Source organism: Saccopteryx leptura, chromosome X (assembly GCF_036850995.1).
Source record: "Saccopteryx leptura isolate mSacLep1 chromosome X, mSacLep1_pri_phased_curated, whole genome shotgun sequence".
Taxonomy (NCBI): domain Eukaryota; kingdom Metazoa; phylum Chordata; class Mammalia; order Chiroptera; family Emballonuridae; genus Saccopteryx; species Saccopteryx leptura.
This window is the reverse complement of record NC_089516.1, coordinates 35,142,512-35,264,407: the sequence shown is the minus strand read 5'-3', so window position 1 is coordinate 35,264,407 and position 121,896 is coordinate 35,142,512. Positions and strand designations below refer to the sequence as shown.

At 52.1% G+C, this 121,896-nt stretch overlaps 6 protein-coding genes, 1 non-coding gene and 2 pseudogenes across 11 annotated transcripts; 4 read left to right on the top strand and 5 right to left on the bottom strand.

Annotated features, from left to right (window-relative positions):
- The first annotated feature begins 373 nt into the window (after positions 1 to 373).
- DNASE1L1 (deoxyribonuclease 1 like 1) lies at positions 374 to 11,101 on the top strand. Of its 3 annotated transcripts, XM_066356506.1 has the most exons (9): positions 374 to 570; positions 2,282 to 2,415; positions 6,162 to 6,364; positions 7,128 to 7,216; positions 7,297 to 7,383; positions 9,655 to 9,755; positions 9,905 to 10,017; positions 10,101 to 10,349; positions 10,424 to 11,101. In XM_066356506.1, the coding sequence occupies exons 3-9, from the start codon at positions 6,236 to 6,238 to the stop codon at positions 10,547 to 10,549; spliced, it is 894 nt and encodes a 297-aa protein (XP_066212603.1). In that variant the 5' UTR covers positions 374 to 570; positions 2,282 to 2,415; positions 6,162 to 6,235; the 3' UTR covers positions 10,550 to 11,101. The 3 variants fall into 3 exon arrangements, with proteins under 3 accessions (XP_066212603.1, XP_066212602.1, XP_066212601.1); XM_066356505.1 differs by lacking the exon at positions 2,282 to 2,415 and having other exon boundaries at positions 375 to 564; XM_066356504.1 differs by lacking the exons at positions 374 to 570; positions 2,282 to 2,415 and adding an exon at positions 608 to 1,155.
- LOC136386522 (5S ribosomal RNA) lies at positions 3,057 to 3,174 on the top strand (annotated as a pseudogene).
- Positions 11,102 to 11,991: 890 nt separating the features above from the next.
- Positions 11,992 to 82,524, bottom strand: RPL10 (ribosomal protein L10). Its single transcript, XM_066356507.1, has 7 exons — positions 82,520 to 82,524; positions 15,026 to 15,063; positions 14,051 to 14,109; positions 13,851 to 13,958; positions 13,553 to 13,691; positions 12,279 to 12,441; positions 11,992 to 12,197 (listed from the first exon to the last, which is right to left on the bottom strand). The coding sequence occupies exons 2-7, from the start codon at positions 15,046 to 15,048 to the stop codon at positions 12,045 to 12,047; spliced, it is 645 nt and encodes a 214-aa protein (XP_066212604.1). The 5' UTR covers positions 15,049 to 15,063; positions 82,520 to 82,524; the 3' UTR covers positions 11,992 to 12,044.
- Positions 12,487 to 12,620, bottom strand: LOC136386625 (small nucleolar RNA SNORA70). The gene has a single exon (XR_010747990.1). It is a non-coding gene; the product is annotated as a small nucleolar RNA SNORA70 (small nucleolar RNA).
- LOC136386290 (filamin-A-like) lies at positions 26,114 to 32,429 on the bottom strand. The gene is made up of 12 exons (XM_066357781.1): positions 32,375 to 32,429; positions 30,861 to 30,919; positions 30,619 to 30,732; positions 30,391 to 30,534; positions 29,153 to 29,276; positions 28,910 to 29,070; positions 28,734 to 28,824; positions 28,478 to 28,647; positions 28,345 to 28,410; positions 28,087 to 28,233; positions 26,401 to 26,613; positions 26,114 to 26,281 (listed from the first exon to the last, which is right to left on the bottom strand). Exons 1-12 carry the CDS (start codon positions 32,427 to 32,429, stop codon positions 26,114 to 26,116), a joined length of 1,512 nt encoding a protein of 503 aa, XP_066213878.1.
- EMD (emerin) lies at positions 34,355 to 37,218 on the bottom strand. The gene is made up of 6 exons (XM_066356166.1): positions 36,953 to 37,218; positions 36,675 to 36,782; positions 36,441 to 36,518; positions 36,094 to 36,227; positions 35,198 to 35,244; positions 34,355 to 35,115 (listed from the first exon to the last, which is right to left on the bottom strand). Exons 1-6 carry the CDS (start codon positions 37,032 to 37,034, stop codon positions 34,782 to 34,784), a joined length of 783 nt encoding a protein of 260 aa, XP_066212263.1. The 5' UTR covers positions 37,035 to 37,218; the 3' UTR covers positions 34,355 to 34,781.
- Positions 41,565 to 67,753, top strand: FLNA (filamin A). Of its 3 annotated transcripts, none has more exons than XM_066357345.1 (48): positions 41,565 to 41,694; positions 44,732 to 45,219; positions 48,151 to 48,399; positions 48,514 to 48,611; positions 48,731 to 48,878; positions 49,377 to 49,495; positions 49,588 to 49,665; positions 49,757 to 49,919; positions 50,021 to 50,221; positions 50,765 to 50,902; positions 50,988 to 51,111; positions 51,230 to 51,366; positions 51,475 to 51,668; positions 51,825 to 51,938; positions 52,023 to 52,166; positions 53,654 to 53,777; positions 53,860 to 54,020; positions 54,106 to 54,196; positions 54,282 to 54,451; positions 54,720 to 54,837; positions 54,936 to 55,198; positions 55,413 to 56,010; positions 56,103 to 56,276; positions 56,352 to 56,514; positions 56,593 to 56,753; positions 56,847 to 57,017; positions 57,414 to 57,537; positions 57,628 to 57,784; positions 58,446 to 58,635; positions 58,788 to 58,811; positions 61,124 to 61,371; positions 61,473 to 61,568; positions 61,748 to 61,850; positions 61,942 to 62,082; positions 62,195 to 62,323; positions 62,530 to 62,703; positions 62,800 to 62,961; positions 63,054 to 63,257; positions 63,333 to 63,485; positions 63,595 to 63,717; positions 63,824 to 64,090; positions 64,219 to 64,356; positions 64,524 to 64,639; positions 65,179 to 65,311; positions 66,071 to 66,247; positions 66,424 to 66,642; positions 66,727 to 66,930; positions 67,276 to 67,753. In XM_066357345.1, the coding sequence occupies exons 2-48, from the start codon at positions 44,847 to 44,849 to the stop codon at positions 67,461 to 67,463; spliced, it is 7,944 nt and encodes a 2,647-aa protein (XP_066213442.1). In that variant the 5' UTR covers positions 41,565 to 41,694; positions 44,732 to 44,846; the 3' UTR covers positions 67,464 to 67,753. The 3 variants fall into 3 exon arrangements, with proteins under 3 accessions (XP_066213442.1, XP_066213444.1, XP_066213443.1); XM_066357346.1 differs by having other exon boundaries at positions 41,585 to 41,694; positions 44,811 to 45,219; XM_066357347.1 differs by lacking the exon at positions 58,788 to 58,811.
- Positions 82,525 to 86,738: 4,214 nt separating the features above from the next.
- On the bottom strand, positions 86,739 to 119,678 carry TKTL1 (transketolase like 1). Its single transcript, XM_066357780.1, has 13 exons — positions 119,545 to 119,678; positions 111,316 to 111,433; positions 107,437 to 107,534; positions 105,634 to 105,825; positions 105,426 to 105,553; positions 103,968 to 104,161; positions 99,678 to 99,842; positions 96,826 to 96,982; positions 94,934 to 95,064; positions 92,766 to 92,849; positions 89,152 to 89,248; positions 88,902 to 89,021; positions 86,739 to 87,555 (listed from the first exon to the last, which is right to left on the bottom strand). Exons 1-13 carry the CDS (start codon positions 119,676 to 119,678, stop codon positions 87,383 to 87,385), a joined length of 1,791 nt encoding a protein of 596 aa, XP_066213877.1. The 3' UTR covers positions 86,739 to 87,382.
- Positions 102,014 to 102,637, top strand: LOC136385961 (guanine nucleotide-binding protein G(I)/G(S)/G(O) subunit gamma-5 pseudogene; annotated as a pseudogene).
- Positions 119,679 to 121,896: the final 2,218 nt, after the last annotated feature.

Below are 121,896 nucleotides of genomic sequence, written 5' to 3'. Positions count from 1 at the left end.
CGTGTAGCCACACTGGGGCCCGGCCTGAGGACAGGAAGAGAAGGCTCTAGTCCTCGAGGGTGCCCAGACTCTCCGCGGGGCTCCCCTATGTCCCGCCCCGGACGCGCCCCGGGAGTCCCGGGGGCCTGGGCTAAGCGTCGGGCCTGGGAGAATGCAGCCCGGGGTTTACGCTCGGGCGCCAGTCCCTCCCCGCCATACGCCTCTGGTACAGGCAACCACCTCTTTAACGGGCTGCTGCCGCTCGATCTCCGTGACTCACAGGGCTGTCATTTGCCAGCAGCCCCGGGCCTCTGCCCCCGCCCAGTCCCACATGAGCAGGCGGAAGGCGGGGTCGGGGGAGAAAGGGGGCGGGCAGGTCTGCCAATCGCAGGCTAGGCGCCCGCCCTGCCTGCAGGCTCCCGGGGCTGAGCGGGGACTAGTCTTGCCGGCCGGAAAGGGTAGGGTGATCTGCTTAGCCAGGACGAGAGGGGTGCGAAGACACCCTGTTCCTCTTTTGTCTTCTCCGGTACATGTCAGGCAGGCGCTGCGTTTCCGTGGGGGTATCTCGATCCGCTTAAAGCCGAGGTAGGTGTGCAGACAAGCTGTTCTGCGCAGGTATGGAAGCCCTCTGGTCAGAGGGGAGAAGAAGTTGCCCCCAGCCCCACCCCAGAGGTTGAGGGTAGTGAGAGGGGAAGGGAACCCCAGGGCTGGGGCCAAGGCCTGATTTGGGAGCCCAGGCTGGGCTTTGGCTGAGCCCAAGAACAGCCACTCTCTGGTTCTTGTCCTCCACTTTCCTGCGGGCCCCTCCCTGGCCATAGAGCGTCCAAGCCTGCCTTTGCCAGCCCGGGGCTACCCAAATACCCACATACATCCCAGAATAGGCACCAGGCAGGAGGCCCAAACTAACATGACAGACAGAGCAGGTGATGAGGGAGAGACAGACATTGAGTCCAGCCAGGAGAGTGAAGATATGCAGAGAAACTATGACAGATCAACGGAGAAGAGAGACCAAGAAAAACAGGCAGATAGAGCCTGAGAGAGGCAGAAAGGGAACCCCAGTGTGAAGGTGACAGAGAAGAGCTAGCAGATAGAAGTAGAGAGACTTAGGATATCACTCAATGAAGGCCACATGAACAGGGTGAATCAAGGAGCTGAGCCCGAAGGAGCAAAATATGGGTGAGTCTGAGACAAAGATAAACACACAGAGAGATCCTCAGGAAGACGGGGATGCTCCAGATGATAAGATGAACAAGAAGGGCTCACGTGGTGGGGCATGGGAAAGGAGCCCCACCCCTCACTGAAATGGGGTGACTTGGTGTTTCTGAAATATTTTTAAATTTTTTATTTATTGATTTTAGAGATAGAGGAAGGGAGAGAGAAACATGATTTGTTGTTCCACTCATTTATGCATTCATTGGTTGACTTTTTTTTTTTTTTTTTTTTTTTTTTTTACAGAGAGAGAGTCAGAGAGAGGGATAGATAGGGACAGACAGACAGGAAGGGAGAGAGATAAAAGCATCAATCATCAGTTTTTCGTTGTGACACCTTAGTTGTTCAGCTTTCTCATATGTGCCTTGACCATGGGGCTACAGCAGACTGAGTAACCCTTGCTCGAGCCAGTGACCTTGGGTCCAAACTGGTGAGCTTTTGCTTAAACCAGATGAGCCTGCGCTCAAGCTGGAGACCACGGGGTCTCGAACCTGGATCCTTCTCATCCCAGTCCGACACTCTATCCACTGCGCCACTGCCTGGTCAGGCTCATTGGTTGACTCTTGTATGCACCCTCACCAGGGATTGAACCCGCAAACTTGGTGCATCAGGAGGGCACTCTAACCAACTGAGCTACCGGGCCAGGGCTATCTGAAATTATTTTATTTTATTTTTATTTTAAACTTATTTATTGATTTTAGCAAGTGAGAGAGAGAGGAACATCAATCTGTTCCTGTATGTGCCCTGACCAGGGATCAAAACCACAACCTTAGAATATGGAGACAGTGCTCTAACCAACTGAGCTATCCAGCCAAGGCAACTATCTGTAATAATTTTAAATGCATATGCCGGAACCCAGCAATTGGACTTCTGGGAGTTTGTCTTATTTTTTTTTAAGTCTTTCTTTTTGTGACAGAGACAGAGAGAGGGACAGATAGGGACAGACAGACAGGAAGGGAGAAAGATGAGAAGCATCAAATCTTCGTTGCTGAACCTTAGTTGTTCATTGATTGCTTTCTCATATGTGCCTTGACCAGGGGGCTACAGCAGAGTGAGTGACCCTTTGCTCAAGCTAGCGACCTTTGGGCTTAAGCCAGCGACCATGTGGTCATGTCTATGATCCCACGCTTAAGCCATGAACCCCACGTTCAAGCCAGCAACCTTGGGGTTTCGAACCTGGGTCCTCCACGTCCCAGTCCAACACTCTATCCACTGTGCCACCACCTGGTCAGGCTAAGTCTTTATTTTTTATTGATTACTTTTTAAGAGAAAATGAGGAAGAGAGAGAGATAGGGAGGTAGAGGGAGAAGGAAACATCTATTTGTTGTTCCATTTTTTTATTCATTCACTGGTTACTTTTTGTATGTGCCCTGACCAGGGTTCAAACCCACAGTCTTTTGCTCTAATCAACTGAGCTACCAGGCTAAGGCTTAGGAATTTGTCTTAAAGATAACATCTCACAAGTGAGAAAAGAGATATTCGTGAAGATGGTCCTCCTAGTTACTAATGGTGGTGAAAAGCTGGGATTCATCCTGAGGTAGAACCCTTGTGGACTGCTGGTAGGAATATAAGTTGGTGCAGCTGCTATGGGAAATAGTGTGACGGTTCCTCAAAAAATTAAACACGGAGTTACAGATGTTATCTTTAAGACAAATTGACTCAGCAATTCTGCTTCTGGGTATATACGCAAAAGAATTGAAAGGAGGAACTTGAAGAGATATTCATACACTCATGTTCATAGCAGCATTACTCACAGTAGCCAAAAGGTAGAAGGAACCCAAGTATAAATTCACAGATGAATTGGTGAACAAAATGTGATCTCTCCATATAGGGGAATATTATTTAACCTCATAAAGGAAGGAAATTTTGTCTATGACCATACCACCCTGAACATGCCTGATCTTGTCCGACTTTGAAGTTAAGCAGGGTTGGGCCTGGTTAGTACTTGGATGGGAGACTGCCTGGGAAAACTGGGTGCAGTAGGCTTTATTTTTTTATTTTAGATTTTATTCATTCATTTTTTAGAAAGGGGAGAGAATGAGAGAGAGAGAGAGAGAAGCGGGGAGGAGCAGGAAGCATCAACTCCCATATGCGCCTTGACCAGGCAAGCCCAGGGTTTCGAACCGGCGACCTCAGCATTTCCAGGTTGACGCTTTATCCACCGCGCCACCACAGGTCAGGCAAGAATGTTTTATATTAAAAAAAAAAAAAAGAATGTTTTATATTTTTAACGTTATTATTATTATTTTTTATTAAAGATTTGTCTACGAGCCAGATGCAGCCATCAAAAGAGCTACATCTGGCTCACGAGCCATAGGTCCCCAACCCCTGCTTTATCTGGTGGCGCCACCACAGGTCAGGCTGGGTGTGGTAGACTTAAAAAAAAAAAAAAAAAGGGAAGGAAATTTTGGCACACGCTGAAACAAGGATGAACTTTGAGGACATTATCCTAAATGAAATAAGCTAGACACAAAGGCCCAATACTATATGCTTCCATTCTATGAGGCCTCTGGAATAGTGAAACACAAGCAGAAAGTAGGGTGGTTGGGCCAGGGAGTATAGGGGGGAAATGAGGGGTTAGTGTTTAATGTAAACAGTTTCAATTTGGGAAGATGAAAAGGTTCTGGGGATGGATGGTGGTGATGGTTACACAGCAATGTTAATGTATTTAATGCCACTAAAGTGTACACTTAAAAATGTTTAAGATGATTGTTGTAATTTGTGCGATGTGCCTTGCAACCATATGCAGTATGCAGCCCATGGCAAGCCATCCGTTCTGTGTTTGGACGCTGGGACTTTTGTGGGAAGGGGGCGTGCATGGACCTATGTCCATTTGTTTACAATTAAAATGGAACTGTGTTTAACGGCAAAAAAAAAAAAAAAATGTTTAAGATGTGCCTGACCAGGCAGTGGCGCAGTGGATAGAGCTTCGGACTGGGATGTGGAGGACCCAGGTTCGAGACCCCAAGGTCGCCAGCTTGAGCGCAGGTTCACCTGGTTTGAGCAAAAGCTCGCCAGCTTGGACCCAAGGTCGCTGGCTCGAGCAAGGGGTCACTCAGTCTGCTGAAGGCCCGTGGTCAAGGCACATATGAGAAAGCAATCAGTGAACAACTAAGGTCTCGCAACAAAAAACTGATGGTTGATGCTTCTCATCTCTCTCCGTTTCTGTCTGTCTGTCCCTGTCTATCCCTCTCTCTGATTCTCTCTCTGTCTCTGTAAAACAAAAAAAAAAATGTTTAAGATGTGCCTGACCTGTGGAAGTGCAGTGGATAAAGCATAGACCTGGAATGCTCAGGTCACCGGTTCAAAACCCCAGGCTTGCCTGGTCAAGGCACATATGAGAAGCATCTACTATGAGTTGATGCTTCCCACTCCTTCCCCACCCCCACTTATCTTTCTCTCTTCTCTCTAAAATCAATAAATAAAATCTTTTTTAAAAATGGTTAAGGCCTGACCTGTGGTGGCGCAGTGGATAAAGCATCGACCTGGAAATGCTGAGGTCGCTGGTTCGAAACCCTGGGCTTGCCTGGTCAAGGCCCATATGGGAGTTGATGCTTCCTGCTCCTCCCCCCTTCTCTCTCTCTGTCTCTCTCTCCTCTCTCTCCCTCTCTGTCTCTCTCTCCTCTCTAAAAATGAATAAATAAAATTAAATTAAATTTAAAAAATAAAAAAATAAAAAAATAAAAATGGTTAAGATGTACCCTGACCAGGTATCAGTTGGTTAGAGCATCATCCCAATACGCCAGTTTTGAGTTCAATTTCACATACAAGAATCAACCAATGCATTCATAAATAAGTGGAACAACAGTCGATGTTTCTCTCTCTCTCCCTTTCTCTCTCTCTAAAATTAGTTTTTTTAAAAACTGTAATGGAGCCTGACCAGGCAGTGGCACAGTGGATAGAGTGTTGGACTGGGATGTGGAGGACCCAGGTTGGAGAAACTGAGGTCGCCAGCTTGAGCGCAGGCTCATCTGGTTTGAGCAAAGCTCACCAGCTTGAACCCAAGGTCGCTGGCTTGAGCAAGGGGTTACTCGGTCTGCTGTAGCCCCCCGGACAAGGCACATATGAGAAAGCGATCAATGAACAACTAAAGTGTCACAATAAAAAACTGATGATTGATGCTTCTCATCTCTCTCCCTTCCTGTCTGTCTGTCCCCATCTATCCCTCTCACTGACTCTCTCTCTGTCTCTGTAAAAAAACAACAACAAAAAAAAAAACTGTAATGGAGCCTGACCAGGTAATGGTGTGGGGGATATAGCGTCAACCTGGGACTCTGAAGATATAGGTTTGAAACCCCTAGGTTGCTGACTTGAGCACAGGCTCACGAGCTTGAGTGTGGGATCATAGACATGATCCCATGGTCACTGGCTGGACCCCAAAAGTCACTGGCTTGAAGCCCAAGGTTGCTGGCTCGAGCAAGGGGTCACTGTCTTGGCTGGAGTCCTCCCCTCCCCGCCCAGGTCAACACACATATGAGAAACAATTAATGAACAACTAAAAAGTGTTGCAACTATGAGTTGATGCTTCTCCTCTCTGTCCCTTCCAGTCTGTCTCTATCGCTAAAAAAAAAACAAAAAACCTTTTTTAAATGGTTGAGATGTTAAAGTCTATGCTATGTGTATTTTACTACAATTAAAACAATGAGGTTGATGCCTGACCTGTGGTGGCGCAGTGGATAAAGTGTCGACCTGGAATGCTGAGGTCGCCGGCTTGCAACCCTGGGCTTGTTCGGTCAAGGCACATTTGGGACTTGCTTCCTGAACCTTCCCCCTTCTCTCTCTCTCTTCTCTCTAAAATAAAGTTTAAAAAATTAAAAACAAAATGAGGTTGAGCCATATGTGCCAATGTCAGAAGATGTCCACAGGGAGAAAGGGCAGGAAATCTGCAACGCTGGCAGCTCTGAGGGGCTGGTGCTGGGCAACAGGATGAGCATTACTTTCTCTGTCCTAACGCCATGTCCTTCTGAAACCAGAACCAAGCCCAACTGGGACAATACCCTGGGTGACCTGGATTCCTCCAGAGGGTCCCAGCAGCCCGGACACAGCCATGCACTGCCCAGCTATGCTCCTGCTCCTGGTTGGTGTGGCTGAGACCTTTCGCATCTGTGCCTTCAATGCCCAGCGACTGACGCTCGCCAAGGTGGCCAGGGAGCATGTGATGGACACCTTAGTTCAGGTAGGTTCATCATTGTAGGGAAGCTGCACTCCTGAGGGCCACGGGCCAAAGCCCCCAGCCCTGCCTGACCCGAGGAATATCCCAGAAAAGAAAGGACATCCAGAGACATGGGTGCAGAGACATTTAGTAAGTTCCTTCTCTGTTGTTGGGCTGAGTCTCTTCCTCTGGAAAATGGGTGCAGTGGGTGGAAACGGCACTCGGCTTTATCCCGGTCTTTTTTTTTTTTTTTTGCATTTCTCTGAAGCTGGAAACGGGGAGAGACAGACAGACTCCTGCATGCCCCTCACCGGGATCCACCTGGCACGCCCACCAGGGGCGACGCCCCACCCACCAGGGGGCGATGCTCCGCCCCTCCAGGGCGTCGCTCCGCTGCGACCAGAGCCACTCCAGCGCCTGGGGCAGAGGCCAAGGAGCCATCCCCAGCACCCCGGCCATCCCTGCTCCAATGGAGCCCCGGCCACAGGAGGGGAAGAGAGAGACAGAGAGGAAGGAGGGGGGTGGAGAAGCAAATGGGCGCCCCTCCCATGTGCCCTGGTCGGGAATCGAACCCGGGTCCCCTGCACGCCAGGCCGACGCTCCACCGCTGAGCCAACCGGCCAGGGCCTCCCAGGTCTTTTTTTTAATCCCACTACTCTCTGTGGGTCATAGCCAGCACACTATGACACTCTTGCCCACATCAGTGGTCAGTGCCACGTTTTTAGGGACTGCACCCCCCTGCCAGGGCAGCTGGCACTAAGTGGGGCCGACCTTCCTTATCTTGCAGATCCTGGCTCGCTGTGACATCATGGTGCTGCAGGAGGTGGTTGACTCTTCCGGCACTGCTATCTCCCTCCTGCTTCGAGAACTCAACCGGTGAGCCAAGCTCTGTGGGACTAATCCAGGGCCCCCCTGAGCTTCAGGGCTTCTGACCCTGGACTCCCCTTTGCTGGCAGATTTGATGGCTCTGGGCCCTACCAAATCTTGAGCAGTCCTCCGCTGGGGCGTAGCACATACATGGAGACATACGTGTACATCTATCGGTAAGCACAGATGGTGGCCAAGCACACTGTGTTTGGCCCTCTATGAGATTGCTGAGTAGTCCCTAAGGGCTGCAGGCCTCTTGTTCCTGGGGCAGCCCTCGCCTTCTTATTGCACTTATTCTCTTCAAACTTTTTATTTATTTATTTAAAGTGAGAGGAGGAGAGATAGACAATCTCCCGCATGCGCCCTGACTGGGATCCACTTGGCAACCCCTGTCTGGAGCTGATGCTTGAATCACCGAGCTGTCCTCAGTGCCCCGGGCTGATGCTCAAACCAGTTGAGCCACTGTCTGCAAGAGGGAAAGAGAGAGAGAAGGGGAAGAGGGAGGGGAATAGAAGCAGATGGTCATTTCTGTGTGCCCTGACCCGGGATCAAACCTGGGATGTCTGCATGCTGGGTCAACACTCTATCCACTGAGCAAACTGGCCAGGGCCTCTTCAACCGTTTTATTCTAGGACTGGCCTCTCCTCTACCCTTGCCAGCTTTGGTGTTCATGTGTCCCTACAGCAGGCCTTCTCCATGCTCAGATGTTGGACCTCTCTGCCTCTCTCCTGTGGAAGGCATTGGGGCTCATAGCATGTGTGATCTGGTTTGGGAGTGGCTGGCTGCGTCTTCTGGGAAGAGGCTCAACCAGGGCCCGTCATGGGCCTTGGGTGGACACATTTTCCAGAAACAGCCCTAGGATCCTGGGAGGACAGCTTGAGGGGGCCCTTTGGGGTCAGGATTGAGAGGGTAAACAGGGACTGTCAGGGAAGGAGATGTTTCCTTCTTTTTTTAATTTTTATTTATTCATTTTAGAAAGGAGAGACAGTGAGAGAGAGAGAAGGGGAGAGGAGGAGCAGGAAACATCAACTCCCATATGTGCCTTGACCAGGCAAGCCCAGGGTTTTGAAATGGCGACCTCAGCGTTCCAGGTTGATGCTTTATCCATTGTGCCACTACGTTATATAGATGCAATTATGTAATGTCTAGAATTCATTCCAACATAATGGGGAACAGTATCCACACAGGAATGCTCATAGCAGCATCACTCATAACACCTCAAAGTGGAAGTGACTCAAGTGTCCATCAGCTGATGAGTGGATAAAGGTTGTCTCTCTATCCACCAGAATATTATTCAGCCATAAGAGGGAATGAAATACTGACCCATGCTACAACACGGGAAACTTATGCTAAGAGAAAGAAGCCACATACAGAAGATCACATATTATGTGATTACATTCACATGAAATGTCCAGAATAGGCAAATCTAGAGACAGAAAATAGATCAGTGGCTGCTGGGGGCTGAGTGGGAGGAGAATGGGAAGAGACTGCTAATGGGTACAGTTATGTTTTGGGGTGACAAGAATGTTCTAAAACTGATTGTGGCTTGACCAGTGGTTGTGCAGTGGATAGAGCATCGACCTGAGATGTTGAGGTCCCAGGTTCAAAGCCCCAAGGTCACCAGCTTGAGCACAGGTTCATCCAGCTTGAGTGCAGGCTCGCCAGCTTGAGCAGTGTCACCGGCTTGAGCATGGGATCATTGACATGGTCCCATAGTCTCTGGCTTGAGTCTAAAGGTCACTGGCTTGAGCAAGGGGTCACAGGCTCGACTGGAGCCCCCTGGCCCCTGGGTCAAAGCACATATGAGAAGCAATCAATGAACAGCTAAAAGTGCTGCAACTACAACTTGATGTTTCTCATCTCTCCCCTTTCCTGTCTCTCTTGCTTAAATATGTACACACACACACATAAAATTGACTCTGGTGATAGTTATACAACCTTGTTGGGGTTTTTTTAGTGACAGATAGGAACAGACAGGAAGAGAGAGAGATGAGAAGCATCAAACCAGCTGTGGCACTTTAATTTTTCATTGATTTTTTTCCATATGTGGGGGGGGGGGGAGAGCTCCAGCTGAGCCAATGACCCCTTGCTCAAGCCAGCGACCTTGTGCTCAAGCCAACATCCTTTGGGCTCAAGCCAGTGACCATGGGGTCATGTCTGTGACCCCACACTCAAGCTGGCGACCTTGGGGTTTCAAACCTGGGTCCTCAGCGTCCCAGTCCTGGTCAGGCTATATAACCTTGTAAATGTACTAAACACCACTGGAATTTTATAGTATATGAATTTTATCTCAATAAAAGTCTAGAAAAAAGGCTAGGAAGGCTGTGCCTACATGAAGCAAAGCTGCCGGTGGAGGGTCCCCTCCTTAAGTGCCAGCTTTGATGTTGGCACTTGCAAACCAAAACCAGTGATGTAGGGCCACTGCTTCCCATCCCTTTGTTCCCCAGGTCACACAAGACGCAGGTCCTGGATCACTACGTGTACAATGACAAGGATGACCTCTTTGCCAGGGAGCCCTTTGTGGCCCAGTTCACTTTGCCTAGCAAGGGTAGGAGGGGAAGAAGGGTGGCCCTGCTCTGTGAAGTGGAAAGCGGTGGGGGAGGGCTCTGGCTGGTTCTTTCGGGGCTTAGTCGTCCAGAGGAGGCTGCGTGAAGGGCTAGGAGTTGATAGGAGCCCTCCATCTTTGTGGCCTTGCAGTCCTTCCCAGTTTGGTGTTGGTCCCCCTACATACCACTCCGAAGGCTGTAGAGAAGGAGCTGAATGCGCTGTACGACGTGTTTCTGGATGTCTCCCAGCGCTGGCAGAGCAAGGTAAGGCTGGGCAGATTGCACAGGAGAGATGGGACCGGATGGCAGGTTGGCCACGCCCACCAGCTGTCCGTCCCACTCTCCAGGATATAATCCTGCTTGGGGACTTCAATGCTAACTGTGCTTCACTGACCAAAAAGCGCCTGAGCGAGCTGGCGCTGCGGACTCAAGCAGATTTCTACTGGGCGATTGCCGATGGGGAGGACACGACCGTGCGGGCAAGCACCCACTGTGCCTACGATCGCATAGTGCTGCACGGAGAGCGCTGCCGGAGCTTGCTGCACACCGCAGCTGCCTTCAACTTCCCCAGGGCGTTCCGGCTCACTGAGGACGAGGTAAAGGGACAAGGCAGGAGTGGTCACAGGGAAGTCCCTCAGCCCTGACACTTTGTCCCTCTGTCCTCCCTCAGGCCCTGAACATCAGTGACCATTACCCTGTGGAGGTTGAGCTGAACGGGGCGGCGCACAAGATCCAGCCTCTCACCCTGGCCACCCTGTTGTTGCCGTCGCTGCTGCTGCTGCTCCTGCGCTCCTAGCTGGGCCTGGAGGCCTGACCGTCCCCCTCTAACCTAGTACCTGCTGCCCACAGGTGTAACCACGCAGCTTTGAGAACTCAAACCCCAGCCCCTACGGTCTATCTGCCCTGGGGCCAACACAACTCGAGGGGCTTCACTGCGGCTGTCCTCCAGCCCTGCCCTGTCCGACTGCAGCCCTCTGCCTTCGGTTTGGCTTGTGTTCCCTATTGGGCCTGTGCCTGGCGTTAGACTGTATAAGAGGAAAGCGGGGCCCTGGCATTCTCCCTCCTCCCCCCCCCCCCCCCGTGTGTGTGTGGCGCGGGAGTGGGCTCTAGGGCTGGGGGAGGGGAAAGGGCATCACATGTGAAAAACTGAGGAAAACATACACAGAAAGATTGGACACTACATGTATGTAGCAGTATGTCATTATGCCATCTTTATTGTACACAGGACTCATAACCAATGTGAAGATCCCAGTAGACATAATGGATATAAGCAGTTTACACGCACTAGCAAACAATGGCTGATTTAAATTTTGGTCACTTCAGAGATGGCTGGTACATTTAAGCTCAATCTGATGAAAAGAGCTACATACAAAATGCAATTAGTAAGAGTACAACTAAACGGAGACTGATGCTTGTCTCTCCCTTCAAATCAATGGGGGAAAAAACTTCTAAATGGGGCAACCAATAAATGCATAAATAAGTGGGACAAATTGATGCTTTTTCTCTCCTTTCTCTCTAAAGTTATGTGTGGATATATATGAACCAGCTATGTCACTAATAGATGAACTGAAATTGGTGATTGCAGTTTTAAACTCTTAAGAAATCTTTGACCTGCTGTAGCACAGTGGATAAAGCCTTTGACCTGGAATGCTGAGGTCACCAGTTTGAAGCCCCAGGCTTGCTCTGTCCAGACAGAAAGACTGTTTAGAGGGAAGATAAGATAGCCAGGGGGAGGAATGGGAAACGCCAACTTAGTTGCTTCTGGTAAATGCTTTGGGCAAGCCCAGGACTTGAAACCAGGGAGCTCAGCATTCCAAGTGAACACTCCATCCACTGTACCACCATAGGTCAGGCTGCAAGAAATCCTTAAGTGTGATGTTCAGCTCTCCCCATTTCCTGTGACGCTGCTGGCTTGGGACCTATGGGCAAAGAAAGATTCCATAGCAGCTCAAGGATAGCCTTAAGCCACAAACCTTTATGTCCCAGGGAAGGTCACTATTACAAAGGCAGCACTTGATGCATCAGGACCAACTAACCATGGCTTGGGCTTTTGAACCTACAGCCTCTGCCTCTGACCTAGGCAGGTCCAAGTCAATGTCCCAACTAGGCTGCTGTTCTGGGCTTGCTTGTTCACTGGCCCTGGTATGTTGTCAGGTTTTTCTTGAAAGACAGTGGACAGTGAACCTGGAATTCCCAAAGGCTTCCCCCCTCCCCCATGAATCCAGATGCAAAGACACAGACAGGAAGTAAGATTTATTAGTGCATGTAAGGTGGGGCACCACCAAAGACTCTTATGAGTGCAGGGCCCGCCATTTGTCCAGAGGACCACGATTAGGGATGTACTTGACCCCACAGCCATCTGGGATGAGCCGCTTTTCAGCCACCATGTCTTCAAATTCATCTGCATTAAATTTAGTAAAGCCCCACTTCTTAGAGATGTGGATCTGGGGGGAAACAAAGAATCAAGTCAAGATATTGGGGACTGGGGCAAAGAAAGGCGGGACCAAGGCTGCAGCACTGCTTACCTTCTGGCGGCCAGGGAACTTGAACTTGGCTCTGCGCAGGGCCTCAATCACGTGCTCCTTGTTCTGCAGCTTGGTGCGGATGGACATAATGACTTGGCCAATGTGGACCCTGGCCACTGTGCCCTGGGGCTTTCCAAAGGCACCCCTCATACCTGTCTGGAGCCTAGATTGGGGACAGCATGAGGTCAGATATGTGTCCACCAGAAAGGGCTGTATCCAAGGTCCCTTAAAGCAACCCATACCAGCAACAGGCTGCATACACTACCAAGGATGCTACTGTTCGCAGCCATTGCACACCGGGCCCCCACTGTAAAAGAGCACGGTCGGCTTAATTGGCTGCAGTGAACCCCAAAACATATTAACCAGAATCCCTGCCAAGGTGCCAATGGGCTCATCTGAAAGCCCTCCAACACACAACTGCCACAGCAATGCTTGTTTCTCAGAATCAGCGCTATTCATCTAGATCAGCGGTTCTCAATCTGTGGGTCGCGACCCCCGGGGTCGCAACCCACAGGTTGAGAACCGCTGATCTAGGGATATGTGCAATTAGTGTCTGCTAATGTACTGGCAGCTGTTGGGCGGACTTTACTATGGGTGGTTGAGTCTTTACATGGGGCCACCTGTTTGCCCTAATACAATAATCTAGCCCAGCCTGGCCAGTGGCGGTGCAGCAGATAGAGCACTAACCTGAAATACTGAGGTCTCATTCAAAACCCTGGGCTTGCGTGATCAAAGCACATATGATAAGCAACAAGCAATCAATGAACAACTAAGTGAAGCACCTATAAGTTGATACTTCCCCCTTCTCTCCATAAAATCAGTAATCTTTTTTTTTAACTTAATGACTTTAGGAGAGGAGAGAGATAGAGAAGCAGGGGAGGAGTTAGAAGCATCAACGTGTAGCAGATGCCACCACAGACCAGGAATTAAATAAAAACCTTTTAAAAATATTCAAGCTCACTTGACCAGGTGGTGGCGCAGTGGACAGAGCATCAAGCTGTGATCCTGAAGACCCACGCTAGAAAACCCAAGCTTGCCGGCTTGAGTGTGGGATCATAGATATGACCCCATGGTCACCTGCTTGAGCCCAAAGGTTGCTGGCTTGGTTGGAGTCCCCCTGTCAAAGCATGTATGAGAAAGCAAAGTGCTACAACTATGAGTTGGCGCTTCTTCTCTCTCCCTGCCTGTCCCTCTCTCTGTCACTAAAAAATAAAAATATCAAGCTCAATACAGATGCTTTTAAGTTATGGGAAAATACCCAAGACCCAGCTTACCTGTCAGCACCAGCACAGGACAACATCTTGTTGATGCGGATGACATGGAAGGGGTGGAGCCGCACTCGAATGTGAAAGCCATCTTTGCCACAGCTTTTCACCATGTACTTGTTGGCACAAATACGGGCGGCCTCCAGGGCTGGGTGGGGGGAAGGAAGAGAGCAGTGAGAAGGGCACAGAAGCACTTAACACGGTCGTCCCTGGCTCTCCGGACATCTGTATTGCCTGGGTGAGTTTTATAAAAGAGGCTCACAACTGGGCGTTCATGATTAATGAACTGGTAATTCCTGTACCTCACCTTCAGAGGAGAGTTGTTCATATTCATCTGACACCATGTGACCACAGAGTGGGAACTCGTCCACTTTTGCCTTCTTCCGCCCCAGGTCAAAGATGCGGATCTTGGCATCTGAAAAAAGCATGGGTTACGTTGTGTGTGGAATGCCACAGACAGTTGAGTCAGTGCAGACAAACGAGTTGGGGAGTCCTTCTGCAACTTACCAGGAACACCTCGGCAGAAGCGAGACTTTGGGTACGGCTTGTTCTTACAATACCGGTAACTGCAGGGGAGGGGGAAACCCAGGTTTCAAGGGGTTCACAAATGAACTCAACAACAGTTACCTCCAGTGCTCCCTCCAAATTAAAACCAAAAGAGGGCTGGGAAAGGGGGAAGACAACACAAGTCAATCTGTAAGATGTCTTCACTTCTGAGAAGTGGCTCTAAAGACAGTCACAACTAGGTGGCCAAAAGTTAGAGGACAGCCATATTGGGAACATACAGGCAAAAATATCTTCCTTGAACCCTTGTTAGGTTTTAAACTTCCTATAAGGCCAACACTTTGAAACGAACTTTCCCAGTTAAACTTCTCTTGTTAACCAGTGTCACCCCAGTATACTCAAAAACAGGGAAAAACCTCTCACTTCCAGACACTACGTAATACAAATGTACTGCTTAAGGACAGCACAGTTCATACCATCCACCTAGATTCTGGGGCACGTGGCATTTTGCTTCCAAGCCACATGAAGGGCTCCCGGAGCCCCCTGCAGGCCACACAAGGAGTCGCAGCCTTCAGGCCGCATAGCCCGGAAATAACATGGGGATGGCACACAAAGACCCAGAGGGCAGTGAGCCTGAGAAGGCCAATTTCCAGAACAAAAGGTAGGATGCAAGGCGGACGTCGCTTCCAGCCTGAAACTGGCTCAGAAATGCAGTACAGGGTCAGTGCAACACCCAATAAAACTGTGGAGGCGCTTAAAGAATGAGATCGTGTTTAAGTTTAAAAACATGATATAAACTCCCATGGATTCCAACATAAACAAAGATCTAAAGAGATCCAGAAGGTACAGTAAACAACATATAGTCTGTTTCCAAAACAGGAAAGCAGGACTAGGGAAGCCCCACCCCACGATTGCTTTCAGCGACAAATGCAATTATCCCTCTTCTCAGTACCGAAATTTCACGGGTTCAACACTCACCACCGGGCGGGGCGGCGGCCCATGACGACACAGGGATAGTCAATGGCTGCAACAAAACAGAAAAAGTCAGAACAGAAGACGAAGACAGGGCTGGAAACAGGGGAAAGAATCAGCAAGGGCAAAGCAAGATCACAGTCACCACTACTCACCACGCCGAAGGGAAAGAGAAGCTCCCACGCGTGCGCATGCCTTATATAGGCGGTCTCTCTTCGCGCGTAGGAACCATAGAGTTCTGGGGAGGGCGGGGGGACGCTCTTTCAGACCTGCAGATCATAGACGCAATGGCTCTCTGCGCCTGCGTGCGGGCAGGCTGATACGTGCGCAAAATGGAAAGGCGGTAGAGCACGAGATCGCGGCGGTCAGCTGGCGGAAAGGGGTTAACCATGTCAGCTTGAGAAACGCTCTTCCAACTGGCCGTCTAGGGCGCAGAACTCGGCCTGAGGCTTTGCTGTACCTATGTAAGCCTAGAGTTAAAAGAAGGAAAGTAAAAAAATAAAATAAAAAAATAATAATAGCCTGACCAGGCGGTGGCGCAGTGGATAGAGCGTCGGACTGGGATGCAGAAGACCCAGGTTCGAGACCCTGAGGTCGCCAGCTTGAGCGAGGGCTCATCTGGTTTAAGCAAAAAGCTCACCAGCTTGAGCCCAACGTCGCAGGCTCAAGCAAGGGGTTACTTGGTCTGCTGAAGGCCTGCGGTCAAGGCACATAAAAAAAAAAAAAGAAGGAAAGTACCCCAGATACGGCTCTCGGCGGCTGCGCGCGTGTTTCAGAGATTCACTTTGCCAGGACACGTTATCTGTGCCTCGCTCTGGGTTCCAGGACCCGCAGGGGACATGCCGTGCTGGACTCTCGGCCTGCATTCCTTTGTGGATAGGAGGGCCGGAGCCAGAGGCCCGCCACCATGCCCTCACTCCTACCCCCCGCCTAAGGTCTGCAGCCAGCTTTGCTGTGAGCTCTGCTCCACGTCTCCGTTACTCAGAGTTGCGGCATAGCCAGCGCGGGTTCCGGGAGGGGGGGTGTCTACGCCCACCCACGACCAAAAGGCCAATGAGAATCCTCCACTGAAATCCAGGGCCCAGGAGACCCCGTAAATACCGCCATTGGACCTCTCCTGCTTACCCTGGACCCTACAAAGAGAGGAGACGCTGTGCTCTCTCTATGGTGACTCAGAAAAAGGGAGAAAGAGGGCTGTGACTACCCCGTATGGCAAAGGGCATGGTCACTCTGTCTCTGGCCCCACCCAGCCCAGGCCTCTTGAGAGCAGCCTCTACCTTCTCAGGGCCTCCTGAGTGTGGACATTTCTCTGTAAAGCATGGATTCAACCTACCTTCCCCCCACCACACAGGAGCCTAGCTAGTTTCCAGGGAGAGGTAGGCAGAGGTGGGGCTAGTCACCCAGGAATGTGCTGTTCACCAAAGGTCTGTCTCAGCTTCAGGAGGTGGGGAAGACAGGAAGTAACAGTTTTCTCGGTGTCACTTGGGGGGGTGGCCCTAGGAGAAAGGAATCCTGCTCAAGCATGCCTGTTATTCAGGATAACCTGTCACTTTAGTGGATGGCTGCAGGTCCCTTTGGGAAGGCTTGGGAAGATTTGTGGTGGACACATCCAGAAGTGGAGCAGAAGCCTTCCCAGGGGACCCAGCCTTCCCTTCCGTCAGGGGGCTCTGCATCTGGAAACTAGGTTGGAGGCTATGACCCTCTATTGTGACAACTAAAGTCAGCTGTTTGGCTCCCAGACCTAGGTAATTTAGGGTTATATATATCAAGCAGTACTGTAGAAGGCTGCCTGTCTATTTCCTAGAGACACTGGTCTTTTTAGAGATTTTCAAAAACACAAGTTCTGGCCTGGCCTGTGGTGGCACAGTGGAACACTGAGGTCGCCGGTTTGATACCCTGGGCTTGCACAGTCAAGACACATGCAACAAGCAAACAGTGAACAACTAAAGTGAAGCAACTATGAGCTGATTCTTCTTGCTCCCCTTTCCCCTTGTAAAATCAATAAATAAAATCTCAAAACACACACAGACAACTGTCTCCCCTCTAGCGGCTCTCAATGCCTCACTGAAAAGACCTGCTTCAGGGCCTTCCTATGGAACATAGTTGGGGGGGGGTGGAGTGTTCATATGAAATGTGATATATCTACTCTAAAATTCCTCTGTGGCCCTGGCCAGTTTGCTCAGTGGATAGAGCATTGGCCACAGAGCCATCCTCAGCGCCCGGGCCATCTTTGCTCCAATGGAGCCTCGGCTGCGGGAGGGGAAGAGAGAGACAGAGAGGAAGGAGAGGGGGAGCAGTGGAGAAGCAGATGGGCACTTCTGTGTGCCCTGGCCGGGAATCGAACCCGGGACCCCTGAACGCCAGGCCGACGCTCTACCACTGATCCAACCGGCCAGGGCAGAGTTCTGGGAATTTTTAAAAATGTTTTCCACGAAGCCCTGGCCAGTGGCTCTTCCCCTCCCGCAGCCGAGGCTCCATTGGAGCAAAGATGGCCCGGGCGCTGAGGATGGCTCTGTGGCCTCTGCCTCAGGCGCTAGAATGGCTCTGGATGCAACAGAGCCATGCCCCAGAGGGGCAGAGCATCGCCCCCTGGTGGGCATGCTGGGTGGATACCGGCCGGGCACAAGCGGGAGTCTGTCTGACTGCCTCCCCGTTTCCAGCTTCGGAAAAATAAAAAAACTAAATAAATAAAATAAAAATGTTTTCCACAAAATCTCGATAATCATTAATATCAATTTGGTGATTAAAAATGTCATTTAATACAGCCTGACCAGGCAGTGGCGCAGTGAATGGAGCATCGGACTGAAATAGGAAGGACTCAGGTTCAAAACCCCAACGTCACCAGCTTGAGCATGGACTCCTCCAGTTTGAGCACAGAGCTGCTGACTTGAGCGTGGGATCATAGGCATGACCCCATAATCGCTGGCTTCAGCAAGGGGCCACTTGCTCTACTGTAGCATCCCCCAACCCCATCAAGGCACATATGAGAAAGGAGTCAATGACCAATTAAGGTGCTGCAATGAAGAATTCATGCTTCTCATCCTCTCCCTTCCTGTCTGTCCTTATCGGTCCTTCACTCTGTCAAAGAAAAAAAAAAAGAAAGAATTCAAAGGTAATAATATCAATCTGGGCTTCTAAGTCCCCCTCAGTCACCAGCCTCGCTTCCTTCTGTGCTGGGGGATATTCCCCACGGCTCTCCCCTGACACCTGGGGGCACGTACTGAGGTGCCACCTGCACGACCCGGGAACCTCTGAATGAGGGAGCAAGCCAGTCTGCAGAACAGAGCCTGCAAAAAGGGCTCAGACTTGGAGCCCAACGTCCTTGATCCACACCCTGCCTTGGCCGCTTGCTAGCTAGTGATTCAGAACAAACTGCGCAATCCTTCTTTGTCCTGTTTTCCTCATTTCCTCTTCTGGAGAACAGGGATGACACTGCTACCACCCTGCAGTGGTTGCCAAGAGGGTGGGATGGACAAGTCCAGGCACGCAGCACACACGCACAGCCACTACCGAAAATTACATCATCTGACCTCTGACAGTTACACTCTGGGGACACTGACAGGGCCAATCCTCTCTTTGTCAGACCTGCTGATTTTCCATGAACATAGGTGGTGTCTTCAATTTTAGATTGCTGACCCATCTTGAGCGGGGCCTCTGGGAGTCCTGGGTGGGGGTGCTGGGTGAGGTGTCTCCTTCCAGGGAGTGTGGGTTTGCTCTGCCAGGAGCCCAGCAGTGCTACCGAAGGGGGGGTTGTTCCTCTCAACCAGGGGTTCGCCACAGGCTCTCTGCCTGCAGCCAGGTAGTCACCCCTGCACATTGATGCTGTGGGTGACAGTTACCTGATCTGCTTGCTCAGACGCAGGCTCAGATGGACCGACATCTTTTTTAATCCCTAGCCTTCCTTTTCGTGGAAATATTCTTCCACTGGTCTTAGGTGGTGTCTCAGTTTTTTCTTTTAATATTTTTTACTGATTTTAGCAAGAGAGAAAGGTGGGGGGGAGACAGGATCATCAATCTGTTCCTGTATGTGCCCTAACCAGGAATCGAAACAGTAACCTCTGAGCTTTGGGACGTTGCTCTAACCAACCAAACTATCTGGCCAGGGCAGCATCTCAGTTTGACTCTCCCCTTCAGAGGTCCATTAAGCCTGAGTGCCTTGGAAACCCAGCTGGCAGCACCTCTCTGGGCCCCGGCCCCCACTCACCCCTCTGTTTTTCTTTGCTGTCTCCTCAGGGATTTCCCTCCCTTACCTGCAAGCCGCCACCTATGCATTTTGAACAATGTAACTAAACACTTCTCATTGTGCATTTTCTTGTCTTTCTCCCAAAATGAACTGGTATTCCTGGAGGGCAGGAGCTGGTGTCTGAGAGTCTCAGCTACTAATCCAGGCCCAGGCAGCCCAGGTCCTATGACCAACACCCACCTGGGTCATTGAGCAGTTGCTCAACAGGACTCAGAAATTCCGCTCGGAGTCTCCTTACTCTCGTCACATATAGGAGGAGGTCTCTATGCCCAAGAAATACAACCCAGAAATCATCAATTGAGAGTTTAATAAATGTGATAATATAAAACTGTAGGACTTCTTTTATTTTTTTATTTTACTTATTGATATTAGAGAGACGAGAGAGAGAGAGAGAAAGGTAGGGGAGGTGCAGGAAGCATCAACTCGTAGTGGTTGCTTCTCATATGTGTTTGACTGGGCAAGCCTGGAGTTTCGAAGCAGCAAAATCAACATTCCAAGTTGAAGCCCTATCCACTGCGCAACCACAGCCCAGGCTGAAAAACTGGATAACTTCTTGACAGCTATAACAATGAAGTCTAGTCTTTTAAAACAAAAATATTTGCAACATATTAAACCGAGGCCTAACAGTCTAGTCTAGTGTATGACAAGTAAGGTCTTTTGGGGAGATACTTACATAGAGTCTATTAACATGTTAAATGACCAGAGGTTTTTTTTTCTTTTTTAATTTTGGATTTTAGAAAGGTAGAGGAGGTAAGAGAGGAAAAAAGAAACATCGAGTTGTTGTTCCATTTATTTATGCATTAATTGGTTGATTTTTATATGAGCTCTGACTGGGGATTGAACCCACAACCTTGGCATATCGGGACGATGTTGTAACCACCTGAGATTCCCGGCCAGGGCAATGCCTATAGGTTTTGTTTTGGGGTTTTTTTTGCCTTTTTTTTTTTGCCTATAGGTTTTGACCTGGCAATTCAACTAATTTGAAATTATCCTAGGCTGACCAGGTGGTGGCACAATAGATAGAGCATCGGACAGGGATGTGGAGGACCCAGGTTCAAGACCCCGAGGTCACCAGCTTGAGTGCGAGCTCATCTGGTTTGAGAAAGGCTCACCAGCTTGAGCCCAAGGTCACTGGCTCAAGCAAGGGGTCACTCAGTCTGCTGTAGCTCTCCAGTCAAGGCACATATGGGAAAGCAATCAATGAACAACTAAGAAGCTGCAACAAAGAATTGATGTTTCTCATCTCTTTTCCTTTATGTCTGTCTGTCCCTATCTGTTCCTCTCTCTGACTCTCTCTGTCTTTGTCACCACACACACAAAAATAATAAATAAATAAATAAAATTATCCAAGAGGGAGACTGACACCTGTTCAAAGCAGGTGGTTGCAGTATTGAAGTGAATAGCAAAAAAACAAACAAACAAAAAAACCGTGCCAGTCTATCAGTTGGGGATTCATTGTGTAAACTATATGCATGGTATATGTGTTCTATCATATACCAAACAGCCAGAGAAGAAATGAACTAGACATTGTGTACCGACATGGAAGGATCTCAGAGATATGTTATCAAGTAAAAGAAAAGCACAATCAAAATGTATAAGGTACATGTTTTTTAAAACTTGGAATAACTATGTTGGTGATTGCATAGAAAAATGTAGTTAGCAGAGAAACAAAATTGTTAACAATCTTGCTTAAAATAATGTTTTGTAAAACTTTTCAATTAGGCATTTTAAAAGTAAGTACCGTGGTAATGTAAAATGGAACAGCCACTTTGAAAGGCAACTCGGGTTTCTCTTAAAGCTAAACATCCGTTTCCATAGGACCCCACCCTTGCACTCTTGGGCAGTTCTGTCAAGAAATGGAAACTTGTAATCACAAGAAATCCTATGCACCAATCAATGTTCATAGCGTGTTATTTGTAGAAGCCTAAGTAAGACTGAGAGCAAGCATCACATCCTTCAGTGGGTGAATTCTTGAACACTATTTGCCACACCAGCCATAAAAAGAACTATGGATACCTGCAACAATCAGGGGTAGTCAATCTTTTTATAAAAACCGCCCACTTTTACAGTGCTGGTCAACCTGGTCCCTACCGACCACTAGTGGGTGGTCCAGCTTTCATAGTGGGCCAATTGCGGCGCCATTTGGTTGCTTCGCTACCGCCCACCATGAAAGCTGAAACGCCCACTAGTGGGCGGCAGGGACTAGGTTGACAAGCACTGCAAAAGTGGCCACTTTTTATAAAAAGACTACCCCTGGATGGACCTCAAGGGCAACATGAGTGATTAAAAAACCTCATTTCTGGTTACATACTGCACAGTTCCATTTACGTAACAATCTTCATTTGAAAAAATAGTAGGGAAAAGAATACAATACTGGTCGCCATGGGTTGGCAGCAGAAGGGGAGAGGCGGTGGTTCTGAGAGGTCAACTGGAGGGACCCGTGTGAGGGAACAGGCTGGACATTTATGACAGTGTGGTCACTTAAATCTATCGCGTGATGAAAGTGCACCAAGTTATGCGTGTGCACGCGTGAACATACACACAATGAACCCGGAGCAGCTCTGGGATGGCGCCAATGCCATTCATTCCCTGCTGCGAGGTTGCATTAGGTGTGCAAGATGCTGGCGCTAAGGAACTGCGGGCGGGGCCCCGAGGTCGTGAGGTTTTTATGTAATTCCTTTGAATTTAATTACTGCAAAATACAAGCTCACACCACAAGTACGCAGGCAGGACTAAGCGTGTACAGACAGGACAACTACGCAGCTCTACGTGCAAAGTCCCTGAACTCTCGCAGGTCCACAGCTTGCCCAGCCAAAGGCCAAGATAGAAGTTCACCAAGGCGGAGCCTAAAACGGCGCGGATATCGGCTGCCGTTTATTGGACAGAAAAAGTGTCCGTCAGGACCAGGGCTGCCCTTCTTCAGGCGGCATGGGGGCGGGGCTGCTCACGAGACCAGCTTGGCCATTGAAGAATCTGTCCGGAAGTGGGGCTCAGCGACCTATGGGGCGGAGTTTCCGGTGGGCGTGCTGACTTGACTTGAGGAGAGGATCGCAGAGGCGATCGGGGCGGTGCCTTACACGGCCGGGCCACGCCCCGGCCACCAGCCTCCGCCTTTCTTTCCTAAAGGTCCTGTGCTGGGTCCGAGTCCCATTTCCCGAGACCCGAGGATCTATGCCTTCCCCCAGGGAGGAGCCACCACCGAGTCCAGACCCCGGGAGATTGTGGGGGCTCCGTCGGGCGTCCCTCCCACTTCTCCTGGCAAGACTTCCCCCCCACCATCCTGAGTGTGTCTGGAGCTCTAAATGGCCAGGAACAGTGTATCAGGGACCCCAGGGGCCTGGTGAGGGAATGAGGAGGGCAGCGACCCCACCCGGATGGCAAAGGGCAGGGTCAGTCCGTCTACGGCCCCGCCCAGTCCTGCTTATGAGAGTGGCCTTACTCCGAGCTCAAGGGAGCTTGCATCTTCCCAAGGCCCAGAAGGTTACCCCACCGCAACACACCCACTCACGTACACACTGCTTTCTGAGCCCACTGTGTTTCAGCACAGTTTTATATAAAGCGTGCACTACACACAAAAACACGCACGCACAGAAGCGTAGTATCCAGGGAGAGGAGGACAGAGTTGAGAGCATTGTCCACAGAGGTGTGGACGGAAGGAAGTTACAGTTTTCTCCGTGGCACTTGACAAGGGTGGTTCTCCTGAAAGAAATCCTGCGCAAGCAGGCCTGTTCTTCTCCAGGACAGCCTGTGTTTGCAGTAGTCAGATGTGCCTGCCTGCTTCTCACCTGGGGAGGTCAGGGTGAGCTCTGCAGAGAGCTGGTGGTGGATTCTCTAGAACAGGGTGTGATCAGGAGACAGCCATCCTGGTAGTTCTCACGCTGCGGGGTGCAGATGCAGGAGAGCACCTGGAGGGCTTGTTCAAACCCAGGTCACTGGGCCCTCCCCAGTCTCAGATGTAGGAGATCTGAGGTGGGGCCTGGGAGTCTGTGACTCTCACAATCTCCCCGTGATGCTGATGCCGCTGGTCCAGGGGCCCCACTGGGAGAGGCACTTCTTTGAAGGCTTGGAGCTGCTATGTGTGTGTCCCCTGCCCTATTTGGGGCTGTCTCCTTTGCAGGGTCCCCGCAGATCTGGGAAATGCTAGGAGGGGGCTAGTGCTCGAGACATCAGGGGCTTCCTGTTTAGCAGCAGTCACTGTCCCCTGCCTGGGCACACTAAAGGGCACTGTCCACAGCCCAGGCTGGGAAAGGGGTCGGGTTTGAGCAGGTGCTCAGCAATTCCCAGCCTGTATCTGATAACATCTGGACATGCAGCAGAGAGAGAGACAGATCAGATTTGTGCCTGGGGGTAGGGCTGGAAGGAACTCTCTGGTGAGGCAGAGGAAAGACCCAAACCCCGAGCTCGGGGATAAGAAAGGAACATGGGCCCTGAGAGCAAGGACATGGATTTGGGGGCACACAGTTCAGAAAGTGGCTTTCTGCCCGGGAACTACCATGACAGTTGTCAGGTCTGCGGGTGTGGCCGGCCCTTGAGCTGGTGGGAAGTCTCCACCTTTCCTGCTGGATGCTCCTCACCAAGAAGGTCTCCCAGCTCCTCGTTGTCACTGCCTGCAAGCACCACCCTCTTTCTTTGGCCAATGTTTGCAGTGGTCAGCGTTTATTTGGCTTCCCGGTGGCCCATCATCTAGTTGGAGTGCACCTAGATGTCAGGCGAAGTGCATTGGCAGTCACCGGCCACCGTTTGTCCCCGGAGCCTCTCAGCACCTGAGCATATTCTGGCTGTGGGAACAGCTTGCGGAGGAAATTTTGGCTTTTGTTTTCCACGTTTCCCCTCCTTGATCCCCTTTTCCTTTGGGGTCGGCAGGCTGTTCCCTGTTCAAGCTCTTTCTATACATTAATATTAATAAGAGCGCTGAGTCACATCTTGCCACCATTTCCCCCCACTTTGTCACTTGTCTCTTGACTTTGTGGTTTGGGGTTTGTTTGGTCAGGCAGACGAGTTTAGTTTCCATGTCCTCAGACTGTGCAGGCTTTTCCTACTTGCTTCTGGGGTTTCTTGTCGGTTTGTTTGCTTCAGACTTACTTAGTGGCCCCTTCTCTGTTTATAATTGTGTATCGGTTCCCTGTTGCTGCATAACAAATTGCCCCAAGTGTAGCGCCCTGATGCGACAAACACTTGTGATGTCCCTAAGTGTGTGAAGGACAGAATACTAGAGGGATTGGCTGGGGAGTTGTGACTTAGGGTCTGTCACAGGCTGCAGTCAAGGTACCAGCTGGCTGCAGGCCTCTGGTCTACCTGGTGGCGGTGGCTCTGTCTTCAAGTCCACTCAGATGGCCGTGGCAGGGGTCTCAGTGCCTCCCCACAGGGCCTGTCTGTGGGGCTGTTCAGGGCAGGGCTTCCCCAGAGCCAGGGGAGAGGGGTGAGCGGCCCCAAGATGGAAGCCACAATCTTTTTATCACTTCATCTCTAAGTGACATTCCAAGTCACACAGGTCAACCCTGGAACAGTGCTGGAGGGGACGGTGACGACAGCCACTAGGGCGAAGGTGTTCTGTTCACAGCAAGTGAGAAGGCTCTGAGGAGTGTCCTTGCTCCTAAACCTTTGTGTCCAGCAGCAAGGACTCCTGGTTCCTCACAGAATAGCCCCTGAAGATCGTGTCCTTTGTCTAAAGCAGGCGTCCCCAAACTAAGGCCCGGCCCGCGGGCCGCATGCGGCCCCCTGAGGCCATTTATCCGGCCCCCCTCCGCACTTCCGGAAGGGGCACCTCTTTCATTGGTGGTCAGTGAGAGTACTGTATGTGGCGGCCCTCCAACGGTCTGAGGGACAGTGAACTGGCCCCCTGTGTAAAAAGTTTGGGGACCCCTGGAAGGAAGGGTGAGAGTTCTACCCCAGGATTAAGAAAAGTAGGGCCTGTATTTGTAAGGGCAGAGTGGCTCTTTGTCTTTAAAGGGTTGCAAACAGCCTGACCTGTGGTGGCGCAGTAGATAAAGCGTCGACCTGGAAATGCTGAGGTCGCTGGTTCGAAACCCTGGGCTTGCCTGGTCAAGGCACATACGGGAGTTGATGCTTCCAGCTCCTCCCCACCTTCTTTCTCTGTCTCTCTCTCCTCTCTCCCTCCCTCTCTGTCTCTCTCTCTCCCTTTCTCTCTCCTCTCTAAAATGAATTAAAAAAAAAAAAAGGGTTGCAAACAGATTACACAAAAACAGAGAAAGAAGAACGTGTGTCAGAGCCCGAGCTGCCCCCAGTGTTTGATCTCTGCCCTCCGCAGGGGACTTTGCAGCCCTGGTGGCAGTCCCGGCCACTTGAGCAGCACAGGCACAGAGGCAGGAAGCTCTTTCTCATCACAGCAGCTGCTCCTGTCAGTCCCCACCCATGCAGGGCCGCAGGGTGTCCCTGCCCTCCAGTGTCCCCACCCGGTGGCTCATTCTTGCCCCCACTCCTTCTCCTCTCTCTACACATAGGCAAGGTCCCTCTCCTACCCCCTGCCGTGCCCTGTCCCCTCCAGCCTTCCACCATGCAGCCTTGAAGTGGGTGGAGCGGGGAGTGGAGAGGTGCAGGCCGACAAGTCCCTTTTCTTCAGGGAGGGTGTCAGGTAGCCCAGGGCTGGGTTCTGGTTGTTGGGAGGGGGTAGCCAGCAGCGTGGGCCTGCGGGGCTTCAATGTGTCCAGTTGTTCAGAAAGGAAGGAGCTCTCACTGTGGCTGAAGGAGGCCCGATGCATCTCGTTTCCATGGAGATGTACCCGCACCATGGTTCTTGGCTGGGCTCGGAGGTGACTTCCCGATGACAGTCCTGGTGTCTCTGAATTTGTCAAGGAGGTTCTGTGGGCAGTGAGTGCTTTCCTTGTTGGCTCTCACTGCTGGCAACACTGAGGCCCTTGGTGACAGCTGCTGGCACCATCCCGGGCTGCCGTGCCTTTCCTGAACCCAAGGACTGCAGGCTTCAGGGGAGCCAGGCTCTCTGTTTCCCAGGAGCGGAAGCGGAGACCAAGGTGAGGCTTGCTGGCCTTGCCTCGGGGATCCTGGTCATGACTCCCGAGGACAGTCAGCCAGGGTATCACAACACATGGTCCCGGGTCTCCCCTGGAGAAGCTGCCCAGTGCAGCCCCATGCTCCTAGGTCATCGGACCACTGACCTTACCGTTCCCCGGCCGCTGCCTGGCTGAGCCACCTTCCCGTCCTTCAGCCGTGGGCAGGAGGACCGGTGAGGAGGGCCTGCTTGCCCTGCAGTCTTTCCCCTTGGGGGCAGCCTGCCCACGAAGGCCAGGCCATGCAGGGCTGGCGGGGCACTGGATCCTCCCTCACCCAGCTGCGCGACACCCTTTCCTGCGGGAGCGCCTCCTAGTAGTGTGCTCTGAGGATGGGCACAGACACAGCACCAGCCAGACCCTGTCTCCGCCAGCCTCCGGTGGCCTTCACCCTCTCTACCCGAGGACTTGGGTCCTTTCCCAGTGAGCATGGGGTGTCTGTGCCCGGCCTGTCTCCAGCAGCTGTGCTGCCCCAAGGGCAACCTCTACCGCGCCCACGAATCGGTGATTTCTTCAGCCCTGCTCCCCTGGCTGCGGTCTCGCTGGGCTCAAGGGGACCTGCTGTGACACCCGTTTTGGGTCACAGGGTGGCTGAAAACAGCCTGACCTCCAACCAGCGCAGTGTCCTCCTGCCAGGGAAAGCCCTCCCTGGAGACACTCCGGGCCTGAGGAGGAGTCTGGCGTGCGGGACTGTCCCTGCCCTCTCAGAGACCTGTGGCCGCTGGCATGGCGTGGGGGCCTGTAGCGGGATGAGACGGTCCTGAGCCGTGATCGCCGTGTGCACACGAGGGCTCTGAGGCCAGCATCGGCACCCTGCACCCCCACGCTTGCTGACCCTGACTTGGTGGCTGCCGCTCCTCTGCCCGCTGGCTCCATGGGGTTCAGAGGGGGCTGCCCTGGAGCCCCTAACCCCATGTCTTGGAGTGGGGTGAGGCTGGCCGTGCTGGGAGGCCCTGCAGGGACCCCAAGGGTTCTCCGGACTAGTGTTTCCTGTTCCCCTTGTTACGTGCTGAGACCCCCTCAGTGTTGAGGGAAGTGGTGGTGGCAGCCCTACCCTGAGGGTCCAGCGCCCCTCTTTCACCACCTGGATCCCTCCCAACTTCCTGGGGGGGGTGCTAGGCAGCAGGGAGGGTCAGGTGCAAACGTGTGACTGGGGCAGGGGTGGAGGCTGGCCGTGGGGCGGGGGTCGTCACCCCGGCCCTCCCCTGCCCTGCCCTGTCTGCACTCAGGGCAGACAGGACCTGCATTGAGGGCGTGGGTCCCAATAGAATGCTCTGTCGTCTCCTCCTCTGACTTAGTAGGAGAAATGGGTGCGACCGCTGTGGGGGGCATGTGGCTGGGACCTCTCCTCTGTTCCTGGTACCCACTGGTGAGCAGCAGCTAGGGCATGGGGACTGGGTGACCAGCCCGCTGTCTCTGGGCAGGTGGCCAGGCCTCAACTCCCAGTGTGTGGGCCTGGCCGATGGCCTGGGATTGCACCTCCCTGTGTCCTCCTAGCATCCAGGGTATCCTCTGGGTGCCAGTGGCTCAGGCAGGTCCCAGGCTGTTTGCCCCAAGCAGCATGGGGTCCCGGCAGATGCTCTTTGCTGGTGCCGGCTACTGGTCCTCCACTGGAGCCCCTCACATGACAGTGCTCCCGTCTCACTCCCTCCTGCCCCGTGCCTGTACCAGTCTCAGGCTCGGGCCTGCTGTCCTGTAGCCTCTGTCCAGGATCGCCTGTGCTGCTCCCTTTCTTTGCCTTCCCTGTGCCCAGAGTGGCGACCCATCAGGGCCAGGAAGCCGTCTAGAAGCCAGCTCACCGTGATCTGGACAGCCAGCCGGCCTTCCCCAGCATCCTTTGCATCAATGGTGAACTCCACAGGGAGGCTGGCGGGCACGCCGGTGGTGTTGAGCCCAGGGCCACTAGCCTTCACTTTGCTGGCATCGTGTGTAGGCAGCACCTTGACCTTGAAGGGGCTGTTTGTTGGGCCAGGGTTTTGTGAGTGGTTAAGAAGGCTCTTGATGCTCCACCTGACACCCCTACCCTGGCAATGGATGCCCTCTTATCTGCGGGGCACCTCCTCATCCCCATAGAGCACGGAGATGCTGTAGGGCCCTTCACGGCTGGGCACGTAGTTGACCGTCTGGGTGCCAGGGCTTGGTGCTGTAGTGAGCGGGTGCAGCTGCGCGGGGAGGGGTTAGGGCAGCTACCTGCTGTACAGGAGTGTACTTGACCATGTAGGTGTTATCATGGTGGTCAATGATGTCCACGTCATGCACTGCATCCCCCTTGGCCAGCCCTGAGAACTGGACGTCCAGTTTGCCTTTGCCGGCGGCTTTGGCATTGACCGTGAAGTGGGTGGGTTTGCCAAGCTCAACGCCTGAAGAAACAAAGTGGCCACGTCGGGTCACTTGGCCCCAATCCTCCTTGAGGTCCCTGACCTCCCCAGAGGGTGCTCCTCCTCACCAGTGCGGCTGAGGCCAGGGCCCTCGGCCTTCACCTTGCTGGCGTCATGGGAGGGCTCCACCTTGACGCGGATGGGGCTGGTCGGTGTGGCCTGCAGCGGGCGAGAGCAGAGGCCTGAGAGGAGAGCGGCGCCCCAACACCCAGCAGTGTGAGGGGTGGGAAGCAGCAACACCCACCTGGTCAGCAAAGAGAACCATGATGGTGTAGCTGCCAGCCCCACGGGGCGTGTACTTGACCGTAAAGGTGTCATTGTCATTGCGAATGATGTCAAAGTCGATGTCGGCCTCGGCGGGGCCAACCACGCCAGGGGCACACTTGATGCCGATGCTGACATCGCCTGTAGCAGGAGAGGGAGTGGAGGCTGGGGCCTCGTGTCGACGCCTCGCCTGCTCGTCCACCCCCCGGAGGCAGGGCCTTACCCTGGCCGGCTTCCGTGCAGTCCACAGTGAAGTAGGTGGGCTCATGAGCCTTCAGTCCTGTCTTGGCCACTCCTGGGCCATACACCTTGACCTTGTTTGGGTGGCTGCCAGCTCCCACGTTCACCTGCACGGGACAAAGGGAAGTGCAAGGGCGTGACCAGCCTACAGAGGCAGGGGGTTCCTTCCTCCACTGCTGGCTGACACGCAAAATGTGCAACCACCTTGGGAAGGGCTCTAGTGGCTCCTCAAATGATTAACCATAAAATGACCATATGAGATCACTGGCTGCACACTTGTACCCAAATGATCATAGTGGCACTACTCACAACAGCCAAAAGGTAAAACATACCAACGGCCCATCAAAGAATAACTGAATAAAATGTGGTCTAATCCACACAATGGAATATCATTCAGCCATGAAGAGGTGGTAAGCGCCTGGCCTGCGGCAGTGCGGTGGATGGGGCGTCGACCTGGAATGCTGAGGTCGCCGGTTCAAATCCCCGGGCTTTCCCAGTCAAGGCACATATGCGAAGCAACTATGAGCTGATGCTTCTTGCCCCCCTCCACTTCTATCCCTCTTTCTCTCTTTCTCTCTCTCTCTCCCTCTTTCCTCTAAAATCAGTAAATAAAATCTTAAAAGCAAAAACAAAACGGCCCTGGCTGGATAGCTCAATTGGTTAGAGCATCATCCTAAAGCACAGAGGTTGGCCGTTCGATCCTTGCTCAAGGCACATACAGGAAGAGATTGATGTTCCTGTCATTCACTCTCTCTCTTCCTCTCTTAAAAAAAAAGTCCATAACAATTAAAAAAAAAAAAACCAGAAAGAAAAGGCAGGAAGTACGGATTCATGCTAATGTGTAGAAGAACCACAATGAAAACATAACGTTGAGTGAAAGCAACCGGATACAAGAGGCCAGATATTGCACGATTCGATCTCTAGCAAATGTCCAGAACAGACAAGCCCACAGTCAGGAAGCAGGTTAGTGGTTGCTTAGGGCAGGGGGAGGAAGATTTCGGGGCAGAGGAATGTCTGTTTGGGATGATGGAAACGATATAGCCTTCAATTGTGGTGAGGACTGCACAGCTCTGAAAGGACTCAGAACTACTGAGCTGTGTGCTTGAGATGGGTGAGTTGTAGGGGACTCAGTTTATATGGAACAGATCTAGATGAAAACCAAACAGGGACCCTAGGGAGATGTGCTAAGGACTGTTCGAGTCCTGCGGAGAGCTGGCTCACCCGGAAGGGGCTGTTAGGGATGCTGACGCCTCCCCAGGACACCATGGCTGTGTGCTTCACGGGCTTCCTGGGCACGTAGGAGCAGCTATAGGTGCCGTTGCCATTGTCCTTGACTGATGCCTCCACGGGGCAGCCCTCGTTGTCCTGGAACGTAGGCGGCGAACTGGTCAGTGCCCAGATCTGGGGACCTGCCCGCCCCTCACTCCACGCCATGGTTGGGGGCCCCACCTGCACTTGAACCCGGAGAGGGGCCTTCCCGCCGTGCTTAGCATCCACGGTGAACTCTGCTGGTTTGTTGACAGCCACGCCTGTCTTCTCCAACCCAGGGCCACGTGCCTTTACCTGTTGGGAGGCCACCCAGATCTCAGGGGACCACATGCACAGAGTGGCGGGAACACAATGCTAGTGATAGCAGCCCAGGGTCCGGACCCAGTCAGCCCAGACCCAGGCCAGCAGCATGTGCCCTTTACCCTGTCTGGATGGAAGTCCTGCGGTGCCTCTCGGATGTCAGCCTTGAAGGGACTGAGGCCTAGGCCAGCAGTCCAGCTCCAGGTACAGTAATGGTGAAAATCCAGTGTTACTTTCCAGTCCTTTAAGGCTTTCAGAGCCCCTGGTGGTCAATCCTCATGAAGCCACAGGATGTGCATGCCTTATTTAATATTTATATTTTGAACTTCGTAGATTAGTCTGCGGGCCGCACAAAATTGTTCGGCGGGCTGCATGCGGCCGTCAGGCCGCAAGTTTGAGACCCCTGCCTTAGGCTATCCTCTTGGAGGCTGCGTGGTTGGTGCTGGAACCCCACTGGCTTAATAGGCACCCTCTCTCACTTGACACCTGGCTATTGTGCAGCCTGGGGTTCAAGGCCAGGGCACCTCTGGACCTGCCCTGTGCTGTCCTCGCTTCCCCTGAGCCTGTCAGGAGGACCAAGTTCATGGTGGTCAGGAGTGGTGCTTCTCGGCTCAACCCTTTGCCCCACCAGCACGGGCACTCACTCCTCCCTGTACCCACCCCCCACTTCCAGGATACAGTTCAGCTCCCCAACAGAGTCCTGCTCAGGTGGTACCCCCAATGGAAGCGGAACCATGACCTGCTGCACCACAGTCCACTGCTGCCCCCTGCTGTGTCTTCTGCACTGGTGGAGCATTTGGGAGGGAAGGGGAATGTGGATGATGGGCCTGAGTCCTGGGGAGTGGGACTACATGAGCCCTGGGTTTCTGCATGGAGGGGCGACCCAGAGCCCTAGGGGGCTTTCGGGAGGAGGATCCCCTTGGAGTTCTCAAGGAAGGGAAGTCCTAGAGCCCTGGAAAATACCAGGTGGATGCCTTCAAGTCTGGGCTTCCCTTGGGGGTCCAGAGAGCCCTCGAAACCTTTAGGTTGGGGTACCCAGAGCACTAGGGACCAGTGAAGTACCCTTATAGGGCTCCCAAGCTCTGGGGTTTGGCTGTGAAGCATGGGAGTGAGGGTGTGCACAGCCCTCGGGATGACTGGAGGCAGTACAAGAGCACTCCAGGGTCTCAGGAAGCCCTGGGGAGTGAGACCAAGCCTGAGAGGGAGTCCTTGGGGAAATCTGGGCTTCTGAGGAGCTATCAGGATTCCCTGGGCTGGGGTGTCCTCAGACCCCTGGGGCAGGGGGCCCGAAGTCCCTTGGCTGAGAGCCCTCAGCAATCCATCTGGCACATGGTGATGGATATGGTTGCCCTTGGGGAACAAATTAATGAAAAGGGGGAAACTGTGTCACATGGGTGTTGCCTCTTTTCTCATGCCGGACACGACCGTGGTTGGCAAGCTTAACTACCTAGCTTTCCCGTTTGGTGAAACAAATGAGAGACCAGAGCCATCTCTCCTCTTCCTTGGGATGTCCCAAGCCCAGCTTCCCTCCCTCTCACGCTGTCCCTTTTCTACACCCCAGCTACTCCAGAGCCTTGGCATGTCAACCTTGCCACTTCCCCAGACCTGACATGGGGTTTTGCTAGGCTCTACTTACCTCTCCAGCGTAACTGCAGTCCCAGGTAGTGCTTGTGGGGGGTCCCTCCTGACATACTTGATTAGGGATCAGTTGTTGAAACCAGCTGTGTCACCTTGCCCCTCTGGGGTCCTGGTGCACTAGTTACCTGCCTACTTGTTCTGTTCCTCCCCCATACAGGCTCATCTGATGCGATCATCAGCCCTATTGTCAGTGATGATGCTGCATTTCCTGCCCTTGTCTACCGCCCGCCATAGAGCACCAGGGCTGAGCCCTTGCACTGAGATGCTGAGGGGCAGTCCGCAGGTCTGGGGAGTCCGTGCCACAGGTGGCTGTGCACTGGGGGACAAGCCAGGCAAGAGTGGCTTGCAGCAAATATGGGAGGCTGCAGCTGCGGGAGTGATGAGAAAAATAGAGGCAATTCATTTCTTTCATTCTTTTTTATATTCTAAATGTACAAAAAGCATGTATTACTTTTAGAAAAACATAAAAAATGTGGGGAGAGACTAGGATGCAGCAAAGAGAAATGGCCAGGAGCTGAGGGTAAGTGCGTCCCAGTCTCGGCCCAGATCCGAGCTTGCCGTGGCCAGACACTGAGAGCCCCAAAGGCTCAGGAGCCCAGGGTGCACATGCTGGTGCTGCACGGGCACTGTGCCAGGTGAGAGTCTGGCATCTGATGAGTCATACCACCTGTAGCAAGGAGCCAGTCAGAGGTGAAACGGACTGATGCCAAGGCCCAACCTGTTCTAGAAGCCCTGGACTCATCTCTGCTTCCCAACTGCCTGCATGGAGCAGATGTCAGCCCCTCCATGCTTCCCCAAGCTTTGCTGAAAGTGTACCAACAGGATGAATAGCCTCACATGGCATTCTACCCTGGGTTTCCTTAGTACTCACTTAAAAATGTACATGTAAAATTCTAAGATTATGAAATAACTAGGACAGAAAACCTGAACATAAAAATATAGTCAGTTGAAGAATAGGATTACCCAGAGGTGATGGGGCATTTCAGAGTACTGGGAACCTTCCCCATATCATTAAACAAGTGGCTTTATAGGAAAAAAAGGTCCACCGAGCACATGCTGCCCTTAAACACTGAGGTTGGTGTCAGCTCTTCCTGGTTAAAGCATCCACAGCCAGCATTATGCATGCAGCAGCCTCACCTGCATTTCCAACTGGGCTTTTCACATCCGATGGTACAGCAGTTATTTTCGTAAGTACAGTGTGTCCGTAAAGTCATGGTGCACTTTTGACCGGTCACAGGAAAGCAACAAAAGACGATAGAAATGTGAAATCTGCACCAAATAAAAGGAAAACCCTCCCAGTTTCTGTAGAATGTGGCAGCATGTGCACATGCGCAGATGATGACGTAACACCATGTATACAGCGGAGCAGCCCACGGCCAATGCCAGTCGAGACGTGGACAGTAGAGGAAAGTTCAGTGTGTTCTGTGGCTCGCTAAATTCGAATCCATGACCAAAGTGCAACGCGAATATCAGCGCGTTTATAACGAAGCGCCACCACATAGGAATAACATTACTCAGTGGGATAAGCAGTTGAAGGAAACCGGCAGTTTGGTAGAGAAACCCCGTTCTGGTAGGCCATCAGTCAGTGATGAGTCTGTAGAGGCTATACGGGATAGCTACCTAAGGAACCCTAAAAAATCTGTGCGTGAGCCCACATCAAACTGCACTGAATAGGTACGAAACTTGGAGGGTTTTCCTTTTATTTGGTGCAGATTTCACATTTCTATCGTCTTTTGTTGCTTTCCTGTGACCGGTCAAAAGTGCACCATGACTTTACGGACACACTGTAGTTACAAGAGGTCTGGGAGTGGACCCCACAAGCAAAGCACAAACGCATGTGTAGGTAGAATGTGATCCCTACCCCAAACCCAAAGCAAGAAGGGAGAACCAACAGAGTCAAGTGGCGATCCTGGAAACCCAGGGTATGGGCCCCAAGCAGAGGAGCCCAACCCCTCCCCCAGCAGGAAGAGCCCACACGTTAAAAATAAATGGTCTTTTTATTGTGTCCACGAAAACAAAAGTCAGGGTGGCCTTTGGTTAATCCCCCAACAAGGTGACAAGAACAGGAGGCATGCGATGACAACTATGTTCTCCTCTCCAGGAGAAAGGTCTTGCCCTCCTGGGCCCTAAGGGTCATAGGCAAGCAGGGTCAGGAGACTCCAGAGGAAGGCTTACCCAGGCACACCATGATGTCGAGGGCCTGGGTCTGCTGCCTCCCTGGCAGGACAAGGCAGGATGAGGCAGGACAAGGCAGCACAAGACAGGGGTAGCAAGCACTGCCCCAGGCCAGGTCCAGCACCCCCAAGCTAGAACACAGAGAAAAACCCCCACCCCCACCCCCAGCAAACACTAAGGCAATTGGCCAAGACTTCTAAGAGCAGCTGGCCACAAAGCCAGCCAGACCCTTAGGGCTCCATCTGAAAGGGGTTGCCATCCTCAGGCTGCATGGAGTAATACACCAAGAGCAAGAAGGCAGCAAAAACCAAGAAAAGGAGCAACTGGCCCCAGAGTGGGACCTGGCGGTCCTGGCCCACACCAGCTCCAGGGGCCTGCTTTTCTGGCCGAATAGCACGGCGGGTGAGCCATGAGGGTGGGGAAGATGAGGAAGATAACCCAGAAGAGGTGGAGGAGGAGGTGGGATAATAGGACAGGCTCAGGGAGCTTCTGGAGACGTTAGAAGCAGGGCGGTAGTGTGCGATGTTCTGGTAGGCACTGTCCCGGCCATATACGGGGCGTTCCCTGAAGCAAAGAGAGGAGCAGATGCGCCAGGAGGGCCTGGGCCCAGAATCAGTCCTGGTCACTGGCCCTCCTCACTACTTACCTATTCTTGCCCTCCTCTTCTGAAGAGAGAAGACTGTCATCACGCACCTAAAGAAGAGAATCAGGGTGAAGAGACTGATGGGCAAGGTCAGCGTGGTCCTGTCATATCTCTCAGTCCAAACTTCCCTGGCTGGCCTATTCTGACCATTGCTTAAAGGTCAGGGCCCTGTCCCCATCCAGAACCATTCTGAACTCCTTCCTGGTCTTATTTCTGTGGGGGCTTAGCCAGTTGTTCAGTAACCGTCCTGGCTGCTTGCATACTACTTTCTGCCCCAGGATTCTCAGAAAGAGCTCAAATCTAGATCCCAAACTAGGGTGTAGAGCAGGGGTCCCCAAACTATGGCCCGCGGGCCACATGCGGCCCCCTGAAGCCATTTATCCGGCCCCCACCGCACTTCCGGAAGGGGCACCTCTTTCATTGGTGGTCAGTGAGAGAAGCCCATTGACCATCTCATTAGCCAAAAGCAGGCCCGTAGTTCCCATTGAAATACTGGTCAGTTTGTTGATTTAAATTTACTTGTTCTTTATTTTAAATATTGTATTTGTTCCCGTTTTGTTTTTTTACTTTAAAATAAGATATGTGCAGTGTGCATAGGGATTTGTTCATAGTTTTTTTTTATAGTCCGGCCCTCCAACGGTCTAAGGGACAGTGAATTGGCCCCCTGTGTAAAAAGTTTGGGGACCCCTGGTGTAGAGCATGTCTCAAGTGCTCTAGTCAAATGGTTCTGACATCCCTCCAAAGGAAGACCCTGATCAGACAGGTGTCTGCTGACCTCATTTCTCCCTGGAGGCTTGAGAGCCACCATTTGTATCCAGGGACCCCCTTGATTTATCCAAACCCAGCTATGACCCCCCTTAGATTGTACCCAAGTACTGGGTACCCAACAGCTAGCTCACCTGGTGGTGAAAGGTGTCAGCATCTGAGAGTGAAGCCGAGGGCTGGCGGAGACCCTTGGATGTGAACACAAACTCAGGTTCCCCATAAGTCCTGGTGTTCATGTAACTCTCCTCATAGTAGTCATCATTATAGCCTTGAAAGGGGGGGGCAAAGGTAGCAGAGGGGGTAGTGGTGTCCCCCACCTGGCCCAATGGCCTTAATTTGAATCCCATTTGGGGTCTGTGATGGTTTCTCCCCACCGGACTGCTGAGAGGCAGTGGGAATTGAGGTCTCAGGTTCTCCCTGATACTGGGGCTCCTGAGGGAGTGGAATGGAAATGTCAGGGCCCAACCCACCGCTGCCTTACCCTTGCTCTGGTAAAGTAAGGCGTCCTCTTTCTTGGGCAAATCGTACATATCCGAGTTCACTGATGATGAATCTACGTCTGAATGTGGGGGGGGGGGGAGCAGGACCATTTGCCCCCAAGCTCTTTTTCCCCTGCCCCTCCTGGCCAGCGCCCCCAGCCACACCCGCGCGACCCAATCCACCCTAACCCTGTTTCCACGGGCAGCCAGGTGGAGCTCCGGGACGGGGACCTCACCAGAGAACCGAAAGGAGTGAGAGGATGCAGACGAGTTTGGGGGCGAAAGCCTCCGTCTCTGGGTCTCGTACTCGAAGATTTTCTTTTCGTAGAGCTTGCGAGTGGAGCCTGGCCAGACACGCAGCGCAGGGCCGTCAGGGGTGTGGGTACAGAGGGACTCCCAGGAGGGGGCGCGAAGTAGACTGGCCTGGCCATGGGAGCGAGGCTGGGGCCCGAGGAGGGGTGAGGGGGAGGCTCAGGGCCAAGCGCGGGGAAGGGGCCCGCCCGCCGCCGCGTACCCACGACAGGCCCGTGCGGGATGTTGTACTGGCGCAGCACGGCGGCCAGCTCAGCGTCCGACAGGACCGCGTAGTCATCCATGGCGGCAGGCGGAGGCCTAGGGGCAGCCTGGGCCTGGCGAGACAGGCCTAGCTACGACTGCCTCGGACCGCGGTTGGGGAAGCGCGAGCGCCTCGGGAACGGCAGCACTCGCGTCACGCCGACATCACGCTCACGTCGCAACCTCGGAATCCACGGGCTGCGCGCGCCGAGCAAGGCGGAGCTAGTCCGCGGGGGAAGAAGCCAGCGCAGTGGGCGGGGCTGATGAGCAGACCTCACCAAAGGGCGGGATTGGCTGGAGGTGAAAGAGGAGCGGGGCGGGGCGGTGAGCCGGAGCCGAAGCGGCGCAGACCAGTTGAACCGTGCGAGCAGGCGGGGCCGCGCGCCTAGGGAAAGGATTAGGTTGGCGAGGCAGGCATCACACGCTGTGAAGTCCGCGCTACGTGTGAGAAAGGGGCGGGGCCTGAGTGTAAGGGGAATAAGAGTAGACGCGTCTGGACATGGGAGCGGGGCGGGACCAGCGAGCCTAGTCATCACCCGCTGCGTGTTCCGGCGAGAAGTGAGGAGGAGTGGGGCCCCTGCGAGTGGAACCCGCAGAAACCGAGCAGGGCCTGGGAGCGGGGCGGGGCTGGCGTGCTGGGTGTGGCTTGCCTTTCCAGAGTCACGTGGGCCCGCCCCATCTTCGCGGCTCCCGCTACCGCGGGCTCCAGAATCTGGGGTTCCCCGGCCACACCCTGGCATGTCTTATGGGCAGTAGCGGGAAGCGGCCCAATCCTAAGGGTTAACCCATGAAGAGCGCGGGTCCTGAGCCAGGCGCTGCTGTGAACGTTTTGAGAGCGTGCAGTACACTAGGGAAGCACCCCCGACAGAGCCTGGGGCCTAGGTTACCCCCCAGGCTCCCCTCCACCCTCTCAAGACTCCCCTGTTCCGGGGCCGGCCTTTCCGCTCTGCGTGGCTCTGGCCTGTGCACCTGCGCCTGGCGGTCCCCACCACCTCCCTCCTTCCCTGCTCCACCCAGGAGGAAGTGGGGCACTAGGCCAGGAGGCTGCCAGCACTCCAGGAGCTAACAGTCTTGGAAGAGGCCAGCGTGCCAGTGGGCACTGGCAGAGGGCACTGTGTGATGTGTGCACAGACAGCGAATGTTTGGCTGGGGTTGCCGTCCACCTGGGGCACTGAGGGTTTCCACGCCTCTCTGAATGGCCCCTGAGCCCAGTGTGACACAGGAGGCAACCAGGCGGGGAGCCATGGGGGCCTTTCCATACCAAGAGTGGCCTGTTTAGGGTTTCCAAAAAAGCTTAGCAGGCTCTGAACACTTGGGTCTGGGTGGGCTTCCGTGTAATGGTAGCGAACCACAGAATGCACCAAGGCCTACTGAGGAGCCTAGACTGTCACTAGGAGCTGGTAAGGGCACTTGTCAGTAAAGAGCTGTCCCGTGGAGTTTGAGAAACTGTCTCATGCAGATTCTAAACAAAGACAACCAGTGGAGTGTGGGGCCAACTGAGGTGCCCCTCCCCAGGCAGGCCCATAACTCAGAGCATGGGAAGATGAGGTGCTACCCTTGCTCTCATAGATGACAGCTGGTGGCGGGGAGCAGAAAAGAGGAGGGCTCTGGTTCAGATTCAGGCTGGCTAGCCCAGCTGGTGAGGGACACAGACCAGTTCTCCATGGAGGTTTGCTCATGGAGGGAAGAAGTGGCCACACAAGGAATGGTAAAGAGATGGAGCCCTGGTTTGCCCACAAAGACTCTCAGAAGATTTGCTGTTGGCTTGGTTTGAGAGTAAAGGCAGGCATGCTCTGTCTCCTGAAAGATGAAGAGGGGGGGTGTGGGTCCCAGCCAAATGCATAACTTCAGAGCAGGGAGAGAGATGTCATTTGGGCTCTGGGCCGCTCAAAGGCTGCCTTAAGGAATTTTGAATTTTGGCAAGATTAGATTCCCCAGCACCTCTCCAAGCCTTCTGCAATGCTGGCCCATGTCCCAGAGGCCCAGTCCTCCACCGTGCCACCCCTCCCTGTATGCATCCAAGCTGTTTCCTTATGAGGTCAAGGAATTCTAGGTTTGCCTTCTCCCCAAGGAACATCCCCTCCCCTGGCACCTGCCTCGGCACTCTGCCTTTTATGTCCCCCACTGTTGTCCCACTATGAGGTTCCACCACAAATGGCACCAGGAAGCTGAACTGTGATGGTCCCCTGTGCCCAAGTACAGCCCCAGACCACTAGAAACCAGGGAGAGCCCTTGACAATCAGAACTGAGAGGCCGTCTGCATCACCCCCATCACACAGAGGAAGAATTGAGGGACCAGAGAGGAAGGAGAATTGGCCAACGGCCCCAAGTGCAGCGATTCATTCATGGACTGTTCCCCCAGCCAATATGTAGTCCTTGTGTCAATGGCCTGGCCCAGTAGGGGTTCCAAGTCCTCAGAAGGGCTGTTGCAGGAAATCTGAGGCCTCCAAGGAAGTCTTCCTGGGAAGGGTGGGCAGGGTTAAAGGAGAGGAGTCTCTATGGAACTGCAGCCAGGGGGAAAGGGCTAGGAAGACATCAAGTCCAAGTCAAGAGGAAGAAGAGAGTTTCTCCTTTAAGGACGGAGAATGGCTTCTAAGCAATATAGTGTATAATTTGCAATTCCAGCCAGATTGAAAATTGTAAGGAAAAGTAATATCAACACGAATATATTTCTTAGCATCCATATCCAAGGACATGATTGTTCCCTAAGTTATTAGTGTTCTCTGTAAGATCAGAATCTTCTTAATACTGGACAAAACTTAACTTTCCTCTTCAAGGATGTTAAAGATTCTTTGGGTTTTATGCAGTATTTGAATGCTTGAAAGAGTTCATGTAACAAAAGTCATAAGATGGTGATTATTGTGAAAATGTATGTGTGGAAGATTATCACAAGCAATGTAAAAAATGAATGGTTAGCTGACCAAAAACCTCTTAAAGAACGCCCTATGTTCCAAACCTAGAACCATTGGTTCATCTGGGAGCCATTGGCACAGCCAGTGGAGGAGTCAGCCTGCCTTGACGGCAGTAATGGAACTGATTCTAGTGGTTTTCTAAAACCTTCAACACAAGGAAAAATGGCCTTTCATGTATGACATTCTTTTTACGAGGGAAGAGTTGGTGCTGTACAAACCTTTGTTCCCCCTAGACCAGGAAGAAGTGGAGACCTAGAGCTACATGTGTGGAGGGGGTTTGTGTGGAGAAGGAGGGAGGCAGAAGTGTAGAGAGGATTCAGATGGAGGGAGGGGGCACCCAAGGCCCAGGCACATGGCCACTGCCTCCTTCATATTCCTTCACCTACTGTACCCTGGCAATGCCTGTGGTAGGTAAGTTTTCCTCCTTGAAGGACAGCCGTGGCCATGAGCTTTGGTCCAGCCACCTAATGGGCCTGAAGTCAGGCCATTCGTCTATCAAGTGATGATAATCCACCACTCTCCCCATTGGTGGTGGTGGTGGTGTCCACCAGAAGGAGCTGTGAGAGATGGAAACCCGGCAGCTGCTAGGGGGTACCACCATAGGTCAAGGTGGAAAGGTCATTGCCAGCAGAGCTAGCAAAGGCAGCAGTGGATGCAAGGGAAGCTTGGAGGGTGATCAGAGCCTTTCTGTTCATGTTAAACTGTAGATCGCCAAATGTATTTAGCTTGCGTGATGAAGTTTCTTCCTCGCCCTTACTTCCTTTGTTCCTATCTTTTAATGAAGTAGAGTAGAATAGAAAACATCAAAGTGCTTTGCAGGTACAAAGGGAAGGTAGTTTTCTGAAATGTTCATTTCAGTTATTTGTGTCAGCCTGTTTGTGTGCACACACATACTGGCTCAGGATATAGAAAGTCCTTATTGTGGGCAAAATGTTAAAACGACACTGCTGTATGTAGCTTTCCTCAGAAATGACATTTGAACTGAATCTGAAGCTACCAGAAAATGGATGCATAGAAGAGAAAGAGCCTGGCAGTGCCAGGGCATGGCTGTGCCCACCCAGCTCACAGACACTTGGCTCTTTGGCTGCACCTCACTGTACACTCCCAGGCTTCCGGGCTACATCTGATTGTGCTCCTAAGAATTCAGTATGGTTCTGCTACTGTGGGTAGGCCTGGCACACAGCAGGGGTCAAATCAGTGGCAGATGGGCTGTTTGCTCCTCACTGGGGCCTTGTGGGTGGTAAGCGTCCAGTGGACACATGCAAAAGCCTGTTGTTCCCCTTCACCCCAGGAGGCAGAATCCGACTTGCCTGGCCAGCCCAGGCTTGGGGTAAAGGCAGGGGTCCTTGACTGTGGGTGGCTCCCTGGAGGAAGTGGCCTTTCCGGTGTGTTGAGACGTGGGCCCTGTAGACCCCGCCGGCTCTTGAGACAAACCTCCTCCCCATCACCCCGGCGGCCCTCGACGGACTCTGAGCTCATCGAACGGGGTGGGGGGGCAACGTCTCCAGGAGGCCCGGGTGCTTGAGCTCGCAGTGCGGCCCCGCCAGTCCCCCTCCCCCGCTTCTGGGCGATTTTACCAATTAAGGCTTTTTCGCCAGGCCTGGCCGGGCCGGGCGCGGGGCGGGCGCGGGCGGGGGTGCGGCCAACAAGAAGGCGTGCGGCAGCGACCCATTCGCGTAGAGGCGCGCGGCGCTCAGCGAACGCCAGCGGAGCCCCAAAGCGCCGGGCGCAGGCCCGAAGGCGAGCCGGGCGCCACCCTGCGGTTGTGGGCCGTCCTCAGGGACAGCAGGTGAGGCCTCCGCGGCGGGGCTCCGTGCGGGATGGTCACCGCGCTGCTCGCGGACTCGGGGCGGGGGTGGCGAAGGCTAACAGATAAGCCCCGAGAATGCAGGCGCTGGCGTGCACTCAAAACCAAGCCAAGTGCAGCTGGGGTGCGTGAGCGCTGTGGAGGCGCACTCTGCTCCTGGGAGAGCGGTGCCCAGAGGCTGCCTTCCTTAGTGTACCCGAGAAGCTGTGTCTGTACCCAGGAGTGTGGGAGCCCAAGGCCATGGGGTCCCTGAGAGAGAGGGTATCTGAGCATCTGGCAGGATATGGGCTGGTGTGAGTGTCCATGAACTGGCCACTGCATAACTGGGAAGGACAGTCCCAAAAGCAGGAAATAGCGTGGGGTGAAGAGGAGTGGCTACCTGGAAGGACACTTTACAGCCACTGTGCCCCTGGGAGGGCAACAGTGGGTAGTCCATGGGGGCCAAGGCAGGGCTTCAGCCAGGTATGAGAAGCAGGATCTCCTCAGACAGGCCAGGTTCCTGGGAAGGGCCCTGGGCCCTGTCCCAGGTTGGCTCTGAGCTGGATGTTCACTGCTAGCCAGGATGTGAGCAGCAGTGTGCTCAGATTCCCAGGGCCAGGGAAGGTAGGTGCAGTCCACTGGCAGGCCCACACGTGCACATGTTCCAGGCTGCATGGTCAAGGTAGGAGCTCAGTAAACGAGTGCCCTCACTTGCAGCACCAGGTCTCTGCTCACCGTGCCATTCTGAGGCTTTCTTCATCAGCTGGAGTGCCCCTGTGGAAGGTCCTGGCCTGGGGTCTGAGGGCGGGTGGTGGGGTGGGGGCGGGGTATGTCTAACATCCAAGAATCTACTCCAAATAAGGGAAAATATGAAAGAACTGGATTTAGGCTTCCAAAGACTGCCTGATCTGGGGGCTTTGGGATGGGGCGCCATCTGGTGGTAATAGTATGTCCCCTAGGGACAAGAACCCTCTACACCCCCATTCCTGCCCCCCCATAGGGAAAGCCTAGGGCTGGAAGCCAGGACACTTAGCTTCTGTCCACCCTTCTGTTGGAATTGATTACTGGTCAGTTACTCTGACACAATTTCCCTACTCTCTGAAGATTAAGGAATGAACACAGATGACCTAGTGAATGACATTTAGTGAAAAGAAAATCAATTCTGAAGTAATCCTGCCCTTGGGAACTTGCTTTCTGGTGGGGCAGGGGGCGCAGAAGGACAACTTAGCTTGTCTTGAATGGGTTCTGGCAGGGAGGGGTCCATCTGGGTTTCCCCTTCACAATTCTTCCCACTTCCACTCCAGTTACCAAGACACTGGTATGGATTTTGTGCAAGTGTGGTTGAAATTGGTCAAGAGAGGGGAGAGTGCATAAGTGTTGGGTCCCAGATTGTAAAATGCCATTTGAAGTCCCTACCACCACCATTTGTGAGGAAAACCAGTGGGGTGACAGGTAGCCCCGAAGTGAACATGCTAAAGGGCAGGGAAGATGCTGGCTGGGACCATAGTCCCAGACACTTAGTCATGCAAGAGTTAACCATATTTGGACATGACATGCTGGCTGACCCAGGAACTCCTGTCCCACTCACTGGTCTTTAGCAGATAACTTTATTATGACTAGTCTGCAGCTCAACCTAAGAACTGAGCAGGAGGGACAGAGACCTAAAGAAGGGAACTTCCTGGAGAGGGGGGGTACATGGGACTGGGAAGAATAAGCCCACTCTGGGGATGAAGCTATGACTAGGGTGGCTTCTCTTGACTGAAGAGGGTGGCAGTGAGTGTCTCTGACAGGCCTCTTGCTGGTCTGCCTCTCCCCGCAGCAGCCTCCTCACTGTCTCCAGAGTTATCTACTAGAAAATTAATTTTGAGTAAATAATTCCCCATTGTCCTAGGGACACAGTACAGGCTCCTCAGCAGGCTCCTCGGCAGCCTTCTGTGGTTTGCCCCCCTCAGTTCTCTGCCCCCCCCCCTGTTCTTGGAGGGGGGCCCTGTGCACTGCCACAGTACATCCAGACCCAGGTGCTCAGAGCCTGCCAAGCCTTATTGGAAGCCCTGAGCAGGCCACTCTGGGTATGGAAGGGTCCCTGTGGCCCTCTTCCTGGTTGCCTCCTGGGTCACACTGGGTTCAGGACCCATTCAGACAGGAGAGGAAACCCCCAGTGCCCCAGATGGACAGCAACCCCAGGCACACACTCGCTGCCTGTGCACATATCACACGGTACCCTCTGCCAGTGCCCATTGGCATGATGGGTCCCTTCCAAGACTGCTTGCTCCTGGAGTGTTGGCAGCCTCCTGGCCCAGTGCCCTGTTTCCTCCCGGGTGGAGCAGGGGGGAGGGAAGCAGTGAGGATCTGGGGGCGCAGGTGCACAGGCCAGAGCTATGCAGAGCGGAATGGCTGGCTTGGGGCAGAGGGTTTTGGGGGGCAGCCTGGAACGCAATCTGAAGTCCGGGCTCCGCCGGAGGCCACTTCCCTGGTTTGGCTCACGCGCTCAAAGCGCTTAGAGCAGCGCCTGGCCCGGGACCCAAGCTCTCCAACCTCTCACCCTTAGGACACGGCCCCTTCCCGCTGCTGCCGGGCACCGGACAGGGTGTGGCTGGGGAAACCCCAGATGCTGGAGCCCCGGGGGGTGGGGTCAGGGCCGGGCTTCGGGGACGCGGCGGAGTTCACGTGACTCAGGAAGAGCTAGCCCCAGCTACCCCCTGCAGGGCCCACGGGGAAGGAAAGTCCCTTGTATGGCACGCTCGCTGGAGATTACTAAGTGGTCCAGGATAGACGCTGCTCAGCCTTTCCTCGCTGCAGCGTTTCCTGCAGCGCTGGCGTGAGGCCGTGGAGCTTGAGTACATCCTTGCCCATATGGGGTCCGTGGAAACCTCCTGCGAGTCTGGGGGGTCGGCTCAAAACCGCCGGGCGGGGGGGGGCGGTTTGGGAGAACATTCCAAAAGGCGAGGAGGGGCGGGCGGATCCAGAAGCCCCACCCTCGATCACGCCCAGTCGTGACCCCGCCCCCAGGCTGCATTTAAAGGGCTCGCTGTCTCCACAGCGCAACCTCCGCTGCCCGCATCGTCCCTTGCGTTCCGGAGTGCCTGCGACTTTAATTAAAGGGCCGTCCCCTTGCCTAGGCTGCAGCACCGCCCCTCGGCTCCTCGCGCCTCAAAATGAGTAGCTCCCACTCCCGAGCGGGCCAGAGCGCGGCGGGCGCGGCTCCTGGTGGCGGTACCGACACGCGAGACGCCGAGATGCCGGCCACCGAGAAAGACCTGGCAGAGGACGCACCGTGGAAAAAGATCCAGCAGAATACGTTCACGCGTTGGTGCAATGAGCATCTCAAATGCGTGAGCAAGCGCATCGCCAACCTGCAGACGGACCTGAGTGACGGGCTGCGGCTTATCGCGCTGCTCGAGGTGCTCAGCCAGAAGAAGATGCATCGCAAGCACAACCAGAGGCCCACTTTCCGCCAGATGCAGCTCGAGAACGTGTCGGTGGCGCTCGAGTTCCTGGACCGCGAGAGCATCAAACTCGTGTCCATCGGTGAGGGCGCGTGCCGCCCCGTGGTGCCGGGAGGGCGAGGGCAGGGGCTCCCATCTCCCCCGGGTAGACCCTTTCCAGCCACCCCCCTGAGTAGCGATGCTTTCCCGGGGCCCCCGGCCGCCCAGCTCCACGCGGGTCTCGAGAACAAAGGCGCGCTGGCAGGCGGGCCGGGCTGCTGTGCAGACCGCTATGCGCCCCCGCCCGCCGCGCCCAGGCTGAGCTCACATCCTCTGCAGGCCGCGCCCCTGCCGCTTCTCTTGCTGTGGGAGAAGGCCTGGAGGGTGGGCACTGTCCTGGCTCTGGCTTTGCGCCCAGCGCCCCATCCCTGTGCAGGGGGAGGCCGGGGTTCTCCACTCCCTACATCAGTTTGGAGAGGGCCTTCTGGCTTTCAGTTACCTCTGTGGTTCCTAAACAAGGGAATTGGAGCTTGTGGTTTCCATTGTTTAAAGGCTCTGAGCTTTTTCTGGCCCTTGAAGATGTCCTCCCACTAGAGATCGCTCCAGCCCCCAGCCCCTGAGATGAGTCTCGATGTCAGCCAGTGAAGGGAGCTAGTTTGTAGTCTACTGAGACACTTAAGTTATGGGTGAATTTGGTCCAAACTCTTGCTTCCATGTAGGACTCGCTTTTCTGCATCTAGAATGCCAGAGTTGGTTGGGAGGTACTCTAGCATGTGCTGGGCTCACTGCCAGCCCAGTGTCCCATGTCACTGGGTTGGTGATGTTGGCATTGCCTGCTACTGCAGCATCCCTGACTCTTCTCAATATGGAACCCATTCAGGGACAAGCACAAGAACTGGTGGCTTGGGGGGGGGGGCGTACAGCAGAGAGAGAAGAGGCATGAGCTTTCTCTAGAATTGAAAGGGGCCTTTGAGTTGTCCCCCTGGCCTGGCATGGTCCATGTGGAGCCTGAGAAAGTGAGAGACCAAAATTCAGGTGCCTCCAAGTCTCGAGGCCTCACCTCTTTCTTGGGAATGCCTGTGGAGGCTGAGGCCCACCCCCCAGTCCCAGCCTCTGTCTAGCCAAGCTGAGTCATCTCGGATCTTTGAGTGGGGGGGCAACCGGATGTGGGGAGGCGGGCCACACCCCAGCTGTCTCTGTGTGTGGGGGGGGTCTCCTCCTCCCTTCTCTTTTGAGCTGGCTGGAGCAGGCCTAGTTCCCAGAGCTTTGCCATATAAGGCAAAAAAATGTTGGAAAGCCGCAGTGATTAGGGGAAGGAGGGGGGAGGCTGGCCCAGGGGCTGGGGAAAGGGGGTGGGATGGGGCGGGGCCATCCAACCAGGCAGTCTCCCAACCCAGCCTGGCCCTTCCCTCTCTCTTTTGTTAAGGGGTTAGGGAGGACCTAGGCCTGCATCCTATGGATAAGGGGGCTGGCCCAACCTGACCTAATGGGGCTGATGAGCTTGGCCTATGTGTCCCATAGTGAGTCACAGAAAGCCTCAGAACTTTGGGGCTGGGGGTCTGGTAGGAAGCCCTGGATGGTCCTGTGTCCATGGTCTTTGAAACTTCTTGTCACCCCTAGCTTGAAGTTCTTTCTTCACCTTCCCACCATTTGCGGACAGTATAAGGCAGTGGTGCGGGACTCTGACCAACCCCAGTCCGGGAATACTCTACTTTGAGTGGCTCAGCTAATCCCCAAGGTGCTGCCCACTGGATTCAGAGGACACCTGCCATTGATTGCCCTTGTGGAGGTGTCCATTCCCTTCTCCCAGCCTCAGGTTGACGCACTAGAAAAGTATTTTTCTCTTGATTGGGGGTTGGGAGTGGGGTGAGGACACAGCGAGGATTTCAAAGATGAGCTCTTAGAAAGTTTGACCCTTCTCTGAGCCCTATTCCCATACCCCCACCCCTTGAGGCTAAGACCCAGAAGAGCCTTGGGTGGGGCCCAGAGCCCAAAGGAGTTTCCATGGTGACAGGGTATAGGGTGCCCGCCCTAACCACTTCCCTTGTGGTTAGTTTGGTGGCTGCCCGCCCACAGCCCAGCAGCCCGTTAGGTGGCAAGGAGGGCAGGCAGCAGCTGGTTGGGCTCTGCTGAGGCAGCAGGACTCGAGGACCCCACCCATGGCCTCTGCCACCCTAGTTCCCAAGCTGGGCCCTGGGCGCCCAACCCAGCCTCAGTGGCTCTGCCCACCTTCTTGGGGTGGGAAAGCGAGGCCCCCTAGAATGTGTCCTGCCCATCATCCCTGCTGAGCCCTAGCGAATCAGTGCTGTGCAGCCCAACTGGTGCTTCTGACTGCTGCCTGACTCCCAGCTTGGCTCTGCGGTAGGTGGGGCTTGTACCCTCCACTCAAAGGTTCCTTGCCCAATACCTCCACTTCCCTTGCCTCATGTTACCCACCCTGGGGCAGCAGTTGTATTTCCCAACCACCCAACCCACCAGGCTTCCTCTTCCTCAGCCTCAGTGCTCCCTCCCCTGCCAGCAGCAGGTCAGGGATCCTGGCATCCAGGCCCACGGGGGCTGAGCTGTTCTTCCTGCCAGTTCCCTAGACTCCCTTGGAAATGGGTGATAGGCTCCTGCTTGGGTTGCTGCAAAGCACTTCCACTGCTTACTGCAGAGGCTCCCCTGGCCCTGTCTACAGTCTGTGGCTGTCATCGGTCCTTCCCCTGGTCTCTCAGGGCTTCCGGCAACACTCTCTCATTGTGTTGTATTGTTATCTTATGTCTATAGGTGTCTGTCTCTTCTCAGAAGTCCCCTTCACCTCTGAAACCACCTACACCCCCTTAGGGGTCCTGGGCAGAAAAGGCTCACCCTGTCCCACAGGGGGCCTCTTCCTCCCTGGGGTTCCCTGTGCTGCCACACTCCCCACTGCTTGGGAGCCACCTGATACCGTGTGTACACCCCACAGACACACACAAGCCCATGTATGCACGTGGTACATGCACAGGGACACTCGGATTAGCCTGCTGCCTAACACCACCACACATTTTCCTCACAGACAGCAAGGCCATTGTGGATGGGAACCTGAAGCTGATCTTGGGCCTCATCTGGACCCTGATTCTGCACTACTCCATCTCCATGCCCATGTGGGATGAGGAGGAGGATGAAGAAGCCAAGAAACAAACGCCTAAGCAGAGGCTCCTGGGCTGGATCCAGAATAAGCTGCCACAGCTGCCCATCACCAACTTTAGTCGGGACTGGCAGAGTGGCAGAGCCCTGGGCGCCCTTGTTGATAGCTGTGCCCCGGGTGAGGAGTGTGGGAATAGGGAGCAAGGGGATGGAGCTGTCTGGGAGTAAGACAGTGGGGATGGCCTACAAGGGGGTCCAGTGGTTTCTAGACTCAGTCTACTTTGTACCGCAGGCCTGTGTCCTGACTGGGACTCCTGGGATGCCAGCAAGCCTGTGAACAATGCGCGGGAAGCCATGCAGCAGGCCGATGACTGGCTGGGCATCCCTCAGGTACAACTGCCCGCTTGGCTAGGGCTGTCCAGGGGACACAGTTCCAGCAGGGGGAGGCTTCACATTCCGGGAACCTGAGGCCTGGAGGCCAAATGGTTCCTGTCTTCTGCCTGTGACAGGTGATCACCCCCGAGGAGATTGTGGACCCCAATGTGGATGAACACTCCGTCATGACCTACCTATCCCAGTTTCCTAAGGCTAAGCTGAAGCCAGGGGCTCCCCTGAGGCCCAAACTGAACCCAAAGAAAGCCCGAGCCTATGGGCCAGGTGAGGGAGCCAGGCCTGTGCACTGCCCTCCCTGTGGGACAGTGTCCTTTCTCAATTTGAAGGTCCCCGGGACTCCTCAGGCACATGGCACCTATGTTATCAAATGCCTCCTGAGAGTCACAAATAGCCACTTGTGATTAGCCATCAGCCCAAGGTAGAGCATGTTTGGGGGGAGGGAGGACCCAGCCACTTTACTGTAGATGGAGGCAAAACCCAGCTAGGGTATCACGCAGGAGCAAGGGCCCAGGCAAACCCAAGTGAGCATTCCAGAAAACAGGCCCAGGCCTGTCACAGCAAAAGTACAGCTGGGGCCAAGGCCAGGCTCCGTGCACAGGAGTTCACGCTGAACTGATTCACCCAGTGCTGAGCAGTTCTGACCGGTATGGTAGGGAGGGGGTGTGAACCTGTGGAAGGAGATGCTACTGAGGGTGACCGGATGGAGGGAAGACAGTTGCTCTAACAGCTAACCCAGGCCTCATTCTCATTCTCCCTTGGCAGGCATCGAGCCCACAGGCAATATGGTGAAGAAGCGGGCAGAGTTCACTGTGGAGACCAGAAGTGCTGGCCAGGGAGAGGTGCTAGTGTATGTGGAGGACCCAGCTGGACACCAGGAGGAGGTAGGGCCACCTGCAGGCAGGCAGGCCACAGTGGTGCCTCCATTTGAAGGGGACGCTCTTAGCAAAGTCTCATGGGCTTCTTCCTACCATAGGCAAAAGTGACTGCCAATAACGACAAGAACCGTACCTTCTCTGTCTGGTATGTCCCCGAGGTGACGGGGACTCACAAGGTGAGCCCTCAGCCCATGGGGAGGCTTGCAGCAGTGACAGTGGCTACAGGGCCCCGACCCCACTCTCACAGCCTGCCCCTCCTGGAAACAGGTCACTGTGCTCTTTGCTGGCCAACATATCGCCAAGAGCCCCTTTGAGGTGTATGTGGACAAGTCCCAGGGTGATGCCAGCAAAGTGACTGCCCAGGGCCCCGGCCTGGAGCCCAGTGGCAACATCGCCAACAAGACCACGTACTTTGAGATCTTTACAGCAGGTGAAGGGAGGCTGCTGCGGCAGGCCGGTCTGGGGAGGAGAGTCGCTGGGGCCCAGGAACAGCCTCGGGGCTCCAGGAGCTAACCTGGTACTTTGTGGCAGGAGCTGGCTCAGGTGAGGTAGAGGTCACGATCCAGGACCCAGCAGGACAAAAGGGGACTGTGGAGACTCAGCTGGAGGCCAGGGGTGATAGCACGTATCGCTGCAGCTACCAGCCCACCATGGAGGGTGTCCATACGGTGCATGTCACCTTCGCTGGCGTGCCCATCCCTCGAAGCCCCTACACTGTTACTGTTGGCCAAGGTAGGCTGGTCCTGGCTGCCCTACTCCCCACCCCTTGCTGGGGCCTCCCATGAGAGGGTCAGTTGGAGGGTCCCCCCCCAGCCTTCCCCACCCTGACATGCTAGGTCTCTGTGCTCAAACTGTCTGGGTGAGCTGTCTTTCCTCCCCTGCTGGGGCCCTTCTTCCTGCTCCTCTTGCCCTCTCCGTCTCTCACTTCACGCTTTCACCTTCGGAAGAACTTGCTCCAGCTGTCTAGAAACCTGCTGCTCTCTGCTCTGCCCACAGGGTCAACGGTACTTGGATTTGTCTTCTTCTGGGAGGGGAGGGTTGGGCAGGGTGGGGGCTGCTGTGGAGCAGGTGGGAGGAGGCCTGCTGCATCCTGGTCTGGGCCACAGGTCCTGGGGTCATGGTCCCTTTCAGCTGTTACTTGCATGTCCCTCATTATCTCCTAGGGCCAAGTTCTCAAAGTCCCCACCCCCATCCTGATGGCCCAGTCCTGTGGGAAGCAAGGGATGGGTTGCCCAGTGCCAACTCCCAGTGGTTTAGCGGGCCCTTTGCCCACAGCATGTAACCCAGGTGCCTGCCGTGCTGTCGGCCGGGGCCTCCAGCCCAAGGGTGTGCGGGTGAAGGAGACTGCTGACTTCAAGGTGTACACGAAGGGCGCAGGCAGCGGGGAGCTGAAGGTCATTGTGAAGGGTCCAAGTAAGTTGGCCTGCGGCTGAGGTGGGCGATGGCAGCAGCAGGGTTGCTGCCGGGCAGGACTGAAGCCCCCCTTTGTCTCTGGCAGAGGGTGAGGAGCGTGTGAAACAGAAGGACCTGGGGGATGGTGTTTTTGGCTTCGAGTATTACCCCACAGTCCCCGGCACATACACTGTCACAATCACATGGGGTGGCCAGAACATCGGGCGCAGGTAAGGCCCCAGCAGAGTGCTCAAAACCACTGTGGTGCAAACACCGCCCACCCCTCTCAGGGTGGCGCCCCTCTGGGGCGCTGGCCCTCACACCTCCCTGTGTGTCTCTTTCCTACAGTCCTTTCGAGGTGAAGGTGGGCACTGAGTGTGGCAATCAGAAGGTGCGGGCCTGGGGTCCCGGGCTGGAGGGTGGTATCGTTGGCAAGTCAGCAGACTTCGTGGTGGAGGCCATTGGGGACGATGTAGGCACCCTCGGTAAGTTGAAAGCTCCAGTGTGGGCACCTGGGGATTGAGAGTACCAAGGGTGCGCATGCCGCTCCTGCCAGGCTCCAGGGAGCAAATAGAGTTGTTGGCTGTTGTCAGGATTCTCGGTGGAAGGCCCATCACAGGCCAAGATTGAATGTGATGACAAGGGAGATGGCTCCTGTGACGTGCGCTACTGGCCCCAGGAGGCTGGCGAGTATGCTGTGCACGTGTTGTGCAACAGTGAGGATATCCGCCTTAGTCCCTTCATGGCTGACATCCGAGAGGCACCGCAGGACTTCCATCCAGACAGGGTAAAGGGCACATGCTGCTGGCCTGGGTCTGGGCCCCATTTGCCTCTGCTTGGGGTCTGGGCTGACTGGGTCCGGACCCTGGGCTGCTATCACTAGCATTGTGTTCCTGCCACTCTGTGCATGTGGTCCCCTGAGATCTGGGTGGCCTCCCAACAGGTAAAGGCACGTGGCCCTGGGTTGGAGAAGACAGGCGTGGCTGTCAACAAACCAGCAGAGTTCACCGTGGATGCTAAGCACGGCGGGAAGGCCCCTCTCCGGGTTCAAGTGCAGGTGGGGCCCCCAACCATGGTGTGGAGTGAGGGGCGGGCAGGTCCCCAGATCTGGGCACTGACCAGTTCGCCGCCTACGTTCCAGGACAACGAGGGCTGCCCCGTGGAGGCATCAGTCAAGGACAATGGCAACGGCACCTATAGCTGCTCCTACGTGCCCAGGAAGCCCGTGAAGCACACAGCCATGGTGTCCTGGGGAGGCGTCAGCATCCCTAACAGCCCCTTCCGGGTGAGCCAGCTCTCCGCAGGACTCGAACAGTCCTTAGCACATCTCCCTAGGGTCCCTGTTTGGTTTTCATCTAGATCTGTTCCATATAAACTGAGTCCCCTACAACTCACCCATCTCAAGCACACAGCTCAGTAGTTCTGAGTCCTTTCAGAGCTGTGCAGTCCTCACCACAATTGAAGGCTATATCGTTTCCATCATCCCAAACAGACACTCCTCTGCCCCGAAATCTTCCTCCCCCTGCCCTAAGCAACCACTAACCTGCTTCCTGACTGTGGGCTTGTCTGTTCTGGACATTTGCTAGAGATCGAATCGTGCAATATCTGGCCTCTTGTATCCGGTTGCTTTCACTCAACGTTATGTTTTCATTGTGGTTCTTCTACACATTAGCATGAATCCGTACTTCCTGCCTTTTCTTTCTGTTTTTTTTTTTTTTTTAATTTTTATGGACTTTTTTTTTAAGAGAGGAAGAGAGAGAGTGAAAGACAGGAACATCAATCTGTTCCTGTATGTGCCCTGAGCAAGGATCGAACCTCCAACCTCTGTGCTTTAGGATGATGCTCTAACCCAGGGGACCCCAAACTACGGCCCGCGGGCCGCATGTGGCCCCCTGAGGCCATTTATCCGGCCCCTGCCGCACTTCCAGAAGGGGCACCTCTTTCATTGGTGGTCAGTGAGAGGAGCCCATTGACCATCTCATTAGCCAAAAGCAGGCCCATAGTTCCCATTGAAATACTGGTCAGTTTGTTGATTTAAATTTACTTGTTCTTTATTTTAAGTATTGTATTTGTACCTGTTTTGTTTTTTTTACTTTAAAATAAGATATGTGCAGTGTGCATAAGGATTTGTTCATAGTTTTTTTTATAGTCCGGCCCTCCAATGGTCTGAGGGACAGTGAACTGGCCCCCTGTGTAAAAAGTTTGGGGACCCCTGCTCTAACCAATTGAGCTATCCAACCAGGGCCGTTTTGTTTTTGTTTTTAAGATTTTATTTACTGATTTTAGAGGAAAGAGGGAGAGAGAGAGAGAGAGAGAAAGAGGGAGAGAAGTGGAGGGGGGCAAGAAGCATCAGCTCATAGTTGCTTCGCATATGTGCCTTGACTGGGAAAGCCCGGGGATTTGAACCGGCGACCTCAGCATTCCAGGTCGACGCCCCATCCACCGCACCGCCGCAGGCCAGGTGCTTACCACCTTTTCATGGCTGAATGATATTCCATTGTGTGGATTAGACCACATTTTATTCAGTTATTCTTTGATGGGCCTTTGGTATGTTTTACCTTTTGGCTGTTGTGAGTAGTGCCACTATGAACATTTGGGTACAAGTGTGCAGACAGTGATCTCATATGGTCATTTTATGGTTAATCATTTGAGGAGCCACTAGAGCCCTTCCCAAGGTGGTTGCACATTTTGCGTGTCAGCCAGCAGTGGAGGAAGGAACCCCCTGCCTCTGTAGGCTGGTCACGCCCTTGCACTTCCCTTTGTCCCGTGCAGGTGAACGTGGGAGCTGGCAGCCACCCAAACAAGGTCAAGGTGTACGGCCCAGGAGTGGCCAAGACAGGACTGAAGGCTCATGAGCCCACCTACTTCACTGTGGACTGCACGGAAGCCGGCCAGGGTAAGGCCCTGCCTCCGGGGGGTGGACGAGCGGGCGAGGCGTCGACACGAGGCCCCAGCCTCCACTCCCTCTCCTGCTACAGGCGATGTCAGCATCGGCATCAAGTGTGCCCCTGGCGTGGTTGGCCCCGCCGAGGCCGACATCGACTTTGACATCATTCGCAATGACAATGACACCTTTACGGTCAAGTACACGCCCCGTGGGGCTGGCAGCTACACCATCATGGTTCTCTTTGCTGACCAGGTGGGTGTTGCTGCTTCCCACCCCTCACACTGCTGGGTGTTGGGGCGCCGCTCTCCTCTCAGGCCTCTGCTCTCGCCCGCTGCAGGCCACACCGACCAGCCCCATCCGCGTCAAGGTGGAGCCCTCCCATGACGCCAGCAAGGTGAAGGCCGAGGGCCCTGGCCTCAGCCGCACTGGTGAGGAGGAGCACCCTCTTGGAGGTCAGGGACCTCAAGGAGGATTGGGGCCAAGTGATCTGACGTGGTCTCTTTGTTTCTTCAGGCGTTGAGCTTGGCAAACCCACCCACTTCACGGTCAATGCCAAAGCCGCCGGCAAAGGCAAACTGGACGTCCAGTTCTCAGGGCTGGCCAAGGGGGATGCAGTGCATGACGTGGACATCATTGACCACCATGATAACACCTACACGGTCAAGTACACTCCTGTACAGCAGGTAGCTGCCCTAGCCCCTCCCCGCGCAGCTGCACCTGCTCCCTACAGCACCGAGCCCTGGCTTCCCTTGAGCAGCGGGCTGGGTGGGCTGCTGCAGGAGGCTTCCAGCCCCTCTCGTTTCGCACCTGGGAGATGGTGGGCACGGAGGGCCAGGGCTGAAAGGGGAGGGCCGGCGCCTTTCGGTCCACCCCGTGTGCCTCAGTGGGGAAGCTGCAGTCCAAGCAGACCAGGGTCGTGACCTGTGACTCTGCCCTTCTCACCGCTCCCAGGGCCCGGTGGGCATCAGTGTGACTTATGGAGGGGACCCTATCCCTAAGAGCCCCTTCTCGTTGGGGGTGTCTCCAAGCTTGGACCTCAGCAAGATCAAGGTGTCTGGCCTAGGAGAAAGTAAGTAGTTGGGTCCCTTGTCGTGGTCACTGAGGATGCCTCAGGGGCTGCCTGGGCGAAGTGTCACAGGTCTTTCCCTTCTTCCGTCAACCCCACAGAGGTGGACGTTGGCAAAGACCAAGAATTTACAGTCAAGTCAAAGGGTGCTGGTGGCCAAGGCAAAGTGGCATCCAAGATCGTGGGCCCCTCGGGTGCATCCGTGCCCTGCAAGGTGGAGCCTGGCCTGGGGGCTGACAACAGTGTCGTGCGCTTTGTGCCCCGCGAGGAGGGGTCCTACGAGGTTGAGGTGACCTACGATGGCGTGCCTGTGCCTGGCAGCCCCTTTCCTCTGGAAGCGGTGCCCCCTACCAAGCCCAGTAAGGTAATTGAGGTACGGGGGCCGGCCCATCTTTTCCAGACACGCCCTCACCCTTCATCACTGTTGTCCTTATGGCCTGTGGCCCTCCTCGGCCTGCTTGTGTCCCTGCCCACGGGGAGGAAAGGCAGAACAAGAAGGGGCAGGTGGAAGTGGGGTCTGGGTCAGAGATCGGGGAGGCGGTGCGGCTTCAGCTCCTGACCTGTCCCTCTTCCCGCAGGTGAAGGCGTTTGGGCCAGGGCTCCAGGGGGGCAGCGCAGGCTCCCCTGCCCGCTTCACCATCGACACCAAGGGTGCCGGCACGGGCGGCTTGGGCCTGACGGTGGAAGGCCCCTGTGAGGCCCAGCTGGAGTGTCTGGACAACGGGGACGGCACGTGCTCTGTGTCCTATGTGCCCACGGAGCCAGGGGACTACAACATTAACATCCTCTTCGCTGACACCCACATCCCGGGCTCCCCATTCAAGGCCCATGTGGTTCCTTGCTTTGATGCATCCAAGGTCAAGTGCTCGGGCCCCGGGCTGGAGCGGGCAACCGCTGGTGAGGCTGGCCAGTTCCACGTGGATTGCTCTAGTGCGGGCAGTGCCGAGCTGACCATTGAGATCCGCTCCGAGGCGGGGCTGCCCGCCGAGGTGCACATACAGGACCACGGCGATGGCACACATACCATCACCTACATCCCCCTTTGCCCTGGGGCCTACACTGTCACCATCAAATATGGTGGGCAGCCTGTGCCCAACTTCCCCAGCAAGCTGCAGGTGGAGCCCGCAGTAGACACCTCAGGTGTCCAGTGCTATGGGCCTGGCATTGAGGGCCAAGGTGAGCCCCCCATTGTGTAATAAGGGGGCTGAGGGTGCCCGGGGCCCCCGGACCCCTGGCGCCCATGCCTCCTCCTCGTTGCCCCCCCGTAGGCGTCTTCCGGGAGGCCACCACCGAGTTCAGCGTGGATGCCCGGGCTCTGACGAAAACTGGAGGGCCGCACGTCAAGGCTCGTGTGGCTAATCCCTCGGGTAACTTGACCGAGACCTACGTGCAGGACTGCGGGGACGGCACCTACAAAGTGGAGTACACGCCTTACGAGGAGGGTACGTGTGGGCTCCCGAGAGAGGTGGGGCACGGGCAGGCTAGCCTGGCCTCCTTACCGGCCTGCCGTCCTGCAGGACTCCACTCTGTGGACGTGACCTACGACGGCAGCCCTGTGCCCAGCAGCCCCTTCCAGGTGCCTGTGACCGAGGGCTGCGATCCCTCCCGAGTGCGTGTCCATGGGCCAGGCATCCAGAGCGGTACCACCAACAAGCCCAACAAGTTCACTGTGGAGACCAGGTGCGCAAGCGCCTGGGGAGGCAGGGGCTGCAAGGGACCTTGAAAGCCCGGGACTAACCGGCTGTCTGTCTGGACCAGGGGAGCTGGCACGGGGGGCCTCGGCCTGGCTGTAGAGGGGCCCTCTGAGGCCAAGATGTCCTGCATGGATAACAAGGACGGCAGCTGCTCGGTTGAGTACATCCCCTATGAGGCTGGCACCTACAGCCTCAATGTCACCTATGGCGGCCACCAAGTGCCAGGTGAGGAGGCAGGCTGGCTGAGCCCGGACTGGGGCCGCCCACTCGCCCTGCACTCTGTCTCACACAGAATCTGTCCCTCTGCCCCCCACCCAGGCAGTCCTTTCAAGGTCCCTGTGCATGATGTGACAGACGCAACCAAGGTCAAGTGTTCTGGGCCTGGCCTGAGCCCAGGCATGGTCCGCGCCAACCTCCCTCAGTCCTTCCAGGTGGACACGAGCAAGGCCGGTGTGGCACCACTTCAGGTCAAAGTGCAGGGACCCAAAGGCGAGTGTCCATATGCGTAGGAACAGGGCTGGGAGGGCACGGGGCTCTTTGGGGGGCCGGGGAAGGAGCAGAGGCCCGGCATGCAGAGGCTGGAGCAGGCGTGCAGGCAGTTGATAGAGGAGCCTCGGGTGACAGGACCAGAAGGAGGTAGAACGGAGATGCTTGGACACCGAGCGATGTGGCAGGAGGGAGAGAGGACCAGGGTCCAGGATGGCCCCGGATGAGTTTCTGGTGTCACGAGGGCGTGGGGCCATTCCTGGGGTGGGTAGATGAGGGCCCAGTGTGGTGGCAGCCTGGAGTGTGGGCTGGGTCCATGGCTGAGCCCTGGCCGCTCAGTGTGGTGGGACCGAGGGCTCAGGGGCCTGGCTGAGGCTGTGTCTTTGGGACTGCATCCAGGCCTGGCGGAGCCAGTAGAAGTGGTGGACAACGCTGATGGCACCCAGACCGTCAACTACGTGCCCAGCCGGGAAGGGCCCTACAGCATCTCCGTGCTCTATGGGGATGAGGAGGTGCCCCGCAGGTAAGAGGGCGCCCATTGCCAGGGTAGGGGTGTCAGGTGGAGCATCAAGAGCCTTCCTAACCACTCACAATACCCTGGCCCAACAAACAGCCCCTTCAAGGTCAAGGTGCTGCCTACACACGACGCCAGCAAAGTGAAGGCTAGTGGCCCTGGGCTCAACACCACCGGCGTGCCCGCCAGCCTCCCTGTGGAGTTCACCATTGATGCAAAGGATGCTGGGGAAGGCCTGCTGGCTGTCCAGATCACGGTGAGCTGGCTTCTAGACGGCTTCCTGGCCCTGCCTGATCGCCACTCCGGGCACAAGGAAGGCAAAGGAAGGGAGCAGCACAGGCCAGAGCAGTGTGCCCTATATGGCGTGCAGCCGGGGCAGTACAGGTCTCCCTTGGCAGTCCTGCCAGCCAAGGCAGTTCTCTCGCCTTTATCTTGGTGGTGACAGGCACTGGCTTCCCACCCACGCACTAGCTCCCTCCTGACTTGGGGTGCATTACAAAAGCCTTTAGTTCCTCTGCTTGCCTACTTGTAACATTCTCATAGGGCAAGTAAAGTACAAGGACCTTGAGATCGTGCAGGGTAGTCCTAGTGATAGGGCTGGCCCTGGCGGAGGATGGGAGCTGAGAGGTACTCATGGGGATAAAACCGAACGGATACCAAGCTCCCTGGCCCTTCCTGTTGGCACGTGGGGGCAGGGAGCATTGGGCATCTTGGGACTTCTGTTCTGGAGCTTGCCAGTGGGGAAGTAAAGGACAAAGCTGGATGCAGGCAGCTACTTTGGGTCATGGAGGGTGAATGACTTGGCTTTCCCTGCAGCAGCCATGCTTGACGCTTGCTGCTTGGAGAGAACTTGAGGTAATCCTGGGCCTAGGTGGGCTTTGGCGAACCACCTTTCTCCCCTGTGCTCTGTCCCACAGGACCCTGAGGGTAAGCCCAAGAAGACACATATCCAAGACAACCATGACGGCACATACACGGTGGCCTACGTGCCGGATGTGACCGGCCGCTACACTATCCTCATCAAGTACGGCGGTGATGAGATCCCCTTCTCCCCGTACCGTGTTCGTGCCGTGCCCACCGGGGATGCCAGCAAGTGCACGGTCACAGGTGAGCCAGCCGCCATCAGCCACGGCGCTCAGCACGGGGCTTGGGTGTGCCTGTGTGCAAGGGCTCGCTGCTTGGGGCAGCGTGTGGGAGTGGGGCCGCCCCCTGAGTGACTCACCTGACCTTTCTCCTTGCTCTCTGCCCTCTCACCTCAGTGTCAATCGGAGGTCACGGGCTAGGTAAGCTGCTTGCCACTCCCAATGTCCCTTCTGCCCTGAGGGCAGCTTCCTTTCCTCTTCCATGCTGATTCCCAGGACAGTTCCAGCTGCAGCTCTTGGCAGGGATAGAGGTGGGGGCTGGAGCGTTAGGGTCCAGGGAGGCCTCTGGAGCCGAGCATGAGCGCTCCGGCCCTTCCCCTCTCTGGGCCTCTGTTTCCCCATCTAAGAAGTTGGGTTGCAGCTGAGAGCTTTGGGGAGAGGTGCATCCTGAGAGGCACCCCACTGGGGCTCTGAGGTCTGAGGATCTCGGCACCCCAGGAAAGCCCTGGAGGAGGGCAGCAGGCCCACCTTTCTTCTTCCTTCCACGTCAAGGGCTCCTGCATTGGATAAAGGGACAGGGGGTCTCCCCCGACAGGCGGGAGTCCACAGCCCTGGCCAGATCCACAGACCCTCATCCCCACCTCCCAGGGGCCTCTGTGTCCCGGGTCGGGGGAGGTGCAGCCTGCATGAGTGGGTGGGGCTAGCTGGTAGTGCAGTAGTACCAGCATTAACTGCTTGGGCGGCCAGCATGGCGGGGCCCGGCCCAGCCTCAGAGCCCCAAAGTGCACTCAGTGGCCTACCCACCCTCCCTGCCTCCTTCCCTCCCCCTACTCCCCCAGCAGTGACGTTATTCAGAGGGTCCCCAACCAGGCATGGAGGGTCTCCGACTCTGGCGTGGCAGGGGAGAGCCAGCCACAGGCAGGGACACCAATAAGAGGCGACGACTACTTAGGAACTTCTGAAGGCTGCCGGCCCAGAGCTTGGGCGGACCAGCCAGTGCCAGAGGGAGGATGGCTGGGGTTTTGCAGCAGGGGCTCCTCTGCTGTACAGAGCAAGCCCTGTGATCTGAGATAATAGGCCTGTGTGCTTAGGGGAGGGGGACAGGTCCTTGGGGACTAGAGGTGGCAGGGTCAAGCCTTGGTTGAAGGAGTGGTCTCAGTTTGCCTGACCACTGTGTGCAAAACAGGCAGAGCCCAGTTGGGGAGCTAAACTCACTTTTAGACCAGCCAGAAAAGTGGCTTGCACCAGGCTTGTGGTAATGGGACTTGAGGGGAACACCAGGAAGAGGGGTGTACTGAAGGACGGAGCAGCGAAGATCTGCTGATGAGCTGGATGGGGGGAAAGTGGGGGTTCGAGGGTGCCTGTGAGGTCGGGGCCCAAACCACTAGCTAGATGGTGGGCTCCGGTTCCCAGCTGGGAGACCAGGTGTGGATGGGTGAGGCCTCCCAGGACAGAGTGGGCAACAGGTGGCCAGGTTTAGAGCTCAGGGGAGCTGTGGAAGGCCAGTATGGAGCCTAGGGCAGCAGGAGCCCTTGGCCATAGGGGAGCTCAGTGGCAGGATGGCTGGGGAAGCCCTTGAATGTAGCCCTGGGGCGGGTTCCATGCTCCCGGTGGCTTCCCTGGCAGGGGCCAGCTTGCCTCTTCCTTTGAGGCCTCCCCGTCCACAGCCCCCTGAGGCTCCACTGTGAAGTCCAGATCATAACGTCACTGTCCCTCCCCTTTCTCAGGCACTCTGGGGCCCTGGAGGCTGCTCAGCTGCTCTGCCCTTGCAACCTAGAGGCGGTGGCCGTGGCTTGGTCCTCCTGTCCCCATTCCCTCTGGGTGCCGCCACTGCCTGGGTGCTGTGCTGCTAGGGTGCTAACTCCGCTGCCTCCCTGCTTCCCTGCTCCCAACTCCCTGCCTGCTTGGGCTGTGCCCAGCCACCCCTCACCCTAAGCCTTCGGTCGAGCAAGCATTCTCAGTTGTCAGGAAACTCCGGTTTCCCCTTCAGGCCTGGGGGGTGGTGGGAGGCAAGAATCACATTCTCCCACACTGCAGCAGGACTCCGCCTCACTGCGTCCGCACACGGCACTGGGGGCCAGGGCCAGGCCACGGGGCAAAGGCAGCTGTGGGCCCAGTCAGCACTGGCATTGGTCAGCATGGTCCACAGCACCAGCTGAGGCTGAGTTGGCAGGGAGGTGGCAGCAAACACTCGTGCCCTGACAGTAGCAGCAGCCTCATGGGCCTGCAGGCGTGCCCTTCCTCTCAAATACCTACCTGGCTGTCACCTGTCAGGCCTTCCCACATGGGGGCGACCCCCATGACAGGACTCCCTGGCTTGAGGTGGCTCGAGGGAACCTTTCCTGCCTTCTGAGAAACTACTCGCCATCCCAGCTTGGGGGGCAGGGGCGGGAGGCCTGGCTGTGCTTGGTGGTGGCAGTGAGAGGCCTGGGCAGGCAGCAGGCGGATGGGAGCGGCCCGAGCATCGAGCTCACGCACTGGCCCCCCTTTGGGGACCCGCCCTGCCCTACTAGGTGCTGGCATCGGCCCCACCATCCAGATCGGGGAAGAAACGGTGATTACCGTGGACACCAAGGCTGCGGGCAAAGGCAAGGTTACCTGCACTGTGTGCACACCCGATGGCTCTGAGGTGGACGTGGACGTGGTAGAGAATGAGGATGGCACCTTTGACATCTTCTACACGGCCCCACAGCCGGGCAAATACGTCATCTGTGTGCGCTTTGGCGGCGAGCACGTACCCAACAGCCCCTTCCAAGTGACGGTCAGAAGGGGCTGGGGGTGAAGGGGCTGGGCGGGACCTGTTTTGTCCCCGGGGTTCCTCTGTGATGACAGAGTCTCCAGCTCTTGTATGTTGCTCCGCAGGCTCTGGCTGGGGACCAGCCCACAGCACAGCCTCCGTTGCGACCTCAGCAGCTGGCCCCATCATACACCTACGCGCAAGGTGGCCAGCAGACCTGGGTAAGGCCTGGCTCGCCTCCTCCCAGCTCGGCTAGCTCGAGGGAACGTTTGGGGGCTGCTCAGCTGGGTGTCCCACAAGGCGCCGTTCTGGCACATGTGAGGAGGGACCCCAAATCCTCCTGCTTAAGACTCCCTCGGCTTCTACAGCCCTTCGCTTGGGCTCTCTGCCTCCTCTGCAGGCCCCAGAGAGACCCATGGTGGGCGTCAATGGGCTAGATGTGACCAGCCTCAGGCCCTTCGACCTTGTCATCCCCTTCACCATCAAGAAGGGCGAGATCACTGGTGAGTGGGAGGGAACAGGAAGGTGCTTGAAAGCCACAGAGGCCAGGGTGGGCCCGTGGGCTGCCCTGACCCAGGCCGCATTGCTCTTCAGGGGAGGTGCGGATGCCCTCTGGTAAGGTGGCCCAGCCGGCTATCACCGACAACAAGGATGGCACTGTGACTGTGCGCTACGCACCCAGTGAAGCTGGCCTTCATGAGATGGACATTCGCTACGACAACATGCACATCCCAGGTGAGCCCCCACAGTACACTGCCATCACCTCATACAGGCCTGGGGCTGGGGGGAGGACAGACTTGGGGGCAACACAGGCTCCCATTCCACATGACCCCTCTTCCTGCCTCAGGAAGCCCCCTGCAGTTCTATGTAGATTACGTCAACTGTGGCCATGTCACAGCCTACGGGCCTGGCCTCACCCATGGAGTAGTGAACAAGCCTGCTGTCTTCACCGTCAACACCAAGGATGCAGGAGAGGGTGAGTGGCAGCTCTCGTTTTGACGTGTGTGCCAGGGGATGCCCTCATCCTGTGGAGAGCTGGACACAGGCGAGACACTCCCAAATAGGACTTCCTGCCCTGCTTCCCTGTTTGCCTGGTTATTTGGGGGAGGGGGGGGAGGCGTCTTCCTCATCGGTACAGCATCCCTGGGTGTCGTTCTCACCCTCACCCATGACTCTCTCCAGGGGGCTTGTCCCTGGCCATCGAGGGCCCATCCAAAGCAGAAATCAGCTGCACTGACAATCAGGATGGGACGTGTAGTGTCTCCTATCTGCCTGTGCTGCCCGGTGACTACAGCATCCTAGTCAAGTACAATGAGCAGCACATCCCAGGCAGCCCCTTTACCGCCAGGGTGACAGGTGGGTGCCACCGGGAACAGTGACTGAGGAAGGCAGGTGGCAGGATGGGTGTAGTCTCTCTCTGCTCCTGGACACTCAGTAACTATCCCCTGCCAGGTGATGACTCTATGCGCATGTCCCACCTGAAGGTGGGCTCTGCTGCTGACATCCCCATCAATATCTCGGAGACGGACCTCAGCCTGCTGACGGCCACTGTGGTGCCGCCCTCGGGCCGGGAGGAGCCCTGTCTGCTGAAGCGGCTGCGCAATGGCCATGTGGGTAAGAGGCTGAGGGGCAGGGCCTTCTGGAGAGGAGGAAGGCTGGGGTGGGGGCCCGCCTTTCCCTGGCTGACAGCTCTGCTCTGTGCCCAGGGATCTCTTTCGTGCCCAAGGAGACAGGGGAGCACATCGTACACGTGAAGAAGGGCGGCCAGCACGTGGCCAGCAGCCCCATCCCAGTGATGATCAGTCAGTCGGAGATTGGGGATGCCAGCCGTGTGCGGGTCTCAGGCCAGGGCCTCCACGAAGGGCACACCTTTGAGCCTGCAGAGTTCATCATCGACACCCGTGATGCTGGTAAGTGGTGGTGGACTGCCAGCCAGGATGAGACCACAGCGTGGCTCCCTGGCTCAGGGAATGTCCCTCCTGCAGGCTACGGTGGGCTCAGCCTATCCATTGAGGGCCCCAGCAAGGTGGACATAAACACAGAGGACCTGGAAGATGGCACATGCAGGGTCACCTACTGCCCCACGGAGCCTGGAAACTACATCATCAACATTAAGTTTGCAGACCAGCATGTGCCTGGTGAGTGTGGCACGCCCCTCCTCCCGTGGCCAGGTGACCTTCTTTATCCATCGCACCCAGGGCCAGAATGTAACCTGTGTGGGGTGTGGGCTATGCTTTCCTCCTGCAGGCAGCCCCTTCTCCGTGAAGGTGACAGGCGAGGGCCGGGTGAAAGAGAGCATCACACGCAGGCGACGGGCCCCTTCAGTGGCCAATGTTGGCAGTCATTGTGACCTCAGCCTAAAGATCCCTGGTAGGTGCTATAGGGAGCCAGGGAGGGGTCCCGGGGAGTCCTGGTAGCCCCAAGCAGAAAGGTGGGGCCTGGAGCTCCTGCTCATCAGGCTGTCCCCCACCTACAGAAATTAGCATCCAAGACATGACAGCCCAGGTGACCAGCCCATCGGGCAAGAGCCATGAAGCTGAAATAGTGGAAGGGGAGAACCACACGTACTGCATTCGCTTTGTGCCTGCCGAGATGGGCATGCACACGGTCAGCGTCAAGTACAAGGGCCAGCATGTGCCTGGGAGCCCCTTCCAGTTCACTGTGGGGCCCCTAGGGGAAGGGGGAGCCCACAAGGTTCGTGCTGGGGGCCCTGGCCTGGAGAGGGCTGAAGCTGGAGTGCCAGGTAGGCCTGCGACCCGCCAGGTTCTTACTCTGCTGGGCGGGGTGGGGGTGGAAGAAGACCGGCCGAGCTTGGATGGGGCTGAGGCCAGGGCTTGCAGCCCTCCTTGAAGACACACTGCTTTCCCACAGCTGAATTCAGCATCTGGACCAGGGAAGCTGGAGCTGGGGGCCTGGCCATTGCTGTCGAGGGCCCCAGCAAGGCTGAGATCTCCTTTGAGGACCGCAAAGATGGCTCCTGCGGTGTTGCCTATGTGGTCCAGGAGCCAGGTACGCAGGGCCGAGCTGGGTGAGGGGAGGCAGCGGCTCAGTGCGGGTGTCGGTCTGGGTCTGTGCGTCAGTCCTGCTCAGCTCCCGCCCTCCACCTTGGCCCGGGGCCACCCAGGCCGTTAGGGGGAGGCCTCCCGTCATTCCTTCTGTGCTCTCTCCCTCCCCAGGCGACTATGAGGTCTCGGTCAAGTTTAACGATGAGCACATCCCTGACAGCCCCTTCGTGGTACCTGTGGCTTCTCCATCTGGTGATGCCCGCCGCCTCACTGTTTCTAGTCTTCAGGTGAGGCACTGAGAGAAACCGCCCACCGGGGGCTCCTGGGCCCGGCCAGACCAGAGCCACTGCGCAAAGCAGGCCTCGGCCCTGTGTCAAGTGACCCGCCCAGCCCAGCTCAGGGCGTCGAGTGTCTGCTCTGGCCGGGTGCAGCCCACACTTGAGGGTTGGCAGGAAGCACTCCTGCCCACCGTGTGGAGTTTTTCTCGTGTCTCAGGTCTAAAGGCTTTGAACAGAAGCCTGTGCCCCTTGAGCACCAGGGCTGAGGTTTAAAGAGGGACAGCCTGCAGGAGCTGAGTGCTGCCCACAGGGTGGGGCCGCCTCCCCTCATGCCGCCCAGGTGTGTGTTTGCAGAGTGCGTGGGGCTGGGGGCTGGGGGCTGGGGCGTGTGCCTGTGGCTTGCTGCCCCTCGAGAATCAATGGCTCTCCCTCTTTAAACCAAGTTGGATACCAGACAGGTAAGTGCAACCCTGTGGGCCTCCTGCTTCCAGGGCCCTGCCCGCCCTCCCCCCAGCCACCCTGTCTAACCACGTCTGCTGTGCTTCCAGGAGTCAGGGCTAAAGGTCAACCAGCCAGCCTCTTTTGCAGTCAGCCTGAATGGGGCCAAGGGGGCGATCGATGCCAAGGTGCACAGCCCCTCAGGAGCCCTGGAGGAGTGCTATGTCACAGAGATCGACCAAGGTGAGGCCCTGTCCCTGCCCGGCCACCCAGCCACCCAGCCACCTGTGGCCCTGGCCTCGCTGGGAGCAGCAGGCTGAGAGTACGAAAGGAAGGTGCATATACTGTAAGCAGCTGAGACAGGGCCCACTCGCCTGGGCTCCCTCAGCCGGGCAACCCTGCCACTACTCTTGACCCATGCCCTTGGGAATCTGGCTCACCACTCACGACTGCTAGAAAGAAGACAGCCTTCAGCAGGCAGTATGACACAGTCTTCTGAATGAGAGGCCTCAAGTCCAGCCGAGGGGCTGTCCGGCCCTTTAGCCAGGGCATGGCAGTGACAGACAGGCCTGGGGTGGCCCAAGGATGGGGAAGGGTGAGAGTGACTGCTGGGCAGAATTTCACCAGGCTCGCAGCCTAGTCCTGCCCCCCCTTGGCTGTGGGACCTTGAGCAAGTTCGTGCCTGCCTCTGAGCCCGTTAACGTGCAGGGCGTACGGAGTCCATGGTAACCGAGCAGCAGTGAGGTGCGTGTGTTGCTTGTAAAAGATTTCAGTCCAAATTAGCCCTGATAGGCTGTTTGGACATCTAAAGCTTCACCCCTCGGGTTTTAGGAGGTCTGTGCTATGGGGCGTGGGTGCCGGCCTGGTCCGTGGAAGAAACCGAGTGAGCTCTGTGTACCTGCTAGACTCATGCTGGAAGGCAAGGGGAGGTCCTTACAGATGCCGCTGGCTCAGGCTTGGGGGAGGCGCCCCAGGTTCACAGCGTGCCCCTCTGCTCCTCAGATAAGTACGCCGTGCGTTTCATCCCGCGGGAGAATGGCGTCTATCTGATTGACGTCAAGTTCAATGGCACCCACATCCCAGGAAGCCCCTTCAAGATCCGAGTTGGGGAGCCTGGGCACGGAGGGGACCCAGGCCTGGTGTCTGCTTACGGAGCTGGCCTGGAAGGTGGCGTTACGGGTAGGTCAGTGGGTGCGGCTTCCAGTGCGTGGACACAGCTGCCAGGGCCCCTCCTCTAAGGTCTCGGTGACAACAAGAGGCATACAGGAATGACAAAGCTTACGCTGTCGGGTGGGGAGTGGGGAGCTGGGCTGAGGAAACGGGCCAGAACAGCTCTGCCTGACCTGTGCCCCCAGGGAGCCCAGCTGAGTTTATCGTGAACACAAGCAATGCGGGAGCTGGCGCCCTGTCGGTAACCATCGATGGGCCCTCCAAGGTAAAGATGGATTGTCAGGAGTGCCCTGAGGGCTACCGTGTCACCTACACCCCCATGGTACCTGGCAGCTACCTCATCTCCATCAAATATGGTGGTCCCTACCACATTGGGGGAAGCCCCTTCAAGGCCAAAGTCACAGGTGAGCCTTGCACCCGCCTACTAGTGCCCAACCCAGTGCCTGGCACTCCGCTGCCTCTTGAGCCCCACCCGTTCTGCCTCACAGGTCCCCGTCTTGTCAGCAACCACAGCCTCCATGAGACATCGTCAGTCTTTGTGGACTCCCTGACCAAGACTGCCAGTGTTCCGCAGCATGGCGCCCCAGGCCCAGGTCCCACTGATGCCAGCAAGGTGCTGGCCAAGGGCCTGGGGCTGAGCAAGGCCTACGTGGGCCAGAAGAGCAGCTTCACGGTGGATTGCAGCAAAGCGGGTGGGTGCCCGGAACACAGGAATGGGGGTTGAAGGGATGGCAATGCCTTTGGGGGTGTGGCTGTCACTTCTGGAGCCACTTCCCATCTGGGCCTCCCTTGCCCTCTCCCTACCCTTCTGGAAAGTCCCTGAAGGAGCTGGAGTTTGCTATGCCGGTGGGAGGTGGGGGCAGGGGGCAGGGTGGTGCTGGCAGTTCTTTAGAAAGGCCTGTTACCCTGGAACAGATGAGGGGGGCGGGGTTGGACACAGGCCAGAAGAAGGGGGGTCAGTGTAATTACAGTTGAAAATAGTGGACTTGGAGCCTGAGACTAAGGCCCCTTCCCCTCTTCTCCCGCTGTCCTACCAGGCAACAACATGCTGCTAGTGGGTGTGCACGGCCCCCGGACCCCCTGTGAGGAGATCCTGGTGAAGCACGTGGGCAGCCGGCTTTACAGCGTCTCCTACCTGCTCAAGGACAAGGGGGAGTACACACTGGTTGTCAAGTGGGGCGATGAGCACATCCCAGGCAGCCCCTACCGTGTCCTGGTGCCCTGAGCGCTAGACCTGTGCCGGTGGCGACTCCCACGACCAGAAGAGCCCCCATGCCCACCTGCCCCCTCCCAGCCCCCCCTCAGCCCCGGAATCCCGTCACTGCAGCCACCCCTGCCCTGCGCTCACCTGCCTCCACTTGGGCAAAGGAGAGAGGCGAGCAGAGGGAGCCATGAGCGGCTCCGCCTGTCTTCTCTGGTTCTGGGAAGGGTGATGGGTGGGGGCCTGTGCACGGCCACCTGCTAGTTCTCTTCCCCAGCCAAGAGGAATAAAGTTCAGCTTCCATTCTCCTGAGAGTGGTTCTAGCTTTCTTGCAAGAGCGCAGATGGGAGATCAGAGCAGGGGCTCAGGGCAGGGGCCGCTGGATCTCCAGTCCTGTATCTCTCCCGCTGCCCTGGCACCGAGGGGCTCCTGCTGTAGCCCTCAACCCCCTGACTCCAGGAGGCCCCATCTGCACTTGCCTCCTCTGCCTCCCTGGCTTCAGATCAAGGCAGCGCACAGGGTGTGTAGCACACCCAGAACGGGGCCTGGGGAACTTGTCCCAGTCCACACCAGGGTAGACGTTGTTCTCCGGAAAGACCAAGCCACGGGCAGGATGCAGAGTGCTGGGCGGGCCAGATAACTGGACTTGAAACCACAGCAGGCTCTGGCCTTCTAGGCATCTTTTATATATATATATCTTTCTGAAGCTGGAAACAGGGAGAGACAGTCAGACTCCCGCATGCGCCCGACCGGGATCCACACGGCACGCCCTCTGCCCCTCTGGGGCGTCGCTCTGTCGCCACCAGAGCCACTCTAGTGCCTGGGGCAGAGGCCAAGGAGCCATCCCCAGCGCCCAGGCCATCTTTGCTCCAATGGAGCCTTGGCTGCGGGAGGGGAAGAGAGACAGAGAGGAAGGAAAGGGGGAGGGGTGGAGAAGCAGATGGGCGCCTCTCCTGTGTTCCCTGGCCGGGAAACGAACCCGGGACTTCTGCACGCCAGGCCGACGCTCTACCACTGAGCCAACCGGCCAGGGCCCTTCTAGGCATCTTGAATGTGCCACCATCCCCCAGATAAGGGACTGTCACAAGCCCCTCAGCAGTTAGGTGGCAGCATTCAAGGAACTGCCAGCTTACTGCAGAATTTGCCTCAATTCCCACCTGACCCCCGATGTTCTTGCCTGTCCTGCCCTCCCCTCCTGAGCATGCTTTGCCATGGCTCCCTCTTGCCATCAGTACCCCTCACTTCACTGTCCCCTCTGCCTCTGCATCCATCACCTCCCACTTGAAAAGCTAAACCAAATTGCCCAAAGCCCCACCCAAGCCCTCTGCCATGGGCTGCAGGCAGACTCCTTCGCCACTTGAGGGGAAGGGCCCTAAAGCTAGACAGGAATCAGCTTTGTCTCTTCCCTAACTGGGCAGCCCCAGGAGTGCAGGCCATGCCCCTTCTAGGAGCACGTGGGCTCCCCAAGCCCCTGGCAGGGCTCCTGCCCCACAATCCTGCCCCTCCACAGCATGTGGTGGACACAGACACAGAGGAGTAGAGTGGTACTGGATCCTCATTACTCTACCTTGGGCTGGACTACAGCCCTAGGTTCTGGGTGGCCAGTCTCCAGGGACACGGGACACAGCTGAATAAAGTCAGGCCCCACCCCCGGCCCACCACTTCTCCCACAGTCACTGAAGGCTGGGAGTGGAGGGACGTAGGTGCACTCCGGAGGCTTCTATGAGCTGTCCAGCTGGAGAAGGACAGGAGGAAGCAGAGATGGGTACAGAGAGGTCCAGCACCAGGGGTGGAATAGAGGTCGCCCAGTGCACCCCCTACCCCCCTCGGCCCACTGGGCACCCAACAGTGCATATACGGGGCAGACCTTCTTTCCCTGAGTCACCCAGAGCTGCCCCTACAAGAGGATGCTTGCCTGGTGGGCCCCCCACCCCCACAAGGACAGCTCCAGAGCTGAGCTGAGCTAACCAGGACTCTGTTCCGTCCCTGGAAGCCACATCACGCTCAGGCAGCTATGACACGTGGGGCAGCAACAACAGATGTCAATCCAGGGGAAACAGGTACCTTGGGACCATTCTGGACAGAGGCTACAGGACAGCAGGCCTGAGACTGGTACAGGCAAGGGGCAGGAGGGAGTGAGACGGGAGCACTGTCATGTGAGGGGCTCCAGTGGAGGACCAGTAGCCGGCACCAGCAAAGAGCATCTGCCGGGACCCCATGCTGCTGGGGGCAAACAGCCTGGGACCTGCCTGAGCCACTGGCACCCAGAGGACACCCTGGATGCTAGGAGGACACAGGGAGGTGCAATCCCAGGCCATCGGCCAGGCCCACACACTGGGAGTTGAGGCCTGGCCACCTGCCCAGAGACAGCGGGCTGGTCACCCAGTCCCCATGCCCTAGCTGCTGCTCACCACTGGGTACCAGGAACAGAGGAGAGGTCCCAGCCACATGCCCCCCCCCCCGCCCTGGTCGCACCCATTTCACCTACTAAGTCAGAGGAGGAGACGACAGAGCATTCTATTGGGACCCAAGCCCTCAATGCAGGTCCTGTCTGCCCTGAGTGCAGACAGGGCAGGGCAGGGGAGGGCCGAGGTGACGACCCCCGCCCCACGGCCAGCCTCCACCCCTGCCCCAGTCACACGTGTGGACCTGACCCTCCCTGCTGCCTATCACCCCCCCCCAGGAGGTTGGGAGGGATCCAGGTGGTGAAAGAGGGGCGCTGGACCCTCAGGGTAGGGCTGCCACCACCACTTCCCTCAACACTGAGGGGGTTCCAGCACGTAACAAGGGGAACGGGAAACACTAGTCCGGAGAACCCTTGGGGTCCCTGCAGGGCCTCCCAGCACGGCCAGCCTCACCCCACTCCAAGACATGGGGTTAGGGGCTCCAGGGCAGCCCCCTCTGAACCCCATGGAGCCAGCGGGCAGAGGAGCGGCAGCCACCAAGTCAGGGTCAGCAAGCGTGGGGGTGCAGGGTGCCGATGCTGGCCTCAGAGCCCTCGTGTGCACACGGCGATCACGGCTCAGGACCGTCTCATCCCGCTACAGGCCCCCACGCCATGCCAGCGGCCACAGGTCTCTGAGAGGGCAGGGACAGTCCCGCACGCCAGACTCCTCCTCAGGCCCGGAGTGTCTCCAGGGAGGGCTTTCCCTGGCAGGAGGACACTGCGCTGGTTGGAGGTCAGGCTGGTTTCAGCCACCCTGTGACCCAAAACGGGTGTCACAGCAGGTCCCCTTGAGCCCAGCGAGACCGCAGCCAGGGGAGCAGGGCTGAAGAAATCACCGATTCGTGGGCGCGGTAGAGGTTGCCCTTGGGGCAGCACAGCTGCTGGAGACAGGCCGGGCACAGACACCCCATGCTCACTGGGAAAGGACCCCAGTCCTCGGGCAGAGAGGGTGAAGGCCACCGGAGGCTGGTGGAGACAGGGTCTGGCTGGTGCTGTGACTGTGCCCATCCTCAGAGCACACCACTAGGAGGCGCTCCCGCAGGAAAGGGTGTCACGCAGCTGGGTGAGGGAGGATCCAGTGCCCTGCCAGCCCTGCATGGCCTGGCCTTCGTGGGCAGGCTGCCCCCAAGGGGAAAGACTGCAGGGCAAGCAGGCCCTCCTCACCGGTCCTCCTGCCCACTGGGGAACGGTAAGGTCAGTGGTCAGATGATCCAGGAGCATGGGGCTGCACTGGGCAGCTTCTCCAGGGGAGCCCCGGGACCATGTGTTGTGATACCCTGGCTGACTGTCCCCGGGAGTCATGACCAGGATCCCCGAGGCAAGGCCAGCAAGCCTCACCTTGGTCTCCGCTTCCACTCCTGGGAAACAGAGAGCCTGGCTCCCCTGAAGCCTGCAGTCCTTGGGTTCAGGAAAGGCACGGCAACCCGGGATGGTGCCAGGAGCTGTCACCAAGGGCCTCAGTGTTGCCAGCAGTGAGAGCCAACAAGGAAAGCACTCACTGCCCACAGAACCTCCTTGACAAATTCAGAGACACCAGGACTGTCATCGGGAAGTCACCTCCGAGCCCAGCCAAGAACCATGGTGCGGGTACATCTCCATGGAAACGAGATGCATCGGGCCTCCTTCAGCCACAGTGAGAGCTCCTTCCTTTCTGAACAACTGGACACATTGAAGCCCCGCAGACCCACGCTGCTGCCTACCCCCTCCCAACAACCAGAACCCAGCCCTGGGCTACCTGACACCCTCCCTGAAGAAACGGGACTTGTCGGCCTGCACCTCTCCACTCCCCGCTCCACCCACTTCAAGGCTGCATGGTGGAAGGCTGGAGGGGACAGGGCACAGCAGGGGGTAGGAGAGGGACCTTGCCTATGTGTAGAGAGAGGAGAAGGAGTGGGGGCAAGAATGAGCCACCGGGTGGGGACACTGGAGGGCAGGGACATCCTGCGGCCCTGCATGGGTGGGGACTGACAGGAACAGCTGCTGTGATGAGAAAGAGCTTCCTGCCTCTGTGCCCGTGCTGCTCAAGTGGCCGGGACTGCCACCAGGGCTGCAAACTCCCCTGCGGAGGGCAGAGATCACACACTGGGGGCAGCTCAGGCTCTGACACACGTTCTTCTTTCTCTGTTTTTGTGTAACTTGTTTGCAACCCTTTAAAGACAAAGAGCCACTTTGCCCTTACAAACACAGGCCCTGCTTGTCTTAATCCAAGGATAGAACTTGCCACCCTTCTTTTAGACAAAGGACATGGTCTTGAGGGGCTGTTCTGTGAGGAACCGGGAGACCTTGCTGCTGGACACCCAGGTTTAGGAGCAAGGACACTCCTCACAGCCTTCTCACTTGCTGTGAACAGAACACCCTTCGCCCTAGTGGCTGTCATCACCGTCCCCTCCAGCACTGTTCAGGGTTGACCTGTGTGACTTGGAAAAGTATGGCAGAGGTAAGGGAATGTCACTTAGAGATGAAGTGATAAAAGGACTGTGGCTTCCATCTTGGGGCCGCTCACCCCTCTCCCCTGGCTCTGGGGAAGCCCTGCCCTGAACAGCCCCATGGACAGGTCCTGTTGGGAGGCACTGAGGACACCTGCCACGGCCATCTGAGTGGACTTGAAGACAGAGCCCCTGCCACCAGGTGGACCAGAGGCCTGCAGCCAGCTGGTGCCTTGACTACAGCCTGTGACAGACCCTGAGTCACAACTCCCCAGCCAATCCCTCTAGTATTCTGTCCTTCACACACTTAGGGACATCACAAGTGTTTGTCGCATCAGGGCGCTACACTTGGGGCAATTTGTTATGCAGCAACAGGGAACCGATACACAATTATAAACAGAGAAGGGGCCTCTATGTAAGTCTGAAGCAAACAAACCGACAAGAAACCCCAGAAGCAAGTAGGAAAAGCCTGCACAGTCTGAGGACATGGAAACTAAACTCGTCTGCCTGACCAAACAAACCCCAAACCACAAAGTCAAGAGACAAGTGACAAAGTGGGGGGAAATGGTGGCAAGATGTGACTCAGCGCTCTTATTAATATTAATGTATAGAGAGAGCTTGAACAGGGAACAGCCTGCCAACCCCAAAGGAAAAGGGGATCAAGGAGGGGAAACGTGGAAAACAAAAGCCAAAGGTTCCTCCACAAGCTGTTCCCACAGCCAGAATACGCTCAGGTGCTGAGAGGCTCCGGGGACAAACGGTGGCCGGTGACTGCCAATGCACTTCGCCTGACATCTAGGTGCACTCCAACTAGATGATGGGCCACCAGGAAGCCAAATAAACGCTGACCACTGCAAACATTGGCCAAAGAAAGAGGGTGGTGCTTGTGGGCAGTGACAACGGGGAGCTGGGAGACCTTCTTGGTGAGGAGCATCCAGCAGGAAAGGTGGAGACTTCCCACCAGCTCGAGGGCCGGCCACACCCGCAGACCTGACAACTGTCATGGTAGTTCCCGGGCAGAAAGCCACTTTCTGAACTGTGTGCCCCCATATCCACGTCCTTGCTCTCGGGGCCCATGTTCCTTTCTTATCCCCAAGCTCGGGGTTTGGGTCTTTCCTCTGCCTCACCAGAGAGTTCCTTCCAGCCCTACCCCCAGGCACAAATCTGATCTGTCTCTCTCTCTGCTGCATGTCCAGATGTTATCAGATACAGGCTGGGAATTGCTGAGCACCTGCTCAAACCCGACCCCTTTCCCAGCCTGGGCTGTGGACAGTGCCCTTTAGTGTGCCCAGGCAGGGGACAGTGACTGCTGCTAAACAGGAAGCCCCTGATGTCTTGAGCACTAGCTCCCTCCTAGCATTTCCCAGATCTGCGGGGACCCTGCAAAGGAGACAGCCCCAAATAGGGCAGGGGACACACACATAGGCGCTCCAAGCCTTCAAAGAAGTGCCTCTCCCAGTGGGGCCCCTGGACCGGCGGCATCAGCATCACGGGGAGATTGTGAGAGTCACAGACTCCCAGGCCCCACCTCAGATCTCCTACATCTGAGACTGGGGAGGGCCCAGTGACCTGGGTTTGAACAAGCCCTCCAGGTGCTCTCCTGCATCTGCACCCCGCAGCGTGAGAACTACCAGGATGGCTGTCTCCTGATCACACCCTGTTCTAGAGAATCCACCACCAGCTCTCTGCAGAGCTCACCCTGACCTCCCCAGGTGAGAAGCAGGCAGGCACATCTGACTACTGCAAACACAGGCTGTCCTGGAGAAGAACAGGCCTGCTTGCGCAGGATTTCTTTCAGGAGAACCACCCTTGTCAAGTGCCACGGAGAAAACTGTAACTTCCTTCCGCCCACACCTCTGTGGACAATGCTCTCAACTCTGTCCTCCTCTCCCTGGATACTACGCTGCTGTGTGTGCGTGTTTTTGTGTGTAGTGCACGCTTTATATAAAACTGTGCTGAAACACAGTGGGCTCAGAAAGCAGTGTGTACGTGAGTGGGTGTGTTGCGGTGGGGTAACCTTCTGGGCCTTGGGAAGATGCAAGCTCCCTTGAGCTCGGAGTAAGGCCACTCTCATAAGCAGGACTGGGCGGGGCCGTAGACGGACTGACCCTGCCCTTTGCCATCCGGGTGGGGTCGCTGCCCTCCTCTTTCCCTCACCAGGCCCCTGGGGTCCCTGATACCCTGTTCCTGGCCATTTAGAGCTCCAGACACACTCAGGATGGTGGGGGGAAGTCTTGCCAGGAGAAGTGGGAGGGACGCCCGACGGAGCCCCCACAATCTCCCGGGGTCTGGACTCGGTGGTGGCTCCTCCCTGGGGGAAGGCATAGATCCTCGGGTCTCGGGAACCGGAGCTCGGACCCAGCACAGGACCTGAAGGAAAGAAAGGCGGAGGCTGGTGACCGGGGCGTGGCCCGGTCGTGAAAGGAACCGCCCCGATCGCCTCTGCGATCCTTTCCTCAAGTCAAGTCAGCACGCCCACCGGAAACTCCGCCCCATAGGTCGCTGAGCTCCACTTCCGGACAGATTCTTCAATGGCCAAGCTGGTCTCGTGAGCAGCCCCGCCCCCGTGCCGCCTGAAGAAGGGCAGCCCCATTTTAGGCTCCGCCTCGGTGAGCTCCTATCTTGGCCTATGGCTGGCCGACTGTGGACCTGCGAGAGTTCAGGAACTTTCCACGCAGAGCTGCATAGTGGTCCTGTCTGTACACGCTTAGTCCTGCTTGCGTACTTGTGGTGTGAGTTTGTATTTTTAAATAATTAAGTTCACAGGAAGTTACATAAAAACCTCACGACCTCGGGGCCCCGCCCGCAGTTCCTTAGCGTCAGCATCTTGCACACCTAATGCAACCTCGCAGCAGGGAATGAATGGCATTGACGCCATCCCAGAAAACTGCTCCGGGTTCATTGTGTGTATGTGTGCGCGTGCACATGCATAGCTTGGTGCACTTTCATCACGCGTGTAGATTTAAGTGACCACACTGTCATCAATGTCCAGCCTGTCCCCTCACAAGGGTTCCTGCAGTTGACCTCTCACAACCACCGCCCCTCCCCTCCTACTGCCAACCCATGGTGACCAGTATTCTATTCTTATCCCTACAATTTTGTCTAATGAAGATTGTTACGTAAATGGAACAGTGCAGTATGTAACCGGAAGTGAAGTTTTTTAATCACTCAGATGTTGCCCTTGAGGTCCATCTAAGCTGTTTCATGTATCCATCGTTCTTTCTTTGTATGACTGGTGTGGGCCAACCAGTGTTTGTTCAAGAATTCACCCACTGAAGGATGTGATGCTTGCTCCCAGTCTTACTTAGGCTTCTACAAATAACCCGCTATAAACATTTATGCACAGGATTTCTTGTGATTATAAGTTTTCATTTCTTAACAGAATTGCCCAAGAGTACAGGGGTGGTGTCCTATGGAGACAGATGTTTAGCTTTAAGAGAAACCCGAATTGCCTTCCAAAGTGGCTGTTCCATTTTACATTACCACCTTACTTACTTTAAAAGCACATAATTGAAAAGTTTTACAAAACATTTTTTTAAGCAAGATTGTTGCCTGACCAGGCAGTGGCGCAGTGGATAGAGCGTTGGACTGGGATGTGGAGGACCCAGGTTCAAGACCCTGATGTCACCAGCTTGAGCGCGGGCTCATCTGGTTTGAGCAAAGCTCACCAGCTTGGACTCAAGGTCGCTGGCTTGAGCAAGGGGTTACTTGGTCTGCTGTAGCCCCTGGTCTAGGCACATTTGAGAAAAGCAATCAATGAACAACTAAGGTGTCGCAACGAAAAACTAATAATTGATGCTTCTCATCTCTCTCCGTTCCTGTCTGTTTGTCCCTATATATCTCTCTGTCTCTGTAAAAAAAAAAAAAGATTGTTAATAATTTTGTTTCTTTTCTAACTACATTTTCTATGCAATCACCAACATAGTTATTCCCAGTTTTAAAGAGTGCAGTGGTTACCAGGGGAAGGAGAAGGGAGGTGAAGGATTGGGGTGGGGCATGGGGAGGGGCATAAAGAGAACCAAATATAGGGTAACAGATAATGATTTGACTTTGGGTGATGGGTATACAGCATAATTGTCCAAATGATGCAGAGATTTTTTCTCTAAATCTATGTTCTCTGGTTGAACAATCTCACCCTATTAAATTTAATTGTCTAAATAATAATAATAAAAAACATACACCTTATACATTTTGATTGTGATTTTCTTTTACTTGATAACATATCTTTGAGATCCTTCCATGTCGGTACACAATGTCTAGTTCATTTCTTCTCTGGCTGCTTGGTATCTGATAGAACACATATACTATGTATAATATATAGTTTACATACTGAATCCCCAACTGACAGACTGTCACATTTTCTTTCTTGCTTTGCTATTCATTTCAATACTGCAACCACCTGCTTAGAACAAGGGTCAATCTCCTTCTAGGATAATTTCAAATAAGTTGAATTGCCAGGTCTAAATCTATAGTTATTTCCCTGGCCAGGAATCTCAGGTGGTTAGAACATTGTCCTGATATGCCAAGGTTGTGGGTTCAATTACTGGTCAGAGCTCACACAAGAATCAACCAATCAATGCATAAATAAATGGAACAACAAGTCTATGTTTCTTTTTTCCTCTCTTCCCTCCTCTACCTTTCTAAAATAAAAAATTAAAACAAAACAAAACAATCTACGGGTCTACGGGCATTTAACATGTTAATAGACTCTATGTAAGTATCTCCCCAAAAGACCTTACTTGTCATCCACTAGGGCTGTTAGGCTCCGTTACATATGTTGCAAATATTTTCTCTCAGTCTGTCTTTTGTCTTAAAAGACTAGGCTTCATTGTTTTGGCTGTGAAGACGTTATCCAGTTTTTCAGCCTGGCCTGTGGTGACGCAGTGGAAGGGCTTTGACCTGGACGATTGTTGAGTTTGCTGCTTTGAAACCCCAGGCTTGCCCAGTCAAAGCACATATCAGAAGCAACCACTACGAGTTGATGCTTCCTGCAGCTCCCTCACCTTTCTCTTTCTCTAAAATCAATGTCTTTTAAAAAAGAAGTTGTACCATTTTATATGATCAAATTTATTAAACTCTCAATTGATGATTTCTGGGTTGTATTTCTTGGGCATAGAGACCTCCTCCTATATGTGACGAGAGTAAGGAGACTCCAAGCAGAATTTCTGAGTCCTGTTGAGCAACTGCTCAATGACCCAGGTGGGTGTTGGTCATAGGACCTGGGCTGCCTGGGCCTGGATTAGTAGCTGAGACTCTCAGACACCAGCCCCTGCCCTCCAGGAATACCAGTTCATTTTGGGAGAAAGACAAGAAAATGCACAATGAGAAGTGTTTAGTTACATTGTTCAAAATGCATAGGTGGTGGCTTGCGGGTAAGGGAGGGAAATCCCTGAGGAGACAGCAAAGAAAAACAGAGGGGTGAGTGGGGGCCGGGGCCCAGAGAGGTGCTGCCAGCTGGGTTTCCAAGGCACTCAGGCTTAATGGACCTCTGAAGGGGAGAGAGTCAAACTGAGATGCTGCCCTGGCCAGATAGCTCGGTTGGTTAGAGCAACGTCCCGAAGCGCAGAAGTTGCTGGTTCCATCCCTGGTCAGGGCACATACAGGAACAGATTGATGATCCTGTCTCTCTCTCCCCCCCCCCCTTTCTCTCTTGCTAAAATCACTAAAAAACATTAAAAGTAACTGAGACACCACCTAAGACCAGTGGAAAAACATCTCCACGAAAAGGAAGGCTAGGGATTGAAAAAGATGTCGGTCCGTCCGAGCCTGCGTCTGAGCAAGCAGATCAGGTAACTGTCACCCACAGCATCAATGTGCAGGGGTGACTACCTGGCTGCAGGCAGAGAGCCTGTGGCGAACCCCTGGTTGAGAGGAACAACCCCCCCTTCGGTAGCACTGCTGGGCTCCTGGCAGAGCAAATCCACACTCCCTGGAAGGAGACACCTCACCCAGCACCCCCACCCAGGACTCCCAGAGGCCCCGCTCAAGATGGGTCAGCAATCTAAAATTGAAGACACCACCTATGTTCATGGAAAATCAGCAGGTCCGACAAAGAGAGGATTGGCCCTGTCAGTGTCCCCAGAGTGTAACTGTCAGAGGTCAGATGATGTAATTTTCGGTAGTGGCTGTGCGTGTGTGCTGCGTGCCTGGACTTGTCCATCCCACCCTCTTGGCAACCACTGCAGGGTGGTAGCAGTGTCATCCCTGTTCTCCAGAAGAGGAAATGAGGAAAACAGGACAAAGAAGGATTGCGCAGTTTGTTCTGAATCACTAGCTAGCAAGCGGCCAAGGCAGGGTGTGGATCAAGGACGTTGGGCTCCAAGTCTGAGCCCTTTTTGCAGGCTCTGTTCTGCAGACTGGCTTGCTCCCTCATTCAGAGGTTCCCGGGTCGTGCAGGTGGCACCTCAGTACGTGCCCCCAGGTGTCAGGGGAGAGCCGTGGGGAATATCCCCCAGCACAGAAGGAAGCGAGGCTGCTGACTGAGGGGGACTTAGAAGCCCAGATTGATATTATTACCTTTGAATTCCTTCTTTTTTTTTCTTTGACAGAGTGAGGGACCGATAAGGACAGACAGGAAGGGAGAGAGATAAGAAGCATGAATTCTTTTTTTTTTTTCAACAGTTTTTTTTAATTATTTATTTATTCATTTTTAGAGAGGAGAGAGACAGAGAGAGAGACAGAGAGAGAGAAGGGGGGAGGAGCTGGAAGCATCAACTCCCATATGTGCCTTGACCAGGCAAGCCCAGGGTTTTGAACTGGCGACCTCAGCATTCCAGATCAACGTTTTATCCACTGTGCCACCACAGGTCAGGCCGAGAAGCATGAATTCTTCATTGCAGCACCTTAGTTGTGCATTGACTCCTTTCTCATATGTGCCTTGATGGGGTTGGGGGACGCTACAGCAGAGCGAGTGGCCCCTTGCTCAAGCCAGCCACCTTGGGCTCAAGCCAGCAACCTTGGGCTTCAAGCAAGCGACCTTGGGCTTCAAGCCAGTGACCTTGGGCTCAAGCCAGTGACTATAGGGTCATGTTTATGATCTCACCTTCAAGTCATAGACCCAGTACAGCAGGAAATGGTCTGCTAATGGAGGATAATAGACGTCCAGACAACTTGATGAAGAATTTATTAGTAGCTGGCAATGCACGTGGACTTAGTAGCACCAAAGCATGAGCTCCCCAAAATTAGTTTTTTTGAATCTTATATACCTTTACAGCTTTCATTTTCATGTGCCAAGTGCCTGATTTCTTCGACTTCTTTGTCTGCAGACCTACATGACTTTTGTGTCTCTGGGATGGGAGGGAGTAAGTGGGGAGGTTTGGACCGTTTGTCCTTTTTTTTAAATTTTATTTTTTTAAATTTAATTTATTGTGTTTACATAGATTCTAGTGTCGCCCCGAATGCATCCTCCCCTCCCCCGTATTCCTATCAACATCTCCCTTGCCTCCCTCCCAACATCTCCCTGTTTGTCCTTGACTATTCACATATCCCATTTTTCTTGCTAGTGCTGCAAGTTTATTTCAGGGAACTGATAAGGGGGCTACAGCTGTTTTGTTACTTTTCAAACTTTCTCAGTTAGCCTTTCCTCCCTCAGCCCAAAACCCTGAGGTCACTGGCTTGAGTGTAGTAACATCACAGACATTGCAGGCCCCTCTCCTGCATTCTTCTGGTGAGCCCGTGTTCAAGACAGCGACCTCGGGGTTTCGAACCTGGGTCCTCCCCATTTCAGTCCAATGCTCCATTCAGTGTGCCACCTCCTGGTCAGGCATATTATTTTTGAATTCTCATGAGATCAGAAAGAGGTTCTTATGGAAATTTACAAATTATTTGCATTATTGTGATATAAAGCTACTCCAACTCCCAGAACCTTCAGTGGTCTCTGTGACAAAACTAAATAAAGATATGAAAGAAGGAATCAAAATAATTTTTTGAGGTGGTGCAGAGAGACAGAAAGGAAGGGAGTGAGAGATGAGAAGCATCAACTTGTAGTTGTGTCACTTAGCTGTTCATTGATTGCTTCTCATGTGTGCCTTGACGGGGTGGAAAGGCTCCAGCTGAGCGAGTGACCCCTTGCTCAGACCAGTGACCTGTGGGCCCCAGCCAGCAACCCGGGGACCAAATGGATAATCCTGCACTCACGTGGGTGACCCTGAGCTGTGAAGCTAGCGAGCGTGCGCTCAAGCTGGCCACCTCGCAGTTTCAAACCTGGGACTTCAGTGTCCCAGGTCGACACTAAAGATAGAAACAATGTTAAAAGCCCAGGAAGGCTTGAGAAAAAATACTTTAGAAGTGAAAATATGTCATTATCATTGAAACAAAAATCTCAAAGATCTCAACAGATTAAGTCACAAAGAGGTACCAGCAAAGAAAGAATTAGCGATATGCAAGGTGCCCTAGAAATGACCTCCTGCCTTGTTCCCCCTCTTCGCTGCTGTTTCTTCCCCTGGAAAATTGCAGCAGCCGCTCTTCAGAGATTGGGCTCGTCTCTTCAATGCCCCTCATCCTGGCTTCTAGGCTTCCGATGACACCAGCTTCTGTCCTTCACCTCCTTGCTCTAGGGGCGGCATCTTCCTGTATTATCTCTGTTACTTCGCTATCCCTTTTTACAGGTTCAGCTCTCCAACCTGGGTAACCAATCCTTTATACTCAAGGTTCGATTTTTTCCCTCTTTGCTCAAGTCACAATATGATGAGCAGAAACTTCAATGACAGCCCTAAAAACTCCCCTCCTTCCTGTAATCTGCAGGGCTGACAGTGCTGAAAATCTAACACAATTTTTAATTGTATAGGTTACAGAATTCCTGTCATTTGAATTTCCAGCTTCTCCCATATTTCTCTGTGAAAGAATGGGCAGCTGCTGGAGGAGTGGGATCCTGAAACCTGGAACTGGGGTATCTGGTCAGCCTCATTGAAGCTGATCATTGGGGTATCCCCAAGTCCGCCTAAGCCCACCCCTCTGGTGGAAGCACACTACTTCCCTGTTTCTGGGGAATGTTGTTCCATTGCTGGAGGACTGTGTCATTACCTCACTTGAGCAGGTGCCTTGCAAGAGGACACCTATTGTCTGTGAAATCCTGTGAAACCACTGTTTGTTGCCATTAGACTCAAAACTAGGGTCCAATCACAGCATTCTCCAGGGGCACAGTTAGGGCAGGGGCTTTTTTCATCTTTGCCTCTACACCCCCTGGTGCCCTCCTGCTTTCCTACTGTGAGTGTTCTGAAACTGCTATTTGTCCTCCTCACCAACTAGGGAATCACACGTGGAATCGTTTCAGGATTCCTGAATTTCAGGCTCCTCCTTTTCGGATCTCAAGCATGGCACGGCAGGGCTCGGTATCACAATGGGGACATAGAAGATACCTTCTTACTTCTTTTGTGGCTACTAAGACCACAAATGGGGCAGTTTGTCTGTGGGTGGGCATACTCTACTTGGAGAACTCAGCTGCCAGACCCCATTTGCTTGGGAGTGCTGAATCTCTGCATCACTTTCCTTCCCCCTTAGGGGTCAAGGAGGGCTGGGATGCACACTCGCGCCACCACCACTGTTACCTGCACCCCTACCCATCCCCAGCCTCCTGTTCCTTGCACCCCTACTCCTCCACACCACCATCACACCCCAACCCCATTTCACCCTAGCATCCCCTTGTCTGTGGGCACACCTCTGCCCTCCACCACTAATCAGCCTGTGTTTAGAAGCAGTGCCCTTGTCCGACTCGTTCCTGGGGGTCAAGCTGCCTTATGCGTGCCGGACAGCACGCCACCAGCGGGACTCTAGTCTCACATAGGAAGGTGGTAACCTCCTTTGGAGTTGCCCTTTATGCCGCGTCGCTGATTGGCTGATTTCCAAACAGTGACGGAACAAAACCCAATGACGTAGCCTGAGCTTCGGCCCGCACGCTGATGGGCGTGCCTGGGGCGAGTGCGGCTGGCTCGCGGCTGCCGGGGCGGGCGGGCGTGGGCCCGCGCGAGGCGGTGTCAAATGGTGGGTAGAGGGCGCTCCAGTAGGGCAGTGGCGGTTTGGCGGGAGTGTGAGCAGTCAAGGCTGCAGATGAAGAGGTGGGGGGCTGGTCAGGGAGGGAAAAGGCCGATTCTCTGCTGATTCCTTAACAATCCCAGTAAGGCCAGAAAGAGTCTGGGGCGGGCGGAAGGCCTAGCCGGCGACTGGGGAGGAGAAACCGACCAGGAAGGCAGGGCGGCTCTCAATGGGGACATTTCAATGGCACTTCTAAAATCTTGTCCATAGCCTTCATCAGCAACCCCCCCCCCCCTTACAGATGAAACAAGTAGGCAAAATGGGTTGCCTAGTCACCACCCCAGCAAGTAGCCAACCTGCAGCTGAAGGCTAAGCAGCGGGGCACCCTCCCTGCTTGCCGCTCTTCCATGGGAGGGCATCAGAGCAGCAAGGAGGCATTCCGAAGACTCCGAGACAAGGGCACCAAGGTCCATAACTCCGTAACAGCTAAGGAACGGCCAGCACCTGCCTGTTTCCTTTGTGCTGCCACCCCCTTGCCTACTCTGCACTCAGGAGCTTCACCTGGGCCAAGCTGGCCGCAGGGCTACTCCCTTTTTGAGTGATCATAGCTCCTCTCAGTGCCTATTAAAAGTAGGTCCGACTTTTATTTCCAAGCACCTGTGGAGGCCTGATCAGGCTTCTGGAAGGGTACTTTAATCATGGGTCATATCTACACTGCATCTGTATCATCAGATGGGAGCATTTTACATATGAATTCAATCAAATGTGGTGCTAGTACATGGCCACACATTCTGGTTCGTGTTCATAGTGGCTTACCTAGAGTATATAGTACTTTATAGAAGTCACAGCAGTCATTGTCTCATTCACTCCTCACAAAAACTGTTTAAATGTGTGCACGCACACACACACTCAAAAGCAGGGGTAGTCAACCTTTTTATACCTAACACCCACTTTTGTATCTCTGTTAGTAGTAAAATTTTCTAACTGCCCACCAGTTTCCACAGTAATGGTGATTTATAAAGTAGAGTTACAGCAAGTTAAAGCATATAATAATAATTACTTACCAAGTACTTTATGTCAGATTTTTGCTAAGTTTGGCAGAATAAATCTTTATAAAACAACTTACTATAGTTAAATCTTTTTATTTATACTTTGGTTGCTCCACTACCACCCACCATGAAAGCTGGAATGCCTACTAGTGGGCGGTAGGGACCAGGTTGACTACCACCGCTCAAAAGGGTAAAAAATTACCATATGACCCAGTAATTCTACATTTGTATACACCCGAGAAGTGAAAATATACATCCACAGACAGACCTGAATACAAATGTTCTTAACATTCACAATAGACAAAAAGTGAAAACTCAAATGTCCACCAAGTGATGAATGGATAAAATGTGGTCCATACAGAGGATGGACTGCTACATGGCCTTAAAAAGAAGTGAGCTTCTTTTAGATGCTACAGTGGAGATGAACCTCAAATGCATTATGCAAGTGAAACGAGCCAGACACAAAAAGTCCCTATACTAAGGTTACATTCATATAAATGTCCAGAATAGGCAAATCCATGGAGACAGAAGATATATGAGTGGTGGCCAAGGGCTGGGAAGATGAATGAGGAGTAACTACTAAGGGGTGCAGGGTTGTTTTGAGCTGATGCAAATGTATAATTACTCATTGTGATGGTTCTACAACTCTGAATACATTAAAATCACTGAACTGCATACTTTCAGTAGGTGAAACTATAGAATGAGGTGGTGAAGTGAGATCTTTTTTGGTTACGTCCATTTTCTAAACTTTCTACAATGACCCTTTATCAACTGTGATTTTTACTAAAATCAGTGGTTTGATATATTTTTTTTTTCTTTTCTTTTTTCATTTTTCTGAAGCTTGGAAACAGGGAGAGACAGTCAGACAGACTCCCGCATGCGCCCGACCGGGATCCACCCGGCACGCCCACCAGGGGCGACGCTCTGCCCACCAGGGGGCGATGCTCTGCCCATCCTGGGCGTCGCCATGTTGCGACCAGAGCCACTCTAGCGCCTGAGGCAGAGGCCACAGAGCCATCCCCAGCGCCCGGGCCATCTTTGCTCCAATGGAGCCTTGGCTGCAGGAGGGGAAGAGAGAGACAGAGAGGAAAGCGCGGCGGAGGGGTGGAGAAGCAAATGGGCGCTTCTCCTGTGTGCCCTGGCCGGGAATCGAACCCGGGTCCTCCGCACGCTAGGCCGACGCTCTACCGCTGAGCCAACCGGCCAGGGCGATATTTTTAATTTTTAAGAGATTTTATTTAATAATTTTACAGAGAGAGGAGAGAAGAAAGGGGTGGGAAGCATCAACTTGTTGCTTCTCGTGTATGTCTTCACTAGGGAAACCCAGGGCTCCGAACTGGAAACCTCAGTGTTCTAGGTCGATGCTTTATCCACTGTGCCACCACAGGCCAGGCAATATTTTTAATTTTTGTATTTTTAATTTTTTAAAAATTTATCCATTTTTTAGAGAGGAGAGAGAGAGAGAGAGAGAGAGAGAGAGAGAGAAAGTGTGGGGGTGGGGAGTGGGAAGCATCAATTCATAGTTGCTTCCCATATGTGCCGTGACTGGACAAGCCCAGGGTTCGAACTGGCGCCCTTAGCATTTCAGGTTGGTACTTTATCCACTGTACCACCACATGTCAGGTATTTGTATTTTTGCTTGATATTTGTTGTATTAATTATATCAACTTTATTTTACAAAACTTTTTTGAAATCTTATAAGAAATATGCTAATTTTAAATTTTTTTTATATTAAAAAATTTTTTTTTCTTTGCATTTTTCTGAAGCTGGAAACGGGAAGGCAGTCAGACAGACTCCCACATGCGCCCGACCGGGATCCACCCGGCACGCCCACCAGGGGGCGATGCTCTGCCCCTCTGGGGCATAGCTCTGTTGCATCCAGAGCCATTCTAGCGCCTGAGGCAGAGGCCACAGAGCCATCCTCAGCACCCGGGCCATCTTTGCTCCAATGGAACCTCAGCTGCGGGAGGGGAAGAGAGAGACAGAGAGGAAGGAGGGGGGGTGGAGCAGATGGGCGCTTCTCCTGTGTGCCCTGGCCGGGAATCGAACCCGGGACTCCTGTATGCCAGGCTGACGCTCTACCACTGAGCAAACCGGCCAGGGCCAATATGCTAATTTTACAGGCCAGGAAACCAGCTCAGTGGTTTAAAAACGCAGGAGCAGAATGAGTAGGCCCCTGAGGAAGACTGAGTGAAATACCAGGCTAGTTGTGCTTTCAGTCTCTGCCCTACCTTCTAGGACAAAGACCCCTGATAAGCGGTTAATGAGGGCAATAAAAAGAGGGACCATGGCATACCAGACACATCCAGTCAACTTTAAATTCCATTTGAAGTTCGAACCCAGTTTTATCTGGCTGATACTTTCTTCTTGTATTCTAGCCACATATTTGTGTGTTTGGAGATGAAATAAGGAGGTCAGGGTTGACTTTTCAGGCCATGCACTGTCCTCTGTGGGTGCATCTCCTGCCCAGTAGTAGTACCCTTTCCTGGATTTACTGTTGGGGGAAATGGCTCGTTCTCCTAGTTTAGACATCAACTCTTTTCTATTTCTTTTTTTTTGTATTTTTTGTATTTTTCCAAAGCTGGAAACAGGGAGGCAGTCAGACAGACTCCTGCATGCGCTCGACCGGGATCCACCCGGCACGCCCACCAGGGGGCGATGCTCTGCCCCTCTGGAGCGTGGCTCTGTTGCGACCAGAGCCATTCTAGTGCCTGAGGCAGAGGCCATGGAGCCATCCTCAGTGCCCAGGCAAACTTTGCTCCAGTGGAGCCTTGGTTGCGGGACGGGAAGAGAGAAACAGAGGAAGGAGAGGGGGAGGGGTGGAGAAGCAGATGGGCGCTTCTCCTGTGTGCCCTGGCTGGGAATCGAACCCAGGACTCCTGCACGCCAGGCCGACGCTCTACCACTGAGCCAACCGACCAGGGCCTCAACTCTTTTTTTTTTCTTCTGTATTTTTCTGAAGCCAGAAACGGGGAGAGACAGTCAGACAGACTCCCGCATGCGCCCGACCAGGATCCACCCGGCACGCCCACCAGGGGGCGACGCTCTGCCCACCAGGGGGCGATGCTCTGCTGCGACCAGAGCCACTCTAGCGCCTGGGGCAGAGGCCAAGGAGCCATCCCCAGCGCCTGGGCCATCTTTGCTCCAATGGAGCCTCGGCTGCGGGAGGGGAAGAGGCAGAGAGGAAGGAGAGGAGGAGGGGTGGAGAAGCAGATGGGCACTTCTCCTGTGTGCCCTGGCTGGGAATCGAACCCGGGACTTCTGCACGCCAGGCCGATGCTCTACCACTGAGCCAACCGGCCAGGGCCTCAACTCTTTCTTTACTGAGGATTTTATCCAACAGAAACCAAATCACACATACAAGGCACAAATGGAATAAAGCAGCTGATTTTGAAATGCTTTATTAACTTTTAACTAGTAACCTTAGTAGAGTAGATGAATATAATTGAGCTAACTGTTTGCTCTAGTCACTAGGCTAATGAGACATTTCTGAGACCTCACAAAAGAGTGCAGTGTGGAGACTGGAACTAGTTGTGTCATCTTTTCACAGACTATCACTAAGCAGCAGAGGACATTCTAAGAGCTTCCGCTACTGCTCCACACACCATCAGAGGGGAGATGAAATTCCAGGACATCTGCAGTCACACAGCACCCGGCAAGCTGCAGGTAGGACAGCAGCACATACACATAAATTCTTGACCTGGGACAGCAGTTCGCAGTGTGCTGCTATAGTGCTGCACAACCCAGGTGGCTGCAGTCTACAGTTCACCTTTTCTTTACTTAAAAAGAAAATACACACACTTAAGGAACTTATCCTACATTGACTCATAGCCCAGACTGCTGTAGTATCATAAAACTAGACATTAGGTGGTTGTTTTGTTAGCTATTCCATCACTTAAAATCTTATAAGCTACTTTACTTAAAGGTTACACTTATATATGTATTTATGGCTTAACAGGAAGGTAATTTGCTTTGCTTTTAAGAAGAACAAACAGTATAGATTTAAATAATGGTTTGTCAGAAAACATAAATGCAGAGACTGAAACAGCTATTTTAGTTTGCTACAACACTTTTCACGGCCTCTATAATATGTTTGGCACTAATTCCAAACATACACAGCAATTCACTTGAATTCCCACTCTGAGGCACTCCTTGCACTGCCAGACAACGGACCAGGATGTCAGGCTCCATGGAAACAGCTGCACAGACCGCCTCCCCAATGCCACCTGGGGAAGCAAGAAATGTCAGACTCTGTTCTGGAAGCAGCTAGTCAGCCTTAATGCCCCATGATATACTGGCCTTTGAATTTGCTGGTTCCCAGGGAGAAAGATTTTTCACTAGTATTGATTTATGGAAGCAGTCATTCCCTGACTGGCCAGAAAAGTTCTCATTCTAAACTTCAGGTTTCCAAATTGCTCCCAGGCCCACCTACAGTAGGGGCTCTCTCAACCAGGGTTCCGCGGATGCTGGGGACTGTGGAACTCAGATACTCAGCTGTCAGGAACCCCAAAATGATTAAAACCAACAAGTGAACTATAAAGAAAAGAGTGACAGGCAGGCCTGAGGTGGCCAGCTTCAGAAGAGTCACTGGCAAGGTTGGCCCTGAGGTGGCTGGCACCTGGGCAGTGGGCTGGTGTAAGTCCCCTGGCCGACAGGACACTTTCCCTCCTGGTAACAGTGGACCCTGTGCCCAGACTGTCTGCACAACAGCGTGGTTTATGTGGAGCACCTGCTTTCCTCTGGGAGTCAGGAAATTTGGCCCGTGCCCAGCACAGGGGGCTCACATGACCAGCCCCCGATAAAACTCAGAGTGCTGGGTCTCAAGTGGGTTCCTTGGGTCTGCAGTGATGCACTTTTTGCTGCAGAAGAGGGGAAAATACTTGGCAGGCCTCTCCTGGGAGGGAGGGAGCCTAAGGCATGGGGTTCTCCACCCTGACCTGTCGCCTCTGCCCTTGCAGGTCCTGGTGTGTGCCCTTTCCCTGTAGTAAATCTCAGCTTCCAGGGCACTAGGAGTGCTTCCAGAGACTCCCTGTGGATTGCGGATGTGCTCTTGGGGCCCCTGACATGCAAATACATGAAGCTCTTCATTCTCTTATTTGCCCCACCTAATGCTCCTAGGCCAAACCTTCCCACCCCCCTTTTCCTGACATACTTTTTCTGCATCTGTTGTGTTCCCTGCTTACAAGACACTAATCCATTCAGGGGGGCAAACTATTACTCATTCAAACCTCGAGCAATTGTGAAGCTCTTCACGAACCCTCCCTGCCCACAATGTGAGTTAAAAACTCCTTTGTGCTGGCACTGAACCACCCAGGGACCAGGCACTGTGCTGGGGATACACAAATGAGTATGGGCCTGGCCTCACCCTGAGGGAGCCAGTGTAGGTGGGCAAGTGACCCCTAAGCTGATACACTTGCAAAGAGCAGTAATAACGGCTGTTGGGTAAGTGGTTGGCTGGAGGTGATGCCTGCAGCACTTCCAAGCAAGAAAAATACAAACACAAAAAACAAACAACAACAACAAAAGAAAAACACAAACACATCCTGCCAAAGCAGACTTTGAAAAGACATACCTTCTAGGTGATGATCTTCCACTGTGATAATTCGGTTACCTGTGCATTTCGCACTGGAGATGATGGTGGCAGCATCCAGGGGCTTAACGGTAAACAGGTCAATGACTCGGATAGAAATATCTGGAGAACAGCAATAACCAGTTTGGTATATGAAGTGGACTCAGAATAAAAAGAACAACTGGGGCACATGAGGCAGCCCAAGTCCTACCTCTCCCCAGCTGGAACTTCCAACATTTAGCAACAAACTGACCTTCTCTGGAAAGAGCATCAGCAGCTGCTAAGACTTCATGCAGAGTAACTCCAGCTCCAATAACTGTGACCTTGTCATTGTTACTTTGGCGAATGACCTGGTATTGCACCCGCAAAACAAAATGCTGTGGTTACTAGAATGCATCTCAAAATGGAAGACACTGCTACATTGCTCTTTCCTGATCCTGCTATTTTTTTTTTATAGAGGCAGAGATAGACAGGGACAGACAGACAGGAACCGAGAGAGATGAGAACCATCAATCATTAGTTTTTTTTTTCGTTGCGCGTTGCGACTTCTTAGTTGTTCATTGATTGCTTTCTCGTATGTGCCTTGACCGCGGGCCTTCAACAGACCGAGTAACCCCTTGCTCAAGCCAGATGAGCCCGCGCTCAAGCTGGCGACCTCAGGGTCTCGAACCTGGGTCCTTCCACATCCCAGTCCGACGCTCTATCCACTGCGCCACCACCTGGTCAGGCCCAATTTCTTTTTTTTTTAAGACTTTATTTATTCATTTTAGAGAGGAGAGAGAGAGAGAGAAGGGAGGAGCAGGAAGCTTCAATTCCCATATGTGCCTTGACCAGGCAAGCCCAGGGTTTTGAACTGGCAACCTCAGCATTCCAGGTCGACGCTTTATCCACTGCGCCACCACAGGTCAGGCTGATCCTACCAATTTCAATTTCACCCCTTAATAACTCACTATATAAAAGTCTAAATCAACACACTGACAAACAACACACTTTTTTTATTTATTCATTTTTAAAGAGGAGAGAGAGATAGAGAGGGAGAGAGAGGAGAGAGAGACAGAGAGAGAGAAGGGGGAGGAGCCAGAAGCATCAACTCCCATACTTGCCTTGACCAGGCAAGCCCAGGGTTTCAAACCGGCGACCTCAGCATTTCCAGGTCGACACTTGATCCACTGCACCACCACAGGTCAGGCCAACAACACACTCTTTTTGACAACCCTTTCATATTTGTTTTACAAATTCACCTGCTTTTTGTCATGATTTTCAGTGCCAAATTACCAAGTTCTCATATATAAATATACAAAACGACCCTTTAACAAAGAAGGGGGATATGAAACTGGGATCTGAAAGACAAGAGGCCCAGAAGTGAGTTTTATGGCTCATGTATGGCCAGAACAGGGACTCATAACTACTGATGGATCTGGAAAGGCAACATCTCTGGACTGCCTGGACAGCTTGCTGGGGTAAGCACAGATTGAACTTCACTGATGAACTTAGTTAACAGAGATGTTTGGGGCATTTGCTACATGCTCTGTGCCAAGCACCTCACAGGCCCTGAGTGCTCTGTAAAGTCTGTGTCTTAGTGAGCCCATCCTGCAGCTGAGGAAAGTGAACCTCAGAGCAAGAGGAACTTTCCCAGGGCTGAGACTAGCAACCAGCCTCATCTGACATCAAACCCATGCTCTCAACAACTTGCTATTCTGTAAGCAAAGACAGACCTTTCTCCCACAGTATGGTTTCCTTCAAAGTTTCTCAACCGAAGGCATCTGGAATTAGTCATTTCAGTAATGTTTCCCTATAGCCTTAGAACCACTGCTGACAGTACAGACATTCAGGGCTTCTAACCCATCCCATTCTGAAAATGTCCTAGCCTTTTTATACAGACACAACCCTTCTGCAAACTCAGACCTTGAGTTATCCATGCCATGTGTTTTATTTTTTTAAACAAGCAAGAGAGAGAGAGACAGACAGGAAGGGAGAGAGATGAGGAGCATCAACTCATAGTTGTGGCACCTTAGTTGTTCACTGATTGCTTCAATGTGCCTTTAACAGGGGCTCCAGGTGAGCCAGTGACTCCTTACTCAAGCCAGCGACCTTTGGGCTCAAGCCAACAACCATGGGGTCATGTCTATAATCCTGTGCTCAAGCTGGTGACCCGTGCTCAAGCCAGATGAGCCCATGCTCAAGCTAGAGACCTTGGGGTTTTGAACCTGGGTCCTCAGGGTCCCAGGCCACTGTGCCACTGTCTGGTCAGGCCATTCCTTGCATATTATCATACATATTTTACCTCTCATCTTTTACAATTAGGAAGCTTATTTTATTTTGTCAGAGCAGAGAAACTATTAGGGGAGGGAAAGGTGGGAGAGAGAGGAGAAAGCTCTGCAGACAATATGACTATCATTGTAACCCTACACACACATACTCCAGAGGCAAACATATGGCCTTGAGTTAAATGTGGGAGTAGAAAGAACAAGAGAACCTGTAAGTTAACACTGAAGGTGAAACTGCAGCCTTTCCATTCACTGTTGGCCAGCTGCCTAGTGGTAGGCCATGGACTGCTCTGAATACACCTATTTTTTGTGTTTTTTTTAGGTTAAATGTGTATGTGGTTTGTTTGTTTTTTTTTGTATTTTTTTTAGGTTAAATGTGTATGTGGGTTTTTTTTTAGGTTAAATGTATATGAATACACCTGTTTTATTACAGTACTAAAGCCACTCAGCGCTCAGACAGTCATTCTGAGCACTAGCAACTATAAATTCTGGAGCAGCCTAGCCCTTAGCAATCAAGTAGATGTCACTTGTTGCTCCTTCAAGAGTGGCTACTTGGTCTTTCACATATTTAAGAATATTAATGACTTTCTAAAAGGCTTATAAAAGAAGAACAGGGTATAACATTTTCCTATGCAGTATGATCTCTTGCTGCTCACTGTGAACCTTGAGCAAGCTGCTCACTTCTCTGGTCCTCATCTACAAAACAGGGCTGCTAACAATTTGTGCTTCTAGGGCTCTTGTGAGAACGCAGGAGATAGAAAGTGCCCAGGATGCTCTGGCCTTAATCAACAGGCCTGCAGGTGAGGCCACATCCAATGAGCAAAAACCATCTCAGGGTCAAATAATGGCCAGTATCAAGACAGTTCATGTTCCCTTCTGTTCCTGGCCTTGAACATGCAAACCCAGAACCTCACAGATTTGTTACTCCTTTGAAATGGGTTCTATTATTTTGTTTGGCTAGAGGCTGTAAGATAAGTTATAGCTGAACTGAAATGCCTTTAAGTTGCATTCCTTTATCTTTTTTTTGTGTATGTGACAGAGAGAGATAGAGACAGAGAGAGGGACAGAGAGGCAGGAAGGGAGAGAGATGAGAAGCATCAATGCTTCATTCGGCACCTTAGTTGTTCAGTGATTGCTTTCTCACATGTGCCTTGACTGGGGGGCTACAGCAGAGTGAGTGACCCCTTGCTCAAGCCAGCAACCTTGGGCTTCAAGCCAGCGACCTTTGGGCTCAAGCCAGCGACCATGGGGTCATGTCTATGATCCCACACTCCAGCCAGTGACCCCATGCTCAAGCTGGTGACCTCAGGGTTTTGAACCTGTCCAGTCCGACGCTCTATTCACTGTGCCACTGCCTGGTCAGGCGCATTGCTTTATCTTTAAAAATTCAACAGAGGCTCCATTCTAAAAGCAGGAAAATTCAGTTCTGGCTGATATTGGTAGGATGTTCCTTCTGGAGGAAAAGCTGGCAAAGGTCATAATTGATTTTTGATTTTTTAAAACAACTAGAACAAAGAAAGGATGAAACCCTGACTGTGAGGATACCTGGTGCTAGCATGTGAAATGATACTAGAAGACACGGGAGAACTTAAGGTCTTACCTTGGCCTGTCCAATCTTAAAACTTTCTAGTGGGTTGTAAATAATGTCAGTTTCTGGTCGGTTGGTCCGAATGTAGCACATCCCCTAGGGTATAAGAGAAAACTAGAACTACTAGAAAGTTAAACTTAATTTCCAACTAATGAACCTTTAAAAAAAGTGGGGAGGGGGAGTAGGAGGACTGAACAGTTCCTTTTACTAAAACAAAGCACATACTTTGGAGCAAGGGATAAGAAACCTACAACCACTGGCAGACAGGTCAGGTATCACCTAGTCAGGTTACTACTAAGCCAGGCAAAAGCATATGCAGGACCCTGGTAGGTGCCCTCAGTGACAAGCTTTCCATGCTGTTACTTTTCACTGACTTAAAAAAAAAAGCTTTCTCAAACATATACCAACCTGTTCTGTCCCCACAGAACTTAAATTTAGGGCAGGAGCACTGGCTCATGTTGAATATAAAGATCAGAACACTATGTTAAACAGTTAATTTTTCCCACAATAACTTATAATACTTCTATCTTAGAAATATCTTAAACACTGTAATATAAAATGGTTCAATATTTTCCCAGTGAGAAGATATACATTTTTATCAACTTGAACATATAAACAGAACTATACCCAAATTCCTGAAGTATTTAATTTATGTATGTATTTAGGTCATACATTTTAAGCTGATATATTAATTTAACTTTATTTATTTATTAGAGAGAGGGAGGAATAGAACAGGAAGGAAGAGAGAGAGGAGAAGAGAGATGAGAAGCATCAACACATAGTTACTTTAATTGTTCACTGCTTTCTCATATATGCCTTGACTACGGGGCTCCAGCTGAGCCAGTGAACCCTTGCTCAAGCCAGTGACCTTGGGGTTCAAGCCAGTGACCTTGGAATCATGTCAATGATCCCGTGCTCAATCCAGTCACCCTGCACTCAAGCTGACGAGCCCACACTCAAGCCAGTGACCTCAGGGTTTTGAACCTCGGGATTTCGAACTGGGGACCTCACTGGTCAGACAAAACTAATATATTAATTAAAAAACACAGCTTTTGTTCATTCACTCCCGTGTTATAAATCAGTTCTATTCAGAGTTTTTATTGAGATAAAATGTACCTCAGTGGAGTGCTCTACAAATTTTGACAAAGGTATACACATAACCATCACCTGAGTCCTGATTGCATTCATCTGCTCAGAAAGTTCCCTTGTGCCTCTTTCCTGTCACTCTGCCAACCCAAGCAGCAATCTCTGTTCTGGTTTTTGTCACTACAGCTTTGTTTTGCCTCTTCTGAACTTCCTAGAAATGGAATCCTCCAGCACATATGAGATCACTCTGTGTATGCACAGGCACAAAGCCATTTCCAGGACATATAAGTAAAAAAGCAAGTATAGAACAATACATACAATGTGAGCACACTTAAGTTAAAAAAAATGTCTCTAATATGTTGCAATTGCTTAGAACAGAACTTCCACAATCCACTCCATGTCCATATTCACCTGTGCAGGGGTATGGGTGGGCGCAGGGCTGGGTGGTGAGAAGAGTCTGGTGACACATAGTTGAAGTGATTGGAAAGGTGAAGAATACACCCCCTAGGTGCCCCTGTAGCTGGATTTTGGGCAGGAATTAGGATATGTCTCTCTGATGTCCTTGCATGAGACTTCAGGAGGGACAAATGTGGCAGAAGCCATACTCTTGCCTTTCTGCACTATTTCTGAAGGTGGAGCCAGGCTGAGGACCCTGGGGTTTGTCTGCAGTGGAGTCCCACCAGCCACTCTCCAGCTTTCTTGATGTCAAAAATGGTGGCATGGAGTGTGTCTAAGGACAGCACCTGATAACTCCCTGCTGGAGCCCACTCCTTCAGCCCTGCCCTGCCAACAGCGCCCTGCCAAACAGCCCCGGGCTCCCCTCCTCACTGAGCCTTGCCTCGTCTAGGCCACCAGGTAGTGTTCAGCATCCCTCTGCACTGTCTGTGTTTGAAAGCGTTCATGTTTTATGTGCTTAATCTCCTTCATTGGGTAATGGTTCTATTTTTAAAAGGAGTCCTACAAGCAAATTTCCTATAATGAACATCTATTACCTTTACACTGAGAAAAAAATGGGAAAAATGCAACCATCAGTAATAAACTAGTAGCAGAGCTCAGAAGCCTTTTCCGTTTGACCCAGTGTCCCCTAAAACTACCTTGGTACTGGCTGCCAGGAACACAGCATACTCTGTCGCGACTGCGTCACTTGGATAGAAAATGGTGCAGTCTGGAATGGCTCGGAACATGGCCAAATCCTCCAGGGCCATTTGGGAGGGGCCATCTTCACCTGAGAAAACAAAGCTATAACTCAACAAAAACATGAGCAAGACCAAGAAGCTAGGACCCTGTCCTCTGCTGGATAAGCAACAGCCCCTATTGCCAGTTGGTGGCGGGCAGCACAACCGTAGCAGAGCCCTGCAAAACTGTCCAATTCTTACATCAATACAGTGTCTTATAATGAGCGGTCTGTCACACATCTATCTCCCTCGTAACATCACTGTGACACTCCAGATCTGACTAATTGACCTTCCATTCCAGATCAACAAGCCAGCGGTCTCTTCTTGGCCCCAAGCCTCACCAACCTCTGGCACTCTCTATCACTAGGCACCACTACTACTGTCCAAGGTGACTCGATGCTCTTCTCCTTGAACACAGGTAGCCAAGTCGGCCCCATCAAGTCTCTGTCCCTGCCCCCTTCTCCTTATGAGGATCCTCTTGGGCCCTATCCTTCCTTCTAGGCTCTTTTCTGTGAAGAGACTAGGATTTTTAGACTGAAGTGGTCTTACTTCTTAAGGCTTTCAAGGTAGCTGAGCATAACATACCTGGGGGCACCCTTGGGGTGCTATTGTAACTAAGGAGGCCTTAGGGTTTGTTTGGGAACAGTTTATGGCCGGAAACTCTGTGGAAAGGGAAAGCCCAATGTATATGAGAATGACCTTCCTCTTCTAGCTAGGAAGGGGGCCATGACTGTGCACAATGCCTTGCTGGGATAACTGTCTAACCTCAGAACTCCCAGTTCTTCTGCGTTGGACCTAGAGATACTTGTCCACTTAGCTGACTCATCTGGAAACTTTCACTGTACCCAGCCCTAGGGAAAGACCCTCAAATACCTACCTAGGTCCTCTGTACAGGTCAGCACTGAAATGCTGTTGGCTCTCCTCTCTTCTCTTTCTGCTCTCTTCCCCTGTGTATGGCTCATCCAAAGACTTCTTAGCAGTCTAGTTCTCCCAGGGAGTCCCAGAGATCACTCCCAGATGTGTACTTCTAACCCTCCCCTCCCCTCCCCTCTCCAGCATTCTAGCAGCAAATATAAGCTGTCACATCTACCTATGGGTCCGGCCCCATCACAGGTACATCAAGTGCCTCCATCCTTTTCAAGTCCTCATTTCCGTCAGCCATGACCATTATTCCCTGACATTTCCCATGCAATTTCTAGATTTCTCCATCTATCAGCAATGTGACTTCTTCCTTCAGACTTTTTCAGATTCACCCTTATTTTCTGTCCACTGCTAATGCACTCTGTAATTCAACCCTCTTCCCAACTTCTCTATTTCTTATCGTTTCCATCTAGCTGGTCCTACCAGGTTAATGCCCTGACAGTGATGTCTCCCTCAGCCTTACTCCCCAGCATCAGGATTGTCAAAGCTTCCCGTTCCATCACACCAGATGCTCCACCCAGGAAAAGCCCTGGCAGGCTGTGTTCCTCATTCCCCTGTGCCCAGAACCACACCAAGGGCAGAAAGGGATTCTGCTGGGTGGTCTCTTCACACCCAGTGTGTGGCTTGACACATCAAGAGGCACTCAGGACAGATGATTACTTCTCAATGTCTTCAAGAGTGGGCATTTTTACAGTAATATCAAGAGATTCCCTGAAGAGTTACCCAGAGTATCTGGAACTTTAAAAGTACAATATAGCCTCTTTGAAAAGTAGTTACAAATGGTCAAATGTTATGAAACTCTATGTATCTTGGCAGTTTAACAGTTCACATACTGATCTTTCTCTGTAAAGTAGAAAGGCTATCAAGTTGATAGCATTAAGAACTCATACCAATGGATACCCCGCAGTGGGACCCAATAAGGTTGATGTTGGTGTGAGAGATGGCTCCCATCCGGATCTGATCAAATGCTCGGGTAAGAAATGCAGCAAAAGTGCTAACAAAAGCGATGGTCCGATCACGGAAGGCACATCCTAGTGCCACGTTCACCTGTAACACCAAGAATGTAGATCAGAACACTCCTGGACACGCCCCCCCTTACCCTCACTGCCCCGTTTCCCCTTGCACAGCCTAGAGTGCATGGTTCCCAGGATAAGACCCCTCCTGGCTTACTCCACCCCAGGCACATAACCAGGGAAAGCCCAAACCTGGCAAACCCAGTGTCCCCTGAAAACTGCCAGAAACCAGAGGAATTGTGGTGCTGACCTGGCTTCTCAAATCCTAGAAAATAAAATTTGGGACACTCATGGCCAACCCCCACTCCTCAAGGGTCTTTCTGTTGTCCCCTTCCCAAACTGGTACAGCTTTCTCCCTGCCCCCTATGTGAAAGTCTCACCTCACACCTCCTGGAACTGAGAGCTGAACAATGGAGGCTCTCCCCTCTGCCTCCTGACCACTGTGCTGCCAGGAGACATGGCGGCCCTGCACCTACGTCAGGCCCCCTCGCCATGCTGAATCTCATCCTCTTCCTTTCTCAAGGGCACCTCTGACTATACAATTATGCCCTCCCCTCCTGTATTCAATCAGTTTCTCACTTTCTCTTGGGTTTGCTCACCATTTGAATCTGTGCCATCTTCCATCTCCCCCTCCGATCTCCACCTTGTTCTGCCTCCCCTCAGAGACAGCCCTTCAGCGATGTCTCCTTCACAACTCACCTGGTCCTCACTGCCTGCCTGGCCTCTTTCTGCCTTGACTTTGACCCTCAGCAGCATTCCGCAGGACAACTCCCTTCCCCCGCTGGATGCTGCTGAAGCCCCTGCCCCTGCCGGATGGTGCACATCTCATCCCCTAGGCCACTGCGCTGGGATGAGTCCTGGGGCTTGGTCACACCCTTCCTCATTTCCTTCCTTCATGGGACTCACATGAAGTTGTGGCCGGCAAAAGCCCCATATAATTTGGCCCTTGGTGACCTTTCTGAACCAATTTCATTTTATATTCACAATGCTTCTGCCACTTTGCCCCTTTTTCTGTTCCACAAACATTTCAAATTTGGGCCTGCCACAGAGATAGCTGTACCGTCTGCTGGAAGTGCCATCTCCCAGTTCCGTGTATGACTGACTCCTTGTCTCTTTTTAATTTTTTTCCATGGATTTGAGGGGGGGGAGAAAAAGGGAAAGGGGTAGAGGAAGAGGGAGGAGAAAGGGAAGAGGAAAAGGGAGGGGGAAGGGGAAGGGGAAAAGGAAGGGGAAGGTAAGAGAGAAGGGGAAGGGGGAGAAATACCAATTCATTGTTGCACTTAGCTGTTCCAATTTTAGTTGTGCATTCATTGGTTGCTTCTTGTATGTGCCCTGACCAGCGATCAAACCTGCGACCTCACTGTGCTAGGACTATGCTCTATCCACTGAGCCATCTGGTCAGGGCACTGACTCCTTGTCTCTAAAGTCTCAGCTTAAATGTCACTTCTTATGAGAGGCTGTCCCTGACTGGCACTAGTCACACTCTCACTAGCCTCCAGTTTAACCATGGCACTGGATACTACCTGTTTAGCTGCTGCTTTACTAGTTTTCTTCTAACTCTAAGAACACGTCAGTAGGCACAGAGTATATAACTGGTGATTGAAGGAATCATCAGTGAGGTGGAGAGCAAGCTTTTTGATAGGAGGCTCAATTCAGAAAATTATGGATTGTATTTTTTCCCATTCAAAATGAAAATAGCTTAATGGGACTCAGAAAAACGTACACAGTCTTACAATTGTGATGACCTACTTTACTGAACAGGGGACCTTAAATTCCAACATTGACAGAGCCAGGGAAGCACTGCGAGTGAATGGATACGCTGCGGGGAGGCAGGGACACGGCCATCTAAATGGCTCTAGCTGACTGGTGGCAGAAGAGTTGCCATCCTAGTGTTGCCAGATTTTCCCTTCAGAGAATTAGAAGTTCAGATTCCATATAACATCTGATGTTTAAAAGCTGGCAACTAATTAAAAAAATTTCTAATTACTACTTGTTCCAAATAAAATATTTCTAGTGGTCATGTGCAACCTGCTGGCCCCATAGCTTTCCAGCCAGTGCTGTTTTTTTGCCTCTACAATATAAAGATAGATGAGCACTGTCCTACGTACTGGCACCATGCGTTAGAAGTCAAGGTGTTTACCAGCGTTAACTCCTTTCTCTCTTTGAGAAGAGGCTGTGGGGGTGTATGCACATGTAAAAAAACCTCCCTGCATTCATATCACGCTAGGGAGAGAGGAAGCACAGATAAGCAAAACAGCTTTACCCAAACCCACAGCCCTACTTGCATTCTTGAGGCTGTAATCAGCACAACATCTGAGTATCTATGACATATTAGGTCTCTACACTACAGTGAAGAGAGAGAAATCACAGTCCCTTGAAGTTCTCTCAACATACTGGCTTCTAGGTGGTTGTAGGCTTGCTTGATTGTGAGCTGGGCAGAAAGAGCAGGGCCACTTAGATCTATTAAGGAGCTCAGCATGCTTTGGGCCTGGAGCCCTGGGGTCAGATGGCTATGGCCTACTGCGACAGGGAGCTGGCCAGTCTCTCACACTCCTCCCGACAGACTCTGCCTAGCTACTCTCTACCCATTTCCCTGGAGACTTTTTTATTCTTCCCCAGTACTTTAGCTTTTGTAAATGCAAAGAAAAACTGTAAAGTAGGCTGGGTCTCCTGTGTCCAGTGGGCCACTGTTAATCAATGAGAAGACCCAAGAGGGACAGCACACGCACCATGTTTTGCTCGGCAATAAAACACTCAATGAAGCGCTCAGGGTGCTCCTTCTTGAATATCTCAGAGAAGGTGGAGTTCTTGGTGTCGCTGTCCAGCACAATGACTCTATCATTTGCATGGCCCAACTTAGCCAGAGCCAAACCACAGGCTTTCCGAGTGGCTACCTAGAAGAGTCAAACAGTTGAGTGTCTTAGAATGTATGTAAAAGGAAGGTGAAATTGTGTAGAACTACAAATTGTCATCTATCTAAACGAAGAAAAAAATTTTGTGATTTACCAATAATCTTCTTTAGGGTCATAAAAACAGACTGCTGCTGGTTTTTCTTAAATTCATATTTGGCTCACTGGGTATCAATTTCTCAAAAATAAACTTATTCTTCTGTACCCTTTCTATAGTTGATTTAAAATGTTAAATTTTAAATTTCCCTAAATGTAAATGCCTCTGTGAGTTTTCAGCTAAAAAACTGTTAATACTCAATGCAAAAATTAAAATGCAGAACTTTAGAACACTGATACCAAAAATAAGGAATTCCGTTAGAATACATTTGAGACTGGACTGAGACTGAATTTATGAATTTAGGGGAGGACTTTTTTTTTTTTTTTTAGCGATAGAGAGACAAGAAGGAGGAAGAGATGAGAAGCATCAACTCAAAGTTGCAGCACTTTAGTTGTTCACTGATTGCTTCTCATACATGCCTTGACCAGGGGGCTCAGGCCAAGCCAGTGACCTTTTGGGCTCAAGCCAGCAACCCTGAGATCATGTCAATGATCCTGCACTCAAGTTGGTGACTCCTCATTCAAGCTGGTGAGCCTGTGCTCAAGCCGGATGAGGCTGCACTCAAGCCAATGACCTCAGGGTTTCGAACCTTGGTCCTCCATGTCCCAATCTGACACTCTATCCACTGCGCCACCGCCTGGTTAGGCAACTTTAAACACTTATAATATTGCCTGACCAGGTGGTGGCGCAGTGGATAGAGCATCGGACTGGGATGCGAAAGACCCAGGTTCGAGACCCCGAGGTTGCCAGCTTGAGCGCAGGCTCACCTGGTTTGAGAAAAAAGCTCACCAGCTTGGACCCAAGATCACTGGCTCGAGCAAGGGGTTACTCAGTCTGCTGTAGCCCCACAGTTGGGGCACATATGAGGAAGCAATCAATGAACAACTAAGGTGTCGCAACGAAAAACTGATGATTGATGCTTCTCATCTCTCTCCGTTCCTGTCTGTCTGTCCCTATCTACCCCTCTCTTTGACTCTTTGTCTCTGTAAAAAAACAAACAAAAAACAACAACAAAAAACAAACAAAAAAAACCCTTATAATATTAATTTGAAGAACTTGTAAAACTCAATACCAGGAAGACAAATAATCCAATCAAAAAATGGGCAAAAGAAATGAATAGACACTTCTCCAAAGAGGATATACAGATGGCCAATAGTCATATGAAAAAATGCTCAACATCACTAATGATTAGAGAAATGCAAATTAAAACCACAATGAGATATCATCTCACACCAGTCAGAATGGCGCTCATCAACAAAACAACACAGAATAAGTGCTGGCAAGGATGTGGAGAGAAGGGAACCCTCCTGGCACTGCTGGTGGGAATGCAGACTGGTGCAGCCACTGTGGAAAACAGTATGGAGATTCCTCAAAAAATTAAAAATCGAACTGCCTTTTGACCCAGCTATACCACTTTTAGGAATATACTCCAAGAACACCATAGCAGTGTTTGAAAAAAAGAAATGCACCCCCATATTTATGGCAGCATTGTTCACAATAGCGAAGATCTGGAAACAGCCCAAGCGTCTGTCAGTGGACAAGTGGATTAAAAATCTTGGTACATATATACTATGGAATACTACTCAGCCATAAGAAATGATGACATCAGATCATTTACAACAACATGGATGGACCTTGATAACATTATACTGAGCAAAATAAGTAAATCAGAAAAAAACTAAGAACTAGATGATTCCATATATAGGTGGGACATAAAAATGAGACTCAGAGACATGGACAAGAGTGTGGGGGTTACGGGGTGGGGGGGGAGGGGAGGGGAGGGAGGGGGTTAGGGGAAGGGAGGGGCACAAAGAAAACCAGTTAGAAGGTGATGGAAGACATTGGACTTGGGTGATGAGAATGCAGCATAATCAAATGTCAAAATAACCTAGAGATGTTTTCTCTGAACATATGTACCCTGATTTATCAATGTCACCCCATTAAAATTAAATAACAAAAAAGCAGCAAATTATTATTTTTTAAGTAAGCTACTTACTGAAGTATAAATACATACCCAAAGCATACAAGTAACAAGTATATTGCTCAATACAAGTAGAACATGGAGACTGTAGTTGATAATACTATTATATTATATAATTGAAATTTGCTAAGAGTAGAACTTAAATGTTCTCACAAAAATGGTAATTAAGTGAGATAATGGAAGTGTTCATTAACTCAATGGGGGGAACTCTTTCACAATGTCTATGTATATCAAATCATCATGTTTTACACTTAGAAATCTTACAATTTTACTCATCAATTGTACCTCAATAAAGCTGAAAAAATAAATATAAAAAAAACAAAAACAAAAAAAACATAATATTAATTTGAGTGAGCCCTTAGCTTTTTGCTGGGTCGTTTCCAATTTTATCATCATAACCAATGGTGCAATCAACATTCATTCTGACTGGCAGTCTAGCCTTGCAGACTTGCCACCAACTGACCCACTACCAACAAATACGCCCGACTATAGCATGCACTGTTGGGTTCCTCCAGTGTCATTGCTATGAAGAAAGTAGTTCAATAGCTTCGGCTGGAGGCCGGGCTCAACTGCATGGTTTCCCGGGCAGCTGCAGATTTGAAACAATTCTGTCTGCAGAGTGCACAACATGATCCCCTGCTGACTGGAGTATCTTCAAGTACAAATCCCTTCAGACCCTAGAAAGTCTGTTCTTTTTTGTAGTAAAATAAATCTTTGAAGGTGTTCTAAACAACTTTTCATGGCTGCTGAATATTCAGAGACCGAAATTTGAAGCCTGTACGAAAAGCTTATTCCTGTAACACATTCCATACTACAAAACTTCTGCTTCTGTCAGTCCTTAACATCTACCTCTGAATTTTCATGAATTTGTTTCACAAGGGTAATTATTTTATATACACTGGCAGCAGCAAATAAAATACTTAAAAAAGTTAAAAAAACATTCATTCTGATTTGACATATCTGCACACTTGTACAGATATTTCTGTAGGACAAATTCCTGAGTTGCACTGCTAGTTTCAAGTGTGTGAACAATTAAAATGTTAACACATTGCCAAAGTACCCTTTGTTAATATGTGTTTTTCTTATTAACTCACTTTTCCTTTTTCATGTTTTCTAATTTCTTGATTAGTTAATTTTTGACCCATATCAAGAAAACATAAGCAACACTCAGAATGTCCCCAAATAAATAAGGGAAATAAAGGTCAGAAAATATTTTCTTCCTTCCAGGTTCACACATTGTTTCCTTAGGTCCTGAAGACCCCATCTATTTTGGGTCTGCTGCAATATATTGAAAGCAAAATAAAAACAATGATAAAAAATGAAAAAGTTGCCTCACCAGGCAGTGGCACAGTGGATAGAGTGTCAGCCTGGGATGCTGAGGACCCAGGTTCGAAATCCCAAGTTCACCAGCTTGAACACGGGCCCACCAGCTTGAGCGTGGCATCATAAACACTACCCCATGGTTACTAGCTTGGCTGCAGTCCCCTGGTCAAAACACGTATGAGAAAGCAATCAATGAACAACTAAGGTGCCACAACTACGAGTTGATGCTTCTCATCTCTCTCCCTTCCTGTCTGTCTATCCCTTTCTCCTCTCTCTCTAAAAATTAAAAAAAAGTTTTATGAAAAAGCTTTATGTTCAGGGTTTCATGTACAATTTGTTTCCTTTTTGAAAAATTGGTTTTTGATAAATTGGCTCGCTTTCTCAGCCAGGCCCCCATCCTTAGAGCAGACATAGAATTGTTTAATGCACAGAAGACTGCCAAACCACAGACTGAATTTAGGAAGCAAGCGACAGCTACACAACACTAGATGCTACTTAGCAGCAAGTGACTGAAAAGAAAACTCAGACTTAAGTTAAATGTGACAGCAAATAAAACATCAGATAGTAAAAGAGAAGGTAAACCCATCTTTATTACTTATAACCTTTAAATGCCATACTTTCTAGTAATTGGTTCACCCATGGAGATCAGAGTAAATGAAGAGCCCTGTGGATTTAGGAAGAAAAGCAGAGAAAAAAGCAGTTCGCTTACCTTGTTATTGATATCATAAACAGGTAGAGAGGTCATCTCTATGTCTGTGATGTTGACTTGAGGCACGTCTTCAACAGGGGGTTTTGGTTCAAGATGCCTGTTGGTCTCTATCTGGCTCTCAATTAGTTTGATAATTGCATCTACTCTTTCTGCTGGCATTGGCCTTACATGCCAATTTTCTGTATCCTCAACGCCTGCAACCAAAGGAATAAAAGACGTTCATCCATAAGTATTTACTGAGCACCTGTTAGGTTATCTGAAAGACATCTGATGGAGATGATGTTAGCCAAGGACCCACGAGGCTAAAAAAACCTGGCACTGCTTGAGATCATACTACACTCCCATCCCAGAGGACAGCCTGGACAAAGGCCCAGAGGCTCCTGAGGGGCCCCTGTGCTGGTAAATGGAGGAGTGATTGAGGGAGAGGAGGCTGGAGAGATGGACAAGACAAACCATAGAGGGTCCCATGGGTATACGGAGTTTTGAGTTCTGTCCAGAGTAAGATGGGAAACCACTGAAGTGTTGGAGTGTGGAAGGTGACTGATCAGAACTGTACTGTAGAAAGACCGCCACAGGAGCCCTGTGGGGACTGGCGTGTGCAGTTAGGGAAAGATGGCAGGGGCCTGGGCAGAAGAGATGGAAAGGAGTGAACAGTTCTGAGATATACTTCACAGGCAGAAATCAGAATTGATGGTGGACTGGTATGTGTGGAGGGAGCATGTAAGGGAGAAGCAGAGGCAAGGATGATACCCAGGTTTCTGCAAGAAGCAAATTGGTCAAGTGGCCATTTCCTGAACTGGGGATACCAGAGTAAGACTATATTTTCGGGAGAAGTCATATAACAGCTTTATTCTAAAAATTTGATATTAAACACACCAGGAATCACACCCTTTGCAACTATTTATACTTGAGATAAGTAACTTCAGGCATCAGCTTTGAAATCTGCAAGGATTCACATTTAAGACTTTGAAAACCCCTTCCTTCCCCAGGTCCTCAGTTTCAGAGCTCTCTCTCCTGAAGGCACCACTTTACTAGTTGCCCGTGTTTTCCCTGACAGGATGGGCACAGGCAGGCAAGCATGCATATGTTTGTGTGTACACACCCTTATTTACGTATCTGCTCATGCACATAGCAGCACCTTCTCACTTTGCACTCCTGTGGAGATTGTTCCCTGCCAGTCCTCTAACTGAGAAGATTATCATCACAGCCACTCCTGTGTATAGGCCCCAAATCACTGCTCATTTGTTGGGGGTCTGGGCTTGCCCACCCACGCCCCAATTAGACATGCTATCGATAAAAGCCAAGGAGAGCAGAGCCTCCAACACATATAGTCACTGTGTATTAAGTCAGTTGTCTGCCTGGTCAGCCTGAATTTTTTGCCTTGTCTTCTGTGCATACAAATGTTTCTAATAACTCCAAGCAAAAAACAACAACAACAAACAAATAAAACTTGTTTACTTGGAATGCCCCGGCCCTTGAAGGTCTTGGCAATTATGGCAGTGGGCATGTTCTTCACTTGAGTTGCTTGCCAGAACACGTCACAGAGGGCCTCAACGTTACGGCCATCCACCACGTAAGTATTCCACCTGTCAATCAAGGAGGAGCCCAAGTTACAAGGTGAAGAGGAGATGGGGCAGAAAGAGGTGATAAAAAACAGGACAGTTACCCAAAGGCTTCGCAGCGCTTCTGATAGATCTCTATGCAGTTCTCAATGGGCAAGAGGCCACTGTAGCCCAGGCGGTTGACGTCGAAGATGGCCATGAGATTATCCAGATTGTAGCGGGCGCCGAAGGCCAATGCCTCCCAGAGAGAGCCTCCCCAAGACTCGCTATCTTTCACGAGGCAGAACACTCGGTAGCTAGGGCAAGCCAAAAGAGGTTTAGGACCCTGCTAGGGTCTCTTCAAGGCCACTCAAGGAAATATATTTCATGGAGAGAAACAAAGAAACAAGACTGAGGCAACTGCTTCTGGTCATCGAGTTCCGAAGACTATCTTCCTTGTCCACGCTGTTCAAACTCAACATCCGAGGAAACAGCTTTAAAAGCTCGGGTGTTATGAGGTGGGCTTCACCTTTGGCTAATTTTCTCATCCTAGTTATAAAAGCTATTTCTGGGTTATCTGCCAATTCTCTGGACTCAACAAACAAGCGGGGATGGGAAGAAAGCAGCTCCTTTAAACACCCAAACATTTACATACAATATACAGTTTCTTGGTTACTTCCATTTTGAGCACTGCTACCTTCTATTCCTAATGTTACAAATTTATTTACAATAATCATAACAATCAAGACATTCTACCTCAGGAACATACCTTTTGTTGGAAATGGTAAACTGTGCAGCAGAAATATGAAACATTTATATTAATAAAACACAATCCAGACCCCACAAAAATGCTGTAAATTTTAAAAAGCAATTAACTACAGAATAGGGACTAATAGAGACACTACTGAGAGATGAAAAATGTCAACAGACTTATCAGAAATGGAGCAGAGCAGCTGCCTGAGCAGTCGTGGAAGCATGAAGTGCTTCTAGAGGGGCCACCTGGGCTGGGACCGGGGACTAAGGAGCTCTGGACTCAGGCACACTGGGGGGTCACAGAAGTAGAACATGTACACTACCATCGCCAACCCTGCCCCCCACCCAAGCCACCTGCCTCCACCTTGTTCCCATTTCAGCAGCAGCTGGGCACTGATCTGCCTGTCTTCAAAAAGGCAGATCCATTCCAGAAAAAGAAACCTTTGATTATATTAATATTTAGGGGTCCCCAATGCAAAGGCAAATGTGCCATCTGTTCCCTCTCCAGTAATAAAGCTCACAGACATGGGAAACAAGATGTTTTTCTTAGGAAAAATTAGAGTCCTAATAAACTTGATTCTATACTGCAGGCAGTACTTAGAATCCAACCAGAGATGCCAGAACAGTTTCCAGAAATACATTTTTTTTTTTTATTAATGAGAGGTAGGGAGGCAGAGAGACAGACTCCTGCATGCACCCTGACCGGGATCCACCGGGCAAGCCTACTAGGGGTGCTCTGCCCATCTGAGGCCGCTGCTCTATTGCTCAGCAACTGAGCTATTTCAGCGCCTGAGGGGAGGCCATGGAGCCATCCTCAGCACCCGGGGCCAACTGGATTGACCATTTGAGCCATGCCACTGGAGGAGGAGGAGGAGGAGGAGGAGGAGGAGGAGAGAGAAGAAAAAGGGGGAGTGGAAGGGTGGAAAAGCAGATGGTCGCTTCTCCTGTGTGCCTTGACCAGGAATTGAACCTGGGACTTCCACACGCTGGGCTGATGCTCTACTGCTGAGCCAACAGGCTAGGGCCAGAAATACAATTTCTATACTGCTTGAACACTGGTGACCTGAACTTTCAAAATAATCACTGTCTTCCCAAACTAATAAGCCATAAATAAAGCCAAAGTGCCTGGAGTGGGATGGGGACTAAGTTAAGTGGTTTCTAGGTAAGTACCTTACCTGGCCTTGTCGAAGTACTTGCCGGTATATGCCATCCCGCATGCAGCCCCCAGCCCTTGTCCGAACCATCCAATTGCTGCATCAACAAATGCCAGTTGCTGTTAAGAGAAGGGATCAAATGAACCTAGGTGTGCCTGCAGAACACAGGTATCAGGAAGTTCAGTATTAGGCCAACTTCTGGCACCGAGCACAGGCTGTTCCTCAGCACAGCCCTACCCACCTTGTGGAGGGACTTCCTTTTCACTACACCCGCATGCATCACAAGTCTCAGATCACAAAGACAGGGGAGCCACAGGTAATCAATGCAATGTGGCAAGGGCAACTGCAGCTTTGGGAACACAGAGGGAGGCTTTTCTTCCACATGGCAGCCTCAACAGAGCCCAAGAGCAAAACAAAAAGCCTAAGCATGAACTCTGCCATTTCACAAGGCCTTTTATCTAGCCACGCACAAAGCCAATGCTTTGGAGAATACAGGTTCGTAAGACACACTGAACTTATTCATCCTCTTGCTGCTGCTACTACCTCAGCCTGGCCAGACATCTCTCCTCCATCACTGCAGTGGCCTTCCTGCTCCTCCACAGCCATCTGCAACACAGCTGCCAGGGGGAGCTGTTAAAAACTAAGCTTGCTCATTCTTCTCTGCTAAGAACCGACCAAGGGCTTGCCATCTTGTGCCAGTAGAGCCCAAGTTCTTTTTTTTTTTTTTAAATAAATGTTTATTTTATTTATTTTAGAGAAAGGAAAGGAGAGAGAAGGAGAAACAGGAATGTCAATCTGTTCCTGTATGTGCCTTGACCAGGGATCAAACCAGCAACCTCTATGCTTCAGAATGATGCTCTAACCAACTGAGCCATCCGGCCACGGCATGCCCAAGTTCTTGTATTAGCCTGTCTACTCTGGCCTCCCCCTCACCTTCTACTCTCCCTCTTACCACTCTGGGTACCGCAGCTTCCTTGCTGACTCTTGAATGCACTGAGCACATGCCTGCCTCAGGGTCTTAGCACTTGTAGCTCCCTCTTCCCCAAGTGCTCAGTGTTCATGCCCAAATAAGTACACAGCTCACTCTCTCACCCCTCCCAAAATTCTGCTTGAATGTCAGCATCACCACCTTCCTGGACTCACTTTAAACTAGTACCCACTATCCCTCCACTTCCCTTGGATCCAGGATGCTCAGCCCCATCTGACATGCTAGCTACCTATTTCCAGGTTTCTTGTCTGCTCCCCTCTCCATTCAAACGTCAGCTCCAATCAAGCAGAAGTTGATTTGTGTTGTCACTTCCATGGATGAGTACCTGTTAGTCTCAGATCCTTCTCCTATTCTGCTCCTCCCAGGGCTCCTGACCTTCCTTAGCTTTCTCCATATGCTCTATGATCCCAGAGACTCTCTCTCTGTTTTATATCTCTATCCCCACAGAACTGTCCCACTGAAGTTTCTCCTGATGTCACCTCTAGCTCCATCCTTTTCCCTATGGTCCCCACCTTACTCTTATAACAAGCTCTGGCTCCCAGTTGCCTTGCATGCCCTTGAACCCAACCTGGGCTCTGCACTGAGAACAACTCTGCTTCTTTCTGGCTTTAAAGTGGGAGCAAGTGAAACCAACTTCCTCAAGGCTTTACTTTGTGGATCGGATGGAGATGAGAGCCCTCCTTGGGTTGCAGGAAGCTGTAGGACTGATTGATAAGATTGGTGGGGGATTGGTGGGGCACCAGCACAATGCTGGCATAGCAGAAGTACCCTGACATGGGTTCCCTTCTTTTCTCCAAGAACACTTATGCTATGGAGGGAGACACTCAGCACAATTGAGGGGGGCCAAGAGCTAGAATAAAAGATGCATACAAGGTGCTATGGACACCAGAAAAAAAACACTTTCTTTCCACGTTCTCATCTTTGTTCCGGCATAAAGTGCCCATCAAGAACAACTTTACAGCCTGACCTGTGGTGGCACAGTGGATGGAGTGGCCACCTGGAATATTGAGGTTGCTGGTTCAAAATCGCTGGCTTTACCAGTCAAGGCACATATGGGAGTTGATGCTTCCTGCTCCTCCCTCTCCCTCTCTTCTAAAATAAATAAATAAAATCTTAAAAAAGAAAAAGAGAACAACTTTACGAAAACGCCTTTTGGTTCCTTTCCAGGGCTGCTTGGCTGGAAAAAAACAAAAGAGCAGATAAAACAAAACAAAGGTCTGAGTGGGAACGGTAGCACTGTAAGCCCCCCCTCCAGCCTTCAGCACCACGAGGGCTCTAAGGGAATCCAAGTACCTCTGTCAGTGACACCGCCAAGCTTAAGCAGTCGGCCTTCTAACATACTTGTCTGTGTTAAGACACTCGCATCCCAGGAACACTGGTTCCTCTGCCTGTAGTGGAGTCATTTACTCCATTCTCAGCTAAAGCCAAGATGGACCATGCTTCTGTATATTTTCTTTCTTCCAATTTTATCTGCTGATTAAATCTGATGAACACAAATTCTGGCAACTGAACAGTGCCCGGCCTGCTACTGCATGCCAAAAAGCCTATTTATCCCTCTAAGGCCAATATCTCCAATTATTTGATAGGATAACAGTGGATATGAGATCGTCTAGGCACCTTTCCTTTTTCTAAACCAGAGATCTAAATGCTTATACTGTGTTTGTACACCCATATTTATTTGAATTTTATTGTAAAGGAAGTTCAAGCTTATAGCAAAGTTTTAATAGTGCAATAATGTACTATGTTCTCTTCACCTAGTTCACCCACTATTACTAATGGACCACTTTTATTTCATCTCTATCCTTCTACACACCTCACTCATTTTATTTACTTTTTGCCAAACCTCATTTGAGATTATGTTTCAGACACTAAGACAAAGAGTCATAACTATGACCCCAGGTACTTGAGCAATATTCTGGCTTTGTTTTTAATCTACTTCCTGCTGCCCAGATCTGGGGTTCCTGTTTGTACATGGTGCTCTACCAGTTGAGTTTTAAATGATTTGCTCAGGACACATCAAACTTTCAGGCAGCATCAAAGAGCTGCACATTCTTCTAGATTGATCTTGCTTTTAACATTCCTTTTCTTTCCCATCCCCCAATATAATGAGGTACCTGACACCGTCCCTAGTCTAATGAGAAAGTCCCTCACTGTTGTCAAGTCAGATATACACAGAAATGAAAGAGGAAGTTGACTGACAGGGGTAGGATATCCCTCCAAATCCAACCCAATTTTCCTTGAGCTTAGCAAGCTGGATTTGTTAATGTTAAGTCCTCCCAGGTGACTGAGGAGGGGAATAGCATGATCCTGCCAAGGGGATATTTAGAGCTAGGTTGTGTGGGGCAGGACACCACAAAAGGAAAGGAAGGGTGGCCAGTTGCCACAAGTCATCCTTCCTACCACATAACCTCACTAGAATGCCTTTTAGATTTTTATGAAGTGCTAGGGTATGAATGTTTGTGTCACCCCAAAATCCGTATGTTGAAAACCTATGTTGAATGCCCAAAATGACAGTATTAGGATGTGGGGTCTTTGTGTGGTGATTAAGTCACTAGAGAAGAACATTCAAGAATGGGATTAGTGTCCTTATATAAGAGGCCCTAGAGAGACTACTTCTTCCATGTGAGGATACAACAGAAGTCTGTGACCAGGTGGAGGACCCTCATCAGAACACGACCATGATGGTGCCTTGATCTTGGACTTTAGCCTCCAAAGCTGTGGAAAATAAATTTCTATTGTTTATGAACTATCCAGTCTGTGGTATTTCAATATAGCAGCTCGAGTGGACCAAGACATAAGGCAAAGAAGAACCAAAAAGATAAACAGAGCCCATTTCAGGCCTTGTGACATGGTGGCTTTAAAAATAAGTTTAAACAAGCATCTGAGTAGGCCCAGCTCCAATGCCTGCTTACCTTGCAGAGGACAAATCGGTCATTGTTTATATTCTCTGGGTCCTCCTGTTTATATCTCATGATGTGAAAGAACAGCACAGACATGATCTCGGAAGCACTGCTGAATGATGTGGGGTGGCTGAAAGATATGGCACAGGTTATTTCTCACAGATGACTCCCCAGGGATATGGTGCATGGGGAGGCTTTTCAGCACATGGACTCCTCAGAGCAGAAGCAGCAGTCATTACTCCCAGCCCAGAAAAAATCCAGCCAAGAAAAGGGGATGCAGGGCCACTGCCTCCCAAGCTCACAGATTTTAAGGCTGCTTTAAGGCCCAGTAACTTCAGAACCTGGTGACTCCATAAGCTCTTGAACATTCTTCCACTTGTTTGAATTCATCTGTGATATCATTAGTCACAAATACCATGAAGCAGAAATAGGCCCATGTATATATGGTCAACTAATATTTGACAAGGGACCAAGAATACACAATGGAGAAAAGAGTGTCTCTTCAAGAAATGGTGCTTGGAAAACTGGATATTCACGTGTAAAAAAATGAAACTAAACCCCTATTTATTACAATGCTCACAAAACTAACTTGAAACAGATTAAATGTAAGACCAGAAACCATTAAACTCCTAGAAGAAAACACAGAAAAAAGGCTCCTTGACATCGGTCTTAGTAATGATTTTTTGGATATGACACCAAGCAATGAAATAAAATAAAGCATGACTACACCAAACTAAAAAGCTTCTGCAAATCAGAGGAAACCATCAACAAAACAAAAAAGACAACCAACCACATGGGAAAAATATTTGCAAACCACGTATCTGATAAGGGGATAATATCCAAAATATATAAAGAACTCATAGAACTCAATAGCAGAAACCCCTAAATAATTCAATTAAAATGGTCAAAGGACTTGACCTTTTCCTAAAGATATTCACATGACCAACAGGTAAACGCAGAGATGCTCAACATTACTAATCATCAGGGAAATGCAAATCAAAACCATAATATGCTATCACCTCCCATTATGGTAGAATGGTTATCATCAAAAAGACAAGCAGCAGGTGTTGGTGAGGATATGGAGAAAAAGAAGCCTTGTCCACTGTTAGTGGGAATGTAAATTGGTGCGGCCACTATGGATAAAAGTATGGAGGACCCTTAAAAAATTAAAATTAAAACTACAATATGATCCACCAATTCCACTTCTGGGAATATATGCAAAGGAAATAAAAACACTATGTCAAAGAGATATCTATGCTGCTATGTTCATAACAGCATTATTTACAATAGCTAAGACATAGAAACAACCTAGCTGGCCACAGAATGAATAAAGACAATGTGGTACATGTATACAATGGACTATATTTCAGCCACAAATAAAAAAGGAAATTCTGCCATTTGTGACAACATGGAAGAACCTTGAGGGCATTGTGCCAAGTGAAATAAGTCAGACATAGAAAGGCCAATACCATATATGTGATCTCATATGCAGAATCTAAAAATAAAAACAGAAAAACTCATAGAAAATGGATCATCAGATTTGTGGTTACCAGAGGTGGGGGTTGGAGGAGGGGGAATTAAAAGTAGGTGGTCAAAAGATCCAAACTTCCAGTTCTAGGAGAAGTACCAGGATCATAATGTATAACAAGATGATGACACTTAACACTGTTGTATAGTATATGTGAAAATTGTTAAGAATTGTTAAGATCCTAACAGTGCTCATCACAAGGAAAAAAAAGTTTTTTTCTTTTTTTGTATCTGTATTTGATGATGGATGTTAACTAAACTTATTGTGATAATCATCTCACAATATATATATAAGTCAAATCATTATGCCATATAGCTCAAACTTATACAGTGCTATACGTCCGTTATATCTCAATAAAATGAGAGAAAGTTTTTATAAAAAAAAGTGCCACAAACAAGATCCCATTCTATTACCTAAAGTTAGTTTCTTTTAGGAAGTGAATGGTAGGACTGAGAAGTTTCTCATAGTGGAGTAACTTAAGGCTCTTACTGAATGCCAATGATTTCTGCTTTTAGAAAACAGCCTACACTGGGGTCTAGCCCAGGGGTCCCCAAACTACGACCTGTGGGCCACATGTGGCCCCCTGAGGCCATTTATCCAGCCCTCGCCGCACTTCCAGAAGGGGCACCTATTTCATTGGTGGTGAGTGAGAGGAGCATAGTTCCCATTGAAATACTGGTCAGTTTGTTGATTGAAATTTACTTCTTTATTTTAAATATTGTATTTGTTTCCGTTTTGTTTTTTTACTTTAAAATAAGATATGTGCAGTGTGCATAGGGATTTGTTCATAGTTTTTTTTTTATAGTCCGGCCCTCCAACAGTCTGAGGGACAGTGAACTGGCCCCCTGTGTAAAAAGTTTGGGGACCCCTGGTCTAGCCAGTCCCTTATTAATTATGTATGAGGGAGGGGAGAGGAGAGGGGAGGGGACATGGCAGGGTACAAAACCACCTCCCTAGAGCCTTGCCTCAACTGTAGAAAGAGTCAAGATTTTAGGCCTTGCTTAACCAGGTGGTGGCGCAGTGGATGCGTCGGACTGGGATGTGGAGGACCCAGGTTAGAGACCCGAGGTCGCCAGCTTGGGTGCGGGCTCATCTGGTTTAAGCAAGGCTCACCAGCTTGAGCCCAAGGTCGCTGGCTTGAGCAAGGGACACTCGGTCTGCTGTAGCCAACCTCTCCCCCCCCCCTAGTAAAGACACATATGAGAAATCAATCAATAAACTAAGAAACCCCAACGAAGAATTGTCCCTCTCTCTGACTCTCCCTCTGTCTCTAGCACCAAAAAAAGGGAAAAAAAAGGAAAAAAAAGAAAAAACAAAGATTTTAGGCCTAGCTCATGTGTATTAATAATATCTCCTTTCAAGTTTCACAACATAGAAAATGGCAACTTAAACTTCTTGCCTTGTAAGTATCCCAAGGGGATGATCTAGATTTAAAAGCTGTTAGAGATCCCTTGAGAAAATGCAAATCTGAATTATTATTTTGAAGATAAAGGGAGCAAAATGAAAGTTAAAAATAACCAAAAATAGGCAGATCCTAAACTTAATCAATGGCTGAAAGAAGAAATCACAAGAGAAATTATAAAACACTTAACACAATGTGCACATACACACAGGAATATTTATGGCTTTCCATTTAGGACAACATAGATAGACCTAGAGAGTATTATGCTAAGTGAAGATAAAGACAAATACTGTATCTTCATTTATATACAGAATCTAAAAAACTAAAAAAATGAACAAACAAAACAATAACTGACAGTTACTAGAAGGTTGGGTTGGGAAAGAGGGTACCAGCAAAAAGGTGAAGAGGATTAAGAGTTACAAACTTGGAGTCATAAATAAGTCACAGGGATGTAAAGTACAACATAAGGACTCAAGTCAGTAATATCACAGTAAGTTTGTACAGTGACAGAGGGATAGTGGATTTTTTTTGTGGTAATCACTTTGTAAGGTGCATTAATGTGAAAGCTCACTATATTTCCGTATATGCCTGAAGCTAATATAATATTGTCAACTATAATTAAAAAGATTTACATTCCAGAATAAAAATTAGGCATAAAAAAGAAAATACTTAACACAAATGAAAATGAAAACACACATAATAAAGTTTATGGAATGTAGCAAAAGCAGCGCTAGAAGGGAAGCTGACAGCTGCAAATGCTTACATTAAAAAAAGAAAGATCTGCCTGACCAGGTGGTGGCGCAGTAGATAGAGCGCCAGCCTAGGATGCTGGGGACCCAGTTTGAAACCTCAGGTCACCAACTTGGGCTCAGGCTCACCACCTTGAGCACGTGGTCACTCACTGGCTTGAGCCCAAGGTTGCTGGCTTGAGCAAGGGGTCACTCGCGCTGCTGTAGCCCCCCCCCCCCATCAAGGCACATATGAGAAAGCAATCAATGGACAACTAAGGTGTGGCATGAAGAATTGATGCTTCCCATCTCTCTCCCTTCCTGTCTGTCCCTCTCTGTCAAAAAAAGATTTGCTAGTGCAGTAGACAGAGTGTTGGCCTATGACTCTGAGGATGCAGGTTTGAAACCCCGAGGTCGCCAGCTTGAGTATGGGCTCACAGATATGACCCCAGGGTCATTGGCTTGAGCCTAAGGTCACTGGCTGGAACAAGGGGTTGCTGGCTCAGCTGGAGATGCCCCCACCCCAGGCAGCCCCTGGTCAAGGCACATATGAGAAAGCAGTCAGTGAACAACTAAGGTACCGCAACTACAAGTTGATGCTTCTCATCTCTCTCTTTCCTGTCTATCTGTCCCTGTCTCTCTCTTAAAAAGGAAAAAAAAAGATCTCAAACAAAAACCCTAATTTTACAAGTCTTTTTCTTTTTTAAGCCAGCAACCCTGGCGTCATGTCTATGAGCCCACACTCAAGCCAGCAACCTTGGGATTTTGAACCTGGGTCCTCAGTGTCCTAGGCCAACGATCTATCTATGGCACCATCAACCTGGTCAGGCAGTACGCTTTTAAAATAAATTTTATTTATTGTTTTTTAGAGAGAGAGGAAGGGGAAGGGGGAGAGAGGAGGAGGGGAGAGAGAGGGGGGAGAAGGAGAAGGGAGAGGGGGAGGGGGAGAGGGGGAAGGGAGAGAGGAGAGGGGGGAGAGAGGAGAGGGGGGAGAGGGGAGAGGGGGGAGAGAGAAGGGGAGAGAGAGGAGGGAAGAGAAAGAGGAGAGAGGAAGAGGGGAGAGGGTGAGAGAGAGGAGGAGGGGAGAGAAGAGAGAGGGGGAGGGGAGAGGAGGGGAGTGAGGAGAGACAAAGAGGGGAAAGAGGGGGAGGGGAGAGAGGGAGACAAGGAAGAGAGGAGAGAGGAGAAGGGGAGGGGAGAGAGGGGGAGAAAGGAAGAGGGGAGAGAGGGGGAGAGAGAGGAGGAGGACAGAGAGGAGGAGGGGAGAGAGGAGGAGGGAAGAGAGAGGGGAGAGAGGAGAGAGAGGAGAGGGGGAGAGAGGGGGAGGGGAGAGAGGAGAGGGGAGAGAGGAGAGGAGAGAAGGGGAGGGGAGAGAGGAGAGGGGAGAGAGGAGAAGGGGAGGGAAGAGAGGGAGAAGGGAAAGAGGGGGAGGGGAGAAGGGAGAGGGAGAGAGGGGAGAGAGGAGAGAGGGGAGGGGAGAGAGGAGAAGGGGAGGGAGGGGAGAGAGGGAGAGAGAGGGAGAGGGGCGAGAAGGAGGGGAAAGAGGGAAGAGGGGAGAGAGAGGGAGGGGAGAGAGGGGGAGGGGAGGGGAGAGAGGAGGAGGGGAGAGGAGGAAGGGGAGAGGAGAGGGGGAGGGAGGGGAGAGAGGGGGAGAGGAGAGAGGGGGAGGGAGAAAGGAAGAGGAAAAGAGAGAGAGGAGGAGGGGAGAAGGAGGGGAAGGAGAGAAGAGGGGAAGAGAGAGAGGAGAAGGGAAAAGGGGAGAGAGGGGGAGGGGAGAGGAGAGAGGAGAAGGGGAGAGAGGGAGGAAAGAGAGGGGGAGGGGAGAGAGGAGGAGAGGAGAGAGGAGAGAGGGGGAGGGGAGGGAGGGGTTGGGAGGGAGGGGAGAGAGGGGAGAGGAGAGAGGGGGAGGGAGAAAGGAAGAGGGAAAGAGAGAGGAGGAGGGGAGAGAAGAAGGGGAAAGAGAAGAGGGGAAGAGAGAGAGGAGAGGGGAAGAGGAGAGAGAGGGTAAGAGAGAGGAGGAGGAGAGAGAGGAGGAGGGGAGAGAGGAGAAGAGGGAGAGAGAAGGGGAGGGGAGAGAGGGTGAAGAAAGGAGGGGGAGAGAGGAGAAGGGGAGGGGAGAGAGGAAAGGAGAGAGGAGAGGGGGAGGGGAGAGGAGCAAGGGGGAAGGGAGAGGAATGAGGAAGAGGGGGAGAGAGGAGGAGAGAGAAAGAGGGGAGAAAGGAAAAGGGAAGAGAGGGTGAGAGAGGAGGAGGGGAGCGAGGAGAGAGAAGGGGGAGAGAGGAGGAGAGGGAGAGAGGAGGAGGGGGAGGAGGGAGGAGAAAGACAAACATTGACTTGTTGGACTTGTTCCACTTATCTAATTTTAAAAGTTTTTTTTTTTTTTTGTATTTTTCTGAAGCTGGAAACGGGGAGAGACAGTCAGACAGACTCCCGCATGCGCCCGACCGGGATCCACCCGGCACGCCCACCAGGGGCGACGCTCTGCCCACCAGGGGGCGATGCTCTGCCCCCTCCGGGGCGTCGCTCTGCCGCGACCAGAGCCACTCTAGCGCCTGGGGCAGAGGCCAAGGAGCCATCCCCAGCGCCCGGCCATCTTTGCTCCAATGGAGCCTTGGCTGCGGGAGGGGAAGAGGGAGACAGAGAGGAAGGAGGGGGGGTGGAGAAGCAAATGGGCGCTTCTCCTGTGTGCCCTGGCTGGGAATCGAACCCGGGTCCCCCGCACGCCAGGCCGACGCTCTACCGCTGAGCCAACCGACCAGGGCCTAATTTTAAAAGTTTTGAAACAGAAAAAGTAAATCCAAAGCTACCAGAAAGAAAAAATAATAAAGATTAGAACATAAATAAAAGAGACTAGGAAAACAGAAAAGTCAACAAAAACTAAAGTTGGTTCTTGGAAAAGCTTAGCAAAATTAACCACCCTTTAGCTAGATTGAAAGTAAAAAAAATTACTAAATTTATTAAATCAGGTGTGAAATTAATAATCTTTTTTTTTTTTGTATTTTTCTGAAGTTGGAAACGGGGAGGCAGTCAGTCAGACTCCCGCATGCGCCCAACCGGGATCCACCCGGCATGCCCACCAGGGGGCGATGCTCTGCCCCTCCGGGGCGTCGCTCTGTTGCGACCAGAGCCACTCTAGCGCCTGGGGCAGAGGCCAAGGAGCCATCCCCAGTGCCCGGGCCATCTTTGCTCCAATGGAGCCTTGGCTGCGGGAGGGGAAGAGAGAGACAGAGAGGAAGGAGAGGGGGAGGGGTGGAGAAGCAGATGGGCGCTTCTCCTGTGTGCCCTGGCTGGGAATCGAACCCGGGACTCCTGCACGCCAGGCCGACGCTCTACCACTGAGCCAACCGGCCAGGGCCTGAAATTAATAATCTTTTAAAAAAATGAAAAGGACATTACTACTGCCTATAGAAGTATAAAGGACTATAAAAAGTACTGTGAACAGTTGTACATCAATAAACGGACTAACCTAAAAACAGAAAAGCTAAGGCTGAGTCACAAACAGAAAATTGGAATTACACCCGTAACTAACAAAGGAGATTGAATCAGTAGTCAAAAACCTCTCTGACAAGGGAAAACTCCAGACCTGTTATTTAAAGAGTTAATATCAATCCTCAACCTCTTATTTAAAAAAAAAACAATGGCCCTGGCCGGTTGGCTCAGCGGTAGAGCGTCGGCCTAGCGTGTGGAGGACCCGGGTTCGATTCCCGGCCAGGGCACACAGGAGAAGCGCCCATTTGCTTCTCCACCCCTCCCCCTCTCCTTCCTCTCTGTCTCTCTCTTCCCCTCCCACAGCCAAGGCTCCATTGGAGCAAAGATGGCCGGGGCGCTGGGGATGGCTCTGTGGCCTCTGCCTCAGGCGCTAGAGTGGCTCTGGTCGCAACATGGCGACGCCCAGGATGGGCAGAGCATCGCCCCCTGGTGGGCAGAGCGTCGCCCCTGGTGGGCGTGCCGGGTGGATCCCGGTCGGGCGCATGCGGGAGTCTGTCTGTCTCTCCCTGTTTCCAGCTTCAGAAAAATGTAAAAAAAAAAAAAAAAAAAAAAAACACAAAAAACTGGAGGGAAAAACTTCGTAACTCACTCTGAAGCCAGCGTTGCCCTTACACTAAAACCAGACAAAAACTTTACGAGAAAACTGCTAACAGCCATTGCGAATATTGACGCAAAAATCCTCAGTAAATACTAGCAGACCCACTCCCCATTTAACCTGTATTTCTTTAAAATCCCATGCTCTGGGTTTTGGGGCCTGATGTTGAGGGCAATCATTCAGACAGAAAACCCCGGGCCCTCCCGCTCCAACGGTTCCAATCCCCGGGCACGGCCGGCCCGCCACAGTTCCGGCGGCCCCCACCTCAAGACAGCGACGGTTAGGGTTAGCTCGCGCCCGAGAACGTGGCCGGCCACTAAGCGCACTAAAGGTGGCCATGCTTGGCTAGCGCCTGGGGGTGGAAGCCAAGCCCCAGCGGCCCCAAACTGGGCCTCTACGACCAAGCCAAGGCAGTTCAACGGCTCCCTTCACCTCACGCCCCTCATCACCGTTGGGCCTGCTGCCCGGCGCCATGTTAACTTCGATGGAAGCGCCTCACCTTAAGCTCAAGGTGCATGTGGTTTTGATGGAGTGGATGCGCAGGCGATTGGCCAGGTCCTGCAGCACCTGCAAAGTATCTTCATCAGGTTTGTTTTCATCGGCCACGGCAGGAACCTCCTCAGCGTCAGCCATAGCTGCAAGCAGGTATGCGCCTGAAGAGAGGATGGCGTTGAAAATGGCGACCAGTGTCTTCTGCGCCCAGTTATGTGACCTGTGCGTCGGCTCCCTCCGCACGTAAAGTGCGTGACTCCCTCGGCGTGACTCCCTCCGCGTGCCTCATGCAATGGATTTTAAACATGTTATTTGCATAATAGACATTATACAAAATCATTTGATTTCTTTATATCTTCTCTCGTGCAATTAATTCAAAGTGGAACGCCTCTGTGTGTGATCCAGGACCTACTTTGGGGGTTATCAAAAGGTTCTGGAACTATATACTGTGGTGATTGACAGCGTGGCGAAGGGACACACTTTAAAATAGTTAAAACAGTGAGGTTTGCTTTGCTCATTCTATCACACTATTAAGAAAGCTATGCTGTAATTTTACAATTTTCGGGTACCAGTGCCCATATCCCATACCAGCCTGACTCCTAGGTCGGCTTCTCAGCGCATGAAGCACGTGGAGGGTTCCAAGACAACATGGTGTCTCTGCGCTGCCCTTTCTTTCTAGAATCTTCTGTATGGCAAGGCGCGTGTTAGTGTTTAGATGGCATTAGCCACTGGCTGGCCTGCAGCCTTCCGTGGGAGCCTGACTTGACAGGGTTCCCGTTGACTTTCTGTATTAAGGTTCTCAACCCTATTAGGGCCACACTGTATGTCTTGGAGAGCTCACCTCTCTGATTTTGAGACAGTTTACTAAGAACCAGCCTTGCTCCCAGCACCACCAATTCCACAACACCATACTCTGAGTTCAACCATTGGGAAGCACCTTCAAACTGCCACGCTCCTGAGAGGCCCGGGTGTCCCTGAATGCGGCTGACGTTCATGGTGTTTTTTTTTTTTATAAATAAACTTTTATTAATGTTAATGGGGTGACATCAATAAATCGGGGTACATATATTCAAAGAAAACATGTCCAGGTTATCTTGTCATTCAATTATGTTGCATACCCATCACCCAAAGTCAGATTGTCCTCTGTCACCTTCTATCTAGTTTTCTTTGTGCCCCTCCCCCTCTCCCTCCTTCCCTCCCTCCCCCCTCAACCCCCACACTCTTGTCCATGTCTCTGAGTCTCATTTTTTTTTATTTTATTTATTCATTTTTTTTTTTAATTTTTTTTTTAAATATTTATTTATTTATTTTTTTTATAGAGACAGAGAGAGATTCAGAGAGAGGGATAGACAGGGACAGAGAGATGAGAAGCATCAACCATTAGTTTTTCGTTGCGCGTTGCAACACCTTAGTTGTTCATTGATTGCTTTCTCATATGTGCCTTGACCACGGGCCTTCAGCAGACTGAGTAACCCCTTGCTTGAGCCAGCAACCTTGGGCTCAAGCTGGTGAGCTTTTGCTCAAACCAGATGAGCCCACGCTTAAGCTGGCAACCTCGGGGTCTCGAACCTGGATCTTCCGCATCCCAGTCCGACGCTCTATCCACTGAGCCACCGCCTGGTTAGGCTTATTCATTTTTTTTAGAGAGGAGAGAGAGACAGAAAGAGAGGGAGAGAGAGGAGAGAGAGACAGAGAGAGAGAGAAGGGGGGAGGAGCTGGAAGCATCAACTCCCATATGTGCCTTGACCAGGCAAGCCCAGGGTTTCGAACCGGCGACCTCAGCATTTCCAGGTCGACGCTATATCCACTGCACCACCACAGGTCAGGCTGAGTCTCATTTAAAAAAAAAAAATTTATACATAAAGTTTTATTAATTTTAATGGGGTGACATCAATAAATCAGGGTACATATATTCAAAGAAAACATGTCCAGGTTATTTTGTCATTCAATTATGTTGCATACCCACCACCCAAAGTCAGATTGTCCTTCGTCACCTTCTATCTAGTTTTCTTTGTGCCTCTCCCCCTCCCCCTCTCCCTCCTCCCCCCTCCCCATAACCACCACACTCTTGTCCACGTCTCTTAGTCTCGTTTTTATGTCTGAGTCTCATTTTTATGTCCCACCAATGTATGGAATCATGCAGTTCTTGTTTTTTTCTGATTTACTTATTTCACTTATAATGTTATCAAGATCCCACCATTTTGTTGTAAATGATCCGATGTCATCATTTTTTATCCGATGTCTATATCATGCATGGCTGAGTAGTATACCATAGTGTATATGTGCCACATCTTCTTTATCCAGTCAAATATATATATATATATATATATATATATATATATATATATATATTTTTTTT

Coding starts and splice junctions, on each gene's coding strand:
- DNASE1L1 (XM_066356504.1), top strand. Junction 7,217..7,296: donor CTGCTTCGAGAACTCAACCG/GTGAGCCAAGCT, acceptor CTTTGCTGGCAG/ATTTGATGGCTCTGGGCCCT. Junction 9,756..9,904: donor GTTCACTTTGCCTAGCAAGG/GTAGGAGGGGAA, acceptor GTGGCCTTGCAG/TCCTTCCCAGTTTGGTGTTG.
- RPL10 (XM_066356507.1), bottom strand. CDS start 15,048: ATGGGCCGCCGCCCCGCCCGGTG. Junction 14,110..15,025: donor GGCCGCCGCCCCGCCCGGTG/GTGAGTGTTGAA, acceptor CCTCCCCTGCAG/TTACCGGTATTGTAAGAACA. Junction 12,442..13,552: donor TCCTGTGCTGGTGCTGACAG/GTAAGCTGGGTC, acceptor TCCCCAATCTAG/GCTCCAGACAGGTATGAGGG.
- LOC136386290 (XM_066357781.1), bottom strand. CDS start 32,429: ATGTCAGGAGGGACCCCCCACAAGCACTACCTGGGACTGCAGTTACGC. Junction 28,648..28,733: donor CCCTGGCCTCAGCCGCACTG/GTGAGGAGGAGC, acceptor TTGTTTCTTCAG/GCGTTGAGCTTGGCAAACCC. Junction 26,614..28,086: donor GGCTGGCTGTCCAGATCACG/GTGAGCTGGCTT, acceptor GCCCATCCTCAG/AGCACACTACTAGGAGGCGC.
- EMD (XM_066356166.1), bottom strand. CDS start 37,034: ATGGATGACTACGCGGTCCTGTCGGACGCTGAGCTGGCCGCCGTGCTG. Junction 35,245..36,093: donor CTGACACCTTTCACCACCAG/GTGAGCTAGCTG, acceptor TCTCTTCTTTAG/GTGCGTGATGACAGTCTTCT. Junction 35,116..35,197: donor GAAGAGGAGGGCAAGAATAG/GTAAGTAGTGAG, acceptor TCTTTGCTTCAG/GGAACGCCCCGTATATGGCC.
- FLNA (XM_066357345.1), top strand. CDS start 44,847: ATGAGTAGCTCCCACTCCCGAGCGGGCCAGAGCGCGGCGGGCGCGGCT. Junction 54,838..54,935: donor GGTGTCTGGCCTAGGAGAAA/GTAAGTAGTTGG, acceptor TCAACCCCACAG/AGGTGGACGTTGGCAAAGAC. Junction 56,277..56,351: donor GTACACGCCTTACGAGGAGG/GTACGTGTGGGC, acceptor GCCGTCCTGCAG/GACTCCACTCTGTGGACGTG.
- TKTL1 (XM_066357780.1), bottom strand. CDS start 119,678: ATGGCTGACGCTGAGGAGGTTCCTGCCGTGGCCGATGAAAACAAACCT. Junction 111,434..119,544: donor ACATGCACCTTGAGCTTAAG/GTGAGGCGCTTC, acceptor CATATCTTTCAG/CCACCCCACATCATTCAGCA. Junction 96,983..99,677: donor TTATTGCCGAGCAAAACATG/GTGCGTGTGCTG, acceptor TTGGTGTTACAG/GTGAACGTGGCACTAGGATG.